Genomic DNA, 114312 nt, shown 5'->3' with positions numbered 1-114312 from the left:
CACGAGCAATCACTAACATATAGAACAGTCCCAGCAAATACACGAGATGGTGCAAGCTACAGAGTCTCACCCTTCCGCTGGCCTGCCAGGTTTAGGGCAGGCTAGCGGATTGTCCAAACCTGGATTCTATAAATCATCTGAGAGTTCAGCAATGGTTAATGGAGCAGTTCTTTATCTTTCCAGCCAGGGCTGTGGTCCCTTAGGCTGTCATCTTGTAGTGTCGTCTTGAACAGACGCAGAGACCCCCTTTTTATAGTTCACATTTGTCCTTTCAAGCCTTCATTCACAGGTCAAGGGTCAGGGATCATGATATTAATTTGCAATGCTCGAATATCCATAGCTCACCCCCCCCCCAATGTTGGCTGGCAAACACTCTACAATGATATTTAACATATCTTAGCAAACATCCATTGTTCAGAGTCCCTTTATTGCAAAACTGGCTGACAATACATTGTAAGAGCTGATATAAAATGTGAATAGCAGCCATGCATCATTTACCAATATCACCTCAAGTGATCAGCATTTAGGTTTATACGAACAATAGTCTGTGTTGATCAACCAAAGAAGAACACAGGTTCAAAAGTCAACATAAAAATAAAGGTATATTGCTCCTGGCCCACAGAAAATATGTCTGGCAGAATTAAAGGGAATCTGTCACCCCCCGGGAGTTATCAGATTGCTACTATGGGCATACAGGGTATAGAAAAGTAAATCTATACATATCTGTATAGACTGCGCTTTGTTTCTTCCCGGTCGGGTTTGTATGAGCATAGTGCCGCATAAAACCTTCTTGTTATGTGCCGGGAGTCACTGGAGTGGAAGTCACAGTGACTCCCCGGCGTCTGTGCAATAGAGCACTGCGGCACTGTGCTCATACCAACCTGGCCGGGAGGAAACAAAGCGCGGTCTATAAGAGCCACGCTTTGCGCATGCGCCGGGAGGTGAGGCTGGAAAGCGCATGTCACAGCGCCCTGTGGCGTGCGGGGGAGGGAATATGGTAACTAGGCTGATAGGCGGCAATTTAGGGGAATAATAATCAGATAGGCGGGCATTGCTTGGCGCCCCCGGACGCCAAGCCTGTTGAAAAACAAAAAGATAAAACTAATTTTCTCTGCAATCAGACCTCTATCATGGGCCATACAGGTATGTATAGATTTACTTTTCTATACCCTGTATGCCTATAGTAGCGGTCTGGTAACTCCCAGGGGGGTGACAGATTCCCTTTAAGAAGAAACACTGTCGTCACATCATCATTTAATGTATAGTAAATGTTACTGAAGGTGCTTGGTGTTTCCAACAGTTTGATGTTTTGTGGCAGTGCCACCCACAAGAGGGAAGATTCACTGAAAAAAAAACGAGAATGGGTGGAGTAGAGAATCTGGTGTCTGGAGATTAAAGCAGAAATGTGCTGTTATACGCCTTTTTGTTATTTTGAGGAATTTTAACTATCTCCTGGTTGTTTGGTAACCATTGAAGGGATCAGCATAGAGATGGATTGGTTGGACAGCTGAATAAAGATCAATGTGAGGTGTTCAAGTCTATTTAAGTTACAGATGCCAAGGAGGAAGTTACAGCAGTCCAACTAGATATGATGAGCTCATAGGGCGATTCATGAGTTAGAAATGAGTGAACGCAGGAAATTTTTTCTGCTGTCCATGATAGAACAACTTCAAATATTTTACACTAATTAGCCTAAATCATACTGCCATTTACAGTTTAGTTTTTCAGTTCCGTTATATAAATTAAAAAATGTAACTCCTGCAAGAAATTAACGATTGAAAGAGTTTTTCCAAGATTGAAAGTTATCCCCTATACATTGGATTGATAATAACTTACAATAGCTGGGGATTCAAACACCCAATGATCCAGAGAACAGGGCTCTGCAGAATCCTTTCTGAATGGAGTGCTGAACCTGGCCCGCAGTCTGAGTATATTTGGCCTGCAACACCGGGCGGGTCCCCTTCCCAGCATCACACTTTCAACTATATCAGCATCCTAGATGCCAATACAATTGAAAGCATTGATGAAGGTGGAAGCGTCGGCTGCCTATGTGGAGCCATTATACTGTATGGAGCACTATGTGGGGCCCATTATTCTGTATGGAGGACTATGTGGGGCCCATTATTCTGTATGGAGGACTATGTGGGGCCCATGATACTGTATGGAGGACTATGTGGGGCACATTATTCTGTATGGAGGACTATGTGAGGCCATTATACTGTATGGAGCACTATATGGGGCCATTATACTGTGCAGAGCACTGTGTGGGGCCCATTGTACTGTATGGAGGACTATGTGGGGCCCATTATACTATATGGAGCAGTATGTTGGGCCATTATACTGTATGGCGCACTATATGGGGATATACTGTATGGAGCATTGTGTGGGGCCCATTGTACTGTATAGAGCACTTTTCGTGGGGCCATTATACTGTATGGGAGCACTTTTTGTGGGGCCATTATACTGTATGGAGGGTTGTGTGAGTATCATACTGTGATGTGTATTTGAGTTTAACATCCCTGCTTTAACTACAAACAAAATTAAAATTGTTTATTATTGGTTAGTTTCCACATGTTATTAGTGGACCAAGACAAGTGACTTGTCAAGATGAGTCAGAGTAGATTATGGTATGTAATTTGTCTACTGTCGTGGCCAAAAGAATGCTTTACTGTTGACACATGACTTATAGAGCTCACCCTTTCTTCTCCCGAAAAATCAGTCTGCCAGATTTCCCAAAGAGTCTAAAAGAGGAATTCATTGTAGAACATAACTACCACAGGCATCTGCAGCCCTGTACTTTCGGCAGAGTGTCCACCTGTCCTTGATTTTTCTTGGTGTGAAGACTTCTTTAATGCCATTCTTGACACCAGGCCAGTTTTTAAAAGCCTTTGCTTCTCTGTGCATACAAGATGCACCTTCCTATTGCCATTCATAAGCAAGCTCTGCACTGGGGTTGAACTGAGCCCAGATCTGAATCCTGTTTAGGAGAAGGCCTGGCACGTTTTTGGGCATGCTGAAACCTTCCTCAAAGCAATAAACTGCTCTTTTTCAAGTTTGTAAGATTGCTGTTAGTTGATTTAGAGGCAGTGTCCTTGCCTGTAAAGCCCTTTTGATGACAAGCAATGAAAACAGCACATTTGGAAATAACCATGGTTAACAGAAAAAGACAAGGATTTCACATGCAAGCCTTCTTTTTAAAGGGAACCTGTCCACGTGAAAAAACACTGTTAATCTACAGGTTAACGTCATTCTGAACTTGTCCGGCGTCAGCATCTAGACCCCCGTTCAGAAGGAAATTAACTTTATTCCCCCGGCAGCATTCAGGTTTCAGTCACCGCTCTATGTAGAGAGCGTGGCGACTGTAAGCACATCCTCAGCACTAACTAACAGCCGGTCGTAAAGCGGAGCTGCTGTCAGTCAGAACTAGGGGTGCAAGCAGTCTGCTCTTATAATTCAATCAACATGACAGAGTGATATCAGATGCCTTCTCGTTAACACGCTCCTGAGCGAACGAGAAGATCACTGAAATGTTGTGAGCAGGTCATTTTGTGGCGGGGTGAATTTCAGTGAAAAAGTTTTTTTTTTTTTTTTATTAAGCTAATTTTTATGGCAAGGAATGACTGCATTTGTTTTACAATTTCTCTGATCAACTTTTATTTTATAGTAGCAATAAGCATTTACTCCAGTTATGAAGAGTGAACAGCAAACTAAAATTTGTGTCAGTCTATAAAACTTTTGGCCCCAACTGTACAGCGACACTTGCTATTGCAGGCTAGCCTGATCAATCTCAATTTTATAGAGGTTGTTTAACTTTAGAAAATGAGGTCAGCCTTCTTCGAAAACCAGCGCCATAGTTGTCTACAACTACGGGTTATGTGTAGTATTGCAACTTAGCCTCATTTCCTTCCATTAAGCTGAAATACAGAACTACCCCAAGTGGACAGGTGTGTCACTGTTTGGGGAATAAAGCAGTTTTTTTTTTTTTTTTTTTAAATCTTAACAAGCCCCTTAAGTATTTGTGAACTTGAAAAAATTTGGATGAAGCTGTAAGCGCAGGAAAAAGAAAAAAAAAGTTGCCAAATAATTTTCTATATATCATTTAACCAGATGTAGCTATTGAGTGTGTATATTCACATGTGCCTCAGTCCAAAACTATACCTGTTTTATTGTTGAAAAACTGGCTTCATCAAAAGTTGGATGCCCAAAATATGGTAACAAATGAAGTTTTTTGGATGTCAATAACGCTTATACTGGTACTCCATCTAATGGATATTTCCAATAGGACAATTGAAGAGAACACAATAAAACAAGCATTTGGTGTAGAAGGCAGCCATATTATATAAAAAAAAAAAAAAAAAAAAAAGACAAAATAAAAATCTATAAAAAGGTTCCCACAGGATATTTTTATAAAGTGTGGATTTTGAACGCTAGGTGTACAGGCAGCCTGGTTGAAGATGCGACCACCTATATAGCAAGCCAATGGCTGCATGATATTGATATAAAATCATGCATCAATCGGCACTCTGGTGTCTGGCATTACAACCATATGTGGCCAGCTGCATCATCTGCCCTGGGCTCTGTGCAGCGCGGACGTTTAAAAACGGTGGGTGGTCTCGCAGCGCTCAGGACCCCCAGGGTCCTGCAAGCACTGCGATTCCGGTGCAGAGCGTTGGCTCTGGCAGGGAACATCATCGGGACCTGATTGGATCAGGTCCCAGTGATGTTAACCCTTTGCTGTCTTCTATATGCTGCGATCTATAGTGATCGCGGCATATAGGAGACAGCAGGAGGAGAGGGGGCCGTCTTACTTACCTCTCCGAAGACCTCCGATTCCTTCCAGGACCTGGGGTTGCTTTGGCAGCATCCAGCTCTGCCATATATGGTGTCCTGTCTGGCTCAGCCTGCAAGCTGAGCCAGACAGGAGACTCTGACTGAAACAGGGAAGATCTCATGTAATGTAATGTAATATATGTCTATTACATTACATGAGATCAGTGATCAGAAAAATAAAAATTAATGTCCCATACAGGGACTAAGTAAAAATGTAAAAAAAAAAAAGTTTTTAAACTGTTTATAAAAAAAAAAAACAAAAAAAAAAAAAAAAAAACACGAAATAAAAATAAATAAATAAAATATTAAACCAATAAATCCATATATTTTTACAAAACCAAAAAAAGAACACATATTTGGTATCGCCGTGTCCAAAACAACCCGAGCTATAAAACTGTCACACTAATTAACTCCTTCTGTGCACACCGTAATAAAAATAAATAAAACGGAGCAAAAAAATATGCTTTTTCATCATATCGCCAAACAAAAAGTGGAAAAAAATGCGATCAAAAAGCAAAATAGAAATAAAAATGGTACCGCTGAAAACGTCATCTTGTTCCGAAAAAACAAGCCGCCATACAGCTCCATCAGTCGAAAAATAAAAAAGTTATAGTGCTCAGAATAAAGCAACGCAAAAAAAATATTTTTTTCTATAAATTTGTTTTATTGTGTAAAAGCGCCAAAACATAAAAAATATACAGTAAGTGTAGTATCGCTGTAAATGTACTGACCGGAAGAATAACGCTGCCTGATCACTTTTACCACACGCAGAACGGCATAAAAAAAAAACCTCAAAGAACAATTCCTGAATTGGTTTTTGTTAATTTTACCTCCCAAAAAACGGAATAGAAAGCGATCAAAAAATGTCACGTACCCAAAAATGGTACCAATAAAAATGTCAACTCGTCCCGCAAAAAACAAGCCATCACATGACTGTCGGCCGAAATATGGAAAAATTATAGCTCTCAAAATATGGTGATGCAAAAACTAGATTTTGCAAAAAAAAAGCGTCTTTTAGTGTGTGACAGCTGTCAGTCATAAAAACCCGATATAAATCTGGTATCTCTGTAATCGCACCGACCCGAAGAATAAAGTAATCTCATCACTTATACCGCACGAGGAGCGGCGTAAAAAATAAATAAAACCAATTCTTCACCTGCTACTGATTTGTTTATTATGTCTCCGAAAGATCGCAGTAAGGCTCTGCTCACATTTATCCTGCGCTCTGTGCTGAGCACTTACACCAGAGTTTCCGTGTAAATCTCTGAAATACGTGATTCAGCCAGAACCCATGACGGAAGATTCCCTGTAATGAGGTAGATATAGACCACTGTGGACGCCGTCTAGCCTGGGATCCCACAGTGTCATTTGTTTTAGGCGTGCATAAAAGTGCGGTTGGCCAGTTTTGTGCACTTCTGAAAAAAAGGACACCGCTAAACAGAGGCCAGACGGAGTCCAGAGTAACTCTGCTGCCTCATTACAGTGAATGTATCCCGCAGGGGTTTCATCTGAATTACATCACTTGGAAATTTAGATGGAAACCCCGATGTAAGTGCTCAGCCTAGAGCGCCGGATAAATGTTACATAAAATGTTCCCAATAAAAGCTTCAACTCAGTCCTCAAAAAAAGCTAGTCCCCACTCAGGTCTGTCATCTGTTAAAAATATAAGGGACTTCCAAGTTACTACTAGCAGAAAGGCTCTGGAAAAGCGAAATGGCCCTTGCCCCCCAAAAGAAATTCAGAAAATTTTGTGCTCCCAAATCCAAATGCCTATTCTACAATAATTTGTTCTCCAATTGTCAAATAGCACTCCGTCCCCCCAGATCTCGCCGTATGGCTGAGCGGTACAATACAGCCACATATGGGGTATTGCCACTTTTAGAAGAAATTGTGTGACACATTTCGGCACCATTTTTAACCATTGCCCTGTGTGAAAATGTAAAATCTGAGGGTAAAACATTTTTTTTGTGGTAAAAATATAATTATGCTTTTTTCACTGTCCAATGGTATAAATTTAAAAATTAAAAAATACTCACTACTTCCCTAGATGAATTCCTTGAGAGGTGTAGTTTACAAAATAGGGTCACTTGTGGGGGGGTTTCTGCTGTTTCGGCATGTCAGCGACTCTTCAAATGTGACATGGTGTCTGCCACCTATCCCAGCCAACATAGCGCTCCTTTCTCTTCCGAACCCTGCCGTACACCAAAGCAGTGGTTTTCCCCCACATATGGGGTATCGGCGTACTCAGGAGAAATTGCACAACAAATTTCATGGTGCAATTTATCCTATTACCCTTATGATAATGCAAAATTAAGGGATGAAAAACGTTTTTGTGGGAAAAATGTGAAAATTTTATTTTTACAGCTCAATATTATAAACTTCTGTGAAGCACCTTGGGGTTCAAGGTGCTCACCACACATCTAGATAAGTTCCCTAAGGGGTCTAGTTTCCAAAATGGTGTCACTTGTGGGGGGTTTCCACTGTTTAGGCACTTCAGAAGCTCTCCAAACGCAACATGGCGTCCGCTAATTATTCAAACAAATTTTACATTCAAAAAGTCAAATGGCGCTCCTTCCCTTTCAAACCCTGCCGTGCGCCCAAACAGTGGTTTGCCTCCACATATGGGGTATCAGCGTGTTCAGGAGAAATTGCACAACAAATTTCATGGTGCAATTTTTCCTATTACCCTTATGATAATGCAAAATTAAGGGATGAAAAACGTTTTTTGTGGGAAAAATGTGAAAATTTTATTTTTACAGCTCAATATTATAAACTTCTGTGAAGCACCTTGGGGTTCAAGGTGCTCACCACACATCTAGATAAGTTCCCTAAGGGGTCTAGTTTCCAAAATGGTGTCACTTGTGGGGGGTTTCCACTGTTTAGGCACATCAGGGGCTCCCCAAATGCAACATGGCGTCTGCTAATTATTCAGACAAATTTTATATTCAAAAAGTCTAATGGCGCTCCTTCCCTTCCGAACCCTGCAGTGCGCCCAAACAGTGGTTTTCCCTCACATATGGGGTATCAGCACGCTCAAGAGAAATTGCACAAAAAAATTTGGGGTCCATTTTTTCCTGTTACCCCTGTGAAAATAGAAAAAAATGGGTCTAAAGTAACATTTTTGTGAAAAAAGTTAAATGTTCATTTTTTTCTTCCACATTCCAAAAATTCCTGTGAAGCACCTGAAGGGTTAATAAAGTTCTTGAATGTGGTTTTGAGCACCTTGAGGGGTGCAGTTTTTAGAATGGTGTCACTTTTTGGTATTTTCTGTCATAAAGACCCCTCAAAGTGACTTCAAATATGATGTGGTCCCTAAAAAAAAATGTTTTTGTAAATTTTGTTGGAAAAATGAGAAATCGCTGGTCAACTTTTAACCCTTATAGCTCCCTAACAAAAAAAAATTTTGGTTCCAAAATTGTGCTGATGTAAAGTAGACATGTGGGAAATGTTATTTATTAACTATTTTGTGTGACATCTCTCTGATTTAAGGGCATGAAAATACAAAGTTAGAAAATTGCAAAATTTTCACAATTTTCGCCAAATTTCAGATTTTTTCACAAATAAACGCAAGTTATATCGAAGAAATTTTACCAGTATCATGAAGTACAATATGTCACGAAAAAACAATCTCAGAATCAGGGGAATATGTTGAAGCGTTCCAGAGTAATTACTTCATAAAGTGACAGTGGTCAGAATTGAAAAAATTGGCCCGGTCACGAAGGTAAAAACAGGCTCTGGTGCGAAGTGGTTAAAGAGGTAGTACACTTGACCTATTTTGAGGATACGTCATCAATATGAATCAATATCAGATCGGTTGGGGTGAGACATAAGGCGCACCCATCAATCAGCTGTTCCCAGTGCCAGCAGCGGCCAGATGTAATCAGTTGCGGAGCAGAACAGTACAGCTCCATCAACTGTAAGTATAGTGACCGTGGGGGAACTGGGTGTCACACCCACACTGATCTGATATTGATGACCTATCCCTAAGGATAGTTGATCAATATTAAAAGTAGTGAACAATCCCTTTAAGGCCAAGGCTCCACTATCAGTATTTTTTCTCAGGAGTGGGAGCCAAAACAAGGAGTGGGTGATCAATGCAGAATTGGTGACTTGTTTCTATCATACCTTTTCTCTAATTGTTTCACACCTGGTTTTGGCTCCCACGCCTAAGAAAAAATACTGAATACTGACCAAATACTGATTGTGGGGCCCTGGCCTAAGTGTAAGCCCAGATGGAGTCTCTGTTGCCATCATACCATCACAATGAGTGGCATGGTTTTGTCGGTCTAATTGCTGTTCCCCTGCACAAAAAAAAAAGTAATTAGAAGTTTTAAATTCAACTTACATTAGAAAAAAAAAAATCATGGATAACAGACATCACTATTACTCTGGAGCGCAACAACCCCATTGTACTCCACCACTCCAATTAAATATCATGTGCTGCAACTTTAGCAAGTTCTCTTTTCTGGTAGGATTTTGTATATACACATTCTAGTCAATTACAATTGGGCTCTTTCTAAACTTTAAAAGTATGGATCAGTGGTAAAGATGATTTTATGGACGCATGACAGTATGTGGTGGAATCTGATTGGGAAAAAATGGTAAAGACATCTGTGACTGAGTAATTTATCTGAAAGGTGTTTTCCAGGCTCAAAAGCAAGTCCATGTAGCGAGTCCTCAAACCCCACGCGCTTCAGCACCCCTGCAGCCTGACGGTGGTTCGATATGTTTTGTACTTCTTGCCGGCACTCTCTCAGTTGCCTCTAGACTACATTCCCAAAGAGACATTGTGTTCTGGTTTCTCTGTTAGCACTGTATCCAGCTTACCCACTCTGCCTTGAAAGTGCCCTCTTGAGACTCCCATACAGTCTCAAGAGGGCTAAATCACTGCTCCGATAGTTTTCCCTGCCCACTGCACCTATTATGCTGCCATTTCAAACTCCAAGGTGAATAAATCACTGGCAGGTTTGTTTTCCCTGCCTCCCACACCTAGTATGGTAGCCTGAAACGCTCATACACAGTCTCAACATTGCATCTTTGTGAACAGAATCTCCTGCATTGTTGTGTCTGACATTCACCCACCCAATGTCCACAATGCAATAGTACTAAAGTTTCACTTCCCTGTTTTCTCCATTATACATATTAACTTTAAAATAAATGCGCATAAGGGTGTGTATATGTAACAAAACTAAAAAGAGTACAGAACACCATGTGCCTAGATCTACGCAAACATTGAATATCTGAAATTTAGACTGCATTACTGCCATAAGGAATATTATATATAATAAAATTAATATATTTAGTGCACAAATTGACGAGTTTGTACGTGTCAACCAGCCACAACAAGGTGACCTTTCTACCTCCAAATGTTTACTACTATGAAAAACTGACCAGCACCTCCTAACATAATAAATCAAGTGTGAACAGGTGCAAGCTGCTGTGACTATTATATACAAAAGACAACACCAATCCATATACTTGAATATTTATTTGTATTTATACATATGTGCTGTGCCTTACAGTATGTATGATACCTAGGAAGAACCAGGGGATGCATTAACAATAAAACTGTTTACCTGAACAATAGTGCAGTACAAAAGAGATGCAAAAAACACATTGCAAACATGAGAACATCTCCCCTTTGATGAATAAAAGGGACACATTATATTTTATTTTATTTTTGATCAGAAATTAGAATTCACATTATTTCAAAAGAGAAAAAACAGTGGTTCTTCGGATAAAGCTGAAAGACAAAAACCATTAGAAGTACACAATCATTGGAAATCTTCACAATATGATTGTGAACATATTAGTATAGTCATTTTGCACATTCGGTGTTAAAAAAAAAAAAAAAAAAAAGTAAAAAATATAGACACTTTATTAGGAAGTCATAGCCAACTATCAGAGCAGTAAGACTTAACGGATAAAGGACTGTGCCAGATTCATCCCCCAAACAGCTATGAAATAAAGCTATGGCAGCAAACATGGCATTTTCTAACCATGTTTAGACCGTTTATCCCCCTGCAGCACTGACAAATACATCATGCTTGTGAATATCTTGTCCTACACATACTAAACACACAAAATTAGAAAATGTGCAGTCTGTTGGCAGGTAGGCCAAGGCTAGATAAGCCTGTGTGTAAAGTTAGAGAAAAGACAACTGTGCTTGGCACAAAATACTGTTGTCACAAACTTTGGTGGCATATCACTGGGATATGCCACTAATGTCTAATGCTAGTCGATTTTTCCCATCACTGCAAGGGTTTCAATGTGTGGAGTCCAAGTGATATGGTGCTTCTTAGAGCGGCTGCCAATTTGGTGGCAAAAAGATATGACCTCCGACAATCACTAGAACAATGTCTGTGTTTAGCTATCCTCCTTAAGAAGCAGATCAATGGCATTCATGCATGTAATCTTTAGGTGAAACAGTGCTGGACAGGTATTTTAACAGAAACTATAGCGTTCATAAATGAGAATTGGATAGGATTCATTTTAATATGTCAGATCATAGTCCTCAGGAAAGAAGTGGTTTTATTGCCCTTTCCTTAAGCTTTAAAGTGAGTGTATCATTAGAAAATGACCCATTTAAATAAGTTTTGTTACATGTGTTATGAAAAAAAAAAAACATTGCCCACATTATTTTTTTTTATTAAAAAAAAAAATAAAAAATATAAAATAACTAGTAATAGTGCATTTTTCAGAGTGCACATTGGGTTTTTTATACTTACTTCCAGTCCTTTCAGGAAGCGTTTTCAACAGGCTCCTTATCATCAGAGACAGGATTACAATAACAGGTAACACCTCTGCACACTGCTGATAACATAGCATCCACCATTCTCAATAAGCGAGGTCACAGCCAACCCTCATCCCCAGTCACAATAACCTCTGCACGTGTTCAGTAGATGCTTTCATACAAAATATAAGGTCAGAGTCTGTTCACTGCTGCCAATTTACATGTTCATTTCATGAAAAAAAAAACAGGTAGTTTGAACATAAGGGCATGTGCACATAATGCGTTTTACACGCCAGTGTACTCGCAGAGTTTTGAAGCAGAAAAAAACGTCAGGAAAATGCTGGCGGTGTTTTTCCCTGTCACCTCTTTTTTGGCGCGTTTATGGTTGTTTTTTGCAGGCATTTTCACTTGTATGTAAAAAATAGTGAGTGGCTTTCAATCGTAAGCCCCCAAAAGGATGGTCAGGTTGCTTATTTTAAACGCTTTATGTCTTTACAAATGTAAAGCAATTAAAAGAAGCTTAAATGACTGAACATATGCACAGCAGGTCGGGGTTCATTTTATTTATTTATTTATTTTTTTTACACTGCAGTGCACATTCATCATTTTTAAACAATAAGTGCTTTTGCAGGTGGGTTACAGAGCGTATCCGCCTAACAAAAAAAAAAAAAAAAAGGAGGTTGCGTGCAGATACGCTACAGATGCCCAAGTGGTCAGTGTGAATATTGCAAGATTTCTATTTTTAAGAAAGATTGTGATATGGCAAAAAAAAAAAAAAAATATATATATATTTTTACAAAAACTTGATTTAAACAAATAGGTCATTTTCTAATGGCACATTCCTTTTAAGGTTCGATCACATAGGACTGATACACTGCAGATTTTCCACCTAGAAGTTTTGGACAGAAAATCTGAATTTTATTACCAAACCAGCAAAGTGAATGACAATTTAGCAATGTTCATCCACACACAGTTAAAAAAAAAAAAAAAAAGGTGGAATCCACAGCAGGGCTGTGGAGTCTGAGTCGGTATAAAATGGACCAACTCCCGACTCCTAAAATATATAATAAATTGGGTGCAGTAGTTCAATGCAGTTTGTGGGGGATATTTTTTCATAAGAATTTGGAAAAGTTATGAAATGTCCTATAAATGTCTGTCCTATTCCTGATCTAAGAGTCTAGACTTTTAGCGGAGATGAATCTGTGCTACAGTAAATGCATCACTTAAACATGAGCCATGTATGAGGGAGTCGGAGTCATGGAAATTGAGGAGCCGCAGGTTTGGCTTACCAACTCCACAGGACACACTTCCGCTGGAGTGTTCATTTTAGATCTGTACCCTTACACAAAATGTTCCTATACAAACAGTTGCACATTCAGAAACAAAACACTGAGCTCTACACTTTGTGCACATACATTCCAGTATCTGGTAAAGATAGAAAATGCCTCATGTTTTACAAGAGTGGACCTCTTCTATCCTTAGCATGAATTTAATAAAATATTACTTTTTACATTTTAGATTCATTTTTTTGCATGTAAAAGCATAGCAATGTATTTTTGTATATGGAACATATACCAATATAAAAAAGATAAAGAATTCTAATGTATAAAAAGAAATCAATATTCTTTTACAGACATCTAACATTCTCTTGCAACATACCTTGTAGGTACACTGAAATGCAATGAACAAACACTATACATTAAACCAGGCGTCCTGCTCCTGGAACCCCCAGTGATCAGCAGAAATCACCAAGGAACGTTTCATCCATCCATTGGATCAAACTAGACAAATCCACCTCCTTATTCCACAGTTTCATCCAGTCACACAGTTCATGGTGGAGAAATGTAGCATTACATGTCCACAATTTAAGTGAATAGGTGTACATGTAATACATAGTAGGACAAATGGCCATCAGTACGGAAGCAGCTTTTACTTTGGAGCTCTCTGCTCTGGCTGATACAGGTAGACCCACATTCCCCGATAGGACATACATGCATACATATACCTATGGTGAGGAGACCTCAAAAGTTATGAAAAAATAGGATTACTTGATACTGGACGGGGGGTCTTATAACCCATTCTGGAGTATTATAGCACCAGGGAATGGGTTTAATTCTGATTCTTAGAAGCACTTAACCAGAAAGGTCAGAACGACTCTGGGATTTAAAGGGAACGAACCAACCATATTTTTTTTTACTAATAAATCAGTATCTGCTTCTTTTTTCTTACTAATCTTTTTTTTGATAGACTTTTTACATCTATTCTCTGTACCAAACAGCATTTTAGGCAAGATGGCTTCTATTTAACAATACTTAGACATATGCTTCTGCAGTTATTACTTGGACAATAAAAACCTGTCGACTACAGATGCTCATTGACTGTGATGAGTTTTCTCTAAGCATGCTCTGTGACCTGTGCCGAGGTCACTATTCAGAGAAGGAGGTGGTGACTGTGACCATTTTATACACAGAATAAAAAAAATATCACTAATGATTAAAAAAATATATATATTTAAAAGATAAATTTTTGATTTGAACAATAAGTCATTTTTTAATAACACTTTCCCTTTAAGGGTTCATTGGGTGGGGGGAAATTGCTGACATATACATTATCCTTGGAGCGTGCACTTTCATTTCCCATTGTTAAACCTAGCCAACATATATGTTTTCTAGTACTTTTAGGCTATGCGCACACAGAGCGTTTTTTTCCGTGCAGAAATGGGCCAAAAACGCATTGCATACCTTATCCCATGGTTTCCTATGACACTTTGCAAGTTCTGTGCATGTGATCAGGATTTTTCCTGACTGATTTTCATGTGCAGAAAAAGAAGCAGCATGTCCATTCTTTGTGCGTTTTTCCAAAACAATGCATTGGAAAAACCGCATGGCAATTCCACAGGAAAAAACGTGTGCACATAGCCTTAGAATACGTCTTGCAGGTATGCAACTTTACTTTTTTTTTTTTTTAATTAACAATTATAACCAATGCCAGATGTATGCACTTGTACAACACACAGATGCACTCAACAAAGTTTTGTGGGGTGTACACACTAAACGTGGTGTGAATACAGCCCTTAACTGATCACGCTACATGGCATGATGGATAAGAGTATGCTTAGTACCTCGTGTACAGGGACTGGAAAATATTGCTTCTGGATGATTTGTCCTCTTGCTGCGGTAAATCCCCATTTTCTCTTATCCCATACCATCGTGTCATTAAGCTTTCATTGCAATTTTCTTGTATTGTAAAGACTGTGCGGTGCAGAATCCGTCGGGTCTGACAACAGCCATTACACAGCACACAGTTCTCGACCAGTTATTTTATTACTGATAATCTTCCAGAAATTATGTGAAACTCCCATATTGTCATCAGTACTTGTATGGCATCACAGAGAACTGTCGGGAGTGAGTGACTGACCAGAAGTTACGTCGGCTCTGCAGAGACTGAAAACCATTTTTTATTCTCCATTTGTCGCGTCGAATTTTGATCTTTTTAATCTGAAAAAAAAGTAGATACATAAGCAAGAGTGACATCTTTTCCGATTACTTTTTCCGTGTATATAAAAGATATCCTTACTTAGCTGTGAGAGGTAAAGGGGTGATCTCATGTACTACTAAGGCATGGCTCACTATTTTTTGTCACTACTCTTCCCTTCTACTATAAACTGCAATACATCAATATTATAGTCTATAGTAGAAATTAGTAGGCTTCTGGCGGCCATCGAAACCAATCAGTACCATCGCTGGGTGTTTGTGGGGTAGGGAAATCGACATGAATCGTATGCACGGAGTGAGGATTCTCTGGTGCCACCGCCAGGAGTCTGACCACAAGTATGTGATTTGTATACATGCAGTCACGTGCTTACTAGATAGGTGTGGCCTCGATCAATGCAAGTGAATTGAACAAGGCTGGACACAGTCTAGTCGGAATGTGGCCGGAAACATGCAAATCGCGTACTTGCAGTAACATGACCGTCCGCTCCCGAAGAATTCTCACAGCTCGCAATGTGTGGATTCACAAGTCTGCAGTCACTCTAGCCTAAATACAACCCCTTTAAAGGGCTTATAATTAAAGGGAAACTGACAGGTCCCCATGCCCTCCAACCCACCAGCATTTGAATATTCCTTTATAAATAGCCTGCCTAACAAGCCATTTATCCTGGATAACACATTAACCCCTTCACGACCTTTGACGTATAGGTATGTCCAAGGTCATGTCCCTGCCTTTGATGCAGGCTCTGACGCTGAGCCCGCATCTTCCCCTGCACCTGACAGCTAATCGGATCAGCTGTCATGTGCCTCTAACAGTCAGGCTGTGTGCCCACGTAGAGTTTTACAAGTGTTTATGCTGCGGAATTTCCGCAGCGTAAACGCTTGGTAATCCGCCCCCCATGGTCCCCAATGACAAGCCGCACTTTCAATGCCCATGCTGCGGATTTTTCTACAGACACGCAGCGTAATCGCCACCATTGACTTGCATTGGACCGCGTGATATCCGCATCTGCACATGTGGATATCACACGGTTCAATGTGCGGATGGTACCCAAGTCTGGAGGAGAGAAGACTCTCATCCAGACCTGGGTACCATAGAAACTGTAAAAAAAGAATTTAAAATAAAAACTAAATCTTATACTCACCTTCCGATGTCTTCCCGGTGTTTTGTCTGCTCCGTCCGGCGTCTTGCAGTGTTTGCGTTGATGTGAAGGACCTGCCATGACGTCACCGCGTCATGTGACCAATCACATGGCTCAATGACGTCACCGCAGGTCCTTCACACCCCCGCAAGCAGTGCAAGACACCGGACGGAGCAGACAAAACACCGGGAAGACATCGGAAGGTGAGTATAAGATTTAGTTTTTTTTATTTTTCACCATTCTTATTCTTTTTTTTAACTAACTTGGTCACACTACTATAAATCCATGCTGGTTGCATGGATTTATATAGTGTGAACAAGTTGTCAAGCACTTTTCCAAGTGATGCTAAAATCGCCTGGAAAAGCGCTTGATAACCCGCATGCAGAAATGCATGCAAAGACGCTTCACAAATGCTTCTACCTGGAGGGAAAACCGCATGTAAAATCCGCATGCATTTTTCCTGCCAGGGAGAAGCGTAAAAAATATGCTTCATTTCCGCAACGTGGGCACATAGCCTCAATCATCGACAGCGGCATTTAACACGCACTGGCTGGAAGCGCGTCACAAGTCCCACCCTGCCATGTGTTCTCAGGGCGCAAATGGGCTATCATGACAGCTGGGGGTCAGCAGAAGACCCCCTTGCCTGTCACTGTGAATCTCCTATGAGTGCCAGCTACGTGTAGCACAGGTGATTATCACAGCTTCAAGTCTCCTAAGGGGATTATTCAATCCAGTAAAAAAAAAAAAAAAATTAAATACATGTTTAAATATTAAAAAAAGCCCCAAAAAGTTCAAAATTCCCCCACCCTTTTGTCCCATTCTAAATAAAATTAATAAAAAAAACCCCAAACACATATTTGCTTTCACTGCGTTCAGAAAATCAAAAGTAAATTAGTTAGGCAAACAGCGTTAACGACAAAAGTCGACAGCTCGGCACGCAGCACATCTCTCACCCAGCCCCAGATGATGAAAAGACGACACTACGGGTGTCGGGAAATAGTGACATAAGCAAATTTTGTTTTCTTACAAACGTCAAATTTTTTTTTTCACTACCGTATATTCCGGCGTATAAGACGACCTGGTGTATAAGACGACCCCCCTACTTTCCTGTTAAAATATAGAGTTTAGGATATATTCACCGTATAAGACTACCCCTTTTCCAACGCATACCAAACACCGGTAAAAATTAAAAAAAAACTGATTTGAATTTAACATGGTCCTTTTTTAATTTAAATTCTTATGACATGCAGGTATATAGCAGGAAAACTGTCACTCATAAACATATTAAAATAGGGGGGACCCCACGTCATTTCTTGGGGGGGTCCCCCATTCTAATAGCTAGTAAAGGCTAGGTATTCAGCTGGGGGCTGATATTAGTAGCCTGGGAAGCTCTGTGGGTATTACCCCCTTCCCAGACTTCAAACATCTGCCCCAGCCGTCTGCTTAACCTCCGCTAGAGACTATAATGATGGTGGATCCCACGCCAATTTTCTTTTTAAAAAATCCTTTATTTTAACACTAAATGACAATTGAGGGGTTAATAAAGATGCAGTCCCTAAATTATTATTAATTTTGTAATTAATTTTTCCCAAAAATGTTGACGTGGGCTTCGCCATATTTTTGTGTCCAGCCAGGTACAGCAGGCAGGAACGGGCTGCCCCCAACCACCAGCTGCCTATTTGTACCTGGCCGGACACAACAATATAGGGAAGCCCTTTTTTTTTTAATTATTTCATGAAATAATTAAAAAAAAAAGACGTGGGGCTTCGCCCTATTTTTGTGTCCAGCCAGGTACAACTAGGCAGCTGGGGGCTGGAATCTGCAGCGCAGGGAGACCCAAGCTTTCTGGGCCCCCCCCGCTGCAAATTGCAGTCCGCAGCCACCCCGGAAAATGGCGCGTTCATAGAAGCGCCATCTTCTGGCGCTGTACCCAACTCATCCAGGGCCCTGGTGCGGTGGCTCACTGGGTAATAAAGGGGTTAGGGCCAGCTTGGCATTATCAGCTGGCCCTAAGCCCGAAATTCATGGGGTCACGCCAATATTAGACATGACCACCATGAATTTCTAGTAAAGTAATTAAAAAAAACACAACACCCAGAATAAAGTCCTTTAATTGAAATAAAGACACAATTTTTTAATGTTCTAAATTAAACCATACTTACCATCACGCCCATTCCAGCTGAAGCCAACGATCTCCTGCAATAAAAGTAAAATAATAAAGCAACCTCATCCTTACCTTTCCATGGTTCCCAGGACCGGTCCAGCTCTGCTACATTCACATGACAGGCTGCACCGCAGCAGAACGCTGCCGTTCAGCTTGCCATGCGGCAGACACTGAGAAGCGCAGGCATGCTTGTGCTCCTCAGTGTCTGACTGTGACGGCATCCAGATGAGCCGAGATCATGTCCAATGAACTCGGCTCACCTCATGCAAGTCACTGACAGCGTGGGAAAATTCTCCTGCTCCCCGCATGCGCAGTAGAAGTTTCCCACGCTGTCAGTGACGGACGTCCAGGAGGTGAGCTGAGTTCATTGTCGGCTCATCTGGATGCCGTCACAGCGAGACACTGAGGAGCGCAAGCATGCCTGCGCTTCTCAGTGTCTGCGGGATGACAGGCTGGATGGCAGCGTTCTGCTGCGGTCCAGCCTGTCATCTCGATGTAGCAGAGCTGAAGCTGTCCTGGGAACCATGGAAAGGTAAGGATGAGGTTGGTTTATTATTTTTCTTTTATTACAGGAGATCGTTGGCTTCAGCTGGAATGGGCGTGATGGTAAGTATGGTTTAATTTAGAACAATAAAGAATTGTGTCTTTATTTCAATTAAAGGACTTTATTCTGGGTGTTTGTGTTTTCTTTTAACTTTGACTATGGGGTTAGTAATGGGGGTGTCTTATAGACGCCTCTCCATTACTAACCTGGGCTTGATGTCAGCTGGCATTATAAGCGGACATCAACCCCAGCCCTATTACCCCCTGCCACCGCACCAGGGCAGCGTGGAAGAGCGAGGCTAAGTGCCAGAATTGGCGCATCCTATGGATGCGCCATTTCTGGGGCGGCTGACGGCTGGTGTTTCTAGCCTGGGAGGGGGCCAATATTCATGGCTCCCTTCCTGGGCTATTAATATCAGCCCCCAGCTGTCTGCCTAGCCTTTGCTAGCTATTAAATTAGGGGGGACCCCACGTCATTTTTTTTGGGGGGTCCCCCATTTTAATAGCTAGTAAAGACTAGGTATTCAGCTGGGGGCTGATATTAGTAGCCTGGGAAGCTCCGTGGGTATTACCCCCTTCCCAGGCTTCAAACATCTGCCCCAGCTGTCTGCTTAACCTCCACTAGAGCCTAAAATTAAGGGGAACCCCACGCCAATTTTTTTAATAATAAATCCTTTATTTTAATACTAAATGACAAGTACAGTAACCAACACTATCACTGTACTTCATATATATATGTGACTGACATGTTTCTATCTATCTAATCTATGTGTGAAGCTCTATTCTGTCTGTTATAAATTGTCGGGTACAGATGCTGAATTGCCGGCCGGCTTTTTTAAAGAGACGGTGCATGAAAACACTATTATTTGTTTTAATAAATCCTTTACACTAAATGACAAGTACAGTAAGCAATACTGTCACTGTACTTCATATATATGTGACTGACATGTTTCTATCTATCTAATCTATGTGTGAAGCTCTATTCTTTCTATTCTAAATTGTCGGGTGCCGGCTTATGCCGCTGCTGAATTGCCGGCTTTTCATATATTGTCACAGAAGCGATGCGAACTTCCCAGCTCCGGACACAGCGCAGCGCTTCTGTGACAAGTGAAAGCTGTCGGCACAGAAGCCCTGCGCTGTGTCCGGAGCTGGGAATACGCAGCGATGTGTCAGTTTCAGCACAGAAGCGCTGACTGTCTGGACCTACCGCCGCCGTATTTTAACTCCCTCCACCTTATATTAACTCCGACATGGCAGGGATACGGCCACGGCAGCTTATTAACACCCCCAGAGTATCCCCGCATGTCAATTTCTGAAAGTTTAAAAGCATTACCGGCGTATAAGACGACCCCAGACTAGACAGAAGATTTTTCAGTCTTCAAAAGTCGTCTTATACGCCGGAATATACGGTACTTAAATAAAAAAGAACCTATACATGTTTGGTATCTCTGTACTCTTACCGACTTGGGGAAGCATATTGCTAAGTCAGTTTCAGCATGTAGTGAACATGGTAAATAAAAAAACAAACAAACAAAAAAAAACAATTGTAGAATTGCACTTTTTTTTTTTTGCAATTTCACCGCACTTGGAATTTTTTCCCCCATTTTCCAGTACGCTATATGGCAAAATCAATGGTGTCATTCAAACTGGTCCTGCAAAAAACAAGTACTCACACGGCCATATTGAAGAAAACATAAAAATGTTATGGCTCTGGGGAAAAAGTAAGCAAAAAACAAACGCAAAATTGCAAGATAGTGAAGGAGTTAACAGATGTTTAATAAAATAAAAAAAAGTATTTTTAAAGTTAGTTTTTAATATGCAAATAAGCTTTTGACTAGTAAATGGGGCGTTTATTTCCCCAGACTAGTCAGCCATCTTTTTAGGTTATACCCCTATAGGTGTGAGAACATGATTTTTAAAGAGCTGGCGTCTCATGCACGGCTTTCTTTCCTACACGTCATTGCGCCTCTGAAGCCGGGTGTACTGCACATGTTCAGAAGCAAAGAAACCCGACGTCAGAAGAACAGAGCTTATAAGTGAATCGGCGACTGATCTTTGGCTCCTCCGTGTACGTCAGCAGTCATCTTCGCTTCTGGACATACCTGGCCTAAGAGGAGCAATGACTTGTAGGAAAGATACTCGGTACATGCGTGAGACGCCGGCTCTCGCAAATCATGTTACCACGCCCACAAGGGCATAACATGCAGAGTTGGACAACTAGTCTGAAGAAACAAACATCTCATCGACTAGTCAAAAAATGATTTGCATATTAAAAAAACGTAGTGTGAAAATGCTTTTTTTTTTTAAAAACATCTGTTAATGTCTTATCCAGGATAAAGTGCATGTTAGGCAAGGTAAATATAAAGGATTATACAAATGCTGATGGGTTGGAGACATGGGAGACCTGTTCAGAGCCCTTTAAATCAAATTTAATATCAAATTCAAGTCACACTTAGTTTGATTACCTTTCCTCTGTCAAATTCTTCATCCCATTCATCTATAACGGTGCTACTTTTTGCCTCCTCTGCATAATTCACAGCATCCTGGCTCACAGCAGATGCTTCTCCATCCCAAGTATGCACTATGGCAGAAAATAATATATAGTGAGCATTGTAATCAACAAACTGCAGGAAAAATGCCACTAGCCAATATCCTCCATGTCAGCTTCAATATAGAAATGTAAATTGCATTTTCTCACACTTGTTTAGTTATTGCATATACAAGTTTAAAATGATGTCCCTTTTTCTGCCACATCTTACCTTCAGTCCCATAGGCTTTATTACTGGAGTTTTTCAATAGTTCTTGGACAACAGATGAATTCCTCGTACCATCCCAATTTAGGCGAAGTTTCTTTTCAGCACCATTAATTGAATTAAATAGTTTATATCCATCTTTGATGTGGGTGTCCCATACAAACACAGAATCTAAAGTAGGGAAGAAACAAGATTACTTTTCCTAGATTGAAAGAGGTGAGAAGGAGGGAGGTGAGTATTGGATTTTTTTTTTTACTGTATGGAGGCATGGGACATAATATTAGGGGTGACATCCTGCATTATATGGGGGGGGGGGTGACATCCTGAATGGGGCATTATAAAGACAGGGGAGTGATAATCTTGCATGGGGCATTATAAAGACAGGGGAGTGATAATCTTGCATGGGGCATTATATGGTGGGAGAAAGGGACATCCTGCATGGGGCATTATATGGTGGGAGAAAGGGACATCCTGCATGGGGCATTATATGGTGGGAGAAAGGGACATCCTGCATGGGGCATTATATGGTGGGAGAAAGGGACATCCTGCATGGGGCATTATATGGTGGGAGAAAGGGACATCCTGCATGGGGCATTATATGGTGGGAGAAAGGGACATCCTGCATGGGGCATTATATGGTGGGAGAAAGGGACATCCTGCATGGGGCATTATATGGTGGGAGAAAGGGACATCCTGCATGGGGCATTATATGGTGGGAGAAAGGGACATCCTGCATGGGGCATTATATGGTGGGAGAAAGGGACATCCTGCATGGGGCATTATATGGTGGGAGAAAGGGACATCCTGCATGGGGCATTATATGGTGGGAGAAAGGGACATCCTGCATGGGGCATTATATGGTGGGAGAAAGGGACATCCTGCATGGGGCATTATATGGTGGGAGAAAGGGACATCCTGCATGGGGCATTATATGGTGGGAGAAAGGGACATCCTGCATGGGGCATTATATGGTGGGAGAAAGGGACATCCTGCATGGGGCATTATATGGTGGGAGAACGGGACATCCTGCATGGGGCATTATATGGTGGGAGAACGGGACATCCTGCATGGGGCATTATATGGTGGGAGAACGGGACATCCTGCATGGGGCATTATATGGTGGGAGAACGGGACATCCTGCATGGGGCATTATATGGTGGGAGAACGGGACATCCTGCATGGGGCATTATATGGTGGGAGAACGGGACATCCTGCATGGGGCATTATATGGTGGGAGAACGGGACATCCTGCATGGGGCATTATATGGTGGGAGAACGGGACATCCTGCATGGGGCATTATATGGTGGGAGAACGGGACATCCTGCATGGGGCATTATATGGTGGGAGAACGGGACATCCTGCATGGGGCATTATATGGTGGGAGAACGGGACATCCTGCATGGGGCATTATATGGTGGGAGAACGGGACATCCTGCATGGGGCATTATATGGTGGGAGAACGGGACATCCTGCATGGGGCATTATATGGTGGGAGAACGGGACATCCTGCATGGGGCATTATATGGTGGGAGAACGGGACATCCTGCATGGGGCATTATATGGTGGGAGAACGGGACATCCTGCATGGGGCATTATATGGTGGGAGAACGGGACATCCTGCATGGGGCATTATATGGTGGGAGAACGGGACATCCTGCATGGGGCATTATATGGTGGGAGAACGGGACATCCTGCATGGGGCATTATATGGTGGGAGAACGGGACATCCTGCATGGGGCATTATATGGTGGGAGAACGGGACATCCTGCATGGGGCATTATATGGTGGGAGAACGGGACATCCTGCATGGGGCATTATATGGTGGGAGAACGGGACATCCTGCATGGGGCATTATATGGTGGGAGAACGGGACATCCTGCATGGGGCATTATATGGTGGGAGAAAGGGACATCCTGCATGGGGCATTATATGGTGGGAGAAAGGGACATCCTGCATGGGGCATTATATGGTGGGAGAAAGGGACATCCTGCATGGGGCATTATATGGTGGGAGAAAGGGACATCCTGCATGGGGCATTATATGGTGGGAGAAAGGGACATCCTGCATGGGGCATTATATGGTGGGAGAAAGGGACATCCTGCATGGGGCATTATATGGTGGGAGAAAGGGACATCCTGCATGGGGCATTATATGGTGGGAGAAAGGGACATCCTGCATGGGGCATTATATGGTGGGAGAAAGGGACATCCTGCATGGGGCATTATATGGTGGGAGAAAGGGACATCCTGCATGGGGCATTATATGGTGGGAGAAAGGGACATCCTGCATGGGGCATTATATGGTGGGAGAAAGGGACATCCTGCATGGGGCATTATATGGTGGGAGAAAGGGACATCCTGCATTGGGCATTATATGGTGGAGTGACATCCTGCATGGGGCATTATATGGTGGAGTGACATCCAGCATGGGGCATTATATGGTGGAGTGACATCCAGCATGGGGCATTATATGGTGGAGTGACAGCCAGCATGGGGCATTATATGGTGGAGTGACAGCCAGCATGGGGCATTATATGGTGGAGTGACAGCCAGCATGGGGCATTATATGGTGGAGTGACAGCCAGCATGGGGCATTATATGGTGGAGTGACAGCCAGCATGGGGCATTATATGGTGGAGTGACAGCCAGCATGGGGCATTATATGGTGGAGTGACAGCCAGCATGGGGCATTATATGGTGGAGTGACAGCCAGCATGGGGCATTATATGGTGGAGTGACAGCCAGCATGGGGCATTATATGGTGGAGTGACATCCAGCATGGGGCATTATATGGTGCAGTGACATCCAGCATGGGGCATTATATGGTGCAGTGACATCCAGCATGGGGCATTATATGGTGGAGTGACATCCAGCATGGGGCATTATATGGTGGAGTGACATCCAGCATGGGGCATTATATGGTGGAGTGACATCCAGCATGGGGCATTATATGGTGGAGTGACATCCAGCATGGGGCATTATATGGGGGAGTGACATCCAGCATGGGGCATTATATGGGGGAGTGACATCCAGCATGGGGCATTATATGGGGGAGTGACATCCTGCATGGGGCATTATATGGGGGAGTGACATCCTGCATGGGGCATTATATGGGGGAGTGACATCCTGCATGGGGCATTATATGGGGGAGTGACATCCTGCATGGGGCATTATATGGGGGAGTGACATCCTGCATGGGGCATTATATGGGGGAGTGACATCCTGCATGGGGCATTATATGGGGGAGTGACATCCTGCATGGGGCATTATATGGGGGAGTGACATCCTGCATGGGGCATTATATGGGGGAGTGACATCCTGCATGGGGCATTATATGGGGGAGTGACATCCTGCATGGGGCATTATATGGGGGAGTGACATCCTGCATGGGGCATTATATGGGGGAGTGACATCCTGCATGGGGCATTATATGGGGGAGTGACATCCTGCATGGGGCATTATATGGGGGTGTGACATCCTGCATGGGGCATTATATGGGGGTGTGACATCCTGCATGGGGCATTATATGGGGGTGTGACATCCTGCATGGGGCATTATATGGGGGAGTGACATCCTGCATGGGGCATTATATGGGGGAGTGACATCCTGCATGGGGCATTATATGGGGGAGTGACATCCTGCATGGGGCATTATATGGGGGAAACAGCCTGCCGATTGAGGACCTATGCTGCCTATTGGGGACATTTACCTGCATATTGAAATACCGGTTGATTTATCTTTACTTGTTCATTTTAAATATTGTATTTGTTCCTGTATTGCTTTTTTTTTTTACTTCAAAATAAGATATGTGCAGTGTGCATAGGAATTTGTTCATAGTTTTTTTTAAAAACTATATTCCGGCCCTCCAATGGTCTGAGGGGGGCTCCAGTATTCTGTATGGAGGTGTGTGTATGTGTGTATGGAGGTGTGTGTGTGCGTGGGGGGCATTCTTCTGCATGGAGGACTGTGTGCGTGGGGGGCATTCTTCTGCATGGAGGACTGTGTGCGTGGGGGGCATTCTTCTGCATGGAGGACTGTGTGCGTGGGGGGCATTCTTCTGCATGGAGGACTGTGTGCGTGGGGGGCATTCTTCTGCATGGAGGACTGTGTGCGTGGGGGGCATTCTTCTGCATGGAGGACTGTGTGCGTGGGGGGCATTCTTCTGCATGGAGGACTGTGTGCGTGGGGGGCATTCTTCTGTATGGAGGACTGTGTGCGTGGGGGGCATTCTTCTGTATGGAGGACTGTGTGCGTGGGGGGCATTCTTCTGTATGGAGGACTGTGTGCGTGGGGGGCATTCTTCTGTATGGAGGACTGTGTGCGTGGGGGGCATTCTTCTGTATGGAGGACTGTGTGCGTGGGGGGCATTCTTCTGTATGGAGGACTGTGTGCGTGGGGGGCATTCTTCTGTATGGAGGACTGTGTGCGTGGGGGGCATTCTTCTGTATGGAGGACTGTGTGCGTGGGGGGCATTCTTCTGTATGGAGGACTGTGTGCGTGGGGGGCATTCTTCTGTATGGAGGACTGTGTGCGTGGGGGGCATTCTTCTGTATGGAGGACTGTGTGCGTGGGGGGCATTCTTCTGTATGGAGGACTGTGTGCGTGGGGGGCATTCTTCTGTATGGAGGACTGTGTGCGTGGGGGGCATTCTTCTGTATGGAGGACTGTGTGCGTGGGGGGCATTCTTCTGTATGGAGGACTGTGTGCGTGGGGGGCATTCTTCTGTATGGAGGACTGTGTGCGTGGGGGGCATTCTTCTGTATGGAGGACTGTGTGCGTGGGGGGCATTCTTCTGTATGGAGGACTGTGTGCGTGGGGGGCATTCTTCTGTATGGAGGACTGTGTGCGTGGGGGGCATTCTTCTGTATGGAGGACTGTGTGCGTGGGGGGCATTCTTCTGTATGGAGGACTGTGTGCGTGGGGGGCATTCTTCTGTATGGAGGACTGTGTGCGTGGGGGGCATTCTTCTGTATGGAGGACTGTGTGCGTGGGGGGCATTCTTCTGTATGGAGGACTGTGTGCGTGGGGGGCATTCTTCTGTATGGAGGACTGTGTGCGTGGGGGGCATTCTTCTGTATGGAGGACTGTGTGCGTGGGGGGCATTCTTCTGTATGGAGGACTGTGTGCGTGGGGGGCATTCTTCTGTATGGAGGACTGTGTGCGTGGGGGGCATTCTTCTGTATGGAGGACTGTGTGCGTGGGGGGCATTCTTCTGTATGGAGGACTGTGTGCGTGGGGGGCATTCTTCTGTATGGAGGACTGTGTGCGTGGGGGGCATTCTTCTGTATGGAGGACTGTGTGCGTGGGGGGCATTCTTCTGTATGGAGGACTGTGTGCGTGGGGGGCATTCTTCTGTATGGAGGACTGTGTGCGTGGGGGGCATTCTTCTGTATGGAGGACTGTGTGCGTGGGGGGCATTCTTCTGTATGGAGGACTGTGTGCGTGGGGGGCATTCTTCTGTATGGAGGACTGTGTGCGTGGGGGGCATTCTTCTGTATGGAGGACTGTGTGCGTGGGGGGCATTCTTCTGTATGGAGGACTGTGTGCGTGGGGGGCATTCTTCTGTATGGAGGACTGTGTGCGTGGGGGGCATTCTTCTGTATGGAGGACTGTGTGCGTGGGGGGCATTCTTCTGTATGGAGGACTGTGTGCGTGGGGGGCATTCTTCTGTATGGAGGACTGTGTGCGTGGGGGGCATTCTTCTGTATGGAGGACTGTGTGCGTGGGGGGCATTCTTCTGTATGGAGGACTGTGTGCGTGGGGGGCATTCTTCTGTATGGAGGACTGTGTGCGTGGGGGGCATTCTTCTGTATGGAGGACTGTGTGCGTGGGGGGCATTCTTCTGTATGGAGGACTGTGTGTGTGGGGGGCATTCTTCTGTATGGAGGACTGTGTGTGTGGGGGGCATTCTTCTGTATGGAGGACTGTGTGTGGGGGGCATTCTTCTGTATGGAGGACTGTGCGTGGGGGGGCATTATTCTGTATGGAGGACTGTGCGTTGGGGGGCATTATTCTATATGGAGGACTGTGGGGGGGGCATTCTATATGGAGGACTGTGGGGGGGGCATTCTATATGGAGGACTGTGGGGGGGCATTCTTCTATATGGAGGACTGTGGGGGGGCATTCTTCTATATGGAGGACTGTGGGGGGGGGCATTATTCTATATGGAGGACTGTGTGGGGGGGGCATTCTTCTGTATGGAGGACTGTGCGGGGGGGCATTCTTCTGTATGGAGGACTGTGTGTGGGGGGGCATTATTCTGTATGGAGGACTGTGGTGGGGCCATTCTGTATGGAGGACTGTGCGTTGGGGGGCATTATTCTGTATGGAGGACTGTGGGGGGGGGCATTATTCTGTATGGAGGACTGTGGGGGGGGGCATTATTTTGTATGGAGGACTGCGGGGGGGCATTATTCTGTATGGAGGACTGCGGGGGGGGGCATTCTGTATGGAGGACTGCGGGGGGGGGGCATTCTTCTGTATGGAGGACTGTGGGGGGGCATTATTCTATATGGAGGACTGTGGGGGGGCATTATTCTATATGGAGGACTGTGGGGGGGCATTCTATATGGAGGACTGTGTGGGGGGGCATTCTATATGGAGGACTGTGTGTGGGGGGGCATTCTATATGGAGGACTGTGTGTGGGGGGGCATTCTTCTGTATGGAGGACTGTGTGGGGGGGCATTCTTCTGTATGGAGGACTGTGTGGGGGGGCATTCTTCTGTATGGAGGACTGTGTGGGGGGGCATTCTTCTGTATGGAGGACTGTGGGGGGGCATTCTTCTATATGGAGGACTGTGGGGGGGGCATTCTTCTGTATGGAGGACTGTGGGGGGGCATTCTTCTATATGGAGGACTGTGGGGGGGGCATTCTTCTATATGGAGGACTGTGGGGGGGGCATTCTATATGGAGGACTGTGGGGGGGCATTCTTCTATATGGAGGACTGTGGGGGGGCATTCTTCTATATGGAGGACTGTGTGGGGGGGCATTATTCTATATGGAGGACTGTGCGGGGGGGCATTCTTCTGTATGGAGGACTGTGTGTGGGGGGGCATTATTCTGTATGGAGGACTGTGGTGGGGCCATTCTGTATGGAGGACTGTGCGTTGGGGGGCATTATTCTGTATGGAGGACTGTGGGGGGGGGGCATTATTCTGTATGGAGGACTGTGGGGGGGGCATTATTTTGTATGGAGGACTGCGGGGGGGGCATTATTCTGTATGGAGGACTGTGGGGGGGGGGCATTATTCTGTATGGAGGACTGCGGGGGGGGCATTCTGTATGGAGGACTGCGGGGGGGGGCATTCTTTTGTATGGAGGACTGTGGGGGGGCATTATTCTATATGGAGGACTGTGGGGGGGCATTATTCTATATGGAGGACTGTGGGGGGGCATTATTCTATATGGAGGACTGTGGGGGGGCATTATTCTATATGGAGGACTGTGGGGGGGGCATTCTATATGGAGGACTGTGTGTGGGGGGGCATTCTTCTGTATGGAGGACTGTGTGGGGGGGCATTCTTCTGTATGGAGGACTGTGTGGGGGGGCATTCTTCTGTATGGAGGACTGTGGGGGGGCATTATTCTATATGGAGGACTGTGGGGGGGCATTATTTTGTATGGAGGACTGTGGGGGGGCATTCTTCTGTATGGAGGACTGTGGGGGGGCATTCTTCTGTATGGAGGACTGTGTGGGGGGGCATTCTTCTGTATGGAGGACTGTGTGGGGGGGCATTCTTCTGTATGGAGGACTGTGTGGGGGGGCATTCTTCTGTATGGAGGACTGTGTGTGGGGGGCATTCTTCTGTATGGAGGACTGTGTGTGGGGGGCATTCTTCTGTATGGAGGACTGTGTGTGGGGGGCATTATTCTGTATGGAGGACTGTGGGGGGGGCATTATTCTGTATGGAGGACTGTGGGGGGGGGCATTATTCTGTATGGAGGACTGTGGGGGGGCATTATTCTATATGGAGGACTCTGGGGGGGGGCATTCTTCTGTATGGAGGACTGTGGGGGGGGGGCATTCTTCTGTATGGAGGACTGTGGGGGGGGGCATTATTCTGTATGGAGGACGGTGTGTGTTGGGGGGCATTATTCTGTATGGAGGACGGTGTGTGTTGGGGGGCATTATTCTGTATGGAGGACGGTGTGTGTTGGGGGGCATTATTCTGTATGGAGGACGGTGTGTGTTGGGGGGCATTATTCTGTATGGAGGACTGTGGGGGGGCATTATTCTGTATGGAGAACTGTGGGGGGGGGGCATTATTCTGTATGGAGAACTGTGGGGGGGGCATTATTCTGTATGGAGAACTGTGGGGGGCATTATTCTGTATGGAGGACTGTGAGGGGGCATTATTCTGTATGGAGAACTGTGGGGGGGGCATTATTCTGTATGGAGAACTGTGGGGGGGGCATTATTCTGTATGGAGAACTGTGGGGGGGGCATTATTCTGTATGGAGAACTGTGGGGGGGGCATTATTCTGTATGGAGAACTATGGGGGGGCATTATTCTGTATGGAGAACTGTGGGGGGGGGCATTAAACTGTATGGAGGACTGAGGGGGCATTATTCTGTATGGAGGACGGTGTGTTGGGTGGCATTATTCTGTATGGAGGACGGTGTGTTGGGGGGCATTATTCTGTATGGAGGACTGTGGGGGGGCCATTATTCAGTATGGAGAACTGTGGGGGGGGCATTATTCAGTATGGAGGACTGTGTCTGGGGGGGGTGCATTATTTTGTATGGAGGACTGTGTGTGTGGTGTGTATGTATTATTCTGTATGGAGGACTATGTGGGACCCATTATTCTGTATGGAGGACTATACTGTATACTGGTTGACCTGCGACTGTCCAAGTTTCATTTTGGCCCTCTGTGTTTGAGTTTGACATCTCTGCTCTAGATGAAAATCAGCAGGACTGGGTAACAGTTTTAGCTTTATGGAGGTGTAGGGAGACAACGAATGGACCGGTTTTTAACATATCCCGGATCCTTTGTTACTGCTGGAGATAAGCCTTATGCAAGCAGTTTTTTCCCCTTTCCCCAATGAAAACAGAATTTAGGAAGACTAGCAATCTATGGGAATGCGCCTATTGGACTAGACTGTGTTGATTAGAATATAGAAAAGCAAAATAGCGCAGATAGGGTTTTATCCAAGTAAAATAAATAAATAAGGTTATGCTAACCTGGTAAGATTGTGATCACACAGCCATGTAAAGACATAGAAATTCAGCTGCTGCAGATCCACAGGGTCTTCCGATCAGCAATAAGCGAAAATTGAGTAAAGTTGTGGATTTTCTGCGCCGCTGATCAGTAATGTAAATCCAAATTACAGGATAATGGAATTGCGTTTTTTTATTGGCTTTAGTTGACGCGTTTCGAAGTAATGCCAAACTTCAAGACATAACCATATGGTTATGTCCTGAAGAAAAATTTTGGAATAAATTTGAAACGAGTCGACTAAAACCCATTAAAAACAAACAAACAAGAAAAAAACAACAAAATACCATTATCCTGTAATTTGGATTTACATTACTGATCAGCAGCGTAGATTATCCACAACTTTACGCCATTTTTGCCGATTAGAATGTGGTGTGGGAGACTTTTAAAAGACATTTGTTGAGATGTGCAGGGGGAGTTGGGGACTTATCTACAGGTTGATGGACTGGTAATAGACCGGTTAAAGGTGATGGCTCTAGCTTATATTGTGGAAATCTGGTGACAAGTTCTATTTAAAGAAACTCCCTTATAGGCGAAGCATTTGTGATAGTTCAATACATGCAGCTGGTAAGCAAGCTACAGTTCTTATGCTTGCTGTACAGCGCTGACATTCTGCCGTGTTTTAGGCTATGTGCACACAATGCGGAAATTCCCACCAAAATCCGCATGCGTTTTTTCCTCTCCCTGGCAGAAAAGACGCATGCAGAATTGACATGCGTTTTTTTCTGCCAGGGAGATGCGTTTTAAGCAGGAGTATTTTCAAGCACTTTTCCAAGTGATTTTGAGTTTGGACTACCATCCGCGCATTAAATCGCATAAGATCTTATGTGGTCTAATGCAAGTCAATGGTGGCGATTTTGCAGCGGAATCGCACTAGAATTAGAAACTTGCTGCGGTTTTTACCGCAATGCGAATCCACAGTGGAAATTTCCATATGATGTGCACAGCACATGTGGATTTGCATTGCAGTACATGGCAGACCTATTACAAATGATTTTAATGCATTTTCGCGGCGGATTAAATCCGCATCGTGTGCACATAGCCTTACATACGTTGATATTACTGTCCCACTGAGGCTTACAACCTAAATTCCCCATCACTAGGTCTTCAGAGTGTAGGAGAAAACCAAAATACCCAGATGAAACCAACACAAACAAGGGGAGAACAAATGTCAAGAAGATGTTGTCCTTTGTGTAATCTGAACTCAGAATCCCATTTAAATAGTAACTTCATATTACCAGAATTTTCTCCCTGAATCTTCAACTTCTGTTTTCCACTAGATTCCGCTTCCACAGTCTGAACACTGTCCAGTTCTTGTACTTTCAGCTTCATTTTCTTTGCTTTTCTTGCAACAAAATCTACACCTTTGTCCTCATATGAACGGTCAGTGGTACTAAGATACAAGATGTAGATTACTATCTGTACAGCAGCTAGTTTAGGACTTCTTTTTAACAACCAATTTCAGGATACATTTCTCTATTCTAAAAGTTTAAGGTTTCATTTTCCCAGTGTAATAGTTTTACATTAAGGCTATGTTGCCACATGCAGAAACGCTACTTTTTTTGCCCCATATTCCTCAAAGGTGTCCGTCCCAAAGTAAACTATCGCAATCTGTCCTGTTTGAGTTTCTTGATGCATTCTCCCTTTCTGATCTGTTTTTGGTGCGGGTTTGTATAAGGGTTGCTTGTTTTTAAGTCATGTGAGAACATGAATAATGTGTAGGCAATTAAATTTTCCCAAGGGGCCACATGAGAGACCATAACTTTTGTGAAGGGCCAAACCAAAATGCCAATCTTAATTCTGCTCAATTATTATTGTTTTATATTAATTTTTATCACTTAATATTGAGCAAAATTAAAGTGAAACCATTGTTTACATTTTGATTTCATAAATCTATAGTAAACATGAAAATAAGAAACTTGGTAATATATTTAAATCAGAGAAATGTACTTATTTCTTCACCAGGACTGATCATTCATTCTGAAAATTCTCAATTCACAGGTAAAATCTGTTTTCAGTGAAGACAGACTTTTACATTACTGAGATAGGAGATGGCAGTTCAGTAAGATTTCATACAGATGAGAGGGGAGAAGAGACAGGAACCCAGCTTGTAGCTCCTCATCCCACCTCTCCGCTACATAGAAGATGACAATTGCTACTGATAAGATTCTACCTCAGTAATTTGAAAATCTTCTACGGATACAGATTTTTACCTGTGAATTGACAATTTTAAGCATGATCAGTCCAGGAGGAGAAAGAAGTGGATTTCTCTAATAAGTTATATTACAAAAGTTTCTTATTTTCACATGTATTACTGATTCATGCAATAAAAATGAAAACAACTGTTACCCTTTAAAGTGCACCTGTCAGCAGGATTGTGCTCAGTAAACTACATACACTGTCAGGTGGGGACATTACACTGATTAAAAAGGATACCTTGGTTGATAAAATCCGTCCTGTGGTTCTTGTGTAATCTTTATTTTCAGTTTGGAGATAATGATATGCTCATGCTCCGGGGCGGCATGTGGGGCGCGCTTTATTTGGTGCTCTGCTTACTTATTCATCTGTATGCTTTTATGACAGCTCACTGTACCTTCACTGACCTGCCTCCTATTTTACGTAACCCCGCACTACTAGATGCATTATGTAAAATAGGAGGAAGGTCAGTGAAAGCACAGTGAGCTGTGATAAGAGCATACAGATGAATATGTAAGCAGGGCACCAGATAGAGCGCCCCCCACAGGCCGCCCCGGAGCACAAGCAATATCATTATCTCCAAACTGAAATTAAAGATTACTTAAGAACCACAGGACGGTTCATCAACCAAGGTATCATTTTAATCAGTGTAACGGCACCCACCTGACTGTGTATGTGGTTTACTGAGCACAATCCTGCTGACAGGTGCACTTTAAAGGGTAACAGTTGTTTTCATTTTTATTGCATGAATCAGTAATACATGTGAAAATAAGAAACTTTTGTAATATAACTTATTAGAGAAATCCACTTCTTTCACACAGCCCACCCCAACAGTCCTCACAAAGCCCCCACACATTAGGATATCCACAAGAAGCCCGCAACACCCACCTACAAAGTATGATATCCCATGTCCATATCGACTTTTAGGATTGCATCCTCCAATATGTGGCACTAGAGTTCCTGCCACATATTCTCTGAAGAAACTACTTGGGAATTTAAATATCCAGGGAAGCATTGCATGGCCTATAAGTCTCCCTATGCCAACTTGGCATTCTCTACAGGTAGAAACTTTACCCCTTACAATATCTAGGGGTGAATCTCACAAATGGCCAGGAATAACATAGCTGGCAAAAGAAGTTATACTATTTATCACCTCAAAAAGAGGGATCAAGGCAGGCATCTTGATGCTATTTGACCTTAGGAGACAGGTCTTTATTTTTTTTTTAGACCACATACAAGGGAACCTGTCCTGTAAAATAAGGCTATTAACCTGCAGGCTAATAGTGTTCTGACACTGTGTGGAGCAACCGCTTAGAACCCTACTGCCGGGAGGAAATTAACTTTATTCCCCCCGGTAGCCTTGCTCTTTCAGTAATAGGGGAGGTGCCGACACAGTTTCAGTTATTGCTCGAAGCATAGAGAGCGGCGGCTGTAACCGCACCCCAGCACTGACTGACAACAGATTCAGCATCCTCAGTGCTGAGGACGCGGTTACTGAAAACACTCCCCATGCACCAAGTGGTAACTGAAACCATGCCAGCACCACCCCAGTGCCTGAAAGAGAGGCAGCTGAGAGGAATAAAGTTAATTTCCTCCCAGCATCGGAGCGCTCAGTGCCGGCGACGCATGGTGTCAGAACGCTATTAACCTGCAGATTAACCAAATATCTGCAGATTAGTATTATTTTACATGACAGGTTCCCTTTAAGGAAATGTGGCCATATACAGTACAATGAATGGTGGATAAGATTTTTTCAAAACCCACTCCTGGTAGAAAAATTGTGCAAATAGTATTCACATGCTGTTGAAATCCACATTATACTCATTCTAGTGCATATATTTTGTGGTTTTCCACTGCGGATTCACCCTTTCAATCCTAGATGAATCAGGAGCACAGTGTGGTAACGGGCTGAGTTCTTACCCATTTGACTGCATCAGGGGCTTCTCCATCTCATGCTGAGCAGACTGCAAACTCTTCCGCTTTCTATTGGTTGTCTCTTGTGAAGTTGGGCTGAGCATTTCTAATATAGGGTCTGTCCTTTTGTTGGCCTTTGAAGGTTTACATTTCTTACGTTTTACTTTGCCTTCTTTTAATTCATGGGCATTCATAGTCCGTGTCTCCAAATGAGATTGAATACTTTCTGTCCTTTCTATTTCCAAAGCTTTCCTCTTTTTCTTCTTTTTTTTCTTCATAAAGTCATTGACTCCACTGTCCCCGTTACAATGTTTGCTATGCGATTCTAACTGGCATTTGTCACCTTCATTTGAGGACCTGGTAACCAGTGTTTCTACAGATCTGTCCTTTACAGTGCCTTGGAATGTCATGGCTGTCGAAGAGGTCTTCTCTGAAGAAAGGTTGGCTTGGTGGCTAAGTGGAGGAAGGTGTTCGGATGGTGGCACACTACGCTGTGTATGTTTTAAATGGAATTTGAAAGATTTCTGCTTAGGAGTATTGCTACAAGTCCCATGATTGTTTTCTGCAGCTTGAGATTCCCTATAAGACAAGAAATGTTTTAACTGCCTTTACCCAGCCGGGAAAACATCATTTCCTGTGGTGATACATTTGATGTTTTTTTTTTTTTGCTTTTGACCATATGCCCGGCCATACTTCTTAGCTAATGCAGCAAAAGAAGTTGATCAAGATTTGCTTATGGATGACCTTCCTCTGGATAGGTCATCAATATGAGATCTTTGGGGTCTGAAACCGCTCCCTATTAGCTGATGCCTGCTCTGGCAGTGACCACGTGTAAGCAATGTATGGAGGACAGCAGTGCAGCGCCATACATGGTTTAGTGGCCGCACGCGAGTACTGCACCTCACCTCCCATTCATTTGAAATGAAACCGGTAAACTATAATGCAGTCCTGGACAGCCCCTGCCGCATGCTCATCAGTTTTCTAAGAGCCAGGATTATTTCATACCTGAATGCACTCCAATTCCCACACAATACCACCACGTCCAATAATGATCATAGTGTTACGCATATTGTGTAGATATACCATTTGGCCAAAAGGAATGAAACGGATAGTAAATGTCTTACTCAAGAATAACGTGCAAATTATAACAGTTCTGTAAAAGACACTATATGACTTTGCATATTGCGCACCATGTAATATTACTAATAGGAAAGGTGAAAAGCATATGATATATGATATGATATTTCTGTCTTTACTATGAAATCCATTCTCAGAGATGAGACGGCTGCACTTACCGATGCGTATGGAGCAGCTTGATTGCGGTGGGACCAGGGGAAACTGAGATGGGATGAGTGGAGCCAGCAGTGATTGAGTGAGGAGGAGGAAGGGAGCGGGCGTCATTTCTGCTTCCCTTCTGCGGCATGCTGCCCTGTAGTTATTGACATAAATAAAATCTTGGTGGTGTAAAGAAAAAGGGAGGTTTGAGGCAAATTAAAACAAATGAAAAAGAAGGGGAAAAATAGAGATTTTATATATACTTCTAGAAGCCACAGAAATTAATATGAAATATAGGTGTAGACATAGGTGATGCATAGAAAGGATATAATGATGAGAGTTAAGGACAGCAACAGGTGGAAATATGTAGGCCACAGCAAAAACAGCACATAGTTAACGGGATAAAGAAAAAGATATATAACAAGAATATTAAGTAAAATAAATAAATAAATAAGAGGAAACATTTGACTACTCATTTTTAACCAATTCTATTACCACACAATTCTGTGTCCAAAAATTATCATTGAAACAGACTGTGTACCATCAGAAAGTGACCTAGTGTGTAAAATCAGTTTTTGCTGTTAAATGTAGGGGGTTCTTTAATTTTTGGTAATATTTTCTTTTTCGTTTCACCATATCCATTAAAGAGAATCTGTCACCACCTGGGACGTATATAACCTATCAATATGGGTATACAGGTGATAGAAATGTTAATCTAGTCCTACCTGTATGCCTCATATTAATGGTCTTGATTTGTGAAATCTTAGATTTTATCTTTATGATAATGATCATTCCAGGCCTCAGGGCCGGAAGGAATCCCTGCCTCCTGTCTATTATAATGGTAACCCTCTACGTCGGTGTTCTGTGACGTGCAGTTGTGGCGCTGTAATCCCACGCCTGTGCCTTGAACTCCTTCCACGATCCTCCCTTCTATGGGAGAAAGTCTCCGTGACTCGGCGGCGCCTGCGCAGAAGATCACAGGCTAGTGTATTCCATGATCTTGTGCACAAGCGCCGTCGAGTCATGGAGTCTTTGATTTTAATCAATAGATCTTGGAATAATAAATTACACAATTGGATGTGTTTAAATAAAATGTTCCTGTGCTGAGATAATCTTATAAATGTGCCCCTGCTGTGTACTGTGTAATGGCTGTGTCTGACCATACAGGAACATGGTCTGATCATACCACAGCTCCTGGGCAGTGGATGAAGGAAGAGGATACAGACATTACAGCACGGGATCACAGCTGATTCTTTTTGTGAGGCAAAACATTTCACTGCCTGTTTTTTAAACAATGTTTTACTTCAAAGAAAGAATCATCTGTGATCCCCTGCTGTAATGTCTGCATACTCTTTTGCTTCCTCCTCTGCCCAGGAGATGTGGTATGATCAGACCATGTTCCTGCACAGTCAGACAGAGCCATTGATTAAAATTAACTTTTGTTAGTGGGAAAACCCCTTCAAAACCAGTGCCCATAGAAGGGCAGAGCACAGCGCAGATGCAAGGAGAGGGACAATCTGAGCATCTTCATGATTTCTACAAAGAAGACTGATGTTCTACATTAAGAGAGGGGATCAATTTACATAGACAGGAAGCAGGAATTATGGAAATGCGCTGTAGAGGCAGACTCCATGGGAGATCTTTGTTCTGCCCAGAGTTCTAAACTGTTCATTTACATATAAAGAAAAATATTGACTTTTCTGTAATAAGTCATCAGATCCCAGATATAAAAAGGTATCAATTAATTTTTCCATGACCTGCAGGCCTACATATGTGGTTTAGGAGGGTTGAATCTGCTGACAATTCCCTTTAAAAGGAGCTTCCAGTATCGAAACAACATATGCAAACGTTGGGAGTTAAAGAGTCTAAACTGCAATACAATGTAAAATCCATAAATAACTGTGGCGCAGTTTCTGGAACAAAACCTCCACAAATTTTTTTCCTTAGAAGGATTCTGTCAGTAGGATTAACCATCCTTATCTATGTATGTGGGCATAAAGGTCATAAAATGTTGAATACAATGTTACCTTAATATCGGTGATCCAATGTCTTATTCCAGAGAAACCAAAGTTTTTTCTTAATATATAAATGAGCTATTGAGATCTATGGATCAGACACAGATCTATCCGAGAATCTGCCTCCGAAGCTCATTTTAAATGAAAGGGGGCGTTACCAGCGTAATACATGTAATGACTGATGCTCTCCGGATCTCACTGCAGAGTTTGGTGTGATAACTCAGTAACTCACAGTAGAGCTGAACTTTGTCTTACTACAAACACATTTGCAGCTGCACCTCTCACCTTCTGCTGTCAGCTCAGCTGCACCTGACTACAATTTACTGTTTTTTAGCTTTTATCTCACATATTCAGTGTGGAGGGCAGTATAGCAGAACTGAAAGCACTATGAGAGAACTACAAATGCAGATGTGTTTGTAATGAGAAAGTTCTGCTGTGCTACTCCTCCCCTTACACGGGCTGCTTGTGAGCTGGAAACTGAAAAAGTTATCTGAAATCTGGCACAGCTCTGCAGCAGAGCTAACAGCACTGTTATAGGACAATTACAGCTGTAGAGGTGTTTGTAATGAGAGAAAGATCAGTTCTGCCAAGGCTGATTATAGCTGTCAGTTATTACATGTCTCACGCTGGTAATGTCCCATTTCATTTTAAATAAACTCTGGAGGCAGAGTCTCATGAAGACCTGTGTCCGGTTTATAGATCTTAACAGCTCATGTACATCTTAATAAAAGCATGGATTTTTCATAAATCAGAGATATCAAGGCATCATAAATAGCTTAGGAGGGTTGATCTTACAGACAGATTCCCGGTGAAGGTTTTCTTCGGGAACAGTAAAAATACAAGTAACTATGGGACATATTCATAAATTCCTAAATACATTTAAATTAGAAAAATCACAATAGTTTTCTTTATGGAAGTAATCACTATAGAATTAAAATGGCCACCGTCTTGTTACACTAACAGAAACCTGTCCTCCTACATTAAGACGGGTGCCTGTGAGTATGTGCAGTAGGAAGCTTCAGTGCCTCCTTCATATGTAGGAAGATGTGCTTCAAATTAATATTCTAATCTGGAGATAACAGGAGTGTTGAGGTAAGAAGAGGCTGCTCCCACTATCTGATCTTATCTCAGTATCCCTGGTGTCTCCAATATTAGAAGAGGTTGCCCACAACACTGTCTCCCCTCCCCATCTTTCTGAATGACTATTCATAGTTACAGGCATCTCCAGGTCATTGCAGTCAAGATTTACACTACACATGCTCACTGGCACCCATCCTAAAGTTCTGAGACAGGTATAAGTCAGTGTAACTATACTATAGTGGTTACTTCCCTAGACAAAAGAATATGGATTGGCTTATTAAAAGTATTTAAGAATTTATTAATAATGACATTACCATTAGTTATTGTTTTCTATTCCTGGAGAAGCCCTTTAACTTTAGTACCTGAATACAGCCTCGATTTTTTTTTGTGGAGGCAAGTATATATTTTGTTAAAACAAGGAATTTCATACAGAATTCAATCCATGCTAATTTAATCACCATGTAAAAATTGTTTCATAGATCTGAGTGCTTAGAAGGGAATCAGTGAGTAGACAGACCCCTTAATAACAATCATCTATAGGAGGCTTCATTGGGTTTAATATGCTCTCAGGATGTAAGCAAATCCGTTTACCCCAACTGTCTACTGTCAATGTCTGACTGCACAGAGTGTATGCCACTGTGATTGCGGTCTTCACAAACTCACCTTTTTAGCGGATAGGGCTAGTTTTTTGGCAGGTGGTGGTGACATTGTAGTCAAAGCCTCACAGACACTGGCCAGTGTGGGTGACTTTGATTTCATAGCACTGCCTGTCCCAGGTTGCTCAGCTTCCATTGTTGGAGAGCAGCATGGGGAAGTGGTGTTCCCACTAGTTGGGGAGCTTTGAGTTGAAGACTGGCCATTCATGTGAGATTCTTGTTGCTTTACATTCTCCATTTCTTCTTGCTTTGTCTTGTTACTACTGTCCTGGTTTTCAATATTTCCAGTTTTAGCAGCAGAAGATGGAGCTAGATCCTCATTATCCCAGTTTGGTTTGGAATCTTCCTGCATTACTGCCTCATTAGTGGGGCTTGTGGAATTAGACGCCTTTAACTTGGCATGAAGAGGCTTTTTCATTCTACTCAATTGATCGTCCAAGAAATAAGGGCCATATGAGGTTTTACAGATGAGCTTTGGAGAAGGGCCTGCGCTAAGAGGTCGTGTACGGTTAACTCCATTATGGTCCTTGTTGCAAGGCAAAACGTGTGAGTGACTGACTGGAACCCCAAGGTCTTCCACTTTTTGTGGCTTCTTCTCATGTAAACCCTCAGGTTTCTGGAAATAAAAAATACATGGGCAAATCAGTTCAGATTAAACAAGAATGCCACTGAGTAATTCTTTCCAGATCTCCTGCATCAGCAGAAAGTTAAGCCTCAATGACAGAGCTCAAAATACAAATGGAAACAACAATCATACATTAATGGGAAATTAGTCACCAGGTTTATGCTGCCCTCTCTCTACTGACAGGACACGCAATGTGTCTCCCATACCTGTCCATATGGTTTCATTTACATAATCACATTTTACTAATTGTGAATTGAGCTCTGGACGCCTCACAATGCCATCTAAAAAATTCACATTCATAGTCATGAGCAGCAGGCTCCAGCCATCACGATACAAATCTTTACTCCTCTCCAAAATAAGGTCTACTCAGAGGAGCATATTTCACATAACAGATGATACAGACAGCAGACGAACCATGGTTATTTAATGATTGTAGAGAAAAAGCAGAACGCATCTAGCTCCTCATTCCTGGGTGCCATATAGACACCATTCCAATCCTTATGGCAATTGAGTTTAACAGATTCACTGTATTACTAACAAAGGAAATGGAACTTGGTCTTGAATTATTGATGTATGAAACATATGGAATACCATAAAGATGAAAAGAAGTCTTCAGTTTGCAGGGTGAAAAATGACTTTCATACACTCGTCTGAAATTGGCATAACTGTGACAAAGTTGTAATGGTGGGCAGAACTAAACCGCACGTCATGAATAGGGGCACCTAACCTCGTAGTTACTGGCTCATGATTTTATACAAACGACACTGTATAGATAAGTTAGTGCATACCGTGGATACACATAGTGACAGATCTCCTGGAAAAATGCACTGCGCTGTCACAAGGGAGAATCTGGTCAATATTAAAGAGATGAAACTTGGAATAAACCAACATTCACATGACCTTGAATTACTCACCTTCCCAATAAGAGGGGATGACAAGCTGCCATTGGATTGAGTCTTCTTCAAAGTAGGAGGGACCGAGCTGGGGCGAGGTATTTGGGCTTGTGACACTTTACAGACAGAGGGATCAAAATTCTTCTTGGACTCTGGAACCCTGTAACACAGGAGATAATACAAATATGAACTAAAGAAGGGTGTCAGTTTAGAGCTATACTGCCTGGCTTACCATACTGAGCACAGATACAAGAACACTGTAGGGAAAAATAGAAGGCTGACAAAACTTCCCCCTTGATAACAGCCGATTAACAGCATGGGTCATTTAAGTGGTGGAATGATAGACATACTCACTCACTGTTGCAAACTCTAAATGTGCTTTACTGGGCCAACAATTATTGAACATCTATAATATAAGGCAGGATGCGTATCTCTGTCTGAAGCCTCGATAGACTGCGCATGCGTGAAACGCAGTCTGGCTTCAGAGAGAAGCACGCATCCAGCCGTTACAGGTAAGAGGAGGTGTATGGCGCCGGAGATCGCGCGGTATGCTTAGACACTGAATGCATACCGCGATCTCCGGCGCCATACTTACCTGACCGGGAGAAGCGTTGCCGCGACGCCTCTCTTCGCTGGAGACCGGGGGCGGAGTGAAGGCATCAGATCGGCGTGTGCGCATTGCGCTATCCGGCGCCATTTTACTGAAGACACATTTACAGTGTGTCTTCAGCAAAATGGCGCCGGACAGCACGGTGCTCCGGCGCCGCACTCCTCCCCCGGCATCCGGCAGAGAGGACGCAGCAGCGCTGGAGTACAGAGAAGAAAGGCGAGTATAACTGTTTATTTTTTTTGTATGTGTGTACAGTGTGAAAGGGATGAGGGGGCCACACAGGATTGTGGGGTGAGGGGACTATGCATATATCAGGATTGGGGGGGGGGGGTGAGGGGTACCACGCATACCAGGATTGGATGTCTGACTTTCATTTGTTCATTTTTTTCGTTTTAATTTATTATTACTTTTGTCAGATTCAAGATATTTCTGTGACCATTGTGGGTTTTTCTTTCATTAAAAGGGGTATTCCCATCTCCAAGATCCTATCCCAATATGTAGTAGGTATAATAATAGCAAATACCTCCAAATAGAAATGTAGTATAGTATTTTTGATTCACTATCTCTTTCGTCATGTGCAGGCATCGCAGGACCTTAGGTATCCATGGTTACGTCCACTGATAAAGTCACAGTTAGCTAGTTGCTTGTGGTCGTAACCATGGATACCTAAGGTCCTGCGATGCCTGCACATGAGGTAAGGGATAGTGAATCAAAAACACTATACTACATTTCTAATTGCAGATATTTGCTAATATTATTAAACCTACTACATATTGGGATGGGATCTTGGACATGGGAATACCCCTTTAAACAAGGGGTACCAACCATTTTGACCATGTGTGTATATGAATGCTGCCAGCATTGCTGCAGAGGTTAAAGGGTTGGTGGGGAGTCAATCTATCAGTGCTCAGACTATATTGGTCTGCATGGCTGTTGTCCTAGAAGGAAGCCTCTTTTGAAGATTATGCACAAGAAAGCCCACAAACACTTTGCTGAAGACAAACAGACTAAGGAGATGGATTTCTGGAACAAACGTTCTGTGGTCTGAGGAGACCAAAATAAACTTATTTGGTTCAGATAGTATCAAGCGTATGTGGTGGCAACCAGGTGAGGAGTACAAAGCCAAGTGTCTTGCCTACAGTCAAGCATGGTGGTGGAATAGTAATGGCTTGGGGCTGCATAAGTGCTGCTAGCTGTGGAGAGCTACATTTCATTGAGGGAACCATGAATACCAACATGTACTGTGACATACTGAAGAAGAGCATGATCCCCTCCCTTTGGATACTGGGCCCGCAAGGCAGTATTCCGAAATCATAACCCCAAACACACTTCCAAGGTGTCCACCGCCTTGCTAAAGAAACAGAGGGTAAAGGTGCTGGACTGGCCAAGCATGTCTCCAGACCTAAACCCTATTGAGCATCTGTGGGACATCCTCAAATGGAAGGCGGAGGAGAGCATGGTCTCAAACATCCACCAGCTCCGTGATGTCATCATTGGAAGAGAATTATAGTGGCAACCTGTGAAGCTCTAGTGAACTCCATGCTCAAGAGCATTAAAAATATTGGTGGCCACAAAAAATATTCACACTTTGGGCATTTTCCCTTAGGGGTGTACTCACTTTTGTTGCCAGCGGTTTAGACATTAATGGCTGTGTGTTGAGTTATTTAGAGGGTACACCAAATTTACACTATTATACAAGCTGTACACAGACTACTATGTATTGTATCAAAGTGTCATATCTTCAATGTTGCCCCATGAAAAGATATAAAATATTAACAAAAATGTTAGGGGTGTACTCACTTTAATGTATATGGCCAAAGTGTAAAAAAAAAAAAAAAATAGTGAAAACGAAAGAAAAGTTAAGTTGGAGAGTGCATAGAAGGAAATAGCTGACTTTTTTTTTTCCATCATGATATTTACTGCAAATTATGTTTTGCTGTAAAAAGTCTCATCTGTGAAGACATATTCCTTCTTAATTTTTAAAGATGTCTGAGAAAAAAAGCAAAAACAGACACACACCTCAAATAGAAGAGAACATAAGCCTGCTGATTTAGCACAACCTTGATGTTACTGGCATGAACGAGTGAATCGTTCATTTGATACCACTGTCCATTACTTGCCTGCAAAAGAAATAGTCACAAATATTAAAATATTCAAAAGTTGTGTGTATAAAATGCTGGTAAAGGTGTTATAGTAGCCAATTTCTCAACAGATGCAAACACTTTAATTATAAGATTTAGCACAAATCTGTATGGCATGGATACATTTTTGAGCAAATGTTATTTTTGTATTGCCAAGTGTTCTGATTTAGTGCCAATGGAAGCAAACTGTTAAAACGAGTCAAAGCTATTTTTTAATTTCAAATTTTCCAGGAAATTTTGTTCTGTTTTGCCACTTAATCCTCATTTGTAGTGACTTTAACCCCTTTCCGACATGGGTCTCTCCCTTTGGTGTGGGCTCCGGCGATGAGCCTGCACCTTTCCAGGGACATGACAGCTGATCTGATCAGCTAATCATTTAACATGGCCGCGGCAGAAAGACGTCATAAGTCCTGCCCATCGGTGCCCGTGTCACATGACCGCAGGTCTCCATGACAACCTAGGGTCCGCAGGAGACCCTTGCGGATGTCATTTTAAAAAAAATATAAAATAAAAAGGTTAAATCACCCCCCTTTCGCCTTATTCAAAATAAAATAAAAATGCAAATATACACATATTTGGTATCGCCGCATTCAGAATCGCCCGATCAATATATAAAAATAAATAATCCAATCAGCAAATGCCGAAATGAGAAAAAAATAAAAATGCCAGAATTAAGGTTTTTTTTTTTTGTTGCCGCAACATGGCAATAAAATGCAATAACGGACGATCTACACCAAAACAGAATCAAAAAGTCAGCTCAGCGCACAAAAAAATAAGCACTCACCCAGCCCTAGATCCCAAAAAATGGACACGCTACAGGTCTAGGAAAATGGTGACTTTTTAAAAAAAAAAAAAAAAAAAAAAAAAAAAAGACACAAACTTTGGATTTTTTTTTCACCACAAATAAAAACGAACATATACACCTTTGGTATCTACAAACTCATAATGACCTGGAGAATCATAATGTAAGTCAGTTATAGAATTTAGTGAACACTGTAAAAACATAAAAACAACTGGAATTGCACTTTTGCAATTTCACCAAACATGGATCCCCCCCCGTTTTCTAGTACACAATATAGTAAAACCTATGGTATCATTCAAACGTACAACTTGTCCTGCAAGAAATAAGCCCTCACATGGCCATATTGACCGAAAAAGAGGGATTTTTGGCACTCACCGTAAAATCTTTCTTGGAGCCTTCATTGGGGGACACAGGACCATGGGTGTATGCTGTTGTCACTAGGAGGTTGACACTAGGCAAAAAAAGAAAAGCTCCTCCTCCGCAGTATACACCCGCCTACAGGCCCCAAGCTCACCAGTTAGTGGCTAAAGCAGTAGGAGGAACATAAAATAACCAACTATGCAATGCCCAACGGGGTAGAACCGTGAAAAACTAAATTAGATGCCCAACAGGGCCCACTGTATTTATGCCCAAAATCAGGGAGGGTGCTGTGTCCCCCAATGAAGGCTCCAAGAAAGATTTTACGGTGAGTACCAAAAATCCCTCTTATCGCTTTATTGGGGGACACTGGACCATGGGACGTCCAAAAGCAGTCCCTAGGGTGGGAGAACAGAAAAAGGTAGCCACAGACTAGGTCTGACTGCAGGCAACCGCTGCCTGCAGAACCTTCCGTCCAAGACTGGCATCAGTCGATGAATAAGTGTGGACCTTGTAAAACCTTGAGAAGGTGTGGAGTGAAGACCATGTTGCGGCCTTACAGATCTGAGAAGCTGAAGCCTGATGGCGAACAGCCCAAGAGGCCTCCAACGCCCAGATGGCGTGAGCCCTTACCCCTGGAGGGGGAGTTTGGTCTGAGATGCGATATGCCTCCAAAATGGTCGAATGTATCCAACGGGCGATGGTTGACTTGGAAGCAGGGAGACCCTTGCGACGCCCCTCAGGAATGACAAACGGTGCGTCTGAACACCGAAGGGAAGCCGTTCTAGAAAGGTACACACGCAGAGCTCTGACCAGATCCAGTTTGTGCAGGGATTTCTCCCAAGGGTGCACTGGGGTCGGGCAGAAGGAAGGCAAAACAATGTCCTCATTGATGTGGAAAGGAGAGACTACTTTTGGCAAGAAGGAAGGCACTGGCCTGAGCACTACCTTGTCTTGATGGAAGACCAGAAAAGGCGACCGACAAGAGAGGGCTGCGAGCTCTGCAACCCTCCTAATTAGAGGTAACAGCCACCAGAAAAGCCACCATCCAGGAGAGAAGAGAGGCTGAGATGTCCCGAATGGGTTCAAAAGGGGGCTGTAGAAGGACGCTCAGGACCATATTAAGGTCCCATGGATCCACCGGGGGACGATAAGGCGGCGCCAGTTGAGCTACCCCTTGCAGAAACGTCTTGACCTTAGGAGGGAAAGCCAAGTTACGCTGGAATAGAATGGACAAGGCCGAAACTTGGCCTTTGAGAGTGCTTAGAGAGTCCCGCCTCCAGGACAGACTGAAGGAAAGCCAGAATAACCGGTAGCGAAAAGGACATGGGAGCTAGCTGATCCTTCTCGCAGTGACAAAAAAAAGGCTCTCCAGGTTCTGTGGTATATGCGCGAGGTTGCGGGTTTCCTGGCACTAATTAGGGTCTGGATGACGTTGTCCGCAAAACCCACCTTCCTCAACACTGTGGCCTCAACGGCCATGCCATTAAATTCAGAGAACGAGAACTCTGATGAAGAATAGGTCCCTGAGAGAGGAGGTCCGGACGATCCGGTAGTCTCCAGGGCGAGTCGACGAGCAGGTTTACTAGATCATGCTCCCTCTGTCTTGATCTTTTTGATGACCTGAGGGATCAATGGTGGAAAGAGATAGGGTAGCTGGAACTGAGACCATGAGATGACTAGCGCATCTTGAGCGATCGCGGGACCGGGCTACGAAGGATGGAACCTTGTGGTTTAACCGAGACGCCATGAGGTCGACGTCCAGCGTGCCCCATCGTGAGCATATCTGATGGAACACCTCGGGATGGAGAGACCATTCTCCTGAGGCAGTCGGCCGTCCAATTGTCAACTGTCGTGACCACCTGCCAGCGAAGCGGTAGGAATGACCCCCCGGGTCTGAAGGAAGAAGGACGAGTCCATCATATTAATGACATGCTCACATGAAGAGGTAACCTGATGCGTCGATCTAGAGACGACGGGTTCTTGTCCCATGCCGACAGAAGGGCCAGTTGAAGAGGCCAGGTATGGAACAGCTTCCATAGCTGCCACCATTTTTCCCAAGACACTAATGCACAGGCGAAGACGGCGTGGATTTGGGTCGGAGAGAAGGTGAATCCCCCCGACGGTGAGAGTTTATGTTCTCCCTCGGGAGAATGATCCGGGCATGGCTCGTGTCGAACTGCATCCCTAGAAAGGTTAAGCACTGAGATGGGACCAGGGAGGATTTGTCTGTGTTGATCAGCCAGCCTAACCGAGAAAGCGTGTTCAGGGTGATCTGGAGACTGTGGAGACAGTCCCTGAACATGGGACCCTTGATCATTAAGTCGTCGAGGTAGGGGATAATTACAATCCCACTGGCTCGTAGAATGGCCATGACCGTCGCCATTACCTTTGTGAAAACCCTCGGGGCGGAGGCAAGCCCGAAGGGGAGAGAAGTGAACTGGTAATGTGCGTTCTGGAAGGCAAATCAGAGGAACTTCTGATGTGGTGCGCAGATTGGGATATGAAGATACGCATCTTGAATATCCAGTGAACATAGGTATTCCCCGGCCTCCATCGAAGCGATTACCGACCTGAAGTGCTGTACACGTATCTGTCGATTTAGTTGTTTGAGGTCTAAGATTGGACGTAGTGAGCCATCATTTTTTGGAACGACGAAGAGATTTGAGTAGAAACCAGAACACCTTGCAGAAAGGAGGCAATGGCCTGAAGGAAACCGGGAAGTAGAGATGGATGCGGGTGGCCGGACCTGAGAAATCGTGTTCTTGGTATGGCGTTGACCTCGATCTTGTAGCCTGAGGTCACTATCTCCTTGACCCAGACATCCTCTATTGCCGATACCCAAGGGTCTCGGAACAGAAGTAGACAGCCGCCCACCCTGGGAGAAAACCCAGGTGGGGGTGACCCGTCATGCTGAGGAAAATCTGTTGGATCGTGATCGGGATCCAGAGGGCTTGGAAGAGAGACCCTTTGCGCGCCAGTTGGGAGTGGGCCTAAAAAGGTAGGCTTACGTTTGTCCTGCTGTTCTGTAAAGGTCCTGTTGAGAGGAGGGTCCTGGTTGAGCGAACCGACGAAAGGATCGAAACTGAAGGTAACGTTTCCTAGGAAAGGGGCGATTAGGTCTCGGCTGAGGAAGGGAAGTGCTCTTGCCCCCAGTGGTATCAGAGATGATCTGGTCTAATTTAGACCCAAATAGTCTGGAGCCCTGAAAAGGGAGATTTGTTAATGATTTCTTGGAGGCCAGGTTGGCGTTCAAAGCCTTCAGCCAAAGAATCCTACGTATGGTGATGATATTGCTGGAGACGCGGGCTGATCAGGTAGCGGCGTTAAGGGACGCCGTAAGAAGATATTTCCCTGCGTGGGCGATCTGATCCGCTAGGTCAGCCAGATCGTCTGGGGAAGCCCCGGTGAGGATGCCCTGCCTAAGCTGTTTGACCCATGAGGAGACTGCTTTTGATACCCAAGTTGAGGCGAAGGAAGGACAAAAGGAGGTGCCAGGGGCCTCGAAGGCTGATTTAGCCAAGGCCTCAACCTGTCTATCCGTAGTGTCCTTGAGGGAAGAACCGTCTGGAAGGGACAGTACCGTCTTAGCCGAGAGACGAAAGACAGGAGGACCCACAGAAGGTGACTCCGTCTATCTGCTGACGAGGTCGTGGTTAAAGGGGTATAGCATGTCTAACTGTTTCTTTCCAGTGTAGCGCTTCTCAGGATGCTCCCATTGTTTCTGAAAGACACCATCAAATTCTGAATGGTTAGAAAAGGTGCGTGCTGGGCGCTTGATTCTCTTGAAGGTAACGGAGTAGTCCTGAGAAAGGCTCTCGTCCTCTTTAACATGCAGAGTCTGATTGACGGCCAATATAAGGCTGTCAACCATGTCCTGGACTCTAGAATATTGGTCCGTGTCGGATCCAGAGTCAGAATCTGATTCTGTGTCTGATCCGAGAGCGACCTCTGGGGAAGAGATGTGAGATGCAGGTAGCAATTTGGAGTCTGGAGAGCTGGAGGATGAGCTTGTGTGAGTCCGTTTCTGAGAACGTGCCCTCAGTCTGCCCTTAGAAGGAGGGGGCAGGGGTGCCTGCGAATCGTCCGTTTGAACGTTCGGAGCACTGGTGGCCGTGGATAGCATGGGCAAACGTTCTAGGACCTGCACCAGAGATTGAGATACCTTGGTGAGGTCAGAGACAGACTGGGACATAGCAACAGCCCACTCCAGAGGAGGGGGAGTTACCTCGTCCTGGGCGGCAGGGGGGTCTTGGGGTGCCAGCATGGTGGGAGGCTTGCAGGTCGAGCAGAAAGCCGTTGTCAGACCCACGGGCCACTTAGTACTGCAAAGAGTACAGGCATAATATGACTGTGTGAGTGGGAAGGACAGAAAGCTCCCTGGGATTGGGCATATGTGCCTAGCCAGGAATACTGCAGAGGAGGGAGCCTGTGGTGTGTGGGAGTGCCAGAGTAGGGCCTACCCGGTCTGGAATGGGCACGGTCCCGTATCCCCGGTCGGAAAGTCCGGAGCCGCGGAGACAGGAGCAGAGCTGCGGTGATAAGGCAGTCACAGAATGATGCTACCGGAGCCAGACTGAGAGCAGCGTAGAGGGGCGGAAGCTCCGATAAGCCTTCCTCCATCCCTTCTGCCTAAGAACTCAGCCGCTGAGAGGTCCCTGGGATTAAAGTGGGCGTGACTGAAGAGTCATATTGCTCTTCGGTCCTGATTGGCTGGTTTTCGGGAGTGGCGTATACCTGCTGGAAAGAGTAACACCCACCCCAAACCGCCCCCCCCCCCCCCCGACATAGAAAGCGCGGGCAGAAATGCCGCACAAAAAAAGGACAGAGAAACAGGGGGGGGGGGGGGGGGGGGGTGTTGGGCTGTGGGGGACGCCATGCTATTGTGAGTCCGAGGCCCCCGGTTCGCTTCCTGATGTCTGTGAGAGGGGGCGTAGCCAAGCGCTGCTCTAAGTGAGCGTCGGCGGGGAAATGTGATGCCCCCCTTATTATCCCAGGATTTACGGGGCCCGCTGATAGGCAACTCTGTGCCATAGCTGAGATGTGAGGGACCTGGGGCTGAGGAGGCAGCAGGGAGGGATTGTACCTTTCCCGATGACTCTTCTTCCTCTTTCCCTCTGAGGATGGACACAGGAGGTCCTCCGTGGATAGGGGGGATCCTGGTTCTTCCTCCTTCCCGCACTGACCGGTCCTGGACAGTGCAGGAGACGGTGTTAACCCCAGAATCTGGGTGAAGGTCATTGTAGTGACCACCGTCTCCCTCCCAGGTCGCTCCGAGGAGGGGGCTGGGGTGGGGAATGGGCAAGGACTGGCCACTGAGAATCACCCCGAGACACCCGAAGGTGACAGGGGATAGGTCCTGCCCAGCGGGTCCGAGAGTGGGCGATGTGGGAAATGCCACACTGCTCTCTCGGTCGCTTGAGAATGGGGATAACAGGGGACGCAGTGTTCCCTGTTAGCCCTGAAGAGCTGTATCTGAAAAATAAAGAAGAAAACATTAATAAAACACAACAGGGTTGGATCAGTAGGATCCAGGTCTACCTCCTACAGACACTAAGCTTATACTGGTGAGCTTGATGCCTGTAGGCGAGTGCATACTGCGGAGGAGGAGCTTTTTTCTTTTTTTGCCTAGTGTCAACCTCCTAGTGACAACAGCATACACTAAACAAAAACCAAAAGAAGACCCTTAAAAAATACCTTTAATAGTTTCTTTTATAAAAAAGATACTCAGTGGTACCTATGGAACAGAGTATACAAACAAAAGCAAATATATACTTTGATATACTTAAATTATCATACAAAGGAAGGGATGTAAGACAACGATCCAAAATTGCCCTAGGTCACCCTAGTAGTAGATAATAGCCCACCTAAAGGCCAAGTATTCAGTTCACCCTAAGGGTTCGAATGATGTCCCCACTCATCAGTGGGTAAAGCTAAACTCTCCCTATATCCCCATGCACACACAAGTGAAAAATATATCAAAATAAAAATAAATAAATTGCAAGGCGTCAGACACAGTGACAAGATGCCAGTCACATACAGTATCAAAAATGGACTAAATGAAAAATAGCCTGTTATACATGGCAATCGACTATACAAAATAGACTTAATCAACTATCGCCCGCAAGATACCAATCACATACAGTATCAAAAATGGACTCAATGGAAAATAGCCCGTTACACGTAACAATCACATATACAAAAAAATGGCTCAGTAAACTAACGTCCGTTTTTTGAGATATCAGCTAGTACTTGTTAAAAATATAGCTTATGGGACCTCAAATTGCCTGGGATCATGAAAGAAATAATCAATTATAATCAAATACTAGAAAATTCAAAACTTAAAGTACTAATTAAGATGTCAAAGGAAAAATACAGATAAATAAACATAATGCGAGAATAAACTTAAAAAAGGATGATTCTTCTGAGATGTCCATCAATACTCGTCAATATTATAAGCCATAGGGCCACAAAGAAATGACCCAAACAAAGATCACTAATGAAAGGTTATCGATGAATGTCTCAAATTGTAATAATCCCTCAGAAAAAATCAAAAAAAGGGAGACACAATATGATTCATAATATCCCAGGCGTCATCAAATAAGATAACAGTTATCCTCAGAAAAACATGACAAAATGTTATTAATGTCCCAGCATCCGTAGTTATGCAGCATGTCCTATCAAGGTGGTTGTAAAAATTAAATAAATGGACTTATCCTTAAGTGCATTTCTTCTGAGATGACAGATGATATATTTCAAGCAATACATGTATCCAATTGTAGTAGTCCCTCAGAAAAAATACTGTCCCAGCAACAGCAATTATGCATCAATTATCTTCGGAAAAAATGACAAAGTGTCCATAATTAATATCCCAGCATCCGCAGTTATGCAGCGTATCCTATCAAGGTGGTTGCAAAAAATTAAATAAATGGACTTATCTAAAATGCATTTCTTCTGAGATGACAAATGATATATTCCAGGCAAAACATGTATAAAATTTCTATAGTTCCTCAGAAAAAATATATATCAAGAAAAGGAATGAAGCGACCATTCATACTGTTCTAGCATCAGCAATTATGCAACAGTTATCCTCGCAAAAAATGACAAAATGTCCACTATTGACATCCCAGCATCTGCAGTTATGCAGTATATCCTATCAAGGTGGTTGCGAAAATAGACAAATGGACTTATCTTAAGCGCATTTCTTCTGAGATGACAGATGATATATTCCAGGCAATGTTCCTAGAGGGACCATGGAGATCAACCAGCCAAAAAGAACAATGGATTTCCGATAAGGGGTTGTCAACAGGTACGCCCATTCAGGTTTATCCAAAGAAAGTCCATCAAAAGATGTCCCAAGGTGATATGCCAAACATGAGGTCCCATTGACCTAGTCCCAGTCCCTACGCGTTTCACCCCCTCAGTGTGGGGTTCATCAGGGGACAGACAGTATCAGAGGAGAAAGCCCATAGTAGGTGCACAGCAAATGTGTGCTTCCATAATTCAAAAAACCGTATATAGACTAGACTAATGCACATGGTCTCTCTAAATATATACTTCCCTTAATTAGTGCCCATATTCAATCAGGCAAAACACCTGCAGTTAATAGCACGGTTACCTTACCTCCTGAGGCGCAAGCAGCGTTCCACGATACCCACCATACGCAGTTCAGTGTCATTTCCGGGAGTTACGCTAAACGCAACTTCCGGTTACGCAGACACCGAAGGAAAACAAAGGGGACTACGCAAAGTCCGTTCCTTATTATACCGGATGTTACGTATAACTCAAAATCCGGCTGCGTAGGTAACGCAATTCACGGAGAGGGGTACTCAAACTACGTACCAATTACTTGTACTCCAGTATTTTATAAACTACGATTTTAAAGGGCACACAATATCAAGATGAGGCAATACCAAACCCTCGCTCAAGTGACAGTTCTCATACTTATGGATATTGCATACTAAATAACTCAATCATATTAACATCAGTAACCAACCAAATTAAAATATGAAAAACAAAGAGGGGAAGGGATAAATAATGAGAAAAGAGAGACAACACTGATATACTCACAAAAATGACAAAAAAAAAAAAGGATACAATGACCAAAAGAAGGCTTATAGTCCATAAACTTGTTGATGACAACAGTGTCCCAGATTCACAATATTATAAATACATTGGAAAATAATTAACAAGCTGAAATTTATTAAGAAGGCTGATATTGATTTGGTCAGTGAGGGTAATAGAAAAAAACATGAAATGGCTAGATGAAACTAGAAAAACTCAATTGTTCATTAATACCTCCAGGGGCTAGGGACTAGAGCCAAAAGATCCACCTCGCCTCTCGCTGTAAAATTTTACGATCCCAATCACCTTGACGAATTGGCATATCTACGACTTCTATTGAACGAAACATGAAAGAATTTAAATCACCTCCGTGATGCAAATTGATGTGTTTAGCTAGGGGTGTATCCCTGTTGTTACGGATATCCCCCAAATGCTCTCCAATGCGGACCTTAAATTGTCTCCTAGTCTTCCCTACGTAATCCTTAGGACAAGTGCAGGTACAAATATAAACTACACCCATGCTTCTGCAATTAGCAAAGAATTTATTTCTATAAATACGTTTGGTGACAGAGCTCATAAAAGGTATCAGAGATAGATATATGTCGGCAAAAAGAGCATTTCCCACATCTAAAAGTCCCAGTAGACCTTCTGTCCAACCAAGTACCCTCCCTCCTCGGAGGTACAAAGTGACTATGTACTAATTGATCTTTTACGGATCTACCTCTCCTAAAGGTTACGGATGGAAAATCCGTAATACACTTAGCAATATCCGGATCTACCTTTAGGATGCCCCAATGTTTCCTCAGGATTGTCATAATTTTTGGATGTTGATCATCAAATGTCCCTATCAGTCTGGTTAATGAAGTCTGTTCAGATCGGTCACGAGCTATAAGTAGTGTGGACCTATCCTGTTGTAGGGCATGTGTAAATGCTTTATTTACTACCCTGCTCGGATAATCACGATCGATAAATCGACTTTTTAAATCCCTAGCCTTCGACAAAAAATCAGAAGTAGATGAGCAGTTTCTCCTTAATCTTAAAAACTGACCCTTCGGAATCCCCTGTTTTAATGGTTTAGGGTGATAGCTTCCCCAATTCAGGAGACTATTAGCCGCGGTTGGTTTTCTAAAAATCGATGACCTCAGAGAGCCTGCATCATCAATTGATAACAAGACATCCAGAAAAGCCAGTTTTTTACCACCAATTTCATATGTAAATTTTAGGCCTAGTTCATTGACATTTAGACGTTGTATAAAGCCAATGAAAGACGCCTCGTCACCCATCCAGAGGACGAGGATGTCATCGATATAACGACCCCAAAATTGAATATATGGGCCACCGATGACATCCCCGTCCCCGAAAACTATAGTGTCCTCCCACCAGCCCAGGAGCAAATTAGCATAAGTGGGGGCACAAGGGCTCTCCATTGCTGTGCCCCTGAGCTGGTGGTAGAATTTACCTTGAAAAAGAAAAAAATTGTGAGTCAACACATATTCCAATAATTCAAGGATAAAACCATTATGCGGGAAAAGATGATTGCCCCTTGTTTTAAGAAAAAACTCAACTGCTGATAGGCCTGCCGTATGATGTATACTGGAGTACAACGCCTCCACATCAATTGAGGCCAGAATGGTCCCTGGATCAACTATGATGCCATCCAATTTAGTTAACAGATCTGTTGTGTCCCTGAGGAAGGAAGGAAGGGCCGTGACAAAAGGTCTAAGCATCTGGTCAAGATATATACTCGAGTTCTGACTCAATGCATCTACACCAGAAACAATGGGTCTTCCTTTTAATGGAGGAAACCCCTTATGGACTTTAGGGAGCGCATAGAAAGTCGCAGTCATAGGGAATTTAGGAAGAAGGAAATTAAATTCACTTGATGAAATAAGGCAGTCTCGTCTGGCTTGTTGTAGAATAGCAGATAGAGCTTTGGTATAGACATGGGTAGGATCACCTTGCAGTATCTTGTAAGTCATGGTGTCTGAGAGGATATCAACACACATGGCAATATACTGATCACAGTCCAAGAGCACTATATTCCCTCCCTTGTCTGATGGTTTAATGACAAGGGAGGTATCGTTACTCAAAACCTGTAGTGCTCTTCGCTCCTCAAAAGTGAGATTGGACTTCACTCTATGTGATCTTGGATTAATTTTCTTTATCTCCTCTGTAACAAGTGAGGAAAAGATATCTATACTGCTAATCTCCCTCATAGGTGGCATTTTCGTACTCTTCAATCTCAAATCTGAGAAAGGACCTTCACCCAATCCGCGACTCCCCTCCTCTGCCAATTCTGTCAAAAGGTGAACATCTTTAAGTTCATCCAGGGAGATACCAAGTTCTTGGCATCTATGTCTGTCATTATGGGAAAAGAACTTCTTCCACCTCAGTTTTCTAAGAAATAGTTCAATATCCTTGACCCACAGAAAAGGATCGAAACGGGTCGTAGGAACAAATGATAGTCCAGCACCCAATACCCTTCTCTCCATCACTGTAAGGGTACGTGAGGACAGATTTAAGATACTACTATCAGAACCAGCATGTAGGGCAGACCGTAGTTCATAATTAACTACCGATTGTAATTCACCATCCTTTCTCGTAAATGGTATCTTGTATCCCTGTTCTCTAAAAAAGAAGAGGAGGAAGACGAGGTGGAGGGTGAAACCATAGACTTGTGTGTGCATGGGGATATAGGGAGAGTTTAGCTTTACCCACTGATGAGTGGGGACATCATTCGAACCCTTAGGGTGAACTGAATACTTGGCCTTTAGGTGGGCTATTATCTACTACTAGGGTGACCTAGGGCAATTTTGGATCGTTGTCTTACATCCCTCCCTTTGTATGATAATTTAAGTATATCAAAGTATATATTTGCTTTTGTTTGTATACTCTGTTCCATAGGTACCACTGAGTATCTTTTATAAAAAAGATACTATTAAAGGTATTTTTTAAGGGTCTTCTTTTGGTTTTTGTTGTTTAGTTTTGTACCCTGGTTTTCCAACTTTTGTTGGTTTTTGTTGGTTCGGTGACAACAGCATACACCCATGGTCCTGTGTCCCCCAATGAAGCGATAAAGAAATAAGAGTTATGGCTCTGGGAGGAAAAAAAAAACAAAAGTGCAAAAAACGGAAGATAGCCCGGGGGTAAAGAGAGCCTGTCAGTTGGATTTTGTAATGTAAAGTAAAAATATGACTATAAGTGATTACATCGATACCTTTGGTGAAAAAAATCCGCTTTGTTGTTCTTTGATCACCATGTGAAGTTTTCTGCTAATGAGGTTTCGGTGCACAGGGGCCGGACTGTACACAGGGTCTTCTGCTCCGTCTGTGATTCTTCGGCCCCTCCGCCTGCTTCCGGACAGTGAATGATTTACCTCCTCTGTATGAAATCTCAGCAGTGACCTGTCATTCAGAACCAGAAGCAGGCAGAGGGGCTGAGGAATCACAGACAGGGAGAAGACAGTACACAGTCCGGCCCCCGTGCACTAAAATCTAATTAGCAAAAAACTTCACATGGCGATTAAAGAACAAAGCGGATTTCTTCAAAATGTATCAATTTAATCTGTATTACAGCCATATCTTTATATTACAAAATCGTGCTGACAGGTTCTCTTTGAGATGCATACTGTGCGAAGAGGGGGTTGGTCTGGGTGCCAATTAAGAAAGGGTAGCTCTACAGGGACTACTGGGGCAGTGAGGGCTGAATTGTGGCTACTGCGGAAAGCCAAGTAGGTCTGAGCATTATAGAGGTGACATGCAAGCCCAGGCTTGTAGGCAGCAGTAAATTTCTATTTTAGAAACATAACTCCCAAATCATTGAGACATTTGAGTAAAAATTACTAACATTTTGGACCTATTTAGAATATGAAAACCCATTTAATACAGTTACATCAGTGAACCATTAATAGGAGCCTGAAGATTTTAGGTTTCAAGGACAATAGTTGATTTTGTCATACAAATAACCACATTTTGCAGATATACTTACTTTTACATAACAATAGTAATGTCCAGCATGGCAACTGTACCCAGAATGTACAAGAACAGCATAGAGTGCATACATTACAGGGTTACCATTAGTCTGTGACATGTATGGACGGATATTCAAAAATTCTGGGTATCCAACATCCTACAGAGGACATAAGGCAATAATTAATGTACAGCTAAAAAAGGCTTATATCATCATGTGAATCCCACATTATTCTAAAATACAAGTACATTTTAGTTTCTCACCTTGGTTATCTTGCCACCACTGAAGTTGGCAAATCTTTTAAGCGACAGTGTGAGGACATTTGAGGCTCGATGAATGCTGAATCTCTTGGTGGCAGGAACTTTCTTCTTACATCTTTCAAAGAATCAAAAAAAAAAATGGTTATAAGACATACCAAAAATGGCTGATTTTAAGCAAGTAACCAACTGATGTGCAATATTACACGTTAAAGGGAACGTGACAGATCATACATGCAGCCCGATCCACAGGCAGCATTTATCAGACATTGGCTCCATGATTTCAGCCAGGTATGTTAAAATTCTGATTGGGTTCAGGTCTGGTGACTGTGAAGGCCAGGTCATCTGGCGTAGCACCCCATCACTCTCCTTCTTGGTCAAATAGCCCTTACACAGCCTGGAGGTGTGTTTGGGGTCATTGCCCTGTTGAAAAATAAATGGTCTAACTAAACGCAAACCGGATGGAATAGCATGCCGCTGCAAGATGCTGTGGTAGCCATGCTGGTTCAGTATGCCTTCAATTTTGAATAAATCCCCAACAGTGTCACCAGCAAAGCACCCCCACACCTCCTCCTCCATGCTTCACGGCGGGAACCAGGCATGTAGAGTCCATCCGTTCACCTTTTCTGAGTCGCACAAAGAGACGGTGGTTGGAACCAAAGATCTCAAATTTGGATTCATCAGACCAAAGCACAGATTTCCACTGGTCTAATGGCCATTCCTTGTGTTCTTTAGCCCAAACAAGTCTCTTCTGCTTGTTGCCTGTCCTTAGCAGTGGTTTCCTAGCAGCTATTTTACCATGAAGGTCTGCTGCACAAAGTCTCCTCTTAACAGTTGTTGAAGAGATGTGTCTGCTGCTAGAACTCTGTGTGCCATTGACCTGGTCTCTAATCTGAGCTGCTGTTAACCTGCGATTTCTGAGGCTGGTGACTCGGATAAACTTATCCTCAGAAGCAGAGGTGACTCTTGGTCTTCCTTTCCTGGGGCGGTCCTCATGTGAGCCAGTTTCTCTGTAGCGCTTGATGGTTTTTGCAACTGCATTTGGGGACACTTTCAAAGTTTTCCCAATTTTTAGGACTGACTGACCTTCATTTCTTAAAGTAATGATGGCCACTCGTTTTTCTTTACTTAGAATTTGTATTATGGCAAGAAAAAAGTAGCTAACAGTCTATTCAGTAGGACTATCAGCTGTGTATCCACCAGACTTCCGCACAACACAACTGATGGTCCCAACCCCATTTATAAGGCAAGAAATCCCACTTATTAAACCTGACAGGGCACACTTGTGAAGTGAAAACCATTTCTGGTGGCTACCTCTTGAAGCTCATCAAGAGAATGCCAAGAGTGTGCAAAGCAGTCATCAAAGCAAAAGGTGGCTACTTTGAAGAACCTAGAATATAAGACATATTTTCAGTTGTTTCACACTTTTTTGTTAAGTATATAATTCCACATGTGTTAATTCATAGTTTTGATGCCTTTAGAGTGAATGTACAATTTTCATAGTCATGAAAATACAGAAAAATCTTTAAATGAGAAGGTGTGTCCAAACTTTTGGTTTGTACTGTATGTTTTTCTCTTAAAACCTGCAGTAGTTAAGAATTTTAACATACCTGGCTGAAATCATGGAGCCAATGTCTGATAAATCTTTAAATGAGAAGGTGTGTTCAAACTTTTGGTCTGTACTGTACTTTAAAAGGCGCAAGGAACCGAGCCACCTGCGTGACTAAATAGTTGTGTCGTCAGCCCACTGCCAATGACTGAGAGGTCTCTCTCCATACAGTCAGTGTATAATGTATGCTGTCTGGTTCAGGCAGCATGTATCTGCTGTCAGGTTCCCTATAAAGGGAATGTATCATAAGAAAAACATTATTAAAGAGTAAAGTAAAACATTTTTATTTTTTATTTTTTTAAAATCAAAATCCTTCCCTCTCCCTCCCCCCCAAAAAACGAAATCTTATGACTCTCCTCTAAATCGCTACTATGAAACACAACCACCTCTCCAAATCTAATGAACACCCGGGTCTCTTCCCATTCGCATACAGTTCAGGGGGAGGTGACCACTGATACAGATGTCACGAGTGGGAAGGTTTCATACTTTATGGATTCAGACTGAAGAGGCACAGTGTGGTAGCCATATCCAGATAACTTAAGTAACAGAGGAGCGATCACGTGACCCAGTTGCAAACCAGTATTCCTGAGCATTTAGGCAATGCAAATTTCTTAGTTTGATATTTTGGGCTGATAGAAACCGAATTACCAGTAAAGTCTAATTCTAATAACCCACCACGACAGCACACAGGAGTATATAACCCCACCCTAATAGGGACAGGAAATATGAAGAAGTTTAAAATAGCCCCTCCCACATCCTCCCTCCAGTGTTATTACAAAGGACCTTCAAATTAATTTTTATTTCTACTGATCAAGCTGTTGTAGAAATAATAAGCGGGGGGGGCATTACCCGTGCTGTCGTGGTGGGTTATTAGAATTAGTCTTACCGGTAATTCGGTTTCTATTTTCTCTAATAACCCCCCACGACAGCACACAGGAGGTATACCAAAGATCTACTAGGGAGGGACAATAGCCTGAAGGACCTTCCTTCTGAAGGCTAAATCTCCAACAGACATAAGGTCTAGTCTGTAGTGTTTGGAGAAAGTATGAATTGAGGACCATGTGGCAGCTCTGCAAATCTGTTCGATGGACGCGCTGACTTTTTCAGCCCAGGAGACAGATATCGCCTTTGTAGAATGGGCCTTGAGCTTTGCTGGAGAAGGTAGATCCTGGATCTGGTAAGCCTCCGTAATGGCCCTCTGAATCCAGTTGGCTATTGTGGATTTTGCCGCTTTCTTTCCTCTGTTTGGACCTTGTGTATGGACAAATAGGTTCTGGTCTTTCCTTCCTTCTTCTGTTTCCTGAAGATAGTGCAGTACTATTCTCCGAACATCAAGAGTGTGAAATTCCATCTCTTTTTTGTCTTTTGGGTTGTCATAAAAAGATGGCAGGATTATCTCCTGAGATCTGTGGAAATTTGAGACAATCTTAGGTAGAAATAAAGGGTCAAGTTGGAAAATTAGACGATCTTCCAGGATTCTCCGATAGGGTTCGTTGACCAAAAGGGCCTGTAGTTCACACACTCTTCTGGCTACTCTTCTGGCTGTAGTTACTGCCACCAGGAAAGCAGTTTTCCAGGTCAGCCTGTCCAGTCTTATGGTTGATAAGGGCTCAAAAGGTGGAAGGGTTAACCCTTTCAGAACAATGTTAAGGTCCCAGGGGGGAACCAGGTCTGTTACTCTAGGGTGGATGCGGGTGGCTGCTGTCAAATCTTCTCACCCACTGATGTTCCACTAGTTTTCGATCGAAGTATGAACTTAAAGCTGCTACCTGGACCTTAAGAGTACTAGGTCTGAGACCTTTGTCCAGACCTTCTTGTAAAAAATTCTAGAATCTGAGCCACATCAGCCCTATGAGGGTCTGGGCGAGTGGGTGCACACGACCTTAAGGTTTTCCAGATATAGTACATGGTGTTAGTTTTCCTGCTCTTCTGGAGAGTTTTGATGACTTTCTCTGAGAGGCCTCTTGTTTTTAATATCAGGAATTCAGAAGCCAGGCAGTTAGGTGTAGTCTCTCGGGATCCGGATGGTGAATCGGTCCCTGGAGAAGGAGATCCTTGATGGGAGGAAGGATTACAGGGCGCTACACACTCAGACTGGTTAACGTTCCGAACCAACTTCTTTTTGGCCAGCGAGGGGCCACTAGGATTACTCTGGTCCCTTCGGTCCTTCTCTTCTGTAAGGTTTTTGAAAGGATAGGTAATGGGGGAAAGGCATACGCTAGTTTGAATTCCCATTTGTAAGCGAATGCGTCCACGCCCAGGCAAGAGCAGTTTGGATCCAGGGAGAAATATTGAGGTACTTTCATGTTCTGGTGTCCGGCGAAGAGATCTACCTGTGGATAGCCCCATCTCTCGACTAACATCTGGAAGACGTCTGGGTTTAGGCTCCACTCTCCTGGATGAATCTTTGTTCTGCTTAAGAAGTCGGCCTGGATAGTGACTGAACCTTTGATATGAAGAGCAGACAAGGATAGATGTTCTTCGGCCCAGGAGAATATTCTTGCTGAGATTGCTTTTAAGCTTTCGTATCTTGTGCCCCCTTGTTGACGAAGGTGGGCTACCGTGGTGATATTGTCTGAAAATATCTGAAAGTGAGATTTCGGGACCAGAGGCTCTGCTGCTCTGAGGACTTCCTCTACGGCTTTTAGTTCTCTGAAGTTTGATGAGTGTTGGCTCACCTCTTTGGTCTATATACCCTGGAATAGCTCTTGGGAGACCATGGCTCCCCATCCCTTTTCGCTGGCATCCACCTTTATGGTTACTAGCGGATTCTGGATCCATGGTACTCTGTTCAGATTTTTTTCGTTCAGCCACCAGAATAGAGAGAACCTTACTCGTGGTGGTATAGGGATTCTCCTGTTCAGAGACCGTGGGGATCCGTCCCAATTCGTAAGGATGTGGGTCTGTAATGTTCGGGTAAGCGCCTAAGCCCAGGCCACCATCTGAATACAGGATGTCATAGACCCGAGGACCGACATGGCATCTCTTAATGATACCGATCACCTGCTCTTTAGGACATTGATTTTTGCTTTTATCATGACCTGTTTTTGTTTAGGAAGGAATGACATCTGGCTGTGGGAATCCAATAGTACTCCTAGAAATGTTTTTGTCATGGAGGGAACCATCTATGATTTTTTTCTGGTTCACTAGCCAGCCCAGAGACGATAGGATCTGAGTGGTCAACTGTAGATTTTCTCGGAGTACTGGTACTGAGGACCCGATTAATAACAGGTCTTCGAGGTATGGTACTATTGAAATGTTCTGACCCCTGATATAAGCCATGACTTCTGCCATGACTTTTGTAAATATTCACGGGGCTGATGAAATTCCAAATGGGAGAACACTGAATTGATGGTGGACTATTTGATCCCCCTGAGCCACTGCGAATCTTAGGAGCCTCCTGTGAAGTGGATGTGGTAGTATGCATCATGGAGGTCGATTGTGGCCATGACATGGTCCTGTCCTATCAGGGGGACCGTCGACCTGATGGATTCCATTTTGAATCATTGGTAGTGGATATACTGATTCAGTGGCCTTAGATTGATTATAACTCTGTGTGAGCCATTTGGTTTTTTTATTAGGAAGAGTCTGGAATAATGTCCTGTGCCTCTCTCTCTTGTAGGAACCAGGGATATCACCCCTGAGGACAATAGGTCTGTAAGACCGGATATCAGGGTGGCCTGACGACTCAGAGGAGAGCGGTGTTAACCTTATCCTCTATGGAGGAGAAATTTATTTTTACTCCGAACTAGACAACCCTCAGGACCCATGGGTCTGAGCAGATTTCTTTCCACTTAGGATGAAAATTCGAGATGCAGCCCCCGACTGTCCTGACGTCATGGTCTGTTCCGACGTTGGTTTTGGGAGAGAGAAAGATTTTTGCCTCCTCTACCTTTTGGGTAGCTCCATCGTCCTGTTTTGCTTTTACCCCTATATTGAGGGGTCTGTTCTTGGGAGGGACGAAAAGGCCTCTTCCTCACATTCCTAGGTTGCGGGAGGGCCTTCTTGTCTGAGGCCTTCTCTAGAAGATCTAGGGCTGGCCCGAACATGTATTTCCCCTTAAAGGGGATGGAACACAACTTCATTTTTGATGCCACGTCGCCGTTCCAGGATTTCAACCATAGGGCCCTTCTTACAGAGTTTGATAGCCCAGATGCTCTTGCCGCCACTCTCACGATTCTGCAGAGGCGTCTGCTAAAAACCCCATAGCTTTCTGTATAAGCGGTAGGGATGCCTGAAACTAGGTGTTCCTCCAGTTGATCTAGCCAACGAGCCATTGATAGAGCTACGTCCGTAGAGACTGCGTTGGTGCTTAAGGGTGTTGCCGAGGTCTCCCAGGATTTTCTGAGTAGTCCCTCCATTTTGCGTTCCAAGGTGTCTTATAATTGAGAGGAATCTTCAAAGGGCAGTGTGGTTTTCTTTGCTACTCGTGCAATCTGGATATCCACTCTTGGGACTTCAGACCAGCATTCTGCCATCTCATTGTCTGCAGGAAATCTATCCCTTAACTGTGTAGGGGTATTTAATATCTTTTCTGGAGATTCCCACTCCTCTAAGACTAAGTCTCTAATACTCTGGTGTATAGGAAACACCATTTTTTTCCTGGAACGTAGCCCCCCAAACATCTGATCTTGTACTGTTTGGGGCACTTTTTCTTCCTCGATCTCCATAGTTCTCCTTACTGCCATGAGGAGTTCCTCCAAACTATCTGATGGAAAATAATATCTCTCTCGTTGGGAGTTATCAGGGGCTGGACTTGGTTCATCTTCCTGCACTATTTCCTGCATCTGGGAGATGGACTACCAGTGCCATACTTACTGGGACCGGACCAGCGCTGGGCTCTACAGATGCAGAGCGAGAAGCTTCAACAGACATGGTTTTGTCCTACCAGTAGATGTCTTCCTGTCCAGAGCTCCTTTTATGGGCGACCGGACCAGCGCTTCCCTCAGTTTAGAGGGCTCCTCCCCCGGTGTCCAGGTGAAGATTCCTGATCACCGGCGGCATTCTGCTCTTCTTCCCCCATAGCTTTTTTTATGCGGTTCACAGTGGACCCCAAACTGCCGGAAGTCCGAAGTCACTTCTGGCGCAGCGGCGTGTGCTCCACATCCTGGAGCCGGCATCGCCCGCGCATCCAGCGGGGGAGAGGAGGAGGAGATGGACTGGAGAGCTCAGAGAGGCCTCCGGTCAGAAGAAGATCCTGCAGACCTTGCCCAAAAGTGCGGACTGCAGGAGGGGGTCCCGAATCCAGAGGAGACGGGAGCAGCGCCCTGAGGAGGTGAAGTAGAGACCGCTTGATCCTCTGCTGCCCAGCTAGTAGCTTTCCCCCAGTGCCTGTCGCCGGCTCAGCACACCGGGGATGACCTCTTCATCCCTGATAGGGACAGGAAATAACACTGGAGGGAAGATGTGGGAGGGGCTATTTAAACCTCTTCATATTTCCTGTCCCTATTAGGGTGGGGTTACATCCTCCCGTGTGCTGTCATGGGGGGTTATTAGAGAAAACCTATATAAATATTCTCTTTTCATTGATTTTAAATCAACATAGGTTTACAATGCTTAGGCCCTTGATCAAATTATTCCTGATTGCAAAGGGCTACACAAAAGGTTTACTTTTATAAGAATGTTGCTAATGAAGCCAACCATTTATAGACCTCTTACTTTGCACACATGTAGGCATTTTCTCCATTTAAAACATCCGATCTTACAAACAGCTCCAGGGCACGAATTATGTTTGCCGAGTGCTGTAAAAGAAAAAAAAAAAAAAAAAAAAAAGAGAACACCTAAATTAAAAAACAATAAAGAAAAACAACATCTCACAATAAGAACAACTGCAAAATACTAAATTCAATAGACATTTTGGAACATCTTGTGTACAAATGAACAGAATGGTGGATATTGATTATTACTTTCTCTAGTTTAAAATTAGCCCAAACAAAAGATGCCCTACAGTTGTCACTGTGGTCCAAACATTTGGGCCATCTTGCCAGACACTGTTCTTCCTTCAGCTGCCTGGTAATTTCCTTACTTTAAACTATTATTTGGTTTACCTTTTCAAAACTGTAGTGAGGAGCAAAAACTGCCCTAAAGACAAAATCTAAAGAAAGGAATTAATGCCATTTTTTGTGGGTACTGAAAAAGAATTCTCATGCATTTAGCTTAGTAAATGTCCCTCAATATTTTTAAATCCAACTACTAATGTGAGGATGCAGACATGACAACCTTTAACCTACTCTTAAGCACCACAGGCTGCCTGTCAAACCATATTTCGGCTGACGGCTATCTCCCCCAACTCTCTAATACAAAGGAAGCTCGCTCCACCGAGCGCTCCAGTGTTCTCCATTAGAGAGTCGCTACTAGACATGTCTGACAGTGGTTTATCTCTGGCTGGCCTTGTGAAGACAGATGTGAAAGAAGAGAGGGGAGGTGGAGAGAGAAAGAAAAGAAGCAAATGGGAAGGTGTATTGAAATGAAATGTTTGGCCCACACCATGAAGCACCGAGCGACGATCCCTTCAACTCTCCTGACAATCATCTGCTTGGGGACTCCATACACATTAGACTGTCAGTATAACTGATCGATATTGGTGATGTTAGTTTAAAGCAGGGGTGCACAACTTGTGGCCAGCGATACCCTTCTGTGTGGCCCTGAACCATCTGCATGTTGTTTGATCACATGTATTTTCCATGTCATGGCAAAAACCAGTGGTGTGTAGCACTGTATGGACAGGTAATTATGCATGGTGTGCTCTGTGGCCATTTTTGGGCAAGGAATATTTTGGCAGAGTCTAGACTCCAATAGAACAGCAAGGAGTTGAGGAGGTTAAGAAATACTGCTATGTTCATTGTAGTTTATGGGAGAAGGGAAACACTCCTTTTTCGGTGATTGGCATACACTACAATGTATAGCACTGAATGTACACCCATAAGATAGGTGGCATGGAACCAGCACCTATTAAATATTTATGCACATAATCTCAATATGCAGTAAATGTCTCAGAAGATAATACTTTGGTAATATTGCAGCCCACGGGGTTGGATCGATCTGACTATGTGGCCTTTAGACCCAAGAAAGTTGTGTACCCCTGGTCTAAAGTGTATAGGGGCTTTAAAGCCATGCTGAAAAGTATTTTAGTAGGGGAGAAAGATCTTCCTTCACAGTTATCACTGGCATCATGGTGAGCTACTTTACAATTTGACCGCTTGCTCTAAGCAAGTGCATATCTGCGAGTACTTGCTAAGAAATTAACCTTCCATTTGCTAGTGTATTTATACTAATCATGTGAATCCTGGATCCACAATCAGATGTGATGGATTGCAAAGTCTGAATATTGGATATACCGCATGTACTGTCTCAATTGTTTCAGACCAATCCCATAACTATTCTCCTCTTTTCTGGTACAGTAAGCTATTGCCAATTGGAGTGACTACTTAGAGTATACCGTCCTTGGTTCAATATAGTTCTTTAAAAGTAGCAGGTAACTATATATACAAAAGTCTCCTGAGAAGTACGGCTTGAAGTAGAGCATGTAAGAGTATTGTGATGACATGAACTACTGTTCCCCAATAGTCACATTTTACCAGACAGATGCTCATGCTACAATGCTTATCTGCTAAAGACAGTCAAAATGCATTTTTTACTTCTGAAAAAGCATTATATCATATCACTTAGTGTTAAAACTTTGTTTAGGGCAGCGGGACACACTGTTTTTTCCCCGCAATAATGGATTTAAGCCTGTGCGCTTGCGAGTGTCATTAGTGGCAGTGACAAGGCAATTTAGCATAAGCTGAGAACTTCTCTCATCTGGCAACAGACTGTTTCCTCTTACATTCTAGGTGCAGCTATGAAGCTTTTAAGATTCGTGGCAGTGCCAGTGGAACCTTAGAGCATCTTTAAAACAAAGAAACCCCCTCAAAAAAAAAAAAAAAAGTTGACAGCTTTGGTGGCCATAAAATAAATAAATGCATATAAAGGAGTTAAAAATTACCCGTATCTCCAGTGCAATGTCCAAATATGGGTCAAATGTGTCAGACACGCTCTTACAAACTGAGCATTTTACTAAAAGATAAAGTAGAAAAAAGTTTAAATATATTACAACTAGGATTCTTTTTTTTCAAAAGTATTATGTAAGCCATTTCCTCACTCACCTCTAGAGCGAAGGTAGCCTCCAAATATCTGATGAACTAAAGTTGTTGCTTGACTTTGGCGGTCCAGCCTAGGGAGAAAACAACAACTCATGCGGCCATTCTTTCTTTCAAAAGAACTTTACAACAAAGTAGATTCAATAAAATAAGCTATTGACACAATTAACAAAGTTTAAAAAGCATCTAGCAAATGCCAACAAAGGGTTAAAGTAGTGAGGGCTTTCAGCTTCTAAAACAAAAACCTGGGGAAAACTATATAACTATACGGTGCCCCAAAACAGGGTCGTCCGTTTTCACAATACAAACTGCATACATTGCTAATAATAATAATCTTTATTTACATAGCACCAACATATTCCGCAGCGCTTAATTCACAGGTTCATGTACAACAGTCATAAGTAACATAGCTAAAGATAATACAATAATTACAGCAAAAATAATGACGACCCTGCTCCTAAGAGCTTACAATCTACAATGAGGTGGGGGTGACACAAAGTACAATGGCTTATTTACAAGGATGGTCCAGCCATCTTGAGGAAATGGGGGATAGATAGAGGCTGCATGAGCTTATCACCAGCCAGTATCTGTAGTGTTTTTTGGTTAGGTGGAGACTTATGTTTGGAGAAATAAGGAATGGCCTATAAGAATATAAAAGGACTTTGATTAGGGAACGTGATAGGCCACCCTAAACAGATGTGTTTTTAGGGAGCGCCGAAAACTGTGTAAATTGTGGTTCATCCTAATTTCTTGGGGTAGAGCATTCCAAAGAATAGGTGCAGCTCGGGAGAAGTCTTGAAGCCGGGAGTGGGAGGTACGGATTAGTGCGGATGTTAGTCGAAAGTCGCTTGCAGAGCGTAGAAAACGGGTAGGCCGATAAACAGAGATGAGGGAAGAGATGTAGGGGGGTGCCACACTGTGGAGAGCTTTGTGGGTGAGAACAAGCAATTTAAATCGGATCCTATAATTCATGGGCAGCCAGTGCAATGACTGGCACAGAGCGGAAGCGTCTGAGTAACGATTAGCCAGATAGATGACCCTGGCTGCAGCATTAAGGATGGACTGGAGGGGGGAAAGTCGAGTGAGGGGGGAGGCCAATTAAGAGAGAGTTACAGTAGTCAAGGCGGGAGTGGATCAGGGCAACAGTGAGGGTTTTTGTTGTTTCCAAGGTGAGAAAGGGGCGGATTCTAGAGATGTTCTTCAGGTGCAAGCGACAAGAGCGGGCAAGAGATTGTATGTGGAGGGTGAAGGAGAGATTGGTGTCAAACACAACGCCCAAGCAACGCGCCTGCTTGCTCGCCATTATTGTGGTGCCACACACAGAGAGAGATGTCAGATTTAGAGAGGTGAGTAGACGGCGGGAACAGAAGAAGTTCAGTTTTTGAGAGGTTGAGTTTCAGATAGAGAGCGGACATGATTTTAGAAACTGCGGCCAGACAGTCACTGGTGTTCTGTAGTACAGCGGGGGTAAGGTCAGGGGATGAGGTGTATAGTTGTGTGTCATCAGCATAAAGATGATACTGCAAACCAAATTTGCTGGTTGTCTGTCCAATTGGGGCTGTGTAGAGAGAGAAGAGAAGAGGGCCAAGGACTGAACCCTGAGGAACCCCAATAGTGAGAGGAAGAGGGGAAGAAGTGGAGCCAGCGAACGATACACTGAAAGAGCGGTCAGATAGGTAGGAGGAGAACCAGGAGAGAGCAGTGTCCTTTATGCCGATTGAGTGAAGCATAGAGAGTAGGAGGTGGTGGTCAACGGTGTCAAAGGCTGCAGAGAGGTCAAGAAGAATGAGCAAAGAGTGGTCACCATTACGTTTTGCTGTCAGAAGGTCATTGGTTACTTTGATGAGTGCAGTTTCTGTAGAATGTAGAGGGCGGAAGCCGGACTGTGATGGGTCTAGAAGAGAGTGAGTGGAGAGGTAGCTGGTAAGGCGGGAGTAGACCAGGCGCTCCAAGAGTTTAGAGATGAAGGGAAGATTGGAGACTGGTCTGTAGTTGTTTGTGCAGGAAGGGTCGAGAGGGCTTTTTTAATAATGGAGTGATGGAGTGTTTGAAGGAGGAGGGGGAAGATACCAGAAGAGAGGGAGAGGTTGAAGATTTTAGTTAGGCGAACAGTGACGACTGAAGAAAGACTGGAGTAGATGTGAGGGGATGGGGTCAGTGGTGCATGTGGTGGGATGAGAAGAAGAGAGGAGCCTGGGAGACTTAGTCTTCTGTGACTGGGTCAAACGTGGAGAGGGATCCAGAGGGGATGTGGGGGGAGTCACGGCACTTTGTGGCTGGGAGCTGATTTCCTGACAGATCTTACTAAAGATCTTACTCCGAAAGTCCATTTCAGAATGACTGTATAATCCAGATATAAAGATGAGGCCATGTCTTGCTGCTAATTTTATTATAAAGAAAAAGAGAGGGATTTTTGGTACTCACCGTAAAATCTTTCTTGGAGCCTTCATTGGGGGACACAGAACCATGGTGTATGCTGTTGTCACTAGGAGGTTGACACTAGGCAAAAAAGAAATAGCTCCTCCGCAGTATACACCCACCTACAGGCACCAAGCTCACCAGTTAGTGGCTAAAGCAGTAGGAGGAACATAAAATAACCAACTATGCAATGCCCAACGGGGTAGAACCGTGAAAACTAAATTAAATGCCCAATGGACATATGCCCAAAATCAGGGAGGGTGCTGTCCCACCCAATGAAGGCTCCAAGAAAGATTTTATGGCGAGTACCAAAAATCCCTCTCTTTATCGCTTCATTGGGGGAGACAGGACCATGGGACGTCCTAAAGCAGTCCCTAGGGTGGGAGAACACAAGATAGCCACAGACTAGGTCTGACTGCGGGCTACCACTGCCTGCAGAACATTCCGTTCAAGACTGGCATCAGCCGAGGAATAAGTGTGGACCTTGTAAAACCTTGAAAAGGTGTGGAATGAAGACCAGGTTGCGGCCTTGCAGATTTGAGAAGCCAAAGCCTGATGGCAAACAGCCCAAGATGCCCCCAACGCCCAGGTGGAGTGAGTCCTTACTCATGGAGGGGGAGGTTTGTCTGAGACGCGATATGCCTCCAAAACCGTAGAACGTATCCAACGGGCGATGGTTGACTTGGAGGCAGGAAGACCCTTGCGACGTCCCTCAGGAATGACAAACAGCACGTCCGAACGCCGAAGGGAGGCCGTTCTAGAAAGGGACACACGTAGAGCTCTGACCAGATTCAGTTTGTGCAGGGATTTCTCCCGTGGATGCACTGGGACCGGGCAGAAAGAAGGCAAAACAATGTCCTCATTGATGTGGAAAGGGGAGACTACTTTCGGCAAAAAGGAAGGCACCGGCCTGAGCACTACCTTGTCTTGATGGAAGACGAGAAAGGGTGACCGACATGAGAGGGCTGCGAGCTCTGCAACCCTCCTAATTGAAGTAACAGCCACCAGAAAAGCCACCTTCCATGAGAGAAGAGAGGCTGAGATGTCCTGAATGGGTTCAAAAGGGGGCTATTGGAGGACGCCTAGGACCATATTAAGGTCCCATGGATCCACCGGGGGGGCGATAAGGCGGCGCCAGGTGAGCCACCCCTTGTAGAAACGTCTTGACCCGAGGATGGGCAGCCAAGTTACGTTGGAATAAAATGGACAAGGCTGAAACTTGGCCTTTGAGAGTGATTAGAGAGGGTCCCGCCTCCAGGCCAGACTGAAGAAAGGCCAAAATGACTGATAAAGAAAAGGACATGGGAGCTAGCTGACATTTCTCGCAGTGACTAAAAAAGGCTCTCAAAGTTCTGTGGTATATGCGCAAGGTTGTGGGTTTTCTGGCGTTAATTAAGGGTCTGAATGACGTTGTCCACAAAACCTGCCTTCCTCAATACTGAGGCTTCAACGGCCATGCCATTAAATTCAGAGAACAAAAACTCTGCTGAAGAACAGGCCCCTGAGAGAGGATCTCCGGACGGTCTGGTAGTCTCCAGGGGGGAGTCGACGAGAAGGTTTACTAGATCTGCGTACCAGATGCGTCTGGGACAATCCGGGGCTACTAGAATTACTGGTACTCCTTCTGTCTTGATGTTTTTGACGACATGAGGGATCAATGGTAGAGGGGCAAAGAGATAGGGCAACTGGAACGGAGACCATGATATGACTAGCGTGTCTTGAGCGATCGCTAGGGGATCGCGGGACCGGGCTACAAAGGATGGGACCTTGTGGTTTAACCGAGACGCCATGAGGTCGACGTCCGGTGTGCCCCACCGTAAGCAAATCTGATGGAACACCTTGGGATGGAGAGACCATTATCCTGAGGCAAGGCCCTGCCGACTGAGGAAGTTGGCCGCCCAATTGTCGACCCCCGGAATGTGGACTGTTGAGATTGCCGGAAATGTCTTCTCTCGGCCCAAACTAGCACTCTGTCCACCTCTTTTAAGACGGACTTGCTGTGCGTTCCTCCTTGCCGATTTATGTACGGCACGGCCGTGGCGTTGTCCGATTGTATGCTGACTGGGAACCCTGCTAGAAAATCCTGCCAGTGACGCAACGCCAGGTAAATTGCCGCTATCTCCAAAATATTGATCGGTAGGGAGACTTCGTGGGGACTCCACTGGCCCTGCACCGTGTGGTGAAGGAAGACCTTGAGGCTGGCATCGGTGGTGACCACCTGCCAGCAAAGCAGTAGAAATGACCTCCCGGGTCTGAAGGAAGAGGGGCGGGTCCACCATGTTAATGACCTTTTCACTTGAAGAGGTAACCTGATGCGTCGATCTAGAGACGACGGGTTCTTGTCCCATGCCGACAGAAGGGCCAGTTGAAGAGGCCGGGTATGGAACTTGGCAAACGGCACTGCTTCAATAGCTGCCAGTATTTTTCCCAGGACACTCATGCATAGGCGAAGAGAGTGTGGACTTGGGTCGGAGAGAAGGTGGATCCCCCGGAGAGAGTTTACCTTTTTCCTCGGAAGAAGGACCCAGGCACGGGTCGTGTCGAACTGCATTCCTAGAAAGGTTACACAATGAGATGGGACCAGGGAGGATTTGTCTGTGTTGATCAGCCAGCCTAACAGAGAGAGCATGTTCAAGGTGATCTGGAGACAGTCCCTGAACGTGGGGCCTTTGATTAACAGGTCATTGAGGTAGGGGATAATTACAATCCCCCTGGCTCGTAGAATGGCCATGACCGTCGCCATTACCTTCGTGAAAACCCTCGGGGCGGAGGCAAACTAACTGGTAATATGCGTTCTGGAAGGAAAAAAAAAAAATCAAAGGAACTTCTGATGTGATGCGCAGATTGGGATGTGAAGATAAGCGTCCTGAATGTCCACTGAACATAGATATTCCTCGGCTTCCATTGAGGGAACGACCTGAGGGACTCCATTCTGAAATGCGGGATGCGTACTGGTCGTTCTAGTTGTTCGAGGTCCAGGATCGGACGTAGGGAGCCATCCTTTTTTGGAACAACGAAAAGATAGGAGTAAAAAAAGGAAAACCTTCCCTGAAAGGGGAATGGAACTATGACTCATGAGCGCAGAAGGGAGGCAATGGCCTGAAGGTAGCCGGGAAGCAGAGATGGTTGCGGGGGGCAGGACCTGAGAAATCGTGTTCCTGGTATGGCGGTGAATTTGATTTTGTAGCCGGAGGTTACAATCTCCTTGACCTAGGCGTCTTCTATTGCTGAGACCCAAGAGTCTCGGAACAGAAGTAGACGGCCGCCCACCCTGGGAGAAGTCCCAGGTGGGAGTGACCTGTCATGCTGAGGAAAATCTGTTGGATTGTGATCATGATCCAGAGGGCTTGGAGGAGCGACCCTTTGAGCAGCAGTTGGGAGTGGACCTAAAGGTAGGCTTACGTCACTCTCGCTGTGCTGGGGTACGGTCCTGTTGAGAGGAGGGGCCCGGTTGAGCGTACGGATGAAAGGACCGGAACTGAAGGGAACATCTCCTAGGAAAGGGACGCTTAGGTCTGGGGAAGGGAGGTGCTCTGGTCCTCAGTGGCATCAGAAATGATCTGGTCTAACTTAGACCCAAACAGCCTGGAGCCTTGAAACGGGAGATTTGTTAGTGATTTTTTGGAGGCAGCAGAAGTCCCCCGACCGGCGGCGCCGCTGATCTCCGAAACGGCAAGTGAGAAGGGAGGACTGGGGAGCGGTCAGAATACTTCTGCTGCGAGCAGCCGGTCATCTCCCGCAGCGCCGCTCCCCGGCCTCACCAATACGATGTGCTGATTGATTGGTCGTGGTCGCTGGCCGCGACCAATCAGCGATTTTGGAGCCAAATTTAAACAACGCTCTGCTGATTGCGCCCGGTCGGCCGCATACATATTCTAGAATACCCGATACGTTAGAATCGGGCCACCATCAAGTGAGAAGTATAAAAGAAGAGATTATAATTTCCTTCCTACTAGATCTACTAGTGGATTTGGAACAAAAATCTGCATTAAAAACTGTAATGGCGTATTACAAAAAAACTAAAACACACACGACAGGAATCACATTCAGTTATTAATATTTTTTGCTGCCAAACACAGAAGTGGATACGAAGTATCAGTCTTACCCTTCAGATCCACTACTGCCTTTGGCTCAAAAAAACTGCTAGTGCGATATCATCTTAAATTAAAAGACATTTGGAAAGGCACTGCTTGAAGCTAGTTGTAAGACAGCTGCCCACTATGCACCACACAAAAGTCCCTTTCAGATGGTTTCCAGGCACAGCATACATCTTAAGATTCGGAAAACGTACAAAACAAACTCTTTGTATCAACTAGGTATGCACAATAAATGTAAGCATAATAAATATATAATATAGAACTAGGTTTACAAGTTATGTTATAATCCCTTGTAAAGTGCCTCTGATGTGATACATTGATATGGAAAATAAACACAACAAAGGTTTTTTGGCTCCTTACTTGGCATATCCATTTAAACAAGCCTTTTGCATGGCATCAATTGTATACCGCAGGAACTCATGTGCATCTTCTTGACTGCCAAATCGGAAATGACGGGCAATTTCTAAATTGAGAAGGTTATAAGTAAAAGAATGGGTTAACTCAGGACTACGTGGCAGACTTTTCAAATATTTTTAGAATAATGATCGCATGGTTACAACTTTTTGGTGCACCATAGGTAGGGAAGGAGGTAATAGGAGAGATCATACACAGGCTAGTGACTGCTGAAATGCAGTGCACAGTTCTATAGACCCTGCAGAAAGGCAAACATTTTTTACGGCGTACATATAAATTACATAAGAGAACTTCACTCTCTTTGGAGGACCTAACACATCAGTGTATTACATACATCATAATTTCAATTGAGACAGTTTTAAAAGAAATGTCAGTAAGAACCCCCCCCCCCCCCAAATTGTATATATGGGCATTAACATCTTTGAAAAGTAAATCCATTGACACCTTTATATCTTCTATCCATTGTTGCATTCCCAAATAATAAATATCACACATTGAGCCCTACACATGTTACAGAGCACTAAGGACCCTCTGCCTACCATAGTTGTTTCCCTGACCAGCACCAGCCTCTTTAGCTTGATTGATAGCTCACTGTCCGAGTTCCTTGCCCGGTGCTTGACGCCACAGACAAGTGAACAATCAACCAAGCTAAAGATGCTGATGCTGGGCAGGAAAACCTCGGGAGGCAGAGACTTGTTGTTAGGTGCTTTGTCATGCCCAAAGAACTCAATGCATCATTTACATATGAATTTAACCACTTACCCGGGAATGCAGCAACATATACAAGATATGAAGGTGTCATGGATAAAAGACCTACATGCCTTTATATGTGGAATAGGGGGTGTTGTTGATCTTACTGAGATTTCCATTAATGTTTTTAGGCTTCAGACTCAGGCTCCAAGTCAATTGGGATCTGTGAGACATGAATGGAAATCGGAGGGCTTCTGCCTAGTATATCTGAGGCTTAGTGATAAACGTAAACATAAAAATGTGACCTTTCAAGGTGGTATCATCATCATTCATCCTCATCGGAGCAAGCACACCTCTTTAGTAGAAAAAAAAAAAAAGGGAGAAAAAAAACTAAAACTAGGATGTCTGAATCTAGCCTCATTCCTAGTGGTGCATAGGAGTTGATCTGTTGCCATGTTCCCCCACAGAATATTGGTAATGCCCAAAGGTCCAGCATCTAGACAATCTATGAACAACTTATTTTCAGGGAACGTAGAGCCATCTTACACAGAGGAATCATATTTACAAGACAAACATTAGCAGTGAACTCCTGGTCAAACCACAGGCAGCATAACAAAACTAAGCTCCATCATTACAGAGAACTATGTGATATGCACACACATTGAGAAACCAGGGCTGTGGAGTCAGTAAGCCAAACCTCCGACTTCTCAATTTCCGTGACACCAACTCCCTCCTTTACTGTAGCACAGATTCATCTCAGCTAAAAGCTGAGACCCTTAGATCAGGAATAGGACATTTCATAACTTTCCCAAATTCTTATGAAAAAATATTCCCCACAAACTGCATTGAATTACTGTACCCAATTTATTATATATTTTAGGAGTTGGAGTCTGTCCATTTTATACCGACTCCACCAAAATGCACTCCGACTCCACAGCTCTGTGAGAAACACCTGCCAGTCTAGTCAATTCATGGCAGCAGTGAGGGCAATATTAGCTAAACAAATCCTGTTGAGCTCAAAATGGTTTCTTAAATATTTAGTAACCTGTTATTTGAAAATGTATAAATTTAAAAGGAACACTAGACATCTGATACATGCCACCCTATCCATGTATCAGGTACTGGCTGTATGATTTCAGCCGTATGTTTGACTGTGAAATACTGGCGTTTCAGAGAAAAACAGTTTAAAAGCCACCAGGTACAGAGCCACACAGGCAGGTCTCTAGCAGCTTCACCCTAGCAGCTCCCCTTGAGTATTGGGGTCTCTCCCTGCATTAGTGTATAGTGCGAGAACTGTCACTGGAAGAGAAGCCGCCAATGACCTACCTTTCCGACTAATCTCCTGTGCGCCTCGGTCTTGGCTTTTAAGCTATATTTTTCTCTGAAATGTTGCACCTTTTCAGAGTCAAACATTCATTCCTGAAATAATATAGACAGCGCCTAACACATGCTACCTGTGGATCGGGCAGCATGTGTCGGATGTCAGATTCCCTTTAAACAAGTAACAAACCAATGTAAGAACAGTTAATGAGAAACAGCAGGCAAAAGAGATCATTACAGGTATAGCCTTAAGTAGGTTAACAGAAAATCTTTAACAAATCCTATCTGAAGATAATACATGTCGCGAGAGCATCCTATTCTTACAGTGTAGCAGCTAATCTATGGCGATGAACCCCACTATTAATTGCTGCAAAAATGTAAAATCTCACAAGTTCTTACTTTTGAGGTCACGAATAAAAGAAACCGGTTTGATAGAGTTTCCACTGTTGGCAAAGGCTTGAATCAGATGGTTCTGCATAATGCACAGCATACAGAATCCACCCTGCTGACCTGAAAACAAGATAGAAAGCTCTTGTAATCAATGCTCGCTATGAAAGGCCTTCATTATATGGTGGCAGTCATTTAAAGCAAAGCCATCACTTAACATACTGAAGCACAGTTCACTTGAACATGTAGATTAGTATTTAAACTGACCATATTTAAATAGGGTTTTCCCCAACTCATTAAATGGGTTTTCCCAGGAACAAAGTTAATTTTAAAGTTGTTTTTAATGAATACATCTTGGAATAATGATAATTTCCACAATTGGATGTGTTTAAATAAAATGTTCCTGTGCTCAGATAATCTTATAAATGTGCCCCTGCTGTGTACTGTGTAATGGCCGTGTATCACAGTACAGTAACATGGTCTGATCATACCAAAGCTCCTGGGCAGGGGAGGAAGCAAAAGAGTATACAGACAGGACAGCAAAGGTTCACAGCTGATTCTTTTTGTGAGATAAAGTATTTCCCTGCCTGTTTTTAAAAAGTGTTTTACCATAAAAGAAATAATTATTTGCTATCCCGTACTGTAATATTTGTATCCTCTTCTGCTTCCTCCCCTGCCCAGGCGATGGGGTATGATCAGACCATGTTCCTGTACAGTCAGACACGGCCATTACACAGTACACAGCAGGGGAACATTTATAAGATTATCTCAGCACAGGAACATTTATTTTAACACATCTAAATGTGGAACTTATTATTATTCCAAGATCTGTTGCTTAAAATGAACTTAGTTCAAGGGCAACCCCTTTAAGTATTGCTAGGATATGGCATCACTTTGGTCTGAAGGGCTACTGTAGTGCAGGGATAAATTAGAAAGAATGCAGCACATCAGCGCTGTATCCTCTGACTCTCAGGATACATGGGGGGGGGGGGGGGGTCCTCACTTCCTAGTGATACCTCACCACTTCATGAGATGGGAAAACCTCTTTAACCCCTTAAGGACCTTGGGTTTTTCCGTTTTTTTCTCCCTTTGTTCCAAGAGCCATAGCGTTTTTTTTTTGGGCAATATGGCCGTGTGAGGGCTTATTTTTTGTGGGACGAGTTGTACTTTTGAATGACACTACTGGTTTTACCATATTGTGTACGGGAAAAAAATTCCAAAAAAAGTGCAATACCCCAGATGGTTTTTTTTTTTCTTTTCTTTCTACACACTTTTTATTTGCTTCCATAGGAGACTAAAAGCAGCGACTGTCCGATCACCTCTGCTACATAGAGGTACTGAGCAGATCACCTCTATGTAGCAGAAATGCTCCTGTGTTATGAGCGAAGACCACTAGGTGGTGCTCATAGCGATCAGTACATGACAACCACTGGGGTCTGCTGCAGACCCAGGGTTGTCATGCCCACCCATCAGTGACCCGCGATCGGCGGGGCAAGTGACGTGCTTCCGGCGCTGTTAAATGCCACTGTCAGAGATTGACAGCGCCATTTAACATGTGAACAGCCGCGGGTGGATCACGATTCCACCCACGGCAGTTGTGGGCACATGTCAGCTGTATAAATCAGCTGACATGTGCCTGATTCAGTGTGGGCTCAGCGCCGGAGCTCGCGCTGGACAGGGGGTGACAGCCTGGTGCATACTATTACGCCCCAGACTGTAAAGGGGTTAAATGGTCATCAAAAATAAATGTCATACAAACAGAGTCTGCATGCGTGAAAATATACTTACAGTTGCGACTATGCTCCTTAGACAGTAGGTAGTTAGCTAGAGGAGGGGTGTATGTAAGACACTGGACAGTAGAATTTAAAAAGCAAGTGTTTCCCAGATTTTGAAGGCCTGCTCCCACTCTGGAGACACGTTCCCATTTCATGGTTAGCTTCTCGACTGGAAAGAGAACCTTTTGAGGATGTGGAATTCCATCTGAGCTACTAGATGCATGATCACCACCTGGGAAAAAAAAAAAAGTTAAAACCTCTTGTGTTACACAAAACCAATATCAATAGCTGCACCATCATACTTCACCTATTTACATGTATGATTAGTATATAGGCCTTGAAGGGTTGTAAAAACAAACAAAAACTGCTCACCCTCCTCAGGTCTAATGCAGAGTCTCTGCCACTGCCCCCAGTGTGTTATTGTCTGCAGGGCTGACAACAGCGCTGCAGCCCATCAGTGATCTTAGTTAGTGTTGAGCGAGTAGGTTTCATTAACTCTTTCGGCGAGCACGCTCGTGTGTTAGACAGCTGTGACACATGCAGAAGACACCTGTTCGACAGTCAATCTCTGCATGTGTCACAGCTGTCTAACAGCCGTGACACTTGCAGCCGCGACGACAGTAAAAGAAATGTCAAGCACGCCAAAATACTCGGCGAGCACCCGAACGTGCTCGCTGAAAGAGGTAATGAAACATACTCGCTCATCACTAATCTTAGTGTCTTGTGCAGTCTACTTGGGCAGAGCCTCTGAGCTCACTAATGGGCTGAAGTGCTGTCGACGTGATGTGAGCTCTGCAGAGAACAACAGAAGCAGCGGAGGAGACTCAATGCTGGACTCTGAGTGGGAGGGTAAAGCACAGCAGGTTTAGTGTGTTTTTTTTTTTTTTTTTAAACAAACTGTGCCTTGGGACAGGAGTTTTCTGAAAATGGAAAACTTCTTTAAACCAACCATTATATGGGGGTTTGCATTTTAGTATTGTCCTGCAGTGGCCATGCTAATAAGTAAAAAAGTTTTCATTTTTAACAATTATTCCTTTATGCATGTAGTCACAGATAAACCATGTGTCTCTCCTTTCTGTTGACTGCTGCACAATATGCCTTTACACATAGCATCTGTCCATCATTGAGGGGGTAGGGTGAGAAACAGGCTCCCGAATACTATAGACTTATTTGCCATGTTAATTTTAAGTGTAGTTACAATTGTGGCGATACCCAGTATGCATACATTATAGGCTGAAGAACATTTACTATAACATACTTTGCTTCAGGCCTCCTTCCAAGCCTCTCTGGGATGTGGTGGGCTGCAGACTGGGGCTCAGTAGGATATATTTGCTCTTTAATGTCTCCAGCTGGTAGTAGAAACTTTTACTTGCAGGCTCAAATTCGATTTTTTGTAAAAGTATCTTTTTAGCAGAGGAGGTGAGCAACTTCCCGAGGTCTACGTCATCAGAGTACTTCCGACCTGGCTTCAGGGCATCTTTTAGTTTCTCCACAATCGGCATGTTTGCTCTATAATGGGAGATGGAAAAATAAATAGACAAAGGTTACACACTTGACAACACTAATTGGTGTATTCAGGATCCGTATCACACAGCCATAGATTCGCACTGTACCAAGGCCAGGGCTACACAACTGCACCAGCTTGGATGCAACATCATGCACTTCGGTGAACTGCAGCTGTCACTCAAAATCATTGTGGCCCGACACAGGATTTATCCAATGCCATGTGGGAAAAATAAAAAAAATGATGGCGAGCAGCTGAACAAGACATATTAGAGAAGTGGTCTTCATCTAAGCTTTGCTTTTGGCACGATATTGCAGCGCATGTTCTATAGACACTCCATGTACTGCCACTGACAGTAAATGCACACTGTCACCATGTGTATGAGGCCTACATGCAATAGGTCCCGGTTACAGGTTTGTTCCTCGCCACTACCATTTTTATCACTGCTTTGATTTACAGCAAATCTGCTCATTTTATCATGGGTCTATCAGGGTTTTCACAGGATATTATACTTCAATATGGGTTTTAACTACTGTTAACTAAACAAAAATATTACAAAAAGTGTTGTAGGATAGGGCATCAATGCATGATCAGCCGGGGTCCCGCACGCGGCACCCCCGCCGATCAGCTGTTATCGGTGCCGACGGCAGCAAGTCCTCACCCGTGGGGCTCCGCCGTCAAGTGGTAACGGTAGCCGCGGTGTACTGCAGATCTGCCTCCCTTTCAATTGAACAGGAGGCGGATGTGCAGTACACCGCAGCGGCCACTACCACTTGACGGCGGAGCCCCGCAGGTGAGTACTTCCGGCCGGCGGCACCGATAACAGCTGATCGGCGGGGGTGCCGCGTGCGGGATAGGGCATCAATGTAAAAGTAGTGGACAACTTCTTTAATATAGGGGCATGGGTAGGTACAAGAAAATGAGTTAAAAAAATATTTTTTTCTAATATTAAAGGAGCTGCAGGACTTTTATATTGATGCCCTATCCGGAGTACAGGTCATCAATATCAGATTAGAATTGGTGAAACCCAGCACTCACCATTCAGTTGTTCCCACTGACAGCCAGATGTGATCAGTTGCAGAACAGCTCAGCTCAGTCAACTTTATAGCGGCCAGAGAGTGGTACTGCACATCTGACCCTAGTGAAATGAATGGGGTGGATCTGCAGCACCTAGCTATGGCCACAATACAGATGACAGAGCTGAGCTGTTCTGCAACTGATCACATCTGTCAGTGGGAACAACTGATCTTTAAAGGGGGGTCTCCGACCTTAGGCTACAAGTCTGCAATCACTCTGTATGACTAAATTCCTGCAGCGAACCGTGAGGATTCTCCAATGCTGGGTGAATGACCTCAAGTATGCGATTTGCATACACGAGGTCATGTGCAGACTAGACGTGCGCTTCCTCGCTAAAGTGTATTGAGCGAAATTGCACATGTCTAATCTGAATGTGGCTGGAAGTATACAAATCTCATACTTGTGGTCACACAATCTCCTGCTCTCGGCATTGGAGAATCCTCACAGTATGTGGTGCACGCGCTTTGAGGATTCACAAGTCTGCAGTCACACAGAGCAACTGTAGACTTGTAGCCTAAGGCTGGAGAACTCCAAATGCCAAATAGTAACTGCATATGCAAGTATAGGTTAAAAAAAATAAATCACACACACAACTCTGTATGTGTTCACCTAAAACTGGTTGTTTTACAAAGTGGCAGAAAAATGACAATTTTTTTGTGGCTGAATCATAGTTTTTTTTTCCCTGTGTGGCCAGATGTTACAGTGAATGGGTAACCCAGCCTGACATTAATAGCTCGCCCTTTAGATATTAGACGCCTGACCATCAAGCTTCATAAGCCAAAAACAAAAGCGCACTGGTACACAGCAGGCATGTACACGGTGATGGAGGATGGGCAGGCAAAAACCGCCGTATACCACACTGCAGCATGGTGCACGTGAATGGGGTCGCTACGTTACCCCCAAAAGCAAGTTGGGAAATATCCAACTGGTTCAGACATTTGAGGGGTCACATGCCCCCATCTAAATGCAGTGATTGTCAGCCGCACGTGAGAGTAGAGGTCGCAGCCTGTACACCAGTGTCATGGCCACTACCAATAAGCCCCAGTGATCAGCACACATGGCTGGTACCATGCCTGTGGCTACAACACACGAGCACCTGCACACACTACAGACTGCTTTCATGGCCGCATTCCGGGAGGTAAAGGCCCTGCTGTGCCGAGGTCAGGCTCCTGAGGAAGCCCATGCATGCAGCGCCATGCTCCAGGGGCACATGTGCACGGGGGCACCAGCACGCTGACGGCACTACCTGGATTACAGCTGGGGCACACGGACAGGCCCAGGTCGCTCCTCTCCACACTCTGCACTTCCTGTTCCGCCCCGGTAATGTCCGCTCCCGGGATGATGGCTACCTCATGGCGCTGTGGCGTTATGCTACAGATACAGTGTCACTATAACGTCTGGGGACTAGTAATGCTCCGGACTGCGCTCATACAGCACTCGGGTCACACACTGCTTTCACGGCCGAGCTCCCGCCATCATGGCGTAGTCCGGCGTTCTAACACTAGCTATGGCAGACCGTGCAGGCAGCGCCACTGCAGACTGGAATGGGAATGTGAGCCGCAACCTCTGCCGTCTGCTGCTGCTGCTGGGGCCTAGTCCAGGAGCCTGTGGAGTCCGCCATTTTGTGGGTTGTCTGTGGAGCCAATAGGAGCGGAGCTGCGCGCTGCTTACTGGCAAGGGCCTGTACTGAGCCGGTGATGACGTCAGTTATTGCTGTGCTGCTGTCTTGTGGTGGGACCCAGCAACATGGCCGTCTCTGAGGTAGTTCTCACAGCTCGTGTGGTGACAACATTTGCTTTATTCCCTTATAAGCAACGGGCAAAAGACAAAGAGATACCTTAACCCCTTCCTGACTGGGACATTTTTTGTTTTGGCGCGTCCGTTTCTTCCTCTTTCTAACTTTTTTTATTTTTCCTTCTGAGTTGTAGTTTTGAGTGACCACATGTTACAATATACTGAAAAAAGGACACCATTCCAATTGGGGTGAAATAGTAAAAAATCCTCACAATTCTGCTGCTGCTTTTTGGGGTTTGTTCATACGGCGCTCATTGTGCGGTAAAATGACCAGGCAATAGGATTCCTTAGGTCAGTACGATTGCCGGGATGCAAAATATGAGTGTTTTTTTATATTATACTGGTTAAGAGAATTCTGAATATATTTTTGTAAATGAAGCAGGTTTGAGTCGCCATCTTGTGGGAGCCAGAACGTGGTTACCGTTCCATCTTGTGTGTTGCGTGCCGAGCTGATGCATTTATTGATGCCATTTCAGGATACATACAAGGTTTTGACTGTTGTTTATTGCAGTTTTTTGGGGAGAGAGGAAAGTGCGACAACCAAAAAATAGCAATTCTAGTGATTTTCTTTTCAGAGTTTAACGTACCGGTTTACTTTCTAAAAACTGAAAGCACAGTGACCTGTCAGAAGGCAGAAATATGAATACATAAGCAGAGCACCAGTTACTGCCGCCCCAGAGCACGAGCATATCATTATGGCAGACATAAAAATAAAGATTCTAAAACAACCACTGGATGGATTTCATTAACAAAAGTATCATTTTACTCAGTGCAATGTCGCCCACCTGACAGTGTATGTGGTTTCTTAAGAACAATCCTTCTGACAGGTGCGCTTTAAGCTCACCATTAGATCAGTCTGCGCAAGTGCCACCCAAGGCTAGGACTAATAGTGGGCTACAGTAAAATGGCATTGATTGCACTGAGCAATCTGCGCATGCGCCAACACCATTTTCCTGAAGACTTCTTAGAGATGAATCTGCGCAAGAATCACCTGCGACTAGGACGGCGCAAAATTTTAAATAAATGACACCTAGACATAGCGGAGGGGTTGGAACAAAGCTGAAGACCCTACCCACAGGCCCACTCCGATGCATGAAGATATGAATACAAGCAAACTTCAAACATGGATTAAAGAAAATCTGCATAACAGATTTTTTTCACCTGAGATATCATTTTAATCAGTATGACAGCGCCAATATGGCCCTGTCTGTGCTTTACTTAGTAAAATGCTGCTGACAGGTTCTCTTTAATGTAATAAAAGCATGAATTCATGCAAAAACCCTTCAGTGAAACTGAAAGCAGACTAAAATAAGATATAAAGTAATTTATACATAAAGGAGACCCCTAACCAGAGCTTCAAAGTAAAGTGCAATGTGCAGTGCCCACCAACTGTCACCATCATAAAAGTACCTTATGAAGGACCACACTGCCCAGTATCCCGACACGTGTTTTGCGTATTAGCTTCATGAGGGGGTACCAGTAGGCTGGTCTTTGTTTAGGTTAGTGCAGCAATGACATCATGTACATCCATAAGACCACTGCATGCTATAAGTGGGCTGAGCGCTATTGTTTCGTACATAAAACAATCAGTGTATGTGCTCACGATGCAGATTTTTTCAGTGTTTTTACATGCGTTTTCGCATGTGTTTTTTCAAGCGCTTTACCAAGAAATTTTGAGCATCACTTGGAAAAGTTCTTGATAAGTTGGTCACACAATATAAATACATGCAACCGGCATGGATTTATATTGTGTGACCAACTTAGATGCTTTAAATGCAGCATCTATAGTAAAAAAAAAAAAGAATTAAAAAGTTAAAAATAAAAAAAACCTGTATACTCACCTCTCCAGTCTCCTCCCGGCGGCAACGATCCTCTCTCCTCGGCGTCCCATTTAGTCAGCTGATGGTCACGCGACCATCACCTGACCGCTGACATCAGCTGTCGCGTGACCATCAGCTGATTAATTGACGTCACCGCAGGTCCTGCCAGTACACCGCGGGATGCCAAGGAGAGAGGATGCCGCCGGTAGGAGACCGGAGAGGTGAGTATACAGGTTCTATTTTTAACTTTTTTATTTCTTTTTTTCGCCGCATGGTACCCGGGATGAAGAGGAGTTGTAATCCTCTCTTCATCCCGGGTACCACACGCACCTCGATTACGCTGCAAATTCGCACCCATTGAATTTTATTGAAATGCAGCAAATCCACATATACCTGCGGGTTTGCTGCGTTTCAATGTTCCTCAATGGCCGCGAATTTGCGGCGTAATTGCGGTAGAAATGGTCATGCTGCGTTTTGCAACGCAATGCGAATTTGGCGCGCTAATTAGCGCATCATGTGCACAGCACATCCAAATTCACATTGCTTTGCATGGCAGACAGTTTTACAAGCGTTTTAGCTATGTGGGCCCATAGCCTCATCCTCCTGATGCCTGTGATTGGCTTCAACAGTCACATGGATGTATGTGACTTCATTAAAAGGGTTGTCCACTACTATTCAAAATAGCCCAATGTATTTTTATGATGAAAAGAAGCTTATTTCTAATTACCTCCTGCTGCTGTTTCTGCCTGTGAGCGGCGCTATCGCGGGCCGCTCACAGGCAGCATGTGACCCCCTGCTGACGTCATGTCAAGTGAGGCGTGACTCAGCGCTGGGGTCCCCACGGTGGCTGCTGGGTTGCATCACACCCAGCGTCCACCGCGCTTTTTCCCAATGAATGGGGAGAGGGAGAGCGCGCAGTGGATGCTGGGTGTGATGCGGGGGTAACCCCGCCCACAACCCAGCAGCCACCGTGGAACGCAGAAGAGGGACCCCCGGCTGCATCCGGAATCATAACGTGACATCAGCGCTGGCTGCAGCCGGTGGTCACGTGATGCCTTTGACCAGCCAGTGATAGCGCCGCTCACAGGCAGAAACAGTAGAGGTAGGTAATTACAAAGAAGCTTCTATTCAGAATAAAAACTCATTGGGCTATTTTGAATAGTAGCGGACAACCCCTTTAATGCATTAAATGGGTTGTCTGACAAATAAAGTACATTTTAATAACTAGATCTTGGAATAATAATAAGTTCCACAATTGGATGTGTTAAAACAGGCAGGTTTGTTTTTTTTTATCATAGGAGCGATTGTTTCTGCGACACTAGTCCTCATCTGTATGCTCACTTATAATTGAGTTATGCATTCCCCCCTGGTCAGGAGCTGTGGTGTGTGTATGGTGAGACACAACCATTACATATTACATACCAGGGTCATATTTCTAAGATTATCTCAGCACAGGAACATTTTTTAACGCATCCAATTGTGGAACTTATTATTATTCCAAAATCTATTGATTAAAATGTACTTTGTACTTGGGACAAAGACTGGCAGCACAGAGGGGTGGGCTATTTAAAATATATGTTTTTTTTGTGTGTTAGGTTTTTGTATCTGCACCTGCGCCAGATTGCCACACTCTGCTCTTTTGTGTACTTCTCTGTAGTTTAGCCTCCATCTTAATTCCTTAATGTTATCCTGCATTTTTTTCTTTAATGCTTTGCTATGAATCCCATGAGGCTTCAGCTCAGCATCACATGACCAGCTAGTGCAAGTACCATGTCTGCTTGTTGGGAAGACATTGTGATTATCCTTCTTGCATATCCTTTTAGCTTATTCAGGACAATATACAGTCAAGAGGTTGAACTGTGAGTTCCTACATTCAGTCATCATCAGTAACTGCGATGACTGTTTAATCCTTCCCACTTATAGAGAACTTCAGTAGCACAGGCCATGCAATTTTATCATACCCAGAGTTATGATGACTGAGATGGTGCCCCCCTTCAGAAAGTGTATAACCATGTAATTTCCGGTGGAGAGCCACTATGAGATAACATGACAAAACTCGAGAAGTAGACCATACATTTCCAGATAGGAAGGAACCACTAAATAATGTGATACTATATGTATTCTATATGCACTGTATATAGAGAGTCTAGTGATACAAGGAATAAAAACACCCCAAACCTGGAGTGTTACTTTAACCACTGCAGAAGAAAAGATCTTCAACTTTCTAATAAACATTATTTTGATTACATACTATTTACAGATCTTTATCTGCTGGCAGTGAATGAAAACATTTACCATAGTTTGTGTCCATTTTCTCAAGTCCCCACAGATCCTGTCCTGTGGGTACTGAGATGCAGTCTACTACGTCTGGGTGTCCGCCTTCAGTAGACATATACGCCCAAAAATGACGCACTGACAGGCAACTTCCATTTAGTCATGTGATGGTCACGCGACTGCTGACGTCAGCGGTTGCGTGACCTGTCAGCTGACTAAATGACATCAGCGCAGGTCCTTTCAGAACACCGCGGGATGCCAATGACAAAGGATGCCACCGGAGACAAAGACCGGGGGCTGTCGGAGAGGTAAGTATAATGTTTTTTTTTATTTTTTACGTTTTAATTCTTTTTTTTACTATTGATGCTGCATTTAAAGCAGCATAAGTTGGTCACAATATAAATCCATGCCAGTTGCGTGGATTTATATTGTGTGACCCACTTGTCAAGCACTTTTCCAAGTGATGCTCAAAATCGCTTTGAAAAGCGCTTGAAAAAACGCATGCGGAAATGCATGCAAAAACGCTTCTCCCTGGCAGAAAAAACGCATGTAAAATCCGCATGCGTTTTTTTCTGCCAAGGAGATTGAGAAATGTTTAGGAAAATTCCTGCATCGTGGGCACATAGCCATAAAGTACCTGGATGTAAATGTTTATTTGTGTTACTAGGTTTCATCAGTACTGCAGTTCCTGTATGGTCCACAATCTGATAATGACTGATAAGAACAACACTCAGCATTTCCTTACCATTGTTAAACGGAATCTGTCACGAGGATTTTGCTACCTCATCTAAGAGCAGCTGAGGTAGGCAAAGAGACCCTGAATCCAACGATGTAGCTCTCCGTTTACTGGGTGCAGCGGTTCCTACACAGAGATTTTAGATTTTGCATGAAGCAGAGCTGAGAAAGCTGACCCTATCAACACCATGCTCTGTATATACAATGGCTATAGACCCTGAGTTGCTTATCACAGAAGGGGGTGGAGTTGGACCATTAGGCACACCTGCTGTGTCCCAGCAATGATAAGCTCCTTCTGCTAAAACAATCATAGCAAGTAAACAAAACCTCAGAGCTGATCAGAGAGGCTTAGCTGAAATCTGTGTTTTAACCCCTACAGCATGCTGTCTTCAGATTACATAGCAAAAAAACCTGCTGACAGATTCCCTTTAAGGACATACTGGGAGTTGTAGGTTCATGCAATGCAGTTGTATACAGGCATGGCTGTAAGTGTTGGCACCCTTGATATTGTTCCAGAAAATTATTGCAATTACACATGTTTGTTATTCTTGTTTATTTCTATTGTGTGTATTGGAACAACACAAAAAAATAGAGAAAAACTGCAAATTGGACATCATTTCACACAAAACGCCAAAAATGGGACAGACAAATATGTTGGCACCTTTCCAAAACTGTAGGTAAACAACTTTGTTTCAAGTAAGTGTTGCTCATTCAGACTCACCTGTGGCGAATAACACGTGTGGGCAATATAAAAATCACACCTGAAACCAGGTGAAAAGGGGAGGAGTTGACTCAATCTTTGCATTGTATGTCTGCGTGTGCCACACTAAGCACGGGGAACAGAAAGAGAAGAGAACTTTCTGAGGACTTAAGAACCAAAATTGTTGAAAAATATCAACAATCTTAAGGTTACAAGTCCATCTCCACTTATCTTGTTTTTCCTTTTTCCACAGTGCGCAACATAATCAAGAAATTTACAACTCATAGCACTTAAGCTAATCTCCCTGGATGTGGACGGCAAAGAAAAAACTATGAAAGGTTGCAACGCAGGATAGTTCGGATGGTGGATAAACAGAGCCAGTCAAGTTGCAAAGAAATTCAAACTGTCCTGCAGGCTCAGGATGCATCTGTGTCAGTGCGAACTATCTATTGACATTTGAATGAAATGAAACGCTAAGGCACAAGACCCAGGAGGATCCCACTGCTGAAACAGACATGAAAAAGCTAGACTGCAGTTTGCCAAAAAGTGAGTAAACCAAAATCCTTCTGAGAAAGCACCTTGTGGACAGATGAGACCAAGATAGAGCTTTTTGGTAGAGCACATCATTCTACTGTTTTACCGAAAATGGAATGAAGCCTACAAAGAAAAGAACACTACCTACAGTCAAATATGGTGGACGTTCAAAGATGTTTTAGGGTTGTTCTGCTGCCTCTGGCACTGAGTGCTTTGACTATGTGCATGGCATCACGGAATCTGAAGATTACCAACAGATTTTGGATTTCAATGCAGTGCCCAGAAAAGTCAAAAAGATGTGTTTGTGTCATAGGTCATTGGTCTTCGAGCAGTGCAATGACTCCAAACATATTTCAAGAAGCACCCAGAAATGAATGGAAACAAAGCACTGGAGAGTTCTGAAGTGGCCAGCAAGGAGTCCGGATCTAAATCCCATTGTACACCTGTTGAGAGATCTTAAAATGCTGTTGGGAGAAGGCACCCTTCAAATACACTGTGTGCAGAATTATTAGGCAAATCAGTATTTTGATCACATGATCATTTTTATACGTGTTGTCCTACTCCAAGCTGCATAGGCTTGAGAGCCAACTACCAATTAAGTAAATCTGGTGATGTGCATCTCTGTAATGAGGAGTGATGTTGACTAATGACATCAACACCCTATATAAGGTGTGCTTAATTATTAGGCAACTTCCTTTCCTTTGGCAAAATGGGTCAGAAGAGTGATTTGACGGGCTCTGAAAAGTCCAAAATTGTGAGATGTCTTGCAGAGAGATGCAGCAGTCTTGAAATTTCCAAACTTTTGAAGCGTGATCACCAAACAATCAAGCGTTTCATGGCAAATAGCCAACAGGGTCGCAAGAAGCATTTTGGCCAAAAAAGGCGCAAAATAACAGCCCTTGAATTGAGGAAAATCAAGCGTGAAGCTGCCAAGATGCCATTCGCCACCAGTTTTGCCATATTTCAGAGCTGCAACGTTACTGGAGTATCAAAAAGCACAAGGTGTGCTATACTCAGGGACATGGCCAAGGTGAGGAAGGCTGAAAAACGACCACATTTGAACAAGAAACAGAAGATAAAACGTCAAGAATGGGCCAAGAAATATCTTAAGACTGATTTTTCAAAGGTTTTATGAACTGATGAAATGAGAGTAACTCTTGATGGGCCAGATGGATGGGCCAGAGGCTGGATCAGTAAAGGGCAGAGAGCTCCACTCCGACTCAGACGCCAGCAAGGTAGAGGTGGGGTACTGGTATGGGCTGGTATCATCAAAGATGAACTTGTGGGACCTTTTCGGGTTGAGGATGGAGTGAAGCTGAACTCCCAGACCTACTGCCAGTTTCTGGAAGACAACTTCTTCAAGCAGTGGTACAGGAAGAAGTCGGTATTGTTCAAGAAAAACATGATTTTCATGCAGGACAATGCTCCATCACATGCATCCAACTACTCCACAGTGTGGCTGGCCAGTAAAGGTCTAAAAGAAGAAAAAATAATGACATGGCCCCCTTGTTCACCTGATCTGAACCCCATAGAGAACCTGTGATTCATCATAAAATGTGAGATCTACAGGGAGGGAAAACAGTACACCTCTTGGAACAGTGTCTGGGAGGCTGTGGTGGCTGCTGCACGCAATGTTGATCGAAAACAGATCAAGCAATTGACAGAATCTATGGATGGAAGGCTGTTGAGTGTCATCATAAAGAAAGGTGGCTATATTGATCACTAATTTTTTTTGTTTTAGTTTTTGCATTCAGAAATGTTTATTTCTAAATTTTGGCACAGATATTGGTTTACCTGGTGAAAATAAACAAGTGAGATGGGATTATATTTGGTTTTTATTAAGTTGCCTAATAATTCTGCACTGTAATAGTTACCTGCACAAACAGATATCCTCCTAAGATAGCGAAATCTATAAAAAAAAACACTCCAACTTCCAAAAATATTAAGCTTGGATATTTATGAGTCTTTTGGGTTGATTGAGAACATAGTTGTTGATCAATAATAAAAATAATCCTCTAAAATACAACTTGCCTAATAATTCTGCACACAGTGTATGAGAGACCTGGAGCAGTTGCAAGAAGAGTGGTCAAAAATTCCAGTTGAGAGTTCTAAGAAGCTTGTTGATGGTTATAGGAAGCAATTGATTGCAGTTATTTATTCCAAAGGGTTTTGTCCGACCCATGTTTGAGGTTTTGTGTAAAATGATGTCCAATATGTCTTTTTTTTTCTTTTTTTTTGTTCCAATACACAGAAAGGAAATAACCATGTGTAACATGTGTATAACAAGACGTGTAATTGCAATAATTTTCTGGGAGAAATAATTTTCTGGAACAATACCTCTAGCAAACAGCAGGTATTTACACACCCAAGCCAGGGTGTTAATTAGCAAGAGGAAGGTAGCCACTTGGCCCTAGAGAGACAGCTTCTAAGAAGGCGTCTGTAATGCCAAACAAAGGGATCTCCTGCAGGGCGACTGTCTGTCACTTCTGACACATCTATGACAGTACGCCCCCCCCACCCTCTACGAGTGGCCTCCAGACACTCAGGACCGGGTTTCTCAGGATAAGAGGCGTGGAATGAACGAACCAACCTGGGAGCGTTCACCTCTGATGCTGAAACCCACATCCTCTCTGGACCATAACCCTTCCAGTGCACCAAGTGTTGTAGAGAAAGACATTGGAGATGAGAATCTACAATCCTCAAAATCTGGAACTCCAGAATACCATCAACCATTACTGGGAGCGGTGATAGAGGTGAGGGCTCAAGAGGTTCCACATACTTCTTCAGTAAGGACCTGTGGAACACGTTGTGGACCTTTAAGGACCTGAGGAAGTTCAAGACGGAACGCTGCTGGGTTAATGACGGCGGTTATTTTATAGTGACCAATACACCTAGGTCCCAGATTCCAAGAAGTAACTTTCAATCTTATATTCTTGGTAGACAGCCACACAAAGGCATTCACATTCAGGTCCGGACCTGGCAAGCGTTTTCTGTCAGCCATACTTTTATACCTGTCTCCCATGATCCTTAAATTACTCAGAATACCCCGCCACACCAAGGACAGTGATGAAGCAACCGTTCTTCCTCAGGAACTCCCGAGGCTCCTCCCCCACTAAAGGTACCAAGCTGTGGGTGGTAACCGTATGCACCGAAGAATAGTGACCTGCCAGTGGATTCTTGTCGATGATTATTTGTGGCAAATTCTGCCAGCGGTAAGTAGGATGCCCAATCCTCCTGATTTTCAGAAACGAAACACCTGAAGTAGGTCTCCAAATGACACGCTCGGTCTGTCCATTCGACTAAGGGTGGAAGGCAGAGGAAAAGGACAGCTGCACCCCCAGTCAAGAACAGAATGTCTTCCAGAACTTGGAAACAAATTGGGTCCCCCGATCTGACACTACATCGGAGGGAACCCCGTGAAGCTTCAAGATCTCATTTATGAATACCTGAGCAAGTGTCTTTGGCATTGGGAAGTGCAGGTAATGCGACGAAGTGAACCATTTTACTGAACCTATCTACAACTACCAAAACCACTGTTTTGCCTGCAGAAACTGGTAGGTCAGTAATAAAATCCATGCACAAGTGTGACAATGGCCTACTAGGGATAGGTAGCGGAAGAAGAGTACCAGACAGATGGTTATGCGAAACCTTACAACGCGCCTAAATACTACAAGCAGATACGTGTTCGATCACATCCCGATGCAACCCCAGCCAACAAAAATGACAAGAGAGGAGGTCTGCAGTTGCCTTACCACCTGGATGACCAGCAAGCACAGAGTTATGATGTTCTTTAATAACCTTATGGTGCAGATTGGGTGGTACAAATAACCTTCCTGGAGGGCAAGAGGTAGGGGCATTCCCCGGAGCCTCCAACACCTCACCCTCCAGTTCAGGATATAATGCCGAAATGACTACCCCCTTATGTAATATCAGGCAGGGTTCTCATGGTCACCTCCACCAGGGAAGCTCTGGGACAAAGCATCAACCTTGACATTTTTGAGCCCTGGGCAAAAAGTGACAACAAAATTGAACCTATTAAAAAACAGGGACGATCTGGCTTGCCTAGCGTTGAGACGTTTAGCTGACTGGAGAAATGACAGGTTCTTATGGTCAGTAATAACAGTAATAGGATGGACAGCCCCCTCCAACCAATGTCATCATTCTTCGAACGCCAATTTGATCACCTAGAGTTCCCTATTACCCACGTCATAATTGCTCAGCCGAAGACAATTTTTTAGAAAAGAAGGCACATGAACACCATTTACCAGGGAACGGACCCTGAGACAACACAGCCCCAACCCCCATATCAACTTCCACAATAAAGGGCTGGGAAACATCGGGTTGGCTGAGTAAAGGTGCAGTGGCAAAATAATTGTTTAAGGAAGAAAAAGCCTGGAGGGAGGCCTTCGACCATTTGGAAAAATCAGACCCCTTCTTAGTCATGTCAGTAAGGGGTTTCACAATAACAGAGTAATTATTGATTAATTTCCGGTAAAAATTAGTAAAGCCCAGAAAACGCTGTAGAGCCTTCAGGTTCTCGGGGCAGTCCCAATCAAGGACTGCGCGGATCTTCTCTGGATCCGTCCGAAAACCCGAAGATGACAACAGGTACCTCAAAAACTGCACCTCCTGAACTGCGAAAACACATTTTTCCATTTTGGTATTGAGTTTATTATCCCTTAATATCTGGAGCACCTGTTTAACATGCCCCGATGTGTCTCAAAATCAGGTGAGTAAACCAAAATATCGTCTAGATAGACCACCACAAACCTTCCCACCAAATGTTGGAAAATATGAGTTATGAAATGCTGGAATACTGCAGGTGCGTTGGTCAAACCGAAAGGCATAAACAAACTCTCGAAATGCCCTTCAGGGGTATTGATCGCTGTTTTCCATTTGTCCCCTACTCTGATTCTAACCAGATTGTAGGCTCCCCTTAAATCCAACTTGGAGAATACTTTAGCTCCTACAACCTGGCTGAACAAATCAGGAAGCAGAGGAAGAGGGTATGGATCTCGGATGGTTATTTGATTTAATTCCCAGAAATCTAAACAGGGACGTAGATTAACCTTGTAAGCCCTCAGAATCCTCCTGGATGGAGAAAGAAGAATGTTGTGAAGAAAAAACGGAGAGTGGTGGTCATGGGGGATTCCCTGTTAAGAGGAACAGAGGCCGCTATCTGCAGACCAGACATAACCTCAAGAGAAATGTGCTGTCTTCCAGGAGCAAAAATTAAAGATGTGTCTGACAGGATATCAAGACTCTTCAGACCTACAGATCACTACCCATTCCTGCTAATACATGTGGGGACAAATGACACCGCAAGAAAGGACCTGGAAACCATCTGCAGTGACTTTGAAGAATTAGGCAAGAAAGTGAAAGAATTGGGAGCGCAGGTGGTCTTCTCATCCATCCTCCCAGTGGATGGCCATGGAACAATGAGGTGGAATAAGATTCTACAGGTGAACAACTGGCTACGTCGATGGTGCCGTCAACAAGGATTTGGATTTCTGGATCACGGAATGAATTACCTATACGATGGACTACTTGCTAGAGATGGGGTGCACCTTACGAAGACTGGAAAACATGTATTTGGAAGTCGCCTTGCTACACTCATCAGAAGAGCTTTAAACTAGAACAATGTGGGAAGGGAAGCAAAAGGCCAGAAAAAGCCATACAGCTGACAAATACTATTGAGATCTCTGCTACTGGAAGTGGAAAAGAAGAACAAAGACAAAAAAATCGAAATAATAAAAATATGGGAGGAAGAGAAACCAATCACAAACTAAAATGTTTTTATACAAATGCACAAAGCATGGGCAACAAACAAGGAGAATTGGAACTACTAATGCAGGAAAAGGAATATGATGTCATTGGAATCACTGAAACTTGGTGGGACGATACACATGATTGGAATAAAAGGCTAAAAGGATACAACTTATTTGCAAGAAACAGACTTGATAAACGAGGAGGAGGTGTTGCATTGTATGTTAGAAAAGCGTATATCTGCACAGAGATTGAAGCTTCAGAGACTGGGAGTTCTGTGGAAACTGTTTGGGTAAGAATACAAGGAGAGAACAACGGAAAGGACACCATTGTAGGCATTTACTACATGCCACCTGGGCAAGCTGAAGATATGGATGAACTCTTTATGTATCAAATGACCAAGTTCTCCAAAAAATATGACGTAGTGGTCATGGGAGATTTCAACTATCCAGACATTTGTTGGGAATCTCTCTCAAGTAAAACTAACAGGTCAAGCAAATTCTTATCCTCTCTTGCTGACAACTTTATCTTCCAAAAGGTAGGGGAGAAAACAAGGGGATCTGCTACTTTGGATCTAATTCTTATAAACAGGGAGGAAATGGTTGAGGAGGTAAAGGTGGCTGGGACCCTAGGAGGCAGCGATCATGCTATTATAGAATTTTGGATAACTAGAGGAGGAAGACATGTGAAGACTCAAACTTCAAGGTTAGATTTTAGAAAGGCAGATTTTAAGAGACTCAGAAAGAGAATAGGAGGGATCCAATGGCTGGATGTCCTTAAGGACAAAAATGTCCAGGAAGGATGGGAAATTTTTAAAAATGAGATTCTCAAAGCACAATCGTTAACAATCCCGAAAAGTAGGAAAAATGGGAAGCATTTAAGGAAACCAGGATGGATGAACACAGAACTTAAACACATGCTAAAAAGAAAGAAAGAAATGTTTATTAAATGGAAAGAGGGAGGCATATCTAAAGAAGATTATAATGCAGTCTGCAGATCCTGTAGGGCACGTATCAGGTTAGCTAAAGCTGACAATGAATTAAGGCTTGCAAGAGATGTCAAAAGCAATAAAAAAGGATTTTGGGGGTATGTCAAAAGTAAAAGAAAAGTCAAAGATGCTATAGGATTTTTACAGGATGAAAATGGAGAAATGGTAAGAGAGGATGTTGAGAAGGCCAAACTTTTTAATTCCTATTTTGCATCTGTTTTCTCTCAGAAAGAAAATGTAACATCAACTGATCTTCACTGTCCTTTTAAAGGAATAGAGGAATCCAAGTTATCAGTAAACAGAGAGATTGTGAGGGAATATTTAGCTAACATAAATGAGTTCAAGTCTCCAGGTCCAGATGAATTACACCCCAGAGTACTGAAGGAGATTGTAGAAGAAATTTTAGAACCACTCTCCATAATCTTTGAAAATTCTTGGAGAACAGGAGAAGTCCCAGAAGACTGGAGAAGAGCAAATGTTGTTCCTATCTTCAAAAAGGGGAAGAAGGTGGACCCAGGGAACTATAGGCCGGTGAGTCTGACTTCTATACCAGGAAAGATCTTTGAACAAATTATTAAACAACATGTATGTAAGTACATGGATAAGAATGAAGTGATTAACCAGAGTCAGCATGGGTTTGTAACTAATAAGTCATGTCAGACTAACTTAATTTCCTTCTATGACAGAATCACTGACTGGGTGGATCAGGGAAATGCTGTAGATATAGTATATCTTGACTTCAGCAAAGCATTTGACAAAGTATCTCACATCATCCTTATTGAAAAAATGACCAAGTATGCAATGGACCAGGCAACTGTTAGGTGGATTCATAACTGGCTTAGTGATCGGACTCAAAGGGTGGTTGTAAATGGCTTCACATCCAGCTGGATGAATGTCTCAAGTGGGGTACCACAGGGCTCCGTCCTGGGACCTGTATTGTTCAACATCTTTATCAATGATTTAGATGAAGGAATTGAGGGTAAACTGATTAAATTTGCTGATGACACAAAGCTAGGAGGGATAGCTAATACTAGAGAAGAGAGAGAGAGGATTCAAAAAGACCTAAATAAACTGGAGCAGTGGGCAGCAACCAACAGAATGGTTTTTAACAGGGAAAAATGCAAAGTACTACATCTGGGCAATAAAAATGAAAAAAGCATATACAGAATGGGAGGAATAGAGCTAAGCAACAGTACATGTGAAAAAGACTTAGGTATACTAATAGATCATAGACTGAACATGAGTCAACAGTGTGATGCAGCAGCAAAAAAGGCAAATACAATTCTGGGATGTATTAACAGAAGCATACAGTCTAGATCACGTGAAGTCATTATCGGTCTTTACTCCTCTTTGGTCAGACCTCATCTGGAATACTGTGTACAGTTTTGGGCACCACATTTTAAAAAAGACATAGACAAACTGGAGCAAGTTCAGAGAAGAGCGACCAGAATGGTGACTGGTCTGCAAACCATGTCCTATGAGGAACGGTTGCAGGATTTGGGAATGTTTAGCTTGCAAAAAAGAAGACTGAGAGGAGACTTAATAGCTGTCTACAAATATGTCAAGGGCTGTCACATTGTAGAAGGATCATCTTTATTCTCATTTGCACAAGGAAAGACTAGAAGCAATGGGATGAAACTAAATGGGAGGAGACACAGATTAGATATTAGAAAAAACTTTTTGACAGTTAGGGTGATTAATGAGTGGAACAGGCTGCCACGAGAGGTGGTGAGTTCCCCTTCAATGGACGTCTTCAAACAGAGGCTGGACAGACATCTGTCTGAGATGATCTAGTGAATCCTGCTTTGAGCAGGGGGTTGGACCAGATGACCCAGGAGGTCCCTTCCAACTCTACCATTCTATGATTCTATGATTCTATGATCTTTTTTCTTCACAAAGAAGAACCCTGCCATCACAGGCGAAGATGAGTGCCTAATGTGTCCCTTCTCCAGACTTTCTGCTATGAAATCCTTCATGGCTTGTCTCTCAGGGCCAGAAAGATTGTACAGTCTGGACTTCGGTAGTTTAGCTCCAGGGGTCAGATTAATAGGACAGTCATATGCACGATGAGGAGGCAATTCCTGACACCCCCTCTCAGAAAAAACGTCCTCAAGACTAGACAGAAAATCTGGTAATATTTCCGTAGAGACAGTAGCAAGGGAAATATCTAAACAGTTCTCATGGCAGTAATCGCCCCATTCAATGATCTCCGTGGCTTGCCAACCCACCAACGGATTATGTTTCACCAGCCAGGGGAGACCCAAAAGGATTAGGGTGGGAAGACTGTCCAGGATATAGCAAGGGATTATTTCACAATGAACCGACCCCACCCTCAGTTTTACATTATGTACAAGCTGAGTTTATGCTTTCTGTGGAAGTGGCGCCTAGTCAATGGCAAAGATGAAAATACGTTCAGCTAAAGCACAGCAAGCAAGACCATGAGTTTTCACAAACTCAGCATCAACCATGCTGACTCCGGCTCCACTGTCAACAAACACAGAAATTTTCTCGGTTTTGCCCTCTAGCACCTCGTCTGCTGTCAGGACAAACCGGGAACTGCAGGTTGGCAACAAATGCACTCCTTGTTTAACCAACTCCAGACTACCAAGAGTTAATCGAGTCTCCTTTTGTTTAGGAATTGAAGGACAGGTCCCAACAAAATGTCCCTTTTTCCCACTACTGAGGATCTCCCTGCAGTAGAGAGATCACAATTCCAACTAGTTGCTCCTCATTTCCAGAGGAGTAAGGACGAAGTTTAAAATACAGTTTGCACGCCTCCTTGAATACAAATAACTTGTCCCTACCTCCTGAAAACCTGTCCGGGAGGGCAACCTTGGGTTCAGGCTGGACAGGCCTGCCTGCAGAGACCCCCACATTAGCGACCTGTAGCCGCTGATATTGTTGCTGAACCTGACAGCAGAGGTCATTTACCTCCAGAGGCAGACTGCACAGCCACTCTACAAGCTCTGCAACTGAAACCATACCAAAGGAGAAAAAAAAAAAATCCACGGCCATAAAACACACACAAAACAACAACAACAAAGTGTCAGTTTTCTTTTCAAAATGTACACGGCCGGCGATAATGTCACGCAAGGTGTAGGAAAGACTTAGTGCAACACGAAGGGAAGGGGGGAAAGGGGGCCCAGACTCTAGGGAAAGGGGGTAGTGGAGACGTCCTAGGCTGACATATATCACCCAGACATTGAATCGCCGCACAGGAACCTCACCCTGTTTTTCCCTGGCGTTTGGCCCTGGCTAGGGAAGGGAGGGGATGAGCCCTAATCAATCTCCACTGATAACTAAAGACAACAAGGGGGAACAAACAAGGGAAGATAGCATAGCTTTAGTCGACTTCAGAGAGATGAACACACGTCCTCTTAGCACCATAGAGGAAGAAGTACTGCACTAGCTCCAAGCCTTCACAAGGGGTCATGTGAGTCTCGCTGGCACCTCCCTCTAGCAAACAGGCATTTATACACCAAGGCCAGGGTGTTAATTAGCAAGAGAAAGGTAGCTACTGGGTCCTAGAGAGACAGCTTCTAAGAAGGTGTCTGTAATGCCAAACAAAGAGATCTCCTGCAATTAACTGCAGGGCGACTGTCTGTCACTTCTGACTCACCCATGATAAGGTTCTGGTGATGCGTTCATGTAGTGATGGTGCTTCTGATGATGTATTCATGTTCTCATGGTAGTTCTGGTGACTTTTTTTTTCACTTGTGATGCTTCTGGTCCCATATTCATGTATTATTTATGGCTCTGGTGTTGTATTTATGTACTAATGATGATTGTTGTTTTCTATTCATGTACTTATGATGGTTCTGGTGATGAATACATCACCAGAATCATCATCACTACATGAATACATTACCAGTGCTATCAGAAGTACATGAATACAGCACCAGAATAACCATCACTACATGGTTATGTCACCAGAACCGAAATACGTCACGAAAACCACCATTAGTATACAGTAAAGACCAAAAGTTTGGACACACCTTCTCATTTCAAGATTTTCCTGTATTTTCATGACTATGAAAATTGTACATTCACACTGAAGGCATCAAAACTATGAATTAACACATGTGGAATTATATACTTAACAAAAAAGTGTGAAACAACTGAAAATATGTCTTATATTCTAGGTTCTTCAAAGTAGCCACCTTTTGCTTTGATGACGGCTTTGCACACTCTTGGCATTCTCTTGATGAGCTTCAAGAGGTAATCACCGGAAATGGTCTTCCAACAATCTTGAAGGAGTTCCCAGAGATGCTTAGCACTTGTTGGCACTTTTTTGTTAAGTATATAATTCCACATGTGTTAATTCATAGTTTTGATGCCTTCAGTGTGAATGTACAATTTTCGTAGTTCTGAAAATACAAAAAAATCTTTAAATGAGAAGGTGTGTCAAAACTTTTGGTCTGTACTGTATGCATACATGACCAGAACCACCATGAGTACATGATTTTGTTTACAAAGCCACCATGAGTGCATGAATATGGCACCAGAACCACTATGAGTACATGAATACATCACCTGAGCAACCACCAGTTTTGTGCAAGCTGTGCAAAAAACATCATACATATTGTAAGGCAGCGCTAGTCATCATGCTGGGGGACACTCGCTTCACCGGGTCAATTAAAGCACACATGCGATGACTTTCCGGTATTTCACAATCCAGCAGTTTATTATTTATCATAAACCGCTCATAACCGAGTCCATCTCAGTGGCTCGCCCACATATTACACATATAGTGTCCAAGAGCCTTTTAAGTGGCAGACAGGCCCACTTGGCTCCAGTTACAGCCTTCAGCAAAGTAACTATATCAATGTCCATATAACGCACTGCTTTTACCTTTTGCCGGGTGTAGCGGTTTCCATCAGATTTGTTCTGCCACAGCTGTGGCTTTACGGCTCCTCAGATTGGGGTCTCCAGCCCTTGTACCTTCCAAGGCTACTGGCTTCTCTTACACACACAAGGATCCAGCCTCTGCCTTTCAGGCTTCACCAGGCCTCTCTAGGCTAATGGTGTCCCACACACAGGGAACAGGCCTCACGCCTTTTCTTTCACCCTGTTTCAAAACTACCAGGGTTTATATATCCTCTAGTGCACACACAGGACCTGTGCTGATGTCACAGTCATGTGATCAGTCCTTCTGTGTGCAGAGGACCTGTGCTGATGTCACAGTCATGTGATCAGTCACCTAAGGAAGCCGCTGCATTACAATATACTGTACCTTTATGTATAATGGGAGTCTGTTAAGTTTCTATTAGGGTATCCTCCAAATGTTGGACACCTTAATTGAAACCAAATCGCCCCCATTATACACTGCTCAAAAAAATAAAGGGAACACTCAAATAACACATCCTAGATCTGAATGAATGAAATATTCTCATTGAATACTTTGTTCTGTACAAAGTTGAATGTGCTAACAACATAATCACACAAAAATCATCAATGGAAATCAAATTTATTAACCAATGGAGGCCTGGATTTAGAGCCACCGCCAAAATTAAAGTGGAAAAGCATACTACAGGCTGATCCAACTTTGATGTAATGTCCTTAAAACAAGTCAAAATGAGGCTCAGTATTGTGTGTGGCCTCCACGTGCCTGTATGACCTCCCTACAATGCCTGGGCATAAACCTGATGAGGTTGCGGATGGTCTTCTGTGGTATCTCCTCCCAGACCTGGACTAAAGCATCCGCCAACTCCTGGACAGTCTGTGGTCCAACGTGACGTTGGTGGATGGAGCGAGACATGATATCCCAGATGTGCTCAATCGGATTCAGGTCTGGGGAACGGGCCAGCCAGTCCATAGCTTCAATGCCTTCATCTTGCAGGAACTGCTGACACACTCCAGCCACATGAGGTCTGGCATTGTCCTCCATTAGGAGGAACCCAGGGCCCACCGCACCAGCATATGGTATCACAAAGGGTCTGAGGATCTCATCTCGGTACCTAATGGCAGTCAGGCTACCCCTGGTGAACACATGGAGGACTGTGCGGCCCTCCAAAGAAATGCCACCCCACACCTTTACTGACCCACTGCCAAACCGGTCATGCTGAAGGATGTTGCAGGCAGCAGATCACTCTCCACGGTGTCTCCAGACTCTGTCGCGTCTGTCACATGTGCTCAGTGTGAACCTGCTTTCATCTGTGAAGAGCACAGGGCACCAGTGGCGACTTTGCCAATCCTGGTGTTCTGTGGCAAATGCAAAGCATCCTGCATTGTGTTGGGCTGTGAGTACAACCCCCATCTGTGGATGTCGGGCCCTCATACCACCCTCATGGAGTCGGTTTCTAACCGTTTGTGCAGACACATGCACATTTGTGGCCTGCTGGAGGTCATTTTGCAGGCCTCTGGCAGTGCTCCTCCTGTTCCTCCTTGCACAAAGGCAGAGGTAGCGGTCTTGCTGCTGGGTTGTTGCCCTCCTACGGCCCCCTCCACGTCTCCGGGTCTACTGGCCTGTCTCCTGGTAGCGCCTCCAGCCTCTGGACATTACGCTGACAGACACAGCAGACCTTCTTGCCACAGCTCGCATTGATGTGCCATCCTGGATGAGCTGCACTACCTGAGCAACTTCTGTGGGTTGTAGAGTCCGTCTCATGCTACCACGAGTGTGAAAGCACAACCAACATTCAAAAGTGACCAAAACATCAGCCAGAAAGCATTGGTACTGAGATGTGGTCTGTGGTCCCCACCTGCAGAAACACTCCTTTATTGAGTTTGCATTGATAATTGCCAATAATTTCCATCTATTGTCTATTCTGTTACGCTCACGCCCGGACTGACTGGCGTGAACGTGGTTAGTGATCCCACTGGACCATGAACCGAGGAGTGCCTGGAGGGGTGTGACTAAGTATCAACTTGGTCCAACCAAGGTTGCACGGTGGCTCAGTCGACTCCATGAACCAGGGAGGAACTGAGCAGAGGGACAAGGTGATACTCCAGGTCAGACCCCGGTCACAGCTGTTGACCCACACCGGGGAATTCAGGAACAGACAAGTTAGGCTGGCATACTGACAGGTGGGTACTGGCAGGCACGGCTGGTATGCAGACAGGTGGGTACTGGCAGGCACGGCTGGTATGCAGACAGGTGGGTACTGGCAGGCACGGCTGGTATGCAGACAGGTGGGTACAGGCAGGTAGGAACGCAGGCAGGATAGGGATACAGGAACAGAGCCGCAGGTGCGGCTGGCAAGCTGAGCAAAACCCGCAGGTGCGGTAAACGAGCAGAGCAAAACCCGCAGGTGCGGTAGACAAGCAGAGCAGAGCAAAACCCTCAGGTGCGGTAGACAAGTAGAGCAGAGCAAAACCCGCAGGTGCGGTAGACAAGCCGAACAGAGAAAAACCTGCAGATGCGGTAAACAAGCAGAGCAGAACAAAACCCGCAGGTGCGGTAGACGAGCAGAGCAAAACCCGCAGGTGCGGTAGACAAGCAGAGCAGAACAAAACCCTCAGGTGCGGTAGACAAGTAGAGCAGAGCAAAACCCGCAGGTGCGGTAGACAAGCCGAACAGAGAAAAACCTGCAGATGCGGTAAACAAGCAGAGCAGAGCAAAACCCGCAGGTGCGGTAGACGAGCAGAGCAAAACCCGCAGGTGCGGTAGACAAGCAGAGCAAAACCCGCAGGTGCGGTAGACAAGCAGAGCAGAGCAAAACCCGCAGGTGCGGTAGCCAAGCAAAGCAGAGAAAAACCCGCAAGTGCGGTAGACAAGCAGAGCTGAGCAAAACCCGCAGGTGCGGTAGACAAGCAGAGCAGAGCAAAACCCACAGGTGCGGTAGACAAGCAAAGCAAAACCCACAAGTGCGGTAGACTAGCAGAGCAGAGCAAAACCCGCAGGTGCAGTAGGCAAGCAGAGCAGATACACACAAGGTACTTACAATGAAGTAGCGAGTGAACACTAAACTCACAAACAGAAGTACAGAGACAATGAATTGGAGTTAAGTGCAGGTTCAGACACTGCAGGAAAAGGGAAGATATGAACATAGAGACAAACAAGTAACGGGCTAGGACACTGTTCAGACAGGAGCAGAACCAGGAGCAAGATACAGGAACGAGCCAGGGAATTCAGCCCCCAGGGTGGTGGAAACAGACTAGAAGTCACAGATACAGGTAATGGGCCTGTGTACTCAGCCCCCAGGGTGGCGGAAAACAGACAAGATACAGGACAGGACCTGGCAAGTCAGTTGCACAGAACACACTGAAAGAAAATGTTGCTCAGGCACCTCCTATTGGTTGGAGGGGGTTTAAGTATCCAGTGACTCACAACAATAGGCTGGGGATGCATTAGGAGTGCGCACACAGTAACTATAAGAATCAGACAGTAACCGCGCCGTCGACTTAAGCAATCAGACAAGAGACATGCACACAGCAGATACTGGAGCAAAGTGTGCAGCCAGGACTGATAGGTAAGATGGCGGTCTTGGATGGTGGGAGGTGGTAAGCCATGCCAGCACGCCACCAGGGATGTTACATATTCCATTTGCATAACAGCATGTTAAATTGATTGTCAATCAGTGTTGCTTCCTAAGTGGACAGTTTGATTTCACAGAAGTTTGATTTACTTGGAGTTATATTCTTTTGTTTAAGTGTTCCCTTTATTTTTTTGAGCAGTGTACTTAAACTATAGTAGTTTCCATGACTATCCTTGGGTCTGACATTTGAATTATAGGACTTCAGGGATGAATATTGTTACTTGTCTCTTGTATTGTGTAAATGGTCTGCAAACAATGAATGACTCTATATCTAACTTTGAAATTGCACTCCCGGTTAAGTCACACCTCTAAAGTATAACTTTTTAAAAAACTTTTTCTGGTATTTTTTTTGTGAAAAAGGTAACAATTCTTGTGGAAGTGGTCATCAGAGCTTGCTACCTGACACATTGGAGGTGGGGGGGGGGTGCGTAAGGGATCCTGTTACCTTAGTCTCTAACCCATTCTTTTGTTTTGGGACGGGGAGCACCATTGACTTCATCTGCCTAGGGCACCAAAATACATTGTCCCGGCCCTGCTTCTATAGGGAGAGACCTGTCACTCTCGTGCATTGGGCAGGCAGAAGCTGCTGAGTACCCATCTGTCTGACTAGTTTACAGCTCAGCTCGGTCCCCGACAACTTTTAAACTATGTTCTTTTCTGAAACACCACAGCATTCCAGAGTTAAATATATATGGCTGGAATCGTGCAACCACTGTCTCATGCATGCTAACCGGGAATCGTGCAGCATGAATCAGCTGTCAGGTTCCCTTTAAGAGTGGTGTCCACTTCTTAGTGGAAAGTAGGACTAGACCTGACATAATCAGGACATAACTTTCCCTTCTGACTCCACTATAAATGCAGTCAAGTAAATATGGAGCTGATGTACATTCTAAGCAACAACCGCTATATATTTAACGGAGCTGTGCTGTTCTGTCTCTGTATGCTGTTTACATCCAAGTGCTGCTGGAGCTAATAACAGCTGATCAATGGTGTTGCCAGGTGTTAGATCCCCAATTTGATATTAACGACATATCCTAAGGACAGGTCATGAATATTAGATGCCCAGATTTTTAACCCCTTAGTGACGGATCCAATTTTGACCTGAATGACCAGACCAAATTTTTGAAATCTGACAAGTGTCACTTCATGTGATTATAACTCTGGAACGCTTCAACGGATCCCACTGATCCTGAGACAATATTTTCGTGACATATTGTACTTCATGATAGTAGTAAGATTTGTTCAATACGACTTGCGTTTATTTGTGAAAATATCGTAAATTTGGCAAAAAAGTTTAAAATTTAGCAATTTTCAAATTTGTAACTCTTATGCTCTTAAACCAGAGAGTTATGTCACACAAATAGTTAATAAATAACATTTCCCACATGTCTACTTTACATCTGCATCATTTTGAAACATATTTTTTTTGTTGGGTCATTATAAGGGTTAAGGGTTAAAAGTCAGCAATTTCTCATTTTTCCAACAAAATTCACAAAACCATTTTTTTAGGGACCACATCACATTTGAAGTAACTTTGGGGGGCCTATATGACAGAAAATACCCCAAAGTGACACCATTCTAAAAACGGCACCCCTCAAAGTGCTCAAAACCACATTCAAGAAATTTATTAACCCTTCAGGTGCTTCACAGAAACTAAAGCAATGTGAAAGAAAAAAATTAACATTTTACTTTTTTTTCACAAAAATGTTACTTTTGCCCAATTTTTTTTATTTTCACAAGAGTATTAGGATAAAATGGACCCCAAAATTTGTTGTTCAATTTCTCCTGAGTACGTTGATGCCCCTTATGTAGGGAAAAACTATTCTTTGGGTACATGGCGGGCTCAGAAAGGAAGGAGCGATGTTTTGGAACACAGAATTTGATGGAATGGTCTGTGGGTGTCATGTCGCGTTTGGAGAGCCCCTGATGTGCCTAAACAATGGAAACCCCCCACATGTTACCCCATTTTGTAAACTACATCCCGCAAGGATTTTATCTAGGGGTATAGTGAACATTTTGAACCCACAAGTACTACGCAGAATTTGATTACATTAGGTTGTCATATGGAAAATGTTTATTTTTTTCATAAAATGTTGTTTAAGCCCCAAATTTGTAATTGTCACAATGGATAATAGGTGAAAATGGACCCCATAATTTGTTTTGCCCATTTTCTCCTGAACGTGATGATGCCCCATATGTCGTCAAAAATTGCCCTTAGGCTACACAGCAGGGCTGAGAAGGAAGGAGTGCTATTTGGATTTTGGAGTACAGATTTTGCTAGAATAGTTTATGGGCTCCGCAAATGTCACCCGTAAGGTGCCAGAACAGCAGAAAAAAACATTGTAGAAATTACACCTCTCAATGAATTCATCTACGGCTGCAGTGACTATTTTGTGACATCCTCGCCATGCTTTTTTTCTGGAGAATTGCAAATATGCCAGTTTAGTGCTCGTATATTGTAGCACCCCCATACCTTGTGCCCAGTTTGTGCTTCTGGCTATGCACACCCCGTAAATTGTTAAGTGCTCTCTTCCCACTACGATAATGCCAAACATGTGGCCGATTACTATGGTTTAGGCACAGTGGTGCTCAGAAGAAGGGGAGAATTTGGCTTTTGGAGTGCCGAATTAACTGGATTTTATTTGTGGGCGCGGAAGCCATGTCGCTTTTCCTGAGTCTTTATTCTACCAGTAACGTGGGACCCTCTACAGTTCCAGTGACAGATGATGGATGTGAGTGGGGACTTGTTTTTTGTGGGATAAATTAGGATTTTTATTGGTAATATTTTGGAGTACATAATATTTTTTGACATTTTCAGAATAAGACTGGGATCACATTCTTGTGTTCTACTCTGAGCACTTACATCGAGGTTTCAGTGTAAATCCTCAAAAATGCGGTTCAGGCTAAACCCCCAATGGAACCACTCACTATAATGATGTAGATGGAGACACTTTTGACTCCGTTTGGGGTCTGCTATGGTGGTCTCCATCTTTTTAGGCATGCACAGATCTGTGGTTGCCCACACTTGTGCTAAAAAGATGCATAAAATGATGGGACAGCGCCGGAACACAGACCAGTCCAAAGTCACTCCAGCTGCCTCATAAGTGAGTGATTCCATCCGGGGTTTTGTCTGAATCGCGGTTTTGGAGAACTTACACGGAAACCCCAACGTAAACGCTCAGCGGAGAATGCAGGATAAATGTGATCAAAGTCTTGTTCTGATTTTTTAGAGGTAGAATGAACATATAGACAGCAGTACAAGAATAGTCCTTATTTTTATTTTTGCGCCATTCACCGTGGGGTATAAGTGATAAGGCTTATTTATTCTTCGGGTTGGTGTGATTACAGTGATACCAGATTTACATGGGGTTTTGCTTTTATCACAAAGTAGTTTTTTTCATCGCCATATTCTGAGTGCTATAACTTTTTTATTTTTTGGTGAACAGAGCTGCATGAGGGCTTATTTTTTGCAAGACGAGTTGTAGATTTTTTCGGTACCATTTTGGGGCAAAAAATATTTTGAATCACTTTTTATTCTGATTTTTCAGGCACAGAATGAACAAAAACCAATTCAGTTATTGTTTAGTATTTTTTTGCGTTGTTCACCCTGCGGTAAAAGTGATAAGACCAATTTGTTTATCGGGTGTATACGATTACTTTGATACCAGATTTATATATTTTTTTATGCTTTGCTATTTTTACACATTAAAAACAATATTTTACAAAAATTAATTTGTTTTTGCGTCACCATATTCTGAGAGCTATAACTTTTTTATTTTTTACTGAATGAGCCATATTAGGGCTTGTTTGTTGTTTTTTTTTTATCACAAACGCTGCATTTTGAATGGCGAAACAACTTTTTGTGATTTGTGTACACTTTTTTTTCACATATTTTATTTTACTTTTTTTTCTACACTTTTTCACTGTGGAACATGTATAATTTTTTTTGTCATTGCTGATCTCATATACTCATATATATAATGAGAGCAGTGAGTCACAGGCCACCATACTTGGATCTTCCAGGCCATCGTACCCTGGGGTCATCACATGATCTCAGGGCACCATGGTAACAATCGGGACCTGCGATTCTCATCACGGGGGTCCAATGTTTACTAAGGAGGTCTTGTGACCCCCTTGAAATAACTAAAATTCTAAGAGCTTAATCGGCCCCGATCGGCATCAAAACCGGCCGGAGCCGATACTGGAAGGTGTCAGCTGTGATATACCGCTGACACCTGCGGGAATTGCCCTTGCCGGGCGACACTATACCCTTATTCCCGATCGCTGTTTTAAAATGGCGATCTGGAATAAGGCCGCTTAACGACCGCCGTTTTAATGCGTATCGGCGGTTGTTAAGGGGTTGAAATGCGATTAACAAGTGTTTCATTGTTTGTTCTTCAGACTTGTTTACACTAGGCAGGGATTAAAATGGATGTAAAAGGCTCCTAAAATATTTATAAGCATCCAAATTTCACCACAAGATGGCATCCTTGTACAAAAATAAACATAAAATGGGTTTGATACTCAACATTGAAATTGTTCATACCAATTTTTAAAGTAGTTGTCCAGGACTTTTACATTGATGGCGTATCTGTAGGTCATCAATATCTAATTGGCTGCCAATCAGCTATTTCGGTGCCAGATGGAAATGCTGAGTTGTGGAGCTGCACAGTAGAGTTCCATCAACTGCATAGTGGCAGCAGGGGGTACTACATATTTGTTAAAAGTTAATTTGAATTAATAGTGGGTGGATGGGCAGCACACCGATGCAGTCACTGTACAGTTGACTGAGCCATGCTATGCAGCTCTGCAATTGAGCATTTCCGGCCAGCACTGAGAGCAACTGATCGGCAGTTGTGCTGGGTGTTGTACCCCTACTGATCAGATATTGATGACATTTTATAAGGATAGGCCATCAATGTAAAAGTCCCAGACAATCTCTTTAAAGAGGGTTTCCAATTTCAGCAAAGCGACCCTAAATGTTGGCAGGCATGTAAAACAACAAAGCCCTCCTGTACTTCACCTCTGTTTCTGTCTCTGTTTTGTCTGCAGCAGTGACTTCATGTCAACAGCGTGCATCATCATTGCAGCCTATCACTGAGATTAGAGGCTCATGTTGTCTCCCTCAGCAGAGTCACTAAGCTGAATGTTTGGCTCCATTGCTGATGTGCGCTGTCTGCCATACAATTCCATAGATAAGAGGGCGATTGACAAAGGTGCTTAGACCACAAATCTGGCATAAACACCCTAATGAGTCACAATATTTTTGCGCAACTCGGCAGTTGCTTTATTGAAGGACAGCACGGACCATCCAAGATGGAATAGCCTCTGAGCAGGCTGCGGATCGGTCTGCTGCAGTCCTGGATGGACATGCTTTCCCTCCGTCAAATGAGCCTGTTACTGGCGACCCAAACAGCTTCCTTACAACAGTTCTTAAGGCTCTAAACCACCTGGATGGCTCCAACGGTGTGTATCCCAGGAAATAATCTGTAAAGCACAAAATGGTACAATAGTAACATAGTAACATAGTTTTTAAGGTTGAAGGAAGACTAAGTCCATCTAGTTCAACCCATAGCCTAACATGTTGATCCAGAGGAAGGCAAAAAAAAATCATGTGGCAAACACCAAGCTCCACAAGGCTCCTTTTGGTGACAGAGATCCTCAGGTCATCCTCCAGGGCAACCAACAAGTACTGTGAAAAGCAGCAATCCCAAAAGACATGCATAAATGATTTCTCCACAAAGAGGCACCTTGGGCAGTACCAGATTATGCACAGGTTCCAGGCATGCATGAATCACGGGATGGGCAGTCCACCCTGTATCGCCATCCACAATAAGTCTTTGTGCCCGTTGGTCAACCTGTTTGACGACACATTTGTGCACATGGTTACAAGCGTGTCTGTCTGGAGTCCTGGAATGGACTCCTCCTCGTCCTTGCCTTTAATGAGTTTGTGAATAGTCTTTGGCTAGCACAAATTGGGTTGAGTCCCTACAGCTGACATTTCCCCACGAACCAGACAACATGTCTGTAGAACCAGGGAGTTGTCCAGTTTTAAAAGTGGGAGCTTTCCCACTTATCACAGATTGTCCTTCTCCAAAGAGAAAGCAGGAAGAAGTGGGACATTGACTTGCCCACAGAGCCTCTCTTGACGTGCAGAGTCCAGCAAACACAATCACAAACAAAGGAGGTCCACAGAAGGGTGGGGATATCTGGAATGCCCTTCCCACTTTTGTGTGGCTCCCTGTACATGATGGTCTGCTTCACTCTGCCCATCTTAGAGCCCCAAACAGAGCAAAACACTATCCTGGTAATGGTTCTGTGCATGGTGACGAGGGGGATCAGGCTTGGGTGGTACACTGCAGCACGGAAAGCACTTCATAACGCAGGATCAGTGCTTTGCCCTTACAAGTGATTAGTCTGAGGCTCTATATTGCAATGTGTAGCAAAAGAAGGAGAAAGCTAGCTCACCACTGCATCAAGCTAATCCAATGTGCTCGGAAACACATTCAGGTTTTATGTGTGGATATAGGAAAAAAAAATCGGGTTTGTTCCTGCTCCTGGATGAAAGTTAAAATTTTTTTCTTTATTGGAATACTCTTAAAACATAGTAGAAAGACGTGGGTGGAGGGAAGAAAGGCAAAGTGATGCATTTCGAATGCTATCCAGTTTTCTTTATCAATGCTCATTGATGCAGCATTGACAAAGAACACCAGATAGTGTTCGAAATGCGTTGCTTTTGCCTTTTTCACTCCACCCACATCTTTCTATTATGTTCTAAGAATATTCCAATAAAGAAAAAAAAATTAACCATCCAGGAGCTGGAGCAATCCCGAATTTTTTTTTATATATTCCAATCCATTGGTTTGCTTTGGTCAAGCGTTCCTCCCAAGACTTGAGGGCCGCTCTTTCCTTCCCAAACCAGATCCTTATCACGTTGATAAAATGTTGAAGGGGCAGAGGAAGCTAGTTGCCAGTCTCCAAAGAGCATGACTTCCAACTTCCCGCAGTTGACCTTAGCCCCTGAAGCTTGTCCGAAGGTCTGTCATGCCTAGACGATGGTGTTCACTGAACTTCGGTCTGCGCAGAATACAGTCACATCGTCCATGCAGAGCGAGCAATTCACGTCAAAGCGATCTGGTCCCAGTGTGGTGATCCCTCTGATCTCTCCATTCTGCCGGATAGCCTTTGTGAACACTTTTATAACGCAAAAAGAAAAAATTAAACAAGGCAGCCCTGTTTGACCCCAGAGAGGACCGGAACGGGGTCAGTCTTCCAGTTGATCACCAGCACAGTACTGTGCATGTCAAAATACATTAGTTGGACATATGAGAAAAACATGTTACCAAGCCCTAACCTGCACAGTTCCTCGTCCATGAATTCATGGGAAACTTGGTCAAAGGCCTTTTCCGATCCAAACTTACCAGGGCTGTGTGTACATGATGGACCCTGGTGTACTTGACTCTATTCTGCATGAGGGTGAGGCCATCTGTGATGTGATGTCCAGGGATGCCCCAGGTTTGGTCAGGGTTGATAATCCGTCCTATGACCATCTTCAGCCTTGTCATGTTCACCTTAACTAGGATCTTGTCCACATTCTGAAGAGAGATGGGACGCCAATTTTCAAGTCACATCTCTCTCCATCACCATCTCCTCAACCAGGTTTCGACAGATGAGGTCTCCCAGCTCAGCTACCTATTAAGTAAGCAAAAGGTGAATCTAGTCCCGCTGCTATGATCACTTCCCAGTAATTTCCCAGTAATTTCTGAAGGTGCTCACCGTGGTGAAGGTCACGAGGAAGATCATGGCCAAAAAGGGCTGGATTCTGAGGGTTTCCGCCTCGGAGAAACCACTGGTCCAGAACCATCTTCTTGTTGAACATGTCGTGAGATGTCCGGCACTCTTTAGTCCACCCCCTCCAGCTCCAAGGCAACCGTTTGACTCATCCAAGGGCCCAGTTTCTTGATTTGGCTTCCGGTGCCCTTCTGATGGCTGGAGGAGGTGGAGGAGTGCTTGAAGGAAGAAACAACTCCTGGCTAGGCCTTTCCGCTAGCACCTGGCGCCAGGCTGTTTTTTTTGGTGGGAGTCTTGTTCATGGTCGCCATAGTTTCTTCTGCAGTTTTGGAGTTGTCTGGAGAGGATTTGCTGACTTTTTCCTGGCTGAGGCAAAGCTATGCAAATTCCTACTCTGGTCTTTGCTGGACAAATTCCTTTAAGGAGCTGTTGTCATCCTAGAAGATCCTCAAGGTATAGTCCTGAAGATCCTTGAAGTCTTCGTCAAAGTCCTGAACGATGTAGGTTCCCATTGAGATTCTGTAGAGCTTCTTCGATGATTGCTGGTCAACGAAGCTCTTCTTAGACAAATCTACACTTGATGAGAACTAACGCGATCCGATAAGAACAGATGCTACACTTGATCTTAGTTAAAAGCCCCCCTCTTCTGATTGACTGTGCTCGCTTCCCCTAGCAAGCACTGTCTGAATGCTGCCGGCCTGTATGCGCATGTGTACGTGTGGCGAGGCATGTTCTCCTCCTTGTCTCCTTCAGGGAGGAGAACACTCCCGGCCACTGTGTCCACAGTCGAGCACAGGCAGTTAAACGAGCTCAAATGCTGGAAAGCAAGCACTATCAATCAGAAGCGGGGGAAGGCCCAATATTGGCCATTGGCCATACCAAGGTTGCACCGTAGCACCGTATTTTGCATATGAATTAAAATTAATTTTCTCAGGCACTAACATTTGCAGGTTTGTGTAGGGTCTAAATCCCCTGCAACACTGTATAGGCCATTTAAAATGAATTTTGGGGGTGACGGACTCTCTACACTGTGTGCAGAATTATTAGGCAAATTAGTATTTTGATCGCATGATACTTTTTATACATGTTGTCCTACTCCAAGCTGCATAGGCAAGTAAATCTGGTGATGTGCATCTCTGTAATGAGGAGGGGTGTTGACTAATGACATCAACACCCTATATAAGGTGTGCTTAATTATTGGGCAACTTCCTTTCCTTCGGCAAAACGGATCAGAAGAGAGTTTTGACGGGCTCTGAAAAGTCCAAAATTGTGAGATGTCTTGCAGAGGGATGCAGCAGTCTTGAAATTTCCAAACTTTTGAAGCGTGATCACCGAACAATCAAGCGTTTCATGGCAAATAGCCAACAGGGTCGCAAGAAGCGTGTTGGCCAAAAAAGGCGCAAAATAGCTGCCCATGAATTGAGGAAAATCAAGCGTGAAGCTGCCAAGATGCCATTCGCCACCAGTTTTGCCATATTTCAGAGCTGCAACGTTACTGGAGTATCAAAAAGCACAAGGTATGTGATACTCAGGGACATGGCCAAGGTAAGGAAAGCTGAAAAACCACCTTTGAACAAGAAACATAACATAAAATGTCAAGAATGGGCCAAGAAAATATCTTAAGACTGATTTTTCAAAGGTTTTATGGACTGATGAAATGAGAGTTACTCTTGATGGGCCAGATGGATGGGCCAGAGGCTGGATCAGTAAAGGGCAGAGAGCTCCACTCCGACTCAGACGCCAGCAAGGTAGAGGTGGGGTACTGGTATGGGCTTGGTATCATCAAAGATGAACTTGTGGGACCTTTTCGGGTTGAGGATGGAGTGAAGCTCAATTCCCAGACCTACTGCCAGTTTCTGGAAGACTTGTAGAATAGATAGTTAGCGTGCACTCTCGTCAGAAAGAGGGAGGTGCTGATGAAGGGACACGTTGTGCCCAATACATACAGTAAATTATATCATCGCACACTCAGAGGTTCAAATGCAGTGTTCGTTTATTAATGAGGCATAACATCAAACCAAATAGTTGTAGTTGCGACAGTGATTGGCGACTGAAGACGTTTCGGCCTCATCCAGGCCTTATTCATTGAGTCGCGCTACTAAAAAAGGGAAATACAGTGTTAAGGATACAGACATATGAAATTAAGACATGATGTAAGTAGGAGTTCCATTGTGAAAGATATTAATAGACGAAAAAAGAGGAAATGGGATAGGGAAAGGTAGAGGGGAGGGTGGGGGTGGGAAAAAAGGGGGAAAAAAGGATGGAGGGTGGG

At 44.1% G+C, this 114312-nt stretch overlaps 1 protein-coding gene across 1 annotated transcript; it reads right to left on the bottom strand.

Moving 5' to 3' along the window:
- Positions 1–10660: 10660 nt before the first annotated feature.
- On the bottom strand, positions 10661–82835 carry USP36 (ubiquitin specific peptidase 36). Its single transcript, XM_073684098.1, has 19 exons — positions 82408–82835; positions 79839–80089; positions 78594–78812; positions 76818–76928; positions 74355–74457; positions 67486–67553; positions 67326–67396; positions 65000–65082; positions 57739–57850; positions 57494–57634; positions 44162–44262; positions 41554–41692; positions 40022–40630; positions 36284–36417; positions 34995–35567; positions 32117–32271; positions 21663–21827; positions 21369–21484; positions 10661–15060 (listed from the first exon to the last, which is right to left on the bottom strand). The coding sequence occupies exons 2-19, from the start codon at positions 80080–80082 to the stop codon at positions 14932–14934; spliced, it is 3273 nt and encodes a 1090-aa protein (XP_073540199.1). The 5' UTR covers positions 80083–80089; positions 82408–82835; the 3' UTR covers positions 10661–14931.
- Between the last annotated feature and the right edge of the window lie 31477 nt (positions 82836–114312).

This window comes from Phyllobates terribilis, unplaced genomic scaffold, assembly GCF_046119375.1.
Source record: "Phyllobates terribilis strain yellow unplaced genomic scaffold, ASM4611937v1 Scaffold_5__5_contigs__length_657084704, whole genome shotgun sequence".
Classification (NCBI taxonomy): Eukaryota; Metazoa; Chordata; class Amphibia; order Anura; family Dendrobatidae; genus Phyllobates; species Phyllobates terribilis.
Note: the sequence above shows the minus strand (reverse complement) of the source record. Positions and strands in the feature narration are given on the sequence as shown.

Coding starts and splice junctions, on each gene's coding strand:
- USP36 (XM_073684098.1), bottom strand. CDS start 80,082: ATGCCGATTGTGGAGAAACTAAAAGATGCCCTGAAGCCAGGTCGGAAG. Junction 76,929..78,593: donor TAAGGAGCATAGTCGCAACT/GTAAGTATATTT, acceptor TCTTGTTTTCAG/GTCAGCAGGGTGGATTCTGT. Junction 21,828..32,116: donor GATTCAGGGAGAAAATTCTG/GTAATATGAAGT, acceptor TCCCTACTTTAG/ATTCTGTGTTTGTATGGGAC.